This window comes from Tetrao urogallus (genome assembly GCF_951394365.1).
Source record: "Tetrao urogallus genome assembly, chromosome: 1".
Classification (NCBI taxonomy): domain Eukaryota; kingdom Metazoa; phylum Chordata; class Aves; order Galliformes; family Phasianidae; genus Tetrao; species Tetrao urogallus.
In genome coordinates, this window is record NC_136813.1 from 79,831,349 (window position 1) to 79,970,073 (window position 138,725).

The following is a 138,725-nucleotide window of genomic DNA, read 5'->3' on the forward strand; positions in this document are numbered from 1 at the left end:
ATAAAATGCCCAGACCAAGGCTCCTGCTGGCTGCCAGGAGCAAATTCTGGCTATTGGTGACAAAGTATGACAGTATCCTTTGTGGCGTGTAATAGGAAGTGCATAACAGTTTCTTACTCTCTGTGGATGAAGGAAAGGAGATGAGAGATGCATATTACATTGGTGAGTGGGGATTACATATCCTTCTCACAAAAAAAGAGCCAAGAATGAAATTACTTTATTACACCAACCTGGCAGTCACTTTCTTGAGTCATGTAAAAACAAGTCAGCGTAGTGCTGAAACAAAGAGGAACCTTTTATGTCTGAAGAAGAGGAGAATTCACACTGAATATGTTTGGATTTTCTTCTCTCAGAATTGTTGCCTGCACAAAAATGGTCTTTTCTAACATCAGCTGGAGAGTCCTTTTAAAAGTAAAAATAAAATTTTAATGAAGCAGATGCTAATGAGAGCTCTGTCAAAAACTGTCAGTTATTACCACAATGTTCATTGATGTTTGTGGAGCAGCAGAGTATTAATTGACCTCCTGATAGAAGATCCCTGCAGCACAATGAGAATTAAAACAAAGCTTTTGGACTCCAGCGTTACAATAGGGAAGACAGCTCTGAAGGTCATCAAGACAATCCTAAAAAACTTCCTCTACAGAGAAGTGAAAGTAATTGGATTAACAAAATACCTTCATATTCAATGCAGAAGTCCAAATGAGTTGTCCTCTAGCAGTAAAAAAAAACGCTATGTATGAGGTCTAGATAAGGAATAGTGTGCTGCTTTTTTTGCTCTCTATACATGCCTCTGGGTGCCCTCAACATAGTTGTAGTCCGTAAATTCTTCGTATGCCATAATGCCAACAAAAGGTTTTTGAGAGCTGTTTTCAATCAATTTTGTGGTTAAAAAACAAACAAACAAACAAACAAAAAGCTAATAAAACCAAGCTGAAGCTCAGAGAATCTGGTACTTCTTCTGGAATTTTGGGGATGGTGGAATTGCTTCAGCACTGTCATCACAAGTCATAATGACTGCCACCCTGAAGACCTTCATTATTCCATGGAAGGAATAAATTGTCCAAAGATGAGTAAGATTTCTCATCTGAGAGAACAGGAGAAAATCCACTGGAAAAAAAAAAAAAAAAAAAAAAAAAAAAAAAAAAAAAAAAAAAAAGCCTGAGAGAGAAAGACTAATCTGATGAAGTTAGATGAAGTACTTTTGCCTAGAAGAGTACTGTGACAGTAAAAATGTGTAACCAAGTTGCAGTTGACTTGCCTAATCTATAAATGTCAGGTTTAATTCATTTATTTCAAATTGTTAAGAGCTTGTGTACACTGTAATCTACATACAAATTCTAGGACAAATAGCAATCAATAACTCAGCCCTGCCTGACATTTCTAGAGGTGTGCAGTAGAGTTGCTTTTCTGTGGGCAAGACCCACAGACACTGCCTGGTTGTGCTGATGGTACAAGTTACACAGGTTGTTGTCAGTTTGACTGAAATCTGAAGGAAAACCACTCGAAGCAGAGATTCTCGAATCCCCTTTAACTGTGATGAACAGTTCTGTAGTCTTATCTTCCACAAATATAAAAGGCAAATGTACATATTGTGGGGAAAGCATGAAATAGGGTAAGAAGAGAGAAAGTCAAGAGCAATGCATTCAGAGATATATCCATCCAGCTGAGCATATCACTTCTTTCACAATTCTGTGCACAAACAAGGAGATTGAATTTTGGTATATTTAGGCTTTTTATGCCATTTAATCACAGAACCCCAGAATGGCTGAGAAAGGCAAAGACCTCTGGGTCCATCTGGCCCAAACCCTGCTCAAAAGCAGACACCCACAGCAGGGTATCCAGGACCATGTCCAGACAGCTTCTCATTATCTCTAAGAAGGAGACAACAATCTCTCTGGGCACTCTGTGCCAGTGGTCTGTTACCTGCACAGCACAGAAGTGCTTCTTGATGTTCAGAAGGAACACATGGTGTTCCAGTTTATGCCCACTACCTCTTGTCTTGGCACTGAGCACCACTGAAAAGAGCCTGACTCCATCCTCTTCACACCTTCCATTCAGGAATTTATACACATTCATGAGATCTCCCTGATCTTCTCCAGGCTGAAAAGTCTCAGCTTTCACAACCTCTCCATACAGGAGAGATGCTCCAGTCCCTTTATCATCCTGATGAAGATGGCCATCTACTTACCTGACTCATCGCATATCAAAATTTCCACACAACAGAGAGCTCAAAAAACACACCACATGCCTTGAAGGAGTGACAGAATGGAAACTCCCAGCAGTGTGAATTAGATTCCCATCATGGCTGAGAAAGGGTTGAGCTTCCCATTAGGCAGCAGGAAACCTAGTGAAATGGATTCTAACAACTGGATTTCTGCCTGCCAAAGTGAGAGCAGTCCCAGCCTCATGGTCATGAAACAGCTTCTGAATAGAACATTAGAACAAACCAAGTCTCAAGAGTTATGAATGGACTGTACTGGTCTAGTTTGTAGTGTGTGAAATAGTACAGTTGAGATAACTCCCTCTCAAGCTTTCAGAAGTTTATGTGGGCCATTTGAGCTTCATGAGTAACAGACTTGGAGAAAAAGCAGTGTTTTTCCATGTTTGTTTCACTTGTCTGTAGCTTTCTGCCTGAAAGACCTGATTTATCTCTCACTGAAGCTGATGGGAATGCTTTTTCCACACCGACTGGAAAATAATGTCTCATTCATTTCTGCGACTTGTGCTTCTGTGGAAAAGAGTTAGAAGGGTGTTTGTCAGTGACTGGTTGAGGTGGCCATCATTTCAGCAGGACTAGCTGGCTACACTCTGGCAATGAGGTCAATGTGTGCAGAAGGGCCTGAATGCATTGTTGGTCTTTCTTATCGTACTGAGCAGTACAGCCCTACACAAAGAGTACCATGGGATGACCATGGGATGACCATGGAGTTAGCTGTGCTAACTCCTAGGCTGAGGACAGGGACTATTCTGAAGAAAACTAATTACCTTGGGCCAAAACTATCCCAGGGATTTCTGCAGTGGTTTAAAAGTACATCTGACCAAGTTGCAATGCTGCAGAATCCTTTGTGGTGTTGAATTTCATAGACGTAACCACAGTCTGGGTCTGCTTAAAGCAAGCCTCAAACCTAAGTACTGAATACAGGCCTAACTGATGACCTTTCAAAAGAGAAAAGGCAGGCACCTTCATTTTCTTGGTATTATTTAACCAGAAACTTTACACAGGATAGAAAACTGGTGTGGGGTTTTGTTTGTTTTTTTTTCATAATTAATAAGTAGAAATAGAAATACTATGGCTGAAAATTCAAATCTGTTAGTTCACACAGTACATTTCAGGAAATGATTTGGCCTTGATGCAGATGCTTACAGTTCTGCCATGGATGTAGGAGCCACAAAAGCAAGTGAAACAAATACTGGATGGGAGAAAAAACAGTGCAACTACAGATTGGAGTAAGCCTCACTTTGTTAGTAGTAATTTTATAAATGGCTTGGCAGTCCTTCTGTCAATAGTCTTTTAAATAGCAAAGCATAACTCATTCAGTCTTTTTGAGTAGGATAAGACTTTGACAAAGCCAATGTCTGTAGCCAGATGTGATCTAGTCTGTGTCACCCCTAGCTTAGTGATATATCAAACCGTTGTTGAAATAGCAGATTACTAGAGAAGTTAGAAGTACTACAAAAGACAGTAGGATAATGCCAGATTTGTGATCCCAAGCTATGTGACAGAATGAGAACAATTTTGAAAGCTTCAGTATCAACCAGAATAGAAATGCAGCTTTTACTATTTTAGTAATAGCTTTATTAACGAACTATCTTTAAACCATATGAAACTACTCAGTGTGCTATAATAACATCAATTAAAATCCAATAATGAACTTAACAATGTAGCCCATAATGGAAAAAAAAATAAATCACATATTAATGTGGATCATCTTCCCATACTCAAGAGAAATATTCCAATGAAAGACACTATAATGAGCATCATACTAAACATCTTTAATGTAATACAAGATAGAAATAAGTCAGAGGGGAAAATACTATGGAAAAAATCAAGTGCTGTCCAGAATGTTCATCAGCTTCTTTACTTGATACTTTGAATACACAAATCTTCAAACACACAGTTAGCGAAAGCCAGCCATTGTCCCACGTCTTTTTGAGCTGCACTTCCAAGTAAAGATCCCTTCAAATCCACTCTGGCCAAAGGCAGGGCATCTGGGAGGTTTCTTCCAGGATCACTGCCTCATATTGATTGGTACTGGTACAACACTGACAACAGGAGGTTTTCTACAAGCCAATTGAGATAGGTGTCTGAAGTTTTTTGTTGGCAGCCCTTAGTTTCTACTGAAAGATTACAGGTGTCTAAATCACTTCCAAAGACTTCTGAAAATTGTCTAGAACTGGAAAACATACTTACAACTACATTTACGGTAAATTTAGTTACAAGAGTTAATTTTATAGTTTCTGAGAGCTGAATTTAATTTTACATTCAAAAATTCATCTCTATAACATAGTAAAAAAATATCAAAAGGTTACATTCTTATCCTCAGTCTGCTTATTGTGTGCATGTAAATTATTTGTAACATCAGAAAGCGTGAGCAATAGCAGCTAGATAAATGTTTCATCCAGTAAGCAATATGCAAATTTACTAAAAAAGAAGTGCTTTCCTCTCAAAACGAGGGCCCTTTGAAGAGGCACTCAACTCATTCAAAAATAGCAGAGTGAAATACACAATGTGCACAGCTAGAAAATATGTGACACAGAAAGTAAAGAAGAGAATGATTATTAGAGTACTTTCATTTAGTAGCTATGTTTCTTCTCTTAAAATATGCTACTACACTGTAGTTACTATGCTGCTTTCTGTGCTTGTCTCTGTTTACCTTTCCAACAGTGTGTTTTAACCATTTATACCTTCATTTGTTGCTGTTTTGTTATTTTTGCTTACTATTATAATGTCTGATTTTTTTTTTAAACGTAGATAGACTTTAATGTGTTTCAAAGAAAAAAGATCTAGTCAGAGATGTACTTAACAAAGTGAAAGGGATTCTCTAATAGGAAGATGTGACTAAGAAAAAACAGTATACAGTAATCAGAGAATAAAACTTGCATAAAAAAATACACTGACTGGAAAAATTCAGATTTGCTCTTGGCCTGTATGTGGTGGGAGGAGATACACTTTATGAGCTACACTGAACGCTCCCAAGGAGAGAGATGGAAGATCTTGTCTGGTCTGGTCATGATTCAAGAGACAATGATGCTAGTGAGAGGTGGCAGGCATATGGAAAGCTGTCTGGGTATGTAGGCAGTGCTGGGAGGCCTAGCAGTCCAGAACAAAACAAGCATCCCTTCTCCCACCCCACTGCCCCACTTCAGTGCACTGGCTGCTCATGCTTAGCTGTGGGAGGTAAGGAATTTGGCAGCTGACCTATGCTATCCAACTCCTATCATCCTGTCATTTTCTTTAATGAGTACTGAGTGCATATGTCCTTGAAATGATGATGGTACAGAATATTTTCAGGTTCTTGAATGTCACAATAAAATTTGAGAAACATTATCAGTATCAAAGGTCTTTGATGTTCTTAACACTAGATAGAAATGTGCCACGAGCCTTATTGGATTTGCATCAGCATTTGTGAGTGATGAAGAGATCGGTGCCAGCACCTTTTGCTCAATTTGCTGCAGCCTTCCAGCTTGTTGGGATTGTTGGCTGATACCCCTACAGCGGCTAGTGGGTGGAAAGCCTCTGTAAACAGTCTGTCAAGTTTAATTGGACTGCTTGGTAAATACACTGTTATTAAACAAGGATGTGCCTCTGTGTGGTGTTGAACTGCTCTCCTTGATCTGGATGGGGACTTCAGCAGATCGGAACTTCTCAGGATAAAACCCAAGGTGTTTGCTGTTCCTCTCACCAAATACTATTGCAATTTCATCACTGATGTTATTACCATCAGGACTAAGCTTTAAAACTTGTAGAAGGCCTTTGAGCCCTGTTTGATCAATGCATGGCATAACAGCAAGGCTCTCCAACACTATTAAGCACGTATTGGGAAATTAGATTGCAGTTGCTGATCCAGGCTGTGACAATGCAGCCAAATGAGCCCTGCTGCTGAGTGTTTGTTTTCTCAAAGCCCTGGGGATGAGTGCCTATGGGCAAATCTTGAGTTCATTAAAATGAAATACGTTCCTGGTGTGCATGATTGCCAAGGAAGGTGATGTAAGTGTTCCCTGGGCAGAAAGAAGCAGTATGTACGTGTGCCTATGTGATAATGTGCCCACTGTGATTTTTGAGAAAATTTAATGAATTCCAAAGGCCTGACTCGTGATTTCTGAGCATTATCATGCAGTAATTTGTATTTGTTTTTGTTGTAGGTACTGATGCCTGAAGCAGAAATTTTTAGGAGACATTTATTTAATGATAAAAAATGTGTTATCAAGTCAAAGTGCTGATATTAATTCTGTGAGCCAGCCTTCTTGCTTGCTTTGATTGTCCTACCTCACACAGAGATGTGATGTTGACCATAACAAAGGAGTGTCAGCATACCCTCCTGGTAGTGATAAATGCTATTCATTCCAAACAGGCAGTTACTTGGAGAGGGTAAGGAATAATTTCAGACTTACACAGAGAGAGGAAATCCTCTGTCCCAGAATCAGCCCTGCAGCCAGCACCAGCTCCACAACCGTCAGGGACTTCCCAGCTAGAAATTCTCATTTCACAGGCTTCTCGTTCAGATAAGGTGAGCAAGATGAAAACCATCCGATTTCTAGTGGTAACATTGCATTTTGTCTTGCTTTTTCTTCAAAGATTTGTTTGAAAAGCCATGTCAAAAAATTGTAGTCTGCTTTGTACACTTCAAGTACTTCTGTTCATTCAGCTTCCTGCCAGACAGAGTGCTGCCTGCCTCATTTCCAGCATTCTCCCTGCACAGAAAAGCATAGCACTAGAAATTAAACAAACAAATAAGCCCACCTGCTTTTACTTTTCAAACATATCTAGAAATAATTACATTATTGCATTAATCAACTTGGTACTTGAGGAGGAGAAAGGTTTTCATTTTACGTAGTGCAAGTCACTTTACAGCTCGTTTGGTTTCTGAACAGGTAGTAAAAAGAAGAACTACACTTTTGAAAAAAATGTGTTTTTGCTAGTAAAAAGTAGCTGTTTCGGCTAGAACAGCTCAGATTTAGCACCATCAGTTTGTAGTGCTGCACATAAACTTTCAGACCCTCACTTCTGGACCAGAAGAATCCAGCTGGCAGCAGCCATACAGGTAAAGGAGACACTTGACAACTTTATGCCTTCTTCAATCACGCTCTGAATTCCGGAGTCACTTGCTCGTATCTCACAAAGCTTCAAACATCTTTACTTCAGATACTGACAACAGGACATGAATCCGAACTGCTGAAGTGATTGCTGCTCTCTGGCCAAGAATGCAGTTGTTTCATGACTGTGTCGTGTTCGCAGTGCACTGAGCCCAGAAATAAATCTCTCATCACTTTTCATCTCCTGAGCTAGAGTGCGGGAAAAGCAGAATTGCAGGCTAAGATAAGATAACGTGGTCAAATCACCGTATAGAGAGCAGGAAGCAATGGAAATGGCAGCATGGTCCTGTCTGGCTCTACAGCTCAAGCAAGGCCAGCTTGCAGGCTTTTTTGCTCCTTGATGCAAATAAAGGCTGGCACCTAGGAGACTTTAGGAAACTGCCTATGGCAAGCTCCCAAGCCATAGGTAGGACTGTAGCTAATTCCAGGGAAAGGCTGGCCTTACACTTATGATGCAGCAATAATGCCTGGGGGAATGGCCTTGCCATCAGTGAAAGTATACTTAATAAACCATGTTTGAGCAAACACCAGATATTGTGATTTTATTTCAGTTTTTTATTTGTTTTAATATAAATAATAATTATCACTCGTGGAAACATGAATATATTCTTTGTTGCATAAAACAGAAAAGGACACGCTGTATCCTGCGAAGTCCAAGAGGACCTGAAACTGCTGAACCCTTGACAACATTGGACCAGAAGATTCCTTATGCATGCAGCTGTCTCCAGGTGTTTCAGTAGAGTCTCTTACTCTTCACAGAAGTCTCCCTTTCCTGGAGGGCAGAGCTGATGCAATCTTCTCACCTGCTTTGCTCAGCCACCCAACACAGAAGTTAGACCAGAGCCCGGCACATCTTGACCCTAATGAACTCTATTGCCCACATTGCTGGAAAGATGAAAACAGTGCAGAACCAACCGTGCCCAAAAATGAACTGTATTTTAAATTACTATTAACAGTGCTAAATAGTTATTTCTGATTTGCTGGATTTAATCCAATAAATTTTGGCAAGTCATTGAATATATTCTTTCCAGAATCAAATAAGCATCCATCATTCAAACTAGGTGCAATTGACAGCTCATTATATCTAAGTGACTACTGTTGATCAGCAAAACCCAGGCCAAGAGTTTGCAAATCTCTAAAATTCATCACCTGGCTTTCAGAGGCCCTGTTATTCAGCTCTGTTAGCCTCAGGGGAGTCTGGCAGCAGCTTTGCACTTCCCAGACTCAGGTCATTTCCTTGACTGGATAAGTATAGATTTATAAACCTACACTTCCACTTAAAATTGCAATATGCTTGCTAAATCCATGCCATTTCAAGAAAATAAAAGATCGAAACCATAAGGTAGGCTAATGGACTTTAGAGAACTGCACTAGGCACATTTTTCATGTTGCTTTTTTAATCCCGGTCTCCCTGAGGTCCCCTTCGTAGGGTGGATCTGTCAAACCTGGGCAGAAGGACAAATCTGCATGGAGGGAGGTGGAGGCCAGTGAGGAGAGGGCTGCACCCACATTAGGACAACTGACCCCAGGGCACTCCCTGCTCTCCTTTCTCCCTCTCTCTCCTTGGATAAACCCCAAACCAGCCTCCCCACACCTGAACAGGAGAGACAAGACAGCATTAACGGGAAGAAACTGCATTGTTTCACCTGATCTGTGCTGTCACTGTGAGGTCAGGCAGCGTGCTGGATGCCAGCGTTCACTCACACAGCAGGGGAACAAGTTGTAGAGGAGGGCTGTAGGTGCAGCTGAGGCAAAAGAATCATAAAACAGCCCAGGTCAGAAGGGGTTTCAGAATATCACCAGCTCCTGCTTTTTGTGGGAAAAGGGTGATAGATGAGATGATCAAGCAACTTGTTCAGTCACATCTTGAAAACTTCCAGTGACAGAGATTCTGCCACGTCCCTGGGGAAGTTGTTCCAGGGATCAACTCTTCTCTCAGTAAAAAAAAAATCTTTTATCAAGGAAGAATCACTGTCTTGGTACAATTCGTACCCATTGCCACTCGTTCTTCCATATGGCTCCTTGTGAAGAGAGAGCCTCTGTCCTCATAATAGCCACACTGGAATATTGTGATAAAGTCTCCCCTAAGCCTTCTCCGGAGTGAAAAGCCCTAACTGATTCAGTCCTTCTTCACAGGCTGGTGTCTCCGGCTCTCTGACCCTTTGCAGCTTTCCTTTTGGCCTTCTCCAGTCAGAACTGAACTGAACACAGTGCACTGGAGCAGCCTGATGAGTGGGATGATAACATTTCTCTCTCCATGCAGAAGGTGGTCCCTAGTCTCAAACCCCACCACTCAGCCCTCACATTAGGCTCAGTGGGAGCATAAGGTGGGAGGGCAGCCAGCAGATGTCTCAGGATGAAGCGTGTGACCACTGCTTACCTGGAGAAGTGATGATCCAATTCCTTTCATAAATTACCCCAAACTGCACCTGACCCCAAATGGAAACAGTCAAACCATACATTTTCTTCACTGAGGAACAGAAAAGGAGGCTATATCACAAAAACTAATATTTTTTGCTAAGAAAATCTGACAAAGAACATGAATGATTATTCTGGCAGAATAAGAAAAACTGTGCTAACTCCAACAGCATTAGCGCTCATTTAGCTCATCCTATTATGAAGATGATACTGTAACAGTGCTGCCATCTGCAGTTTCACCTTCTGCTTCTGAATTTCTCTGCTTTCAAAAATTGTTGCAAGAACTGCTATTGTTCAAAATCAACTTGGTGTTACAGAGCTTTTCCCCTTTTCTGTGACCTTGGTGGTAATTAAGTGTCTCATTCTCACAGGGAAAAAACATGAAGCGTGAATAGGACCTGCTGGCCTGTCTGCTGATTTATGGGTCAAGTCTCCAGTTGTCCACAGACAACATTTTTATGGCTCTGGTTAAGAAGCTCTGCTGATTTAAGGGTCTCACAAGAAATGTGTGCATAATAAATTATCTAAAGATTATAATTCAGATTGATCCTCCATGATTCACATCACCTTCCTCTATTAAATAGCAGTTTTAGAAGTCTAACCAGGGCAACACAGGCTGACAAGTTGTGATATTATGCTGTATGTGGTAAGTGAACAGGGTAGCAAATTTGAGTAAACAGTATTTGGTCCCAATTTGAGATATCAGCAAAAAGCAGAGGCTTGAGGAGATACAGGGGACAAATGGGCACCGTTTCAGGATAAATGCTTCCCAACATCTCACACGTTAATTCTTGAGGGTCTGAATCTGTGTTAATTTCTTTCCTTACTTGAGTAAAATTTTCCAGCAAAATGTCCGCAGTAAAAGACCCAGCCCCCAGTATAATAAACTGGTCCTGCCTGCTTAGGAAAAACTGAGGGCTACTTGGTGTCCTCAAAATATATATGGGGTGGATTACATGATTATATGATACATGTAAAAAGGTGTGGTAAAGTGAATACTGTTTTCTTGTTTGGGGTTAATCTTCTGTTAGCAAAGGTTTATTGCATCTCCAGTTGACAGAACTGGGGACCTGGAAATACCTGCTGTGCCCTATGCCCTCCAAATGTCTGTCTAGCAAAATCAAGGCTGTAGATAGCACCTGTCTGTCTTGGTCTGACAGTAAGAAGAAACACAGGCAGCTTGAATACTAGGAACTGGGAAATGCTGGGAAAAACAAATGCACACACACATACACAAAAAGAGCAAATTACAGCACAGATTCTCACATTGGCTAAGTGTCACATTGCATTTTTTTCCAAGCAGATGCATGACAGCATTCTCAGCCTCTGAGCATGGCGTATACCAGGAGACAATCTAAAAATGTAATTACCCACTTTTAGTCTTTACCTCAGCATATCCCAGTAAAATGGCTCTGCTTGTTTCTGTTCACACTTCATAAGCTGGTGGGACTTGGGCAGGGCTTCCAGGGATTCCTTTTCCTACCTGGGTTGTGCCTCCATGCATGCTTCTGTGTACCTCTTGCAGAGCCCATGAGAAGCTTCCTCAGGTTATGGAGGCTGTGCAAGACCTGTCTAGGGACCCCAGGACCCAGATGAGCTGGTTCTGGAAGAAATTATCCGTCAGGTATTGATGCAATTCATACTGTCCATCAGGTATTGATGTGATGGTTTTTCCCATGTGCATCAGCCACCACTCATGTGGTTGAAGGCAGTCTTTATGGTCAGATGTACTTGCCATACTGCTGGAAAGTTACCTGGAAAATGGAGTGAATTTACAGGATCTTCAGGTTCTCTTTTTCTAGGAAGTACGCATGGGGCTTTAGGGAAGAATGCAGAGAGTCATGAGGACCCATTAATTCCCCAATGACTTTTGCTACTGCATCAGTCACTCATTGTGATCATCCTGACTCTTGGGTTTCAGTGCTCATTTCAAGAGGCCATTAGAACATTTAAGAACACCTGATGGTGGTATGGGATGTGAAAAATCCAATGGATTCCTTCATACTATGCCCACTCTTGGATCATCCTGGCAGTAAACTGGTTTCTGGTATCTGATTGAAGGGATTTGGGTTTGGACAGTGAGCCAAACCACAGTTTCAAACCCTAAGAAGTATGGTCTCCTGTTGCTCATCAGACTGCCTGAACCTGAGTTAACCCTGGTACTTTGCCAGTGCCCACTAACACGTACTGTTTTAACTCAGAGGTTTGGAATGAACCAATTTAGTCTATTTGCTATGAAGCCCATAGGCCATTATTATCTCTCAAATGTAGAGGCTGGTCTTTTAGGGGGTTATGTTCCCCTAATCAAATACAGCATATGCCACAGGCCAAAATGATGGTGTTACACCACTCTGTAGTTATAGGCCACTCACTGGCTCTTCAGTCTCAGCTTCTTTAATTATCACTCCACACAGCTATGAACTCTTCTACTTCAACCACAGAATTGTATGAACACTGCCTTCTCTGTCTGTTATAACTCAATATCCTATATGAACACGTAGCTCCACTACTCTGCACATCCATACCTTGCCCTCCTTTCCAAAAAATTCAGTGTCTCATCCTCCACTCCATATGTATAGCCAGGGTTGCTTCTTCCCATGTTCAGAATTCAGCACTTTTTTTCTTAAACTTCAGGTGATTAGTGATTGCTCAGTTCTTTAATTTGTCTAGATCTCTCTGCAAGGCCTTTCCAGACTTGACAGGATCAGCAATTCCCCACAATTTAGTATTATCAAAATAAAGCAGGAACCCTACAATCAGTTGCAAAGGTAGCTATCCAGATGGGTCTTGATTATCTCCAAAAATGGAGACTCCACTACCTCTTTGGGCAACCTGTTCCAGTGCTCCATCACCCTTACCATAAAGAAGTTCTTCTGCATGTTAGTGTGGAACTTCCTATGTACAAGTTTTAGGCCATTAATCATTGTGCTATTGCTACACACCACTGAGAAGAGCATAGCCTTATTCATTTGCCTCTCGCCTCCCCTTAGATATTTATAAACATTTATAAGATTCCCCCCCAGTCTTATGTTCCCCAGGCTAACCAGACCCGGGTTACTTAGCCTTTCCTCTAATGTGAGGTGCTCTAAGCCCTTTATTAACTTTGTGGCCCACTGCTGGATTCCTTTTAGGAGATCCCCATGAAATGGCACTCAAGTGCACTTTTGTGAGTCTCCTTCCAAGTCAGAGGCCCACGGGCAGGGGAACTGGCCCTTCACTGTGCTGGGTGATCAGCCCCACAACTGTGGGACAATGCAAGGGGCTGGGGAAAGGCTCATAGGCACACCTGACCACACCAATTATTTCTTGAGGTGTAGAATAGAGCATCTCGAGATTGCACACAACATGAAGAAGGAACCAGAGGTTGGAGAGGACACGGATCGAGATGGTTTGGGAAAGAAAAGTGAAAAAACAGAGGGAAAAATAGACAAATGGGAGCAGTTGTATCTACATAAGCTGCTGGTCACCATGGTCATCACTGCATTAGATCAGTGCAGGCTGTCGTGTGTGTGTGTGTGTGTGTGTGCGCGCCTGCATGCATGCCCATGTGCAGAGGAGTTCCTCTGAGGGAACACAAGAAGGAAGAGTGAAGAAAAGATGAGTTAAAAATTTGTATTATTTGTTTGAATAATTAAACACCAAAATCCCAACTATGGTGTGAAAAGAGTATTTTTTTTAACCAAGTCTTCATTTTAATAGCTGCTGTCCCTTCTCCATACCTGTTTCAGAATCACAGAGTCACTGAACGTCGGGATTTGGAAGGAACCTCGAAACATCATCTAGTCCAATCCCCCTGCCTTAGCAGGAACACCTAAATTAGGTCACATAGGATCCTGTCCTGGCAGGTTTTGAATGCCTCCAGAGAAGAGCCCACAACCTCCCTGGGCAGCCCATTCCAGTGTTCTGTTACCCTTACCAGGAAGAAGTTTTTTCTCATATTTCTGTGGAACCTCCTGTGTTCCAGCTTGCGCCTTTTACCCCTGGTCCTGTCACTGGGTGTCACTGCAAAGAGCCTGGCTCCATCCTCCTGATGCACACCCTTTGCATATTTATAAACGTGAACGAGGCCACCTCTGTTTCCTCTTCTCCGAGCTAAAGAGACCCAGCTCCCTCATCCCTTTGTGTCATCAGCAAGCCTGCTAGCAGTGCACTCTACTCCCTCATCCAAGTCCTTGATGAACATACGGAATAGTCCTGGTCCTAGTAGCGACCCTGGAGGGGTACTAGGAACTAGATACAGGCCTCCAACTAGACTTGCTCTGTCCCACTGAGCACAACTCTCTGGCTTGTTTCCTTCAGCTCGTTCACAGTCCACCTCACTACTCAATTGTCCAGACCACCCTTCCTGAGTTTAACTGCAAGGCTGCTGTGGAACACGGTGCCAAACGCTCTATTAAAATCAGGATAGGCCACATCCACTGCTTTACCATCGTCTATCCATCTGGTTATGTTTTCCTAAAAGGCTATCAGGTTGGTCAAGCATGACTTCCCCTTGGTGAAGCCACGTGACTGCCCCTAATAACCCTCTTCTCCTTGATATGCCTAGAGGCAGTGCCAAGGACAAGCTTTTCCATCACCTTTCCAGGGATGGAGGTGAGGCTGATCAGTCTGTAGTCACCCGGGTCCTCCGTCTTGCCCTTTCTGAAGACTGGAGTGACATTTGCTTTCCTCCAGTCCTCGTGCAACCCGCTTATTTCCCACAACTTACCAAAGATAATGGAGAGCAGCTTAGCAATGACATTCTCCAGTTCCCTCGGCACCCATGGGTGCATCCCATCAGGACCCATGCATTTATGGATGTCCGGATTAATTGCTCCTTAACCCAGTCCTCGTCAACTGAGGCAAACTCCTCCTTGATCCTGACTTCCTCTGGGACCTCAGGGTACAGGGCTCCTCAGGACAGCCTCCAGCAGTATAGACAGAGACAGGGAAGACAGGAAGACAATATCTTCTGTCACTGAGGCAGTTGGGGGGGTGTGTGTGTGCACCTGCACGCATGCACACTTGTTTGTGTGAGTGCATGCGCCCAGAGGCAGCAAGGCTCAGACTTGCTCCCAGCTGCCCAGGGCCATGCAGCCCCTTAATGCCAGCATCCGTGCCATCCAGACACAGGCTGCCAGACTTTTGGAGAGAAATCCCGCTTCAACTCACTTGGAAAATAGAGTTCCACACAGGAAAGCTGTAATCTGTCTTGAAGCCTCTTCACGTTCTCAGCTACAAAGCTGTCACCACCATGAGCTATGCCTTTTCACCAGCAATGAACAAGAGTTTGCACGCCATGCTGCACCTGTAACAATCTGCACCAGCGGAGCTGACCTACTCTTGCTGTTGCCACTGCCCCCCACCTCACAGTGCTCACATCCACTGCTTGGTCTCTTTCAATGCTCCCTGTGCTTCGATGAATGCCAGTGGGTGACATTTCTTCCACGTGGAGGAGTTCAGTGACACACCTCTGCTTCATCTGCACTTCCACGTCAGACCCTTTGTGTCAGACTACCCCTCTGCTGCCGTCTGTCACACGGCAATAACACACCATGGAATACTGGTGGGAAAGTTCAACTCCTACTGCCACACCACCAGCATTGGAGGGCCTTACTTTCAGAGCAGCCCTCAGAAATTGCATCAGATAATAGAATAAGTAACAAACCTTTTTTTTAGTTTTATCGTATTAATTAGGTTAGTTTTAGTTTTAGTTTTTCTTGTTTAATGAAGAGATCAGACTTTAGATTGCAGCTCTACTTGTTCCATTTGAAAACAGGTCCCCAGCCCAGGGCGTGTCATGCTCTGTGAGGTGACGCTCCTTGCTGTGATGTCACAGTTGTGGCTTTCACCCCTGTGGCAGCGGTGGGAGCGGTGGCTCAGTCCGCTTGTGGGACGCGCAGGAAGTGAACCCAGAGAGAGCGTTGTGTCTGTCTGGAGGCATCCTGCTGTGATGGAGCGGCTGAGAGCCCTTCGAGGTGAGGTCCCTCCACCTCTCTGGACACCGTGGTGCTGCCCGAGCACGTGTGTGCCTCCAATGCCTGTTTAGGACGTGCCAGCAGCACTGTCCTTGCTCTGCAGAGTGCAGCCGCCCACAGTGGTTTCCCCAGTACCCCAGCAAGGGGAAGGCTCTCTCCCCTCTCCCCACCAACCACGCATGTGCCAGCGCAGCCCACCCCGCGCTGTGGGGCTGGAGGAGCGTTCCTCCCAGAGCTGGCTGCATGCTCGGCCCTGGCTCCAAGCAACACCAGCGACCGCTGCTCTGCTCTTTCCTTCCAGGTCTCTTTGCCTGTGTGGGCTGCATGCCCAGTTGTATACGTCGCAGGGAGAGAGGCAGGGTGGAAAGCCCTGTCCCCATCTGTGCCGTGACTTTATTGCTGCAGCGCCTGCAAGACCAGGAGGTGAGCTGGGGACGTCCAACCATCGGTCCTTGCCCTGGTTCTGGTCCCGTGGGTGCCAGGCCCCGGCAGCACATCGGCATAGCGATGGGCGGCAGCGGGCGGCTCCCCGGGAACAAGGGCAAAGCCAAACGTGACCTATCCCTGTCCCCAGGGTGACCGAGAGCAGGCGTACTGCGAGCTGGAGCACGTCCTGGGGGAAGAGGACAGCCGCCCGCCGTGCGGAGTGGTGAACCGGCTGCTGGCTGAGGTGTCCCAGGACCTGACAGCAGCCCAGGTGAGGGGTCACTCCCGAAGGCAAAGGGAGCTGCCTGCCCGTGCTGGTGTTCTGCTGGCAGACGGCGCTGGCTTGGCCCTTGCAAGGGAAGGCCTTGGGCAGCCTCCTGTGCCATGAGTCACCAGTGACTCTTTTTCAGGGCGTGACGGACAGCGTGAGGATGGCTGCCAGCAATGTCCTGGTGGCTCTGGCCCGGACTCACTTCTCCTTGGTGATGGCCGAGCTCCAGGGCCACCTGAAGGCCACAGGGGAGATGTGCAAGGAGTTTGTGCTCGTCACCCTGAGCAAACTCTTCAGCATCTATGGTAGAGTGCCCTCAGCCTCCTGACAACTGGGCAAAGGGGTCTCACCCCTTGCTCGTGATCTGCGTAGAGCTGGGGGATGCAGGGCCGCAGCCCCTCCTCTCTCACTGCTGGGTCTCTGACCGTGCCCCTCTCCTTCCTCTCTGCAGCTCCACAGTGCATCTCCTTTGTGTGGCTGACGCTGGCTGGCCTGTGCAGTGTGGTGGGCCATGTGAGGAGCGGCCAGACCCTGCGCATTGCTTGTGCTGGTGAGTGCCGGCCCCAAAGCAGGGAGGCTTGGGACAGCCCTTGCACCTTGCCCTGCTGCAGACTCTCACAGGCTCCCTTTTCTTTCTCTCTTTCTCTCTCTCTCTTTTTTTTTTTTTTTTTTTTAATTGATTATTCATTTTTTTGTTTTGTTTTGTTTTATTTTCAGTTGTGAAACAATGGTTGGAAGGAGTCAAGGTTCACTTGCACTCCAGAAAGCAATGCCCTTGGCCTGCCGCAGAGAAAGAGCAGATCTATCAGAATCTTTACCAGCTCTTCTGCTCTGTGCTGAGCAACTGGCAGGACTGCAAGGAGGAAGAGGTGAGCACGGCTGCATTCCCAGCCTGGGATGGTGATGGGGACATCAATGTCGGCAGCTCTGTCTGTGCCCAGCAGGCTGAGAGCAGAGGGGTGATGAGAGGGAGAGGGCTGGCTCTGCAAAGTGCTCTGAACTGGATTTGTTCTCAGGGCTGGATCTCTCTACCAGGGAACAGCCGCATGCCACAGCACTGTGGCAGGGAGAGCCGGGGATGAGGGTGTGGGGAAAACCTGCCTGCCCAGGGAGAGCAAGCCCATCTCCTGCTGGGCACGGGGGAATGGGGAAGGGAAAGGGAAAGAGAAAGGCCTCTCTGTAGGAAGGGCAAACCTTCAGTCTTTGATGCTGGGCCTCTGCCATCCCTCTCCAGGACAAACGGGCTGTCCTTGGGGCTGTGACTGCCATGTTGACCGTCCTCCTGCAAGAGGAGCAGCAGCAAAAGCACGTCTGGGAGCAGGTCCTCTGGCTCGTGCACCAGTATCAGGAGGCCCAAGACACCTGCACGGTGACCAAGGTGAGATGTTGTGCAGGGATCAGTGTGGAGCCCATGCAAGTGCCGCGAGGGGTCAACGGGATGCAGGGACAAGGCTGGGAGCCCTTGGAGGAAGAAGGAATAAATGTCCAAGGGAGGTCTGAAGCTTCCTGAGTTCTTCAGTGAAGGAAGGAATAACCCAGACAGGAGCCAGAAGGAAGCCAGGAGTCACCAGGGCCCATCCTGGGGATGGAAGGCTTTACCATCACCACCACCATGGGACTCTGTGTGCCTGAGGAGCTGTGTGCTGACAGCCAGGGGACCGCATCCAGTTGTATCTGATGGGGAAGAAGAGGGCTGCTGGGTGGGAAATGCCTGCAAACGATGCCCAAACAGGGCTCGGTTGAGAGCAGAGAGACTTCCTTCATGCTGCCGGGAGGAGGGGACAAAACAGAATAGCTGTGCGGGAGCTTCTCCCAACAGAAAAACCACTGGGAATCAGTTTCTCCTCTCCCAAGTGGCTAGATGTGGCTTCAGCACTTTCTTCCTCTCCCGGTCTCTTGCAGAGCCTCAATATCTTCCTGGAGGCCTTAGCGGGAGTTCAGTCCATCATCCCAGAGGACAAGTTTCTGGCCATCACCAGTGCCGTGTTCTACCAGGTAAGGGGAGCCTGCCCTTGCGCCCACAGCAGTTTCCCTCTTGACTAAGTCTCAGGAGGACTGTGGAGCTCCGAGCCGATGATGGCTGCTCAGCCTTAGCTCCTGCATGCCTGTGGCTGCTGCAGAGCCATGCATGTGGCCCCGGAGCAGGCTGTGTTTTGTCTGCACCTCCTCTTCCCAAGAGTGCCAAGGGAGACGAGAGCTGGTAGCTCAGTTTCTTTCCCATACTCAGTGCTGATGCAATTTTCTCAAACGGACCTTGTTCCCACAGCTCTCTGACGACACCAAACAGCACAGCGAGGCTGACAGAGCAGAGCTGACCCACTGCATCCTGCTGCAGGGTAAGCAGAGGAGATATGACGATGCTTGGCAGTGACCAAAACCTCTCTCGCAAGCCTCAGGAATGAGCGCGAGTTTCTTGATAACAGTGTGGCATTTCCTCCCTGCAGCACGAATCTGCCCAGAGGAAACGGTCCTGTTTCTGCAGTTGCAGCTGGGCAGTCAGAGGAAGGCCAGTTGTGTGGCAGCCCTGGGTCTGTTTGGCGCTCTGGCTCGCTCTGATGGTCAGTACCGTGGGTTGGACTTCCAGGGATCCCTTTTGTCATATGGCTTGTGCCTCCATGCATGCTTCTGTGCATCTCTTGTAGAGTCTGTCGTGACAGAGAAGCTGTCCCAGGTTGTGGAGGCTGTGCAGTGTCTGTGCAGTGACCCCAGTACCCAGGTGAGCTGACGTGGGAAAGGAAAGCACTGCTGGGGTGGAGATGCTGATGCCAACAAGGGCGGGGCTTGGGTGATCTGGGAGGTGCTGGAGCATTGACAACGTGGTTGCGATGGCTCCTGTGGCTAGAGAGCAGGCAGCGTGGAGTGGTCAGGTCCCTGTGCTGTGCATGGAAAGCGCACAGCCTGGTGCTGAGGCCTGGCCTCCACCTCAGGAGCCAAGGCTTCTCCTCTGCTCTGTTGTCTCTGCTCATGCCCAAAGGGCAGCCCCAATGAGCAGGTGGCTTCCCTTTGCCTTCTGAGCAGGAAAATCAAATCCACAATTGACTCCTGGCAGGTGAGGAGGGCCGTGCTGCACTTCATCAAGGATGTGCTCAGCGCTAACGCCTGGAGCTGCTCAGCCTGGGATGTGGTGGGGCACATCTTCAGTGAGTTCAGCCGCACCACAGGAAGAAGGGTAAGGACAGTGGGCAGCATCTTCCTTTGGAAGACCCGTGCTGCTCAGAGGCTGGCACAGAAGCACTGAGCCTCATGAGAGGCCCCTGAGAACTGAGAGTAATCGGCATTTCAACACCACTGTTGTGCAGGCAGCCGGAGACCTTTCTGCCCAGGAAGCCCAGGAAGAAGGAGCACTCCAAGCGTTGTGCATGGACATCCTGGGGTCACTGGATGTCTCCGCGAGAGGGATGACCAAAGTAAGTCACACTCTGCCCTGCTGCCACTCCGTGCCTTCGCACCACGTGCTCCTTGTCCTCTTCCAACACCCCACGTCTCTCCTCCAACGTGCTCTGACGCACACAAGACTCAGGGAAACTCACAGAATCCTCTTCATCTCTGAGCGGAGGCAGGAATGCTGACATGCTCAACTGCCTCGTTCCCTACAGCTCCTGTGGCCAAGGCTGCTGCTGTACGTGGTGCCAGCCCAGTACACCGGCATGCTGATCCCGGTCTCCCGCTGCATCCAAGCCCTGGCTGAGAGAGGGGAGCTGACGGTGCGGGACATGGGAGAACTGGATCCCCACTTCCTCAGCTCCATGTTTCAAGGTAGGAGCAGAAACTCCCCCTGTGAGCTCTGTTGACCCACGTTGGCACCCAGAAGGGACAGCAGAGGTGCGTACGGCAGGGCATGGCGTGTCTGCATCTCACTCAGCACTTCTTTCTCCCTGCAGGCCCACTGCTGACTCCCCAGATACTGCTGGCACGTCTGCTGGTGAGTACATGCTCCAGAGGCCGGTGCCACGATCCCCAAGGAGGAAGCAGCATGGGCGAGCGTGCCAGCGCCCGCCTCAGCCCTGGGGATGCTGTTCTCTACCCAGGCTTGCAGCACCAGGGGCAAAGCTGCTGGCTGCTCCTTGCCCTCCAGGGAGAGCCAGGCTGCTTCCCTCCTGGAGGAAGCCACTTCTCTTGCTGCACAAGTGACCCAGTTTCTCCTCGCTCTTGCTCAGGTGGTGGCAGGGAGCCCTGTTGCAGGCAGCGAACTCCAAGCCGCTGCCTTGCTTCTCATGCAAAACCTCCACAGCAAGATCCACAGAGCTGTGGAGCCTGTGTGGGCTGCTGAGATCCCTCTGCTGCTGCAGTGCCTCGAAGGTAAAGTGCTGGTGGGGCGGGAGGGACGGAGGCATGGAAGGAGGGGAGTGAAAATGCAGCTCTGCAGCGTGGCAGAGGGGAAGTGTTGTCTGTGCCCCGGCGCTTGCTCTGCTGCTGTTCCCATTCGAGGGAGACAGCACTGATGTTGGCAGACCTTTCCCCCCGGGGATCTGCCCATTCCAGGGCACGGGTGGGCTCTTCAAGTCCCCTGAGACAGCCCTCTTGGAGCCATCAGTTCTGTGCTCCTGTTGGGACAGTGTCTGTGGGGAGGGACAGGTCATTGTGGAGGGGGTGCAGGTCCCGGCTTGGCAGTGCCGAGTGCCCAGGCCAAGCCGGGTTTGCAGCAGCTCTTTTTCTGTGGCTTGATCCCAAGCAAAGGTTTTTTGCTTCTTGTTGCTGTGCAGGGAAAGATGAGAGCTTCACAGACTCTGCAGAGTGGGAGCACCGTCTGCTACAGGTACAGCACTGCAGGAAGGCATGGTGCAGAGAAGTGCTTGCCTGCCTCAAGGAGACCCGCTCCCATACAAGCCACCAGCTCCCATACAGCCTCTCAAAAGCTGCTGTGGTGTGGCTGCACGTCTTTGTGGCGCTGCCTCTTCCTCTTTGTCCCAAGCCCAAGGGGGGTCCTAGGAAAAGAGTGGCAGGCGGCTTTAATGGAGGGAATGCTGGGGGGAGCTGATCCCCAGAAGGCTGCAGCGACTTGGGAATTTGGGAAGAGGTAAAGGGAGAGGGATCATTGGCTTTTCCTGTTCTCCAACAGTTCCTGAGGGCATCACTGGACATCATGGAGGACGAGGCCTGGACCATGGCCCTGAGCTGCGAGCTGAGCCGGCAGCTGAGCAACTCTGCCAGCAGCTCTGGAGAAAAGGTAGGTCTGCCCCGGCTCTCCCCAGCGGTGCAGCTGCAGGTGCCCAACTGGGGCTGGGGCTGAGGCTGTTGCCCTGCCCACACGGGCTGCTCACGCTGCTTCCCCAGCCCGTGCCCCCCAGCGGGCCTTTGCCTGCAAACTGCTTGGGGGCTGGCTACAGCTCGGCCCTGCAGCTGCTCTCAGCGACTCCCAGGGAGCGTGGGTCCTTCCCCCCTGGCCCTCTGCCAGCAGGTCAGGCTGCTGCCACATCCCAGCTTATTCCTTCCCTTCCCACGCAGACCTTCCTGTACAAGGCTCTGGGGACCGTTCTGGGAGCTTGTAAGGAAGTCCTCCATGTCCAGGAGAAGCTGCTGCAGCACCTGGAGGGGGCAAATGCAGAGGAGCCATCTGAGGCCCAGGTGAGCTCTCCTCCCACATTCTGCCAGCATCCCCGCTCTGTCCCTGGGGCAGAGGGCTTCTCCTGGCCCTGCTCCAGGCCTTTCCATCTCCTCCCCGCTGCTGCTTCCCTCAAGTGAGGACCAGCCCGGCCACTGTGGCTGGCCGCGCCGATGGGTTCAGGCCTGCGCCAACTGTCCCTCGTTCTTTTGTGCAGGGAATGATCTCTCTTGTCAGCCTTGCTGCTGACAGCAACTTCCACGCAGTCCTGGACACACTCACCGTGTTTGCGTCCAGGCTGTGCAAAGGCCGCAATGGGAGGATTTCCAGGCGCAAGAAGGTAAAGTGCTACGGGTTCCCATCTTGGCATTCTTCTGCCTTATTTTCACAGCAGCTCCTGCCCTGGGAGCCCAGGTGCACCGCAGGGCACTGGGGGCTGCTGAGCGAGTGTCTCAAGGCATTTCTCCCCTCACAGACGGAGCTGGACAGCGCGAGAGCTCAGGCTACACGCAGCGCTCTCATCCTCGCCCATGGCAGCTTGGCACTGCGAGCCTCCAAGGAGCAGCTGCTCGCCCGCCTGGAGGGAGACATTGTGGGCAACATCCTGCTGCTGTACAGCTGCAGCTGCCAGGTGAGAGTTCACAGCGTGCCAGGGTGTCAGAGCGCCCAGCTGCAGCCCCTCCACGTGGGGGGATGTCCATTTCAATGGGCCTTCTCTTTCCAAAGGTCCCTCACAGAACGGTTTGTGCCCAGATGAAGATCCAAGCCCTTCCCTTAGCGTTGCCCCCACGTGTCCCCCTTGCAGCCACTGGCCCTTCCCACAGTTCAAAGAATGTTCTTCTCTCTTGGGCCCCAGGACTTGCAGAACAAGCTTGCGCTGGTGCAGAGCATCACTGACTTCAGCTCTGCCGTCCATGCTGTGGGTGGCTCCGCCTTCTTTAACCCCTCCTTGAAGGGCAAGCTGCTGGAGATCCTGATGGTGAGTGCCTAGAGACAGGGCTCTCTGCAGAGGAGTTCCGGGCCGTGCCACGAGGCTCCCATCCCTGGAACCATGCAGGTCTCCCTCAGCCACACGTCTCCAGCCGGCGGGGACCCTGGGTGCTGGGCAGTGGGCTAGGTCCACCAGCTGTGGAGCTGCTGCATCCTGCAGTGCCTCGGTGGGAAATGTGGGAGTGATGGGGCCGGTGTGTGGCAGCTGTGTCTGTCTCTGGGCCGGGCAGAAGAGCTCTCGCATGCCCCTTACCCACTTTGACAATGTTTCTCTGGTACTTGCAGGACTTGCTGAAGAAGTATTACTTGGGCACCCGTGTATCCCCAGTGCCCCTCAAGGTGGTTCTGGCCCTGGAGCAGCTGAGGTAAGGATTGGAGCCTCTGGGGTTGCCAGGCAGGATGGTGGTCCCCCTTTAGGATAGCTTCTGAAGGCCTGGAGGGGGTAGGGGGTGAGGAGCCACATCTACAGGAGAGAAGGCTGGGCTGTTGTGCCCAGCTAAGCTGAGGTTCTGGGCGGGGAGAAAGGCCCTGGTGCTCCTGTCCCCTGGCAGCAAAGAGAAGGGACACCTGGGGTCTCCTTCCCTTCGGAGAGGGAGGTTGTTCACTGCTGCCAGGGAGGAGGCGAGTGCTGATGGAACTGAATACAGCGCTCAGCAGCACAGACCGGGGGTGTTGGCTTTGCAGCTTTTGATTAGGAGAATCTCAGATGTTGTCTGAACCACTCTGGAGAGCACTAGTAAAGACTCTTTCTGCTTTCTCTTCCTTTTCTCCTGTCAGCAAGCTGAAGCCTTCTGTAGGAAGCAAGGACATGAGTGAAATGCTGACTCTGTGCTGCAGGAATATTGTGACGCACCCTTCAGCGAGGATGATGCTGAAGATCAAGAAGTCACGGCAAGCAGCACAGTACCTGCAGGTAACCTGCCGCAATTTTCCCAGCCACCTCTCACTCGGAGCCCTTTCTCAGCACACATGACCTGTGCTCTGACACCAGCCATGATGACACACCTCAATCCCCTCTTCTACTTTCAGCTTCAGCAAACATCACTGAAAGCTCTTGGCCAGCTCATGGTGGTCCTACTCAAGACAGAGCCCACCCTCAGCTTCTTCCAGAACATAGTCCATGTGAGTACTTGCGGGGAAAGGGAGAAAGCATGGTGCCTTTTGGTAGCAGGGACGGAGATCTGGGGACTGAGAGGACGATGAGAGGGAGAGAAATCTCCTGCAGACGTGCCAGCTCACTGCGAGCTCAGAAATGGGCAGAGAAATGGGCCCTGCACGAGAAAAGGCAGGAGCCAGCCCCTGGAAGGCCGCAGCTGAGGAAAGGCTCCTGGATTAGGAGGCAGGAGCGTCTGCAGAGAGAGCAGGCAGCAGTGCCGCTGCTCAGTGAGGCCATGTGGAGCCACAGGGCAAGCCCTGAGGGAAAGTGTCAGGAAAGGAGGGACAGGGAGAAGGGTGGCAGGAAGGGAAAGAAAAGATGTCCGTAGTGAGACGGATGCTCTGCCCCAGGTGCTGCAGAGATCACTGACATCAGACAACATGTGGGAGCGCAAGAGGGCCCTGCAGACCTGCTCCCAGCTGCTGGCTGCTTGTGAAGAGCTTCAAGTGAGTAAAGAGCCCCCTCGCATGCCCCCTGCTCCCTCCCCGGTGTTCCTGAGCTGGAAGGCAAGCTCCGCCCAGCTGTGCATGCTGCGTCACCCATGCGTGGGGAAGGCACGGGCAGGAGAAGCTAGGGAGAGCTGGGGCTGCCTACAGCTTTGTTCCTGCCTCTCATCCCTGCAGAGAGGAGATGCCTGCAAGCACTTTGGCTCCTTGGTGGGATTGCTGGCTCCGCTGACGTGTGACCCCATGCCCGCATCCCGCCAGTTGGCCGCCACCTGCCTGAGCTCCCTTCTCCGAATCCAAGGTGAGTAGAGCGGGATGCAGCAGCCCTGTGCTCTCCTCCGCAGCGCTACCAGAGCCCCACAGGCCGGGCCCTGTTTACAGGAGGGAGAGGCACCATGCACAGTTCTCTTCTTGTCCCCACCCTGTCCTCAGTCTATCCCCCGTGGAAAGAGGTTCTGTTTTCAGAAGCATGACTTCCATTTTCTCCCACGCTCTTTGCAGCCAAGGTGACCTATGGAGTCATTGAGATGGGAGACATTGGGAGCCAGTGTGAGGGGCTGAATGACTGCAGCACCATCTCTCAGCTCCGGACCTCATCCAAAATCGCAAGGGTAAGTGGACCCAAAAAAGAGTGGTAGGATCTCAGTGCGTAGGCTTCTGCACATCCCTCTGCTCCCTCCAGCCTGTCCCACCACTTCCAGAAAGAGCTGTCACCCTGAGACCACTTTTCTCAGCAAGTAGCAGGAGGCGCTGAGCTATGTCTGGCCTTCAGGCGCCCAGAGCGAGGAGCTGATTCCATGGTGTGTCTGTGTGTGTGTGCATGTGCATGTGCGACTGTGGCTTGCTGGGAGGTAGGCTTTGCATGTAAGCAAACGGCATGGATGGAGAAGCTGAGAGAACGCTCAACCCCCATACGTATGAATGGAAGGGTATGGACAGCAGGAGCACTGCAATTGCTACCTGACTGACCAGCAAACCGCTGAGCTAAGAACGCCCTCAAGACTGCTTTCTGTTCTGAAGAGCTGCCGCAGAGCAGTGATGAGATCTCTCCTGCTTCTCTTTTCTCTGCAGGTGGTGTGCAGCAACTTCCCCCTGGAACAAACCATCGACTTCATGACGGCCATCAAGGACACCTTCCGGAAAGCCAGGGGAACGCGTGTGCGTGCAGCTGGGAAGTGGATGATCACCTTTCTGCAGATGTGCGGGAAGGACATCTGTCGGGACGTAAGAGACTTTCTTCCACTTGTCTTGGACTTCTGGCTGCTGCACTACGCCTTGTGCCGTTTGCCTCTTGTGCTAAAGAAGCACAGCCTGAGCGCAGAGCCAGGGCTTGGACAGGGTGGCTGGCATGAAATTTAGGCTCAGGCCTTGGCAGCATGTCAAGGGAGCAGGCACTGCTCATGTGCTGAATGTCCGTGGTTACTCACTGCAGAGTCAAGGATGCAGCAAGTTGTTCTTTCTTCCTTTCTTCTTTCAGGCGCTGCTGATCCTCTACATTCTGCGCAGCTGCACATCATCCGCGCAGCAGAGCACGTTCATGCCCTTCCTGTGCCAGGCGGTGGTCATCCTCACCCGCTGTCACCAAGAGGTCATGATTGACAACTTCTCCCGGCTGCCTAAGGCCACAGACAGGTATTGGTACTCCTGCCTTTGCTCTTGCTCTGGTCACACTTGTAGTTTGCCTCTGCCAGAGGGAGCCGGGGAGGAAGCAGCTTTTCTTTTTTCCTCTAAAGTCCATTGGAGGCAAAAATGACTCAGTCACAACTTGAGACTCTCCTTTTTCTAGTGAGACATGGAGGAGAATAAGAGAGTTTTGTCTTCAACGGTGGGGGCGGTAGAAGAGAGAAAAGAGAAGAGAAAGAGGAAGAGGAAGAGGAAGAGGAAGAGGAAGAGGAAGAGGAAGAGAGAGAAGAGAAGGGGAGGAGAGGGGAGGAGAGGAGAGGAGAGGGAAGGGGAAGGGAATGAGAGAAGAGAGAAGAGGGAAGAGGGAAGAGGGAAGAAAAGATGAGTTAAAAATTTGTATTATTTATTTGAATAATTAAACACCAAAATCCCAACTATGATGTGAAAAGAGTATTTTTTTTAACCAAGTCTTCATTTTAATAGCTGCTGTCCCTTCTCCATACCTGTTTCAGAATCACAGAGTCACTGAACGTCGGGATTTGGAAGGAACCTCGAAACATCATCTAGTCCAATCCCCCTGCCTTAGCAGGAACACCTAAATTAGGTCACATAGGATCCTGTCCTGGCAGGTTTTGAATGTCTCCAGAGAAGAGCCCACAACCTCTCTGGGCAGCCCATTCCAGTGTTCTGTTACCCTTACCAGGAAGAAGTTTTTTCTCATATTTCTGTGGAACCTCCTGTGTTCCAGCTTGCGCCTTTTACCCCTGGTCCTGTCACTGGGTGTCACTGCAAAGAGCCTGGCTCCATCCTCCTGATGCACACCCTTTGCATATTTATAAACGTGAACGAGGCCACCTCTGTTTCCTCTTCTCCGAGCTAAAGAGACCCAGCTCCCTCATCCCTTTGTGTCATCAGCAAGCCTGCTAGCAGTGCACTCTACTCCCTCATCCAAGTCCTTGATGAACATACGGAATAGTCCTGGTCCTAGTAGCGACCCTGGAGGGGTACTAGGAACTAGATACAGGCCTCCAACTAGACTTGCTCTGTCCCACTGAGCACAACTCTCTGGCTTGTTTCCTTCAGCTCGTTCACAGTCCACCTCACTACTCAATTGTCCAGACCACCCTTCCTGAGTTTAACTGCAAGGCTGCTGTGGAACACGGTGCCAAACGCTCTATTAAAATCAGGATAGGCCACATCCACTGCTTTACCATCGTCTATCCATCTGGTTATGTTTTCCTAAAAGGCTATCAGGTTGGTCAAGCATGACTTCCCCTTGGTGAAGCCACGTGACTGCCCCTAATAACCCTCTTCTCCTTGATATGCCTAGAGGCAGTGCCAAGGACAAGCTTTTCCATCACCTTTCCAGAGATGGAGGTGAGGCTGATCAGTCTGTAGTCACCCGGGTCCTCCGTCTTGCCCTTTCTGAAGACTGGAGTGACATTTGCTTTCCTCCAGTCCTCGTGCAACCCGCTTATTTCCCACAACTTACCAAAGATAATGGAGAGCAGCTTAGCAATGACATTCTCCAGTTCCCTCGGCACCCATGGGTGCATCCCATCAGGACCCATGCATTTATGGATGTCCGGATTAATTGCTCCTTAACCCAGTCCTCGTCAACTGAGGCAAACTCCTCCTTGATCCTGACTTCCTCTGGGACCTCAGGGTACAGGGCTCCTCAGGACAGCCTCCAGCAGTATAGACAGAGACAGGGAAGACAGGAAGACAATATCTTCTGTCACTGAGGCAGTTGGGGGGGTGTGTGTGTGCACCTGCACGCATGCACACTTGTTTGTGTGAGTGCATGCGCCCAGAGGCAGCAAGGCTCAGACTTGCTCCCAGCTGCCCAGGGCCATGCAGCCCCTTAATGCCAGCATCCGTGCCATCCAGACACAGGCTGCCAGACTTTTGGAGAGAAATCCCGCTTCAACTCACTTGGAAAATAGAGTTCCACACAGGAAAGCTGTAATCTGTCTTGAAGCCTCTTCACGTTCTCAGCTACAAAGCTGTCACCACCATGAGCTATGCCTTTTCACCAGCAATGAACAAGAGTTTGCACGCCATGCTGCACCTGTAACAATCTGCACCAGCGGAGCTGACCTACTCTTGCTGTTGCCACTGCCCCCCACCTCACAGTGCTCACATCCACTGCTTGGTCTCTTTCAATGCTCCCTGTGCTTCGATGAATGCCAGTGGGTGACATTTCTTCCACGTGGAGGAGTTCAGTGACACACCTCTGCTTCATCTGCACTTCCACGTCAGACCCTTTGTGTCAGACTACCCCTCTGCTGCCGTCTGTCACACGGCAATAACACACCATGGAATACTGGTGGGAAAGTTCAACTCCTACTGCCACACCACCAGCATTGGAGGGCCTTACTTTCAGAGCAGCCCTCAGAAATTGCATCAGATAATAGAATAAGTAACAAACCTTTTTTTTAGTTTTATCGTATTAATTAGGTTAGTTTTAGTTTTAGTTTTTCTTGTTTAATGAAGAGATCAGACTTTAGATTGCAGCTCTACTTGTTCCATTTGAAAACAGGTCCCCAGCCCAGGGCGTGTCATGCTCTGTGAGGTGACGCTCCTTGCTGTGATGTCACAGTTGTGGCTTTCACCCCTGTGGCAGCGGTGGGAGCGGTGGCTCAGTCCGCTTGTGGGACGCGCAGGAAGTGAACCCAGAGAGAGCGTTGTGTCTGTCTGGAGGCATCCTGCTGTGATGGAGCGGCTGAGAGCCCTTCGAGGTGAGGTCCCTCCACCTCTCTGGACACCGTGGTGCTGCCCGAGCACGTGTGTGCCTCCAATGCCTGTTTAGGACGTGCCAGCAGCACTGTCCTTGCTCTGCAGAGTGCAGCCGCCCACAGTGGTTTCCCCAGTACCCCAGCAAGGGGAAGGCTCTCTCCCCTCTCCCCACCAACCACGCATGTGCCAGCGCAGCCCACCCCGCGCTGTGGGGCTGGAGGAGCGTTCCTCCCAGAGCTGGCTGCATGCTCGGCCCTGGCTCCAAGCAACACCAGCGACCGCTGCTCTGCTCTTTCCTTCCAGGTCTCTTTGCCTGTGTGGGCTGCATGCCCAGTTGTATACGTCGCAGGGAGAGAGGCAGGGTGGAAAGCCCTGTCCCCATCTGTGCCGTGACTTTATTGCTGCAGCGCCTGCAAGACCAGGAGGTGAGCTGGGGACGTCCAACCATCGGTCCTTGCCCTGGTTCTGGTCCCGTGGGTGCCAGGCCCCGGCAGCACATCGGCATAGCGATGGGCGGCAGCGGGCGGCTCCCCGGGAACAAGGGCAAAGCCAAACGTGACCTATCCCTGTCCCCAGGGTGACCGAGAGCAGGCGTACTGCGAGCTGGAGCACGTCCTGGGGGAAGAGGACAGCCGCCCGCCGTGCGGAGTGGTGAACCGGCTGCTGGCTGAGGTGTCCCAGGACCTGACAGCAGCCCAGGTGAGGGGTCACTCCCGAAGGCAAAGGGAGCTGCCTGCCCGTGCTGGTGTTCTGCTGGCAGACGGCGCTGGCTTGGCCCTTGCAAGGGAAGGCCTTGGGCAGCCTCCTGTGCCATGAGTCACCAGTGACTCTTTTTCAGGGCGTGACGGACAGCGTGAGGATGGCTGCCAGCAATGTCCTGGTGGCTCTGGCCCGGACTCACTTCTCCTTGGTGATGGCCGAGCTCCAGGGCCACCTGAAGGCCACAGGGGAGATGTGCAAGGAGTTTGTGCTCGTCACCCTGAGCAAACTCTTCAGCATCTATGGTAGAGTGCCCTCAGCCTCCTGACAACTGGGCAAAGGGGTCTCACCCCTTGCTCGTGATCTGCGTAGAGCTGGGGGATGCAGGGCCGCAGCCCCTCCTCTCTCACTGCTGGGTCTCTGACCGTGCCCCTCTCCTTCCTCTCTGCAGCTCCACAGTGCATCTCCTTTGTGTGGCTGACGCTGGCTGGCCTGTGCAGTGTGGTGGGCCATGTGAGGAGCGGCCAGACCCTGCGCATTGCTTGTGCTGGTGAGTGCCGGCCCCAAAGCAGGGAGGCTTGGGACAGCCCTTGCACCTTGCCCTGCTGCAGACTCTCACAGGCTCCCTTTTCTTTCTCTCTTTCTCTCTCTCTCTTTTTTTTTTTTTTTTTTTTAATTGATTATTCATTTTTTTGTTTTGTTTTGTTTTATTTTCAGTTGTGAAACAATGGTTGGAAGGAGTCAAGGTTCACTTGCACTCCAGAAAGCAATGCCCTTGGCCTGCCGCAGAGAAAGAGCAGATCTATCAGAATCTTTACCAGCTCTTCTGCTCTGTGCTGAGCAACTGGCAGGACTGCAAGGAGGAAGAGGTGAGCACGGCTGCATTCCCAGCCTGGGATGGTGATGGGGACATCAATGTCGGCAGCTCTGTCTGTGCCCAGCAGGCTGAGAGCAGAGGGGTGATGAGAGGGAGAGGGCTGGCTCTGCAAAGTGCTCTGAACTGGATTTGTTCTCAGGGCTGGATCTCTCTACCAGGGAACAGCCGCATGCCACAGCACTGTGGCAGGGAGAGCCGGGGATGAGGGTGTGGGGAAAACCTGCCTGCCCAGGGAGAGCAAGCCCATCTCCTGCTGGGCACGGGGGAATGGGGAAGGGAAAGGGAAAGAGAAAGGCCTCTCTGTAGGAAGGGCAAACCTTCAGTCTTTGATGCTGGGCCTCTGCCATCCCTCTCCAGGACAAACGGGCTGTCCTTGGGGCTGTGACTGCCATGTTGACCGTCCTCCTGCAAGAGGAGCAGCAGCAAAAGCACGTCTGGGAGCAGGTCCTCTGGCTCGTGCACCAGTATCAGGAGGCCCAAGACACCTGCACGGTGACCAAGGTGAGATGTTGTGCAGGGATCAGTGTGGAGCCCATGCAAGTGCCGCGAGGGGTCAACGGGATGCAGGGACAAGGCTGGGAGCCCTTGGAGGAAGAAGGAATAAATGTCCAAGGGAGGTCTGAAGCTTCCTGAGTTCTTCAGTGAAGGAAGGAATAACCCAGACAGGAGCCAGAAGGAAGCCAGGAGTCACCAGGGCCCATCCTGGGGATGGAAGGCTTTACCATCACCACCACCATGGGACTCTGTGTGCCTGAGGAGCTGTGTGCTGACAGCCAGGGGACCGCATCCAGTTGTATCTGATGGGGAAGAAGAGGGCTGCTGGGTGGGAAATGCCTGCAAACGATGCCCAAACAGGGCTCGGTTGAGAGCAGAGAGACTTCCTTCATGCTGCCGGGAGGAGGGGACAAAACAGAATAGCTGTGCGGGAGCTTCTCCCAACAGAAAAACCACTGGGAATCAGTTTCTCCTCTCCCAAGTGGCTAGATGTGGCTTCAGCACTTTCTTCCTCTCCCGGTCTCTTGCAGAGCCTCAATATCTTCCTGGAGGCCTTAGCGGGAGTTCAGTCCATCATCCCAGAGGACAAGTTTCTGGCCATCACCAGTGCCGTGTTCTACCAGGTAAGGGGAGCCTGCCCTTGCGCCCACAGCAGTTTCCCTCTTGACTAAGTCTCAGGAGGACTGTGGAGCTCCGAGCCGATGATGGCTGCTCAGCCTTAGCTCCTGCATGCCTGTGGCTGCTGCAGAGCCATGCATGTGGCCCCGGAGCAGGCTGTGTTTTGTCTGCACCTCCTCTTCCCAAGAGTGCCAAGGGAGACGAGAGCTGGTAGCTCAGTTTCTTTCCCATACTCAGTGCTGATGCAATTTTCTCAAACGGACCTTGTTCCCACAGCTCTCTGACGACACCAAACAGCACAGCGAGGCTGACAGAGCAGAGCTGACCCACTGCATCCTGCTGCAGGGTAAGCAGAGGAGATATGACGATGCTTGGCAGTGCCCTGACCAAAACCTCTCTCGCAAGCCTCAGGAATGAGCGCGAGTTTCTTGATAACAGTGTGGCATTTCCTCCCTGCAGCACGAATCTGCCCAGAGGAAACGGTCCTGTTTCTGCAGTTGCAGCTGGGCAGTCAGAGGAAGGCCAGTTGTGTGGCAGCCCTGGGTCTGTTTGGCGCTCTGGCTCGCTCTGATGGTCAGTACCGTGGGTTGGACTTCCAGGGATCCCTTTTGTCATATGGCTTGTGCCTCCATGCATGCTTCTGTGCATCTCTTGTAGAGTCTGTCGTGACAGAGAAGCTGTCCCAGGTTGTGGAGGCTGTGCAGTGTCTGTGCAGTGACCCCAGTACCCAGGTGAGCTGACGTGGGAAAGGAAAGCACTGCTGGGGTGGAGATGCTGATGCCAACAAGGGCGGGGCTTGGGTGATCTGGGAGGTGCTGGAGCATTGACAACGTGGTTGCGATGGCTCCTGTGGCTAGAGAGCAGGCAGCGTGGAGTGGTCAGGTCCCTGTGCTGTGCATGGAAAGCGCACAGCCTGGTGCTGAGGCCTGGCCTCCACCTCAGGAGCCAAGGCTTCTCCTCTGCTCTGTTGTCTCTGCTCATGCCCAAAGGGCAGCCCCAATGAGCAGGTGGCTTCCCTTTGCCTTCTGAGCAGGAAAATCAAATCCACAATTGACTCCTGGCAGGTGAGGAGGGCCGTGCTGCACTTCATCAAGGATGTGCTCAGCGCTAACGCCTGGAGCTGCTCAGCCTGGGATGTGGTGGGGCACATCTTCAGTGAGTTCAGCCGCACCACAGGAAGAAGGGTAAGGACAGTGGGCAGCATCTTCCTTTGGAAGACCCGTGCTGCTCAGAGGCTGGCACAGAAGCACTGAGCCTCATGAGAGGCCCCTGAGAACTGAGAGTAATCGGCATTTCAACACCACTGTTGTGCAGGCAGCCGGAGACCTTTCTGCCCAGGAAGCCCAGGAAGAAGGAGCACTCCAAGCGTTGTGCATGGACATCCTGGGGTCACTGGATGTCTCCGCGAGAGGGATGACCAAAGTAAGTCACACTCTGCCCTGCTGCCACTCCGTGCCTTCGCACCACGTGCTCCTTGTCCTCTTCCAACACCCCACGTCTCTCCTCCAACGTGCTCTGACGCACACAAGACTCAGGGAAACTCACAGAATCCTCTTCATCTCTGAGCGGAGGCAGGAATGCTGACATGCTCAACTGCCTCGTTCCCTACAGCTCCTGTGGCCAAGGCTGCTGCTGTACGTGGTGCCAGCCCAGTACACCGGCATGCTGATCCCGGTCTCCCGCTGCATCCAAGCCCTGGCTGAGAGAGGGGAGCTGACGGTGCGGGACATGGGAGAACTGGATCCCCACTTCCTCAGCTCCATGTTTCAAGGTAGGAGCAGAAACTCCCCCTGTGAGCTCTGTTGACCCACGTTGGCACCCAGAAGGGACAGCAGAGGTGCGTACGGCAGGGCATGGCGTGTCTGCATCTCACTCAGCACTTCTTTCTCCCTGCAGGCCCACTGCTGACTCCCCAGATACTGCTGGCACGTCTGCTGGTGAGTACATGCTCCAGAGGCCGGTGCCACGATCCCCAAGGAGGAAGCAGCATGGGCGAGCGTGCCAGCGCCCGCCTCAGCCCTGGGGATGCTGTTCTCTACCCAGGCTTGCAGCACCAGGGGCAAAGCTGCTGGCTGCTCCTTGCCCTCCAGGGAGAGCCAGGCTGCTTCCCTCCTGGAGGAAGCCACTTCTCTTGCTGCACAAGTGACCCAGTTTCTCCTCGCTCTTGCTCAGGTGGTGGCAGGGAGCCCTGTTGCAGGCAGCGAACTCCAAGCCGCTGCCTTGCTTCTCATGCAAAACCTCCACAGCAAGATCCACAGAGCTGTGGAGCCTGTGTGGGCTGCTGAGATCCCTCTGCTGCTGCAGTGCCTCGAAGGTAAAGTGCTGGTGGGGCGGGAGGGACGGAGGCATGGAAGGAGGGGAGTGAAAATGCAGCTCTGCAGCGTGGCAGAGGGGAAGTGTTGTCTGTGCCCCGGCGCTTGCTCTGCTGCTGTTCCCATTCGAGGGAGACAGCACTGATGTTGGCAGACCTTTCCCCCCGGGGATCTGCCCATTCCAGGGCACGGGTGGGCTCTTCAAGTCCCCTGAGACAGCCCTCTTGGAGCCATCAGTTCTGTGCTCCTGTTGGGACAGTGTCTGTGGGGAGGGACAGGTCATTGTGGAGGGGGTGCAGGTCCCGGCTTGGCAGTGCCGAGTGCCCAGGCCAAGCCGGGTTTGCAGCAGCTCTTTTTCTGTGGCTTGATCCCAAGCAAAGGTTTTTTGCTTCTTGTTGCTGTGCAGGGAAAGATGAGAGCTTCACAGACTCTGCAGAGTGGGAGCACCGTCTGCTACAGGTACAGCACTGCAGGAAGGCATGGTGCAGAGAAGTGCTTGCCTGCCTCAAGGAGACCCGCTCCCATACAAGCCACCAGCTCCCATACAGCCTCTCAAAAGCTGCTGTGGTGTGGCTGCACGTCTTTGTGGCGCTGCCTCTTCCTCTTTGTCCCAAGCCCAAGGGGGGTCCTAGGAAAAGAGTGGCAGGCGGCTTTAATGGAGGGAATGCTGGGGGGAGCTGATCCCCAGAAGGCTGCAGCGACTTGGGAATTTGGGAAGAGGTAAAGGGAGAGGGATCATTGGCTTTTCCTGTTCTCCAACAGTTCCTGAGGGCATCACTGGACATCATGGAGGACGAGGCCTGGACCATGGCCCTGAGCTGCGAGCTGAGCCGGCAGCTGAGCAACTCTGCCAGCAGCTCTGGAGAAAAGGTAGGTCTGCCCCGGCTCTCCCCAGCGGTGCAGCTGCAGGTGCCCAACTGGGGCTGGGGCTGAGGCTGTTGCCCTGCCCACACGGGCTGCTCACGCTGCTTCCCCAGCCCGTGCCCCCCAGCGGGCCTTTGCCTGCAAACTGCTTGGGGGCTGGCTACAGCTCGGCCCTGCAGCTGCTCTCAGCGACTCCCAGGGAGCGTGGGTCCTTCCCCCCTGGCCCTCTGCCAGCAGGTCAGGCTGCTGCCACATCCCAGCTTATTCCTTCCCTTCCCACGCAGACCTTCCTGTACAAGGCTCTGGGGACCGTTCTGGGAGCTTGTAAGGAAGTCCTCCATGTCCAGGAGAAGCTGCTGCAGCACCTGGAGGGGGCAAATGCAGAGGAGCCATCTGAGGCCCAGGTGAGCTCTCCTCCCACATTCTGCCAGCATCCCCGCTCTGTCCCTGGGGCAGAGGGCTTCTCCTGGCCCTGCTCCAGGCCTTTGCATCTCCTCCCCGCTGCTGCTTCCCTCAAGTGAGGACCGGCCCGGCCACTGTGGCTGGCCGCGCCGATGGGTTCAGGCCTGCGCCAACTGCCCCTCGTTCTTTTGTGCAGGGAATGATCTCTCTTGTCAGCCTTGCTGCTGACAGCAACTTCCACGCAGTCCTGGACACACTCACCGTGTTTGCGTCCAGGCTGTGCAAAGGCCGCAATGGGAGGATTTCCAGGCGCAAGAAGGTAAAGTGCTACGGGTTCCCATCTTGGCATTCTTCCGCCTTATTTTCACAGCAGCTCCTGCCCTGGGAGCCCAGGTGCACCGCAGGGCACTGGGGGCTGCTGAGCGAGTGTCTCAAGGCATTTCTCCCCTCACAGACGGAGCTGGACAGCGCGAGAGCTCAGGCTACACGCAGCGCTCTCATCCTCGCCCATGGCAGCTTGGCACTGCGAGCCTCCAAGGAGCAGCTGCTCGCCCGCCTGGAGGGAGACATTGTGGGCAACATCCTGCTGCTGTACAGCTGCAGCTGCCAGGTGAGAGTTCAACAGCGTGCCAGGGTGTCAGAGCGCCCAGCTGCAGCCCCTCCACGTGGGGGGATGTCCATTTCAGTGGGCCTTCTCTTTCCAAAGGTCCCTCACAGAACGGTTTGTGCCCAGATGAAGATCCAAGCCCTTCCCTTAGCGTTGCCCCCACGTGTCCCCCTTGCAGCCACTGGCCCTTCCCACAGTTCAAAGAATGTTCTTCTCTCTTGGGCTCCAGGACTTGCAGAACAAGCTTGCGCTGGTGCAGAGCATCACTGACTTCAGCTCTGCCGTCCATGCTGTGGGTGGCTCCGCCTTCTTTAACCCCTCCTTGAAGGGCAAGCTGCTGGAGATCCTGATGGTGAGTGCCTAGAGACAGGGCTCTCTGCAGAGGAGTTCCGGGCCGTGCCACGAGGCTCCCATCCCTGGAACCATGCAGGTCTCCCTCAGCCACACGTCTCCAGCCGGCGGGGACCCTGGGTGCTGGGCAGTGGGCTAGGTCCACCAGCTGTGGAGCTGCTGCATCCTGCAGTGCCTCGGTGGGAAATGTGGGAGTGATGGGGCCGGTGTGTGGCAGCTGTGTCTGTCTCTGGGCCGGGCAGAAGAGCTCTCGCATGCCCCTTACCCACTTTGACAATGTTTCTCTGGTACTTGCAGGACTTGCTGAAGAAGTATTACTTGGGCACCCGTGTATCCCCAGTGCCCCTCAAGGTGGTTCTGGCCCTGGAGCAGCTGAGGTAAGGATTGGAGCCTCTGGGGTTGCCAGGCAGGATGGTGGTCCCCCTTTAGGATAGCTTCTGAAGGCGTGGAGGGGGTAGGGGGTGAGGAGCCACATCTACAGGAGAGAAGGCTGGGCTGTTGTGCCCAGCTAAGCTGAGGTTCTGGGCGGGGAGAAAGGCCCTGGTGCTCCTGTCCCCTGGCAGCAAAGAGAAGGGACACCTGGGGTCTCCTTCCCTTCGGAGAGGGAGGTTGTTCACTGCTGCCAGGGAGGAGGCGAGTGCTGATGGAACTGAATACAGCGCTCAGCAGCACAGACTGGGGGTGTTGGCTTTGCAGCTTTTGATTAGGAGAATCTCAGATGTTGTCTGAACCACTCTGGAGAGCACTAGTAAAGACTCTTTCTGCTTTCTCTTCCTTTTCTCCTGTCAGCAAGCTGAAGCCTTCTGTAGGAAGCAAGGACATGAGTGAAATGCTGACTCTGTGCTGCAGGAATATTGTGACGCACCCTTCAGCGAGGATGATGCTGAAGATCAAGAAGTCACGGCAAGCAGCACAGTACCTGCAGGTAACCTGCCGCAATTTTCCCAGCCACCTCTCACTCGGAGCCCTTTCTCAGCACACACGACCTGTGCTCTGACACCAGCCATGATGACACACCTCAATCCCCTCTTCTACTTTCAGCTTCAGCAAACATCACTGAAAGCTCTTGGCCAGCTCATGGTGGTCCTACTCAAGACAGAGCCCACCCTCAGCTTCTTCCAGAACATAGTCCATGTGAGTACTTGCGGGGAAAGGGAGAAAGCATGGTGCCTTTTGGTAGCAGGGACGGAGATCTGGGGACTGAGAGGACGATGAGAGGGAGAGAAATCTCCTGCAGACGTGCCAGCTCACTGCGAGCTCAGAAATGGGCAGAGAAATGGGCCCTGCACGAGAAAAGGCAGGAGCCAGCCCCTGGCAGGCCGCAGCTGAGGAAAGGCTCCTGGATTAGGAGGCAGGAGCGTCTGCAGAGAGAGCACTGCTCAGTGAGGCCATGTGGAGCCACAGGGCAAGCCCTGAGGGAAAGTGTCAGGAAAGGAGGGACAGGGAGAAGGGTGGCAGGAAGGGAAAGAAAAGATGTCCGTAGTGAGACGGATGCTCTGCCCCAGGTGCTGCAGAGATCACTGACATCAGACAACATGTGGGAGCGCAAGAGGGCCCTGCAGACCTGCTCCCAGCTGCTGGCTGCTTGTGAAGAGCTTCAAGTGAGTAAAGAGCCCCCTCGCATGCCCCCTGCTCCCTCCCCGGTGTTCCTGAGCTGGAAGGCAAGCTCCGCCCAGCTGTGCATGCTGCGTCACCCATGCGTGGGGAAGGCACGGGCAGGAGAAGCTAGGGAGAGCTGGGGCTGCCTACAGCTTTGTTCCTGCCTCTCATCCCTGCAGAGAGGAGATGCCTGTGAGTCCTTTGGCTCCTTGGTGGGATTGCTGGCTCCGTTGACGTGTGACCCCATGCCCGCATCCCGCCAGTTGGCCGCCACCTGCCTGAGCTCCCTTCTCCGAATCCAAGGTGAGTAGAGCGGGATGCAGCAGCCCTGTGCTCTCCTCCGCAGCGCTACCAGAGCCCCACAGGCCGGGCCCTGTTTACAGGAGGGAGAGGCACCATGCACAGTTCTCTTCTTGTCCCCACCCTGTCCTCAGTCTATCCCCCGTGGAAAGAGGTTCTGTTTTCAGAAGCATGACTTCCATTTTCTCCCACGCTCTTTGCAGCCAAGGTGACCTATGGAGTCATTGAGATGGGAGACATTGGGAGCCAGTGTGAGGGGCTGAATGACTGCAGCACCATCTCTCAGCTCCGGACCTCATCCAAAATCGCAAGGGTAAGTGGACCCAAAAAAGAGTGGTAGGATCTCAGTGCGTAGGCTTCTGCACATCCCTCTGCTCCCTCCAGCCTGTCCCACCACTTCCAGAAAGAGCTGTCACCCTGAGACCACTTTTCTCAGCAAGTAGCAGGAGGCGCTGAGCTATGTCTGGCCTTCAGGCGCCCAGAGCGAGGAGCTGATTCCATGGTGTGTCTGTGTGTGTGTGCATGTGCATGTGCGACTGTGGCTTGCTGGGAGGTAGGCTTTGCATGTAAGCAAACGGCATGGATGGAGAAGCTGAGAGAACGCTCAACCCCCATACGTATGAATGGAAGGGTATGGACAGCAGGAGCACTGCAATTGCTACCTGACTGACCAGCAAACCGCTGAGCTAAGAACGCCCTCAAGACTGCTTTCTGTTCTGAAGAGCTGCCGCAGAGCAGTGATGAGATCTCTCCTGCTTCTCTTTTCTCTGCAGGTGGTGTGCAGCAACTTCCCCCTGGAACAAACCGTCGACTTCATGACGGCCATCAAGGACACCTTCCGGAAAGCCAGGGGAACGCGTGTGCGTGCAGCTGGGAAGTGGATGATCACCTTTCTGCAGATGTGCGGGAAGGACATCTGTCGGGACGTAAGAGACTTTCTTCCACTTGTCTTGGACTTCTGGCTGCTGCACTACGCCTTGTGCCGTTTGCCTCTTGTGCTAAAGAAGCACAGCCTGAGCGCAGAGCCAGGGCTTGGACAGGGTGGCTGGCATGAAATTTAGGCTCAGGCCTTGGCAGCATGTCAAGGGAGCAGGCACTGCTCATGTGCTGAATGTCCGTGGTTACTCACTGCAGAGTCAAGGATGCAGCAAGTTGTTCTTTCTTCCTTTCTTCTTTCAGGCGCTGCTGATCCTCTACATTCTGCGCAGCTGCACATCATCCGCGCAGCAGAGCACGTTCATGCCCTTCCTGTGCCAGGCGGTGGTCATCCTCACCCGCTGTCACCAAGAGGTCATGATTGACAACTTCTCCCGGCTGCCTAAGGCCACAGACAGGTATTGGTACTCCTGCCTTTGCTCTTGCTCTGGTCACACTTGTAGTTTGCCTCTGCCAGAGGGAGCCGGGGAGGAAGCAGCTTTTCTTTTTTCCTCTAAAGTCCATTGGAGGCAAAAATGACTCAGTCACAACTTGAGACTCTCCTTTTTCTAGTGAGACATGGAGGAGAATAAGAGAGTTTTGTCTTCAACGGTGGGGGCGGTAGAAGAGAGAAAAGAGAAGAGGAAGAGGAAGAGGAATAGGAAGAGGAAAAGGAAGAGGAAGAGAGAGAAGAGAAGGGGAGGAGAGGGGAGGAGAGGAGAGGAGAGGGAAGGGGAAGGGAATGAGAGAAGAGAGAAGAGGGAAGAGGGAAGAGGGAAGAAAAGATGAGTTAAAAATTTGTATTATTTATTTGAATAATTAAACACCAAAATCCCAACTATGATGTGAAAAGAGTATTTTTTTTAACCAAGTCTTCATTTTAATAGCTGCTGTCCCTTCTCCATACCTGTTTCAGAATCACAGAGTCACTGAACGTCGGGATTTGGAAGGAACCTCGAAACATCATCTAGTCCAATCCCCCTGCCTTAGCAGGAACACCTAAATTAGGTCACATAGGATCCTGTCCTGGCAGGTTTTGAATGCCTCCAGAGAAGAGCCCACAACCTCTCTGGGCAGCCCATTCCACTGTTCTGTTACCCTTACCAGGAAGAAGTTTTTTCTCATATTTCTGTGGAACCTCCTGTGTTCCAGCTTGCGCCTTTTACCCCTGGTCCTGTCATTGGGTGTCACTGCAAAGAGCCTGGCTCCATCCTCCTGATGCACACCCTTTGCATATTTATAAACGTGAACGAGGCCACCTCTGTTTCCTCTTCTCCGAGCTAAAGAGACCCAGCTCCCTCATCCCTTTGTGTCATCAGCAAGCCTGCTAGCAGTGCACTCTACTCCCTCATCCAAGTCCTTGATGAACATACGGAATAGTCCTGGTCCTAGTAGCGACCCTGGAGGGGTACTAGGAACTAGATACAGGCCTCCAACTAGACTTGCTCTGTCCCACTGAGCACAACTCTCTGGCTTGTTTCCTTCAGCTCGTTCACAGTCCACCTCACTACTCAATTGTCCAGACCACCCTTCCTGAGTTTAACTGCAAGGCTGCTGTGGAACACGGTGCCAAACGCTCTATTAAAATCAGGATAGACCACATCCACTGCTTTACCATCGTCTATCCATCTGGTTATGTTTTCCTAAAAGGCTATCAGGTTGGTCAAGCATGACTTCCCCTTGGTGAAGCCACGCGACTGCCCCTAATAACCCTCTTCTCCTTGATATGCCTAGAGGCAGTGCCAAGGACAAGCTTTTCCATCACCTTTCCAGGGATGGAGGTGAGGCTGATCAGTCTGTAGTCACCCGCGTCCTCCGTCTTGCCCTTTCTGAAGACTGGAGTGACATTTGCTTTCCACCAGTCCTCGCGCAACCCGCTTATTTCCCACAACTTACCAAAGATAATGGAGAGCAGCTTAGCAATGACATTCTCCAGTTCCCTCGGCACCCATGGGTGCATCCCATCAGGAGCCATGCATTTATGGATGTCCGGATTAATTGCTCCTTAACCCAGTCCTCGTCAACTGAGGCAAACTCCTCCTTGATCCTGACTTCCTCTGGGACCTCAGGGTACAGGGCTCCTCAGGACAGCCTCCAGCAGTATAGACAGAGACAGGGAAGACAGGAAGACAATATCTTCTGTCACTGAGGCAGTTGGGGGGGTGTGTGTGTGCACCTGCACGCATGCACACTTGTTTGTGTGAGTGCATGCGCCCAGAGGCAGCAAGGCTCAGACTTGCTCCCAGCTGCCCAGGGCCATGCAGCCCCTTAATGCCAGCATCCGTGCCATCCAGACACAGGCTGCCAGACTTTTGGAGAGAAATCCCGCTTCAACTCACTTGGAAAATAGAGTTCCACACAGGAAAGCTGTAATCTGTCTTGAAGCCTCTTCACGTTCTCAGCTACAAAGCTGTCACCACCATGAGCTATGCCTTTTCACCAGCAATGAACAAGAGTTTGCACGCCATGCTGCACCTGTAACAATCTGCACCAGCGGAGCTGACCTACTCTTGCTGTTGCCACTGCCCCCCACCTCACAGTGCTCACATCCACTGCTTGGTCTCTTTCAATGCTCCCTGTGCTTCGATGAATGCCAGTGGGTGACATTTCTTCCACGTGGAGGAGTTCAGTGACACACCTCTGCTTCATCTGCACTTCCACGTCAGACCCTTTGTGTCAGACTACCCCTCTGCTGCCGTCTGTCACACGGCAATAACACACCATGGAATACTGGTGGGAAAGTTCAACTCCTACTGCCACACCACCAGCATTGGAGGGCCTTACTTTCAGAGCAGCCCTCAGAAATTGCATCAGATAATAGAATAAGTAACAAACCTTTTTTTAAATTTTATCGTATTAATTAGTTTAGTTTTAGTTTTAGTTTTTCTTGTTTAATGAAGAGATCAGACTTTAGATTGCAGCTCTACATGTTCCATTTGAAAACAGGTCCCCAGCCCAGGGCGTGTCATGCTCTGTGAGGTGACGCTCCTTGCTGTGATGTCACAGTTGTGGCTTTCACCCCTGTGGCAGCGGTGGGAGCGGTGGCTCAGTCCGCTTGTGGGACGCGCAGGAAGTGAACCCAGAGAGAGCGTTGTGTCTGTCTGGAGGCATCCTGCTGTGATGGAGCGGCTGAGAGCCCTTCGAGGTGAGGTCCCTCCACCTCTCTGGACACCGTGGTGCTGCCCGAGCACGTGTGTGCCTCCAATGCCTGTTTAGGACGTGCCAGCAGCACTGTCCTTGCTCTGCAGAGTGCAGCTGCCCACTGTGCTTTCCCCAGTACCCCAGCCAGGGGAAGGCTCTCTCCCCTCTCCCCACCAACCACGCATGTGCCAGCGCAGCCCACCCCGCGCTGTGGGGCTGGAGGAGCGTTCCTCCCAGAGCTGGCTGCATGCTCGGCCCTGGCTCCAAGCAACACCAGCGACCGCTGCTCTGCTCTTTCCTTCCAGGTCTCTTTGCCTGTGTGGGCTGCATGCCCAGTTGTATACGTCGCAGGGAGAGAGGCAGGGTGGAAAGCCCTGTCCCCATCTGTGCCGTGACTTTATTGCTGCAGCGCCTGCAAGACCAGGAGGTGAGCTGGGGACGTCCAACCATCGGTCCTTGCCCTGGTTCTGGTCCCGTGGGTGCCAGGCCCCGGCAGCACATCCGCATAGCGATGGGCGGCAGCGGGGAGCCGGGAACAAGGGCAAAGCCAAACATGACCTATCCCTGTCCCCAGGGTGACCGAGAGCAGGCGTACTGCGAGCTGGAGCACGTCCTGGGGGAAGAGGACAGCCGCCCGCCGTGCGGAGTGGTGAACCGGCTGCTGGCTGAGGTGTCCCAGGACCTGACAGCAGCCCAGGTGAGGGGTCACTCCCGAAGGCAAAGGGAGCTGCCTGCCCGTGCTGGTGTTCTGCTGGCAGACGGCGCTGGCTTGGCCCTTGCAAGGGAAGGCCTTGGGCAGCCTCCTGTGCCGTGTGTCACCAGTGACTCTTTTCCAGGGCGTGACGGACAGCGTGAGGATGGCTGCCAGCAATGTCCTGGTGGCTCTGGCCCGGACTCACTTCTCCTTGGTGATGGCCGAGCTCCAGGGCCACCTGAAGGCCACAGGGGAGATGTGCAAGGAGTTTGTGCTCGTCACCCTGAGCAAACTCTTCAGCATCTATGGTAGAGTGCCCTCAGCCTCCTGACAACCGGGCAAAGGGGTCTCACCCCTTGCTCGTGATCTGCGTAGAGCTGGGGGATGCAGGGCCGCAGCCCCTCCTCTCTCACTGCTGGGTCTCTGACCGTGCCCCTCTCCTTCCTCTCTGCAGCTCCACAGTGCATCTCCTTTGTGTGGCTGACGCTGGCCGGCCTGTGCAGTGTGGTGGGCCATGTGAGGAGCGGCCAGACCCTGCGCATTGCTTGTGCTGGTGAGTGCCGGCCCCAAAGCAGGGAGGCTTGGGACAGCCCTTGCACCTTGCCCTGCTGCAGACTCTCACAGGCTCCCTTTTCTTTCTCTCTTTCTCTCTCTCTCTTTTTTTTTTTTTTTTTTTAATTGATTATTCATTTTTTTGTTTTGTTTTGTTTTATTTTCAGTTGTGAAACAATGGTTGGAAGGAGTCAAGGTTCACTTGCACTCCAGAAAGCAATGCCCTTGGCCTGCCGCAGAGAAAGAGCAGATCTATCAGAATCTTTACCAGCTCTTCTGCTCTGTGCTGAGCAACTGGCAGGACTGCAAGGAGGAAGAGGTGAGCACGGCTGCATTCCCAGCCTGGGATGGTGATGGGGACATCAATGTCGGCAGCTCTGTCTGTGCCCAGCAGGCTGAGAGCAGAGGGGTGATGAGAGGGAGAGGGCTGGCTCTGCAAAGTGCTCTGAACTGGATTTGTTCTCAGGGCTGGATCTCTCTACCAGGGAACAGCCGCATGCCACAGCACTGTGGCAGGGAGAGCCGGGGATGAGGGTGTGGGGAAAACCTGCCTGCCCAGGGAGAGCAAGCCCATCTCCTGCTGGGCACGGGGGAATGGGGAAGGGAAAGGGAAAGAGAAAGGCCTCTCTGTAGGAAGGGCAAACCTTCAGTCTTTGATGCTGGGCCTCTGCCATCCCTCTCCAGGACAAACGGGCTGTCCTTGGGGCTGTGACTGCCATGTTGACCGTCCTCCTGCAAGAGGAGCAGCAGCAAAAGCACGTCTGGGAGCAGGTCCTCTGGCTCGTGCACCAGTATCAGGAGGCCCAAGACACCTGCACGGTGACCAAGGTGAGATGTTGTGCAGGGATCAGTGTGGAGCCCATGCAAGTGCCGCGAGGGGTCAACGGGATGCAGGGACAAGGCTGGGAGCCCTTGGAGGAAGAAGGAATAAATGTCCAAGGGAGGTCTGAGGCTTCCTGAGTTCTTCAGTGAAGGAAGGAATAACCCAGACAGGAGCCAGAAGGAAGCCAGGAGTCACCAGGGCCCATCCTGGGGATGGAAGGCTTTACCATCACCACCACCATGGGACTCTGTGTGCCTGAGGAGCTGTGTGCTGACAGCCAGGGGACCGCATCCAGTTGTATCTGATGGGGAAGAAGAGGGCTGCTGGGTGGGAAATGCCTGCAAACGATGCCCAAACAGGGCTCGGTTGAGAGCAGAGAGACTTCCTTCATGCTGCCGGGAGGAGGGGACAAAACAGAATAGCTGTGCGGGAGCTTCTCCCAACAGAAAAACCACTGGGAATCAGTTTCTCCTCTCCCAAGTGGCTAGATGTGGCTTCAGCACTTTCTTCCTCTCCCGGTCTCTTGCAGAGCCTCAATATCTTCCTGGAGGCCTTAGCGGGAGTTCAGTCCATCATCCCAGAGGACAAGTTTCTGGCCATCACCAGTGCCGTGTTCTACCAGGTAAGGGGAGCCTGCCCTTGCGCCCACAGCAGTTTCCCTCTTGACTAAGTCTCAGGAGGACTGTGGAGCTCCGAGCCGATGATGGCTGCTCAGCCTTAGCTCCTGCATGCCTGTGGCTGCTGCAGAGCCATGCATGTGGCCCCGGAGCAGGCTGTGTTTTGTCTGCACCTCCTCTTCCCAAGAGTGCCAAGGGAGACGAGAGCTGGTAGCTCAGTTTCTTTCCCATACTCAGTGCTGATGCAATTTTCTCAAACGGACCTTGTTCCCACAGCTCTCTGACGACACCAAACAGCACAGCGAGGCTGACAGAGCAGAGCTGACCCACTGCATCCTGCTGCAGGGTAAGCAGAGGAGATATGACGATGCTTGGCAGTGCCCTGACCAAAACCTCTCTCGCAAGCCTCAGGAATGAGCGCGAGTTTCTTGATAACAGTGTGGCATTTCCTCCCTGCAGCACGAATCTGCCCAGAGGAAACGGTCCTGTTTCTGCAGTTGCAGCTGGGCAGTCAGAGGAAGGCCAGTTGTGTGGCAGCCCTGGGTCTGTTTGGCGCTCTGGCTCGCTCTGATGGTCAGTACCGTGGGTTGGACTTCCAGGGATCCCTTTTGTCATATGGCTTGTGCCTCCATGCATGCTTCTGTGCATCTCTTGTAGAGCCTGTCGTGACAGAGAAGCTGTCCCAGGTTGTGGAGGCTGTGCAGTGTCTGTGCAGTGACCCCAGTACCCAGGTGAGCTGACGTGGGAAAGGAAAGCACTGCTGGGGTGGAGATGCTGATGCCAACAAGGGCGGGGCTTGGGTGATCTGGGAGGTGCTGGAGCATTGACAACGTGGTTGCGATGGCTCCTGTGGTTAGAGAGCAGGCAGCGTGGAGTGGTCAGGTCCCTGTGCTGTGCATGGAAAGCGCACAGCCTGGTGCTGAGGCCTGGCCTCCACCTCAGGAGCCAAGGCTTCTCCTCTGCTCTGTTGTCTCTGCTCATGCCCAAAGGGCAGCCCCAATGAGCAGGTGGCTTCCCTTTGCCTTCTGAGCAGGAAAATCAAATCCACAATTGACTCCTGGCAGGTGAGGAGGGCCGTGCTGCACTTCATCAAGGATGTGCTCAGCGCTAACGCCTGGAGCTGCTCAGCCTGGGATGTGGTGGGGCACATCTTCAGTGAGTTCAGCCGCACCACAGGAAGAAGGGTAAGGACAGTGGGCAGCATCTTCCTTTGGAAGACCCGTGCTGCTCAGAGGCTGGCACAGAAGCACTGAGCCTCATGAGAGGCCCCTGAGAACTGAGAGTAATCGGCATTTCAACACCACTGTTGTGCAGGCAGCCGGAGACCTTTCTGCCCAGGAAGCCCAGGAAGAAGGAGCACTCCAAGCGTTGTGCATGGACATCCTGGGGTCACTGGATGTCTCCGCGAGAGGGATGACCAAAGTAAGTCACACTCTGCCCTGCTGCCACTCCGTGCCTTCGCACCACGTGCTCCTTGTCCTCTTCCAACACCCCACATCTCTCCTCCAACGTGCTCTGACGCACACAAGACTCAGGGAAACTCACAGAATCCTCTTCATCTCTGAGCGGAGGCAGGAATGCTGACATGCTCAACTGCCTCGTTCCCTACAGCTCCTGTGGCCAAGGCTGCTGCTGTACGTGGTGCCAGCCCAGTACACCGGCATGCTGATCCCGGTCTCCCGCTGCATCCAAGCCCTGGCTGAGAGAGGGGAGCTGACGGTGCGGGACATGGGAGAACTGGATCCCCACTTCCTCAGCTCCATGTTTCAAGGTAGGAGCAGAAACTCCCCCTGTGAGCTCTGTTGACCCACGTTGGCACCCAGAAGGGACAGCAGAGGTGCGTACGGCAGGGCATGGCGTGTCTGCATCTCACTCAGCACTTCTTTCTCCCTGCAGGCCCACTGCTGACTCCCCAGATACTGCTGGCACGTCTGCTGGTGAGTACATGCTCCAGAGGCCGGTGCCACGATCCCCAAGGAGGAAGCAGCATGGGCGAGCGTGCCAGCGCCCGCCTCAGCCCTGGGGATGCTGTTCTCTACCCAGGCTTGCAGCACCAGGGGCAAAGCTGCTGGCTGCTCCTTGCCCTCCAGGGAGAGCCAGGCTGCTTCCCTCCTGGAGGAAGCCACTTCTCTTGCTGCACAAGTGACCCAGTTTCTCCTCGCTCTTGCTCAGGTGGTGGCAGGGAGCCCTGTTGCAGGCAGCGAACTCCAAGCCGCTGCCTTGCTTCTCATGCAAAACCTCCACAGCAAGATCCACAGAGCTGTGGAGCCTGTGTGGGCTGCTGAGATCCCTCTGCTGCTGCAGTGCCTCGAAGGTAAAGTGCTGGTGGGGCGGGAGGGACGGAGGCATGGAAGGAGGGGAGTGAAAATGCAGCTCTGCAGCGTGGCAGAGGGGAAGTGTTGTCTGTGCCCCGGCGCTTGCTCTGCTGCTGTTCCCATTCGAGGGAGACAGCACTGATGTTGGCAGACCTTTCCCCCCGGGGATCTGCCCATTCCAGGGCACGGGTGGGCTCTTCAAGTCCCCTGAGACAGCCCTCTTGGAGCCATCAGTTCTGTGCTCCTGTTGGGACAGTGTCTGTGGGGAGGGACAGGTCATTGTGGAGGGGGTGCAGGTCCCGGCTTGGCAGTGCCGAGTGCCCAGGCCAAGCCGGGTTTGCAGCAGCTCTTTTTCTGTGGCTTGATCCCAAGCAAAGGTTTTTTGCTTCTTGTTGCTGTGCAGGGAAAGATGAGAGCTTCACAGACTCTGCAGAGTGGGAGCACCGTCTGCTACAGGTACAGCACTGCAGGAAGGCATGGTGCAGAGAAGTGCTTGCCTGCCTCAAGGAGACCCGCTCCCATACAAGCCACCAGCTCCCATACAGCCTCTCAAAAGCTGCTGTGGTGTGGCTGCACGTCTTTGTGGCGCTGCCTCTTCCTCTTTGTCCCAAGCCCAAGGGGGGTCCTAGGAAAAGAGTGGCAGGCGGCTTTAATGGAGGGAATGCTGGGGGGAGCTGATCCCCAGAAGGCTGCAGCGACTTGGGAATTTGGGAAGAGGTAAAGGGAGAGGGATCATTGGCTTTTCCTGTTCTCCAACAGTTCCTGAGGGCATCACTGGACATCATGGAGGACGAGGCCTGGACCATGGCCCTGAGCTGCGAGCTGAGCCGGCAGCTGAGCAGCTCTGCCAGCAGCTCTGGAGAAAAGGTAGGTCTGCCCCGGCTCTCCCCAGCGGTGCAGCTGCAGGTGCCCAACTGGGGCTGGGGCTGAGGCTGTTGCCCTGCCCACACGGGCTGCTCACGCTGCTTCCCCAGCCCGTGCCCCCCAGCGGGCCTTTGCCTGCAAACTGCTTGGGGGCTGGCTACAGCTCGGCCCTGCAGCTGCTCTCAGCGACTCCCAGGGAGCGTGGGTCCTTCCCCCCTGGCCCTCTGCCAGCAGGTCAGGCTGCTGCCACATCCCAGCTTATTCCTTCCCTTCCCACGCAGACCTTCCTGTACAAGGCTCTGGGGACCGTTCTGGGAGCTTGTAAGGAAGTCCTCCATGTCCAGGAGAAGCTGCTGCAGCACCTGGAGGGGGCAAATGCAGAGGAGCCATCTGAGGCCCAGGTGAGCTCTCCTCCCACATTCTGCCAGCATCCCCGCTCTGTCCCTGGGGCAGAGGGCTTCTCCTGGCCCTGCTCCAGGCCTTTCCATCTCCTCCCCGCTGCTGCTTCCCTCAAGTGAGGACCGGCCCGGCCACTGTGGCTGGCCGCGCCGATGGGTTCAGGCCTGCGCCAACTGTCCCTCGTTCTTTTGTGCAGGGAATGATCTCTCTTGTCAGCCTTGCTGCTGACAGCAACTTCCACGCAGTCCTGGACACACTCACCGTGTTTGCGTCCAGGCTGTGCAAAGGCCGCAATGGGAGGATTTCCAGGCGCAAGAAGGTAAAGTGCTACAGGTTCCCATCTTGGCATTCTTCCGCCTTATTTTCACAGCAGCTCCTGCCCTGGGAGCCCAGGTGCACCGCAGGGCACTGGGGGCTGCTGAGCGAGTGTCTCAAGGCATTTCTCCCCTCACAGACGGAGCTGGACAGCGCGAGAGCTCAGGCTACACGCAGCGCTCTCATCCTCGCCCATGGCAGCTTGGCACTGCGAGCCTCCAAGGAGCAGCTGCTCGCCCGCCTGGAGGGAGACATTGTGGGCAACATCCTGCTGCTGTACAGCTGCAGCTGCCAGGTGAGAGTTCACAGCGTGCCAGGGTGTCAGAGCGCCCAGCTGCAGCCCCTCCACGTGGGGGGATGTCCATTTCAGTGGGCCTTCTCTTTCCAAAGGTCCCTCACAGAACGGTTTGTGCCCAGATGAAGATCCAAGCCCTTCCCTTAGCGTTGCCCCCACGTGTCCCCCTTGCAGCCACTGGCCCTTCCCACAGTTCAAAGAATGTTCTTCTCTCTTGGGCCCCAGGACTTGCAGAACAAGCTCGCGCTGGTGCAGAGCATCACTGACTTCAGCTCTGCCGTCCATGCTGTGGGTGGCTCCGCCTTCTTTAACCCCTCCTTGAAGGGCAAGCTGCTGGAGATCCTGATGGTGAGTGCCTAGAGACAGGGCTCTCTGCAGAAGAGTTCCGGGCCGTGCCACGAGGCTCCCATCCCTGGAACCATGCAGGTCTCCCTCAGCCACACGTCTCCAGCCGGCGGGGACCCTGGGTGCTGGGCAGTGGGCTAGGTCCACCAGCTGTGGAGCTGCTGCATCCTGCAGTGCCTCGGTGGGAAATGTGGGAGTGATGGGGCCGGTGTGTGGCAGCTGTGTCTGTCTCTGGGCCGGGCAGAAGAGCTCTCGCATGCCCCTTACCCACTTTGACAGTGTTTCTCTGGTACTTGCAGGACTTGCTGAAGAAGTATTACTTGGGCACCCGTGTATCCCCAGTGCCCCTCAAGGTGGTTCTGGCCCTGGAGCAGCTGAGGTAAGGATTGGAGCCTCTGGGGTTGCCAGGCAGGATGGTGGTCCCCCTTTAGGATAGCTTCTGAAGGCGTGGAGGGGGTAGGGGGTGAGGAGCCACATCTACAGGAGAGAAGGCTGGGCTGTTGTGCCCAGCTAAGCTGAGGTTCTGGGCGGGGAGAAAGGCCCTGGTGCTCCTGTCCCCTGGCAGCAAAGAGAAGGGACACCTGGGGTCTCCTTCCCTTCGGAGAGGGAGGTTGTTCACTGCTGCCAGGGAGGAGGCGAGTGCTGATGGAACTGAATACAGCGCTCAGCAGCACAGACTGGGGGTGTTGGCTTTGCAGCTTTTGATTAGGAGAATCTCAGATGTTGTCTGAACCACTCTGGAGAGCACTAGTAAAGACTCTTTCTGCTTTCTCTTCCTTTTCTCCTGTCAGCAAGCTGAAGCCTTCTGTAGGAAGCAAGGACATGAGTGAAATGCTGACTCTGTGCTGCAGGAATATTGTGACGCACCCTTCAGCGAGGATGATGCTGAAGATCAAGAAGTCACGGCAAGCAGCACAGTACCTGCAGGTAACCTGCCGCAATTTTCCCAGCCACCTCTCACTCGGAGCCCTTTCTCAGCACACACGACCTGTGCTCTGACACCAGCCATGATGACACACCTCAATCCCCTCTTCTACTTTCAGCTTCAGCAAACATCACTGAAAGCTCTTGGCCAGCTCATGGTGGTCCTACTCAAGACAGAGCCCACCCTCAGCTTCTTCCAGAACATAGTCCATGTGAGTACTTGTGGGGAAAGGGAGAAAGCATGGTGCCTTTTGGTAGCAGGGACAGAGATCTGGGGACTGAGAGGACGATGAGAGGGAGAGAAATCTCCTGCAGACGTGCCAGCTCACTGCGAGCTCAGAAATGGGCAGAGAAATGGGCCCTGCACGAGAAAAGGCAGGAGCCAGCCCCTGGCAGGCCGCAGCTGAGGAAAGGCTCCTGGATTAGGAGGCAGGAGCGTCTGCAGAGAGAGCAGGCAGCAGTGCCGCTGCTCAGTGAGGCCATGTGGAGCCACAGGGCAAGCCCTGAGGGAAAGTGTCAGGAAAGGAGGGACAGGGAGAAGGGTGGCAGGAAGGGAAAGAAAAGATGTCCGTAGTGAGACGGATGCTCTGCCCCAGGTGCTGCAGAGATCACTGACATCAGACAACATGTGGGAGCGCAAGAGGGCCCTGCAGACCTGCTCCCAGCTGCTGGCTGCTTGTGAAGAGCTTCAAGTGAGTAAAGAGCCCCCTCGCATGCCCCCTGCTCCCTCCCCGGTGTTCCTGAGCTGGAAGGCAAGCTCCGCCCAGCTGTGCATGCTGCGTCACCCATGCGTGGGGAAGGCACGGGCAGGAGAAGCTAGGGAGAGCTGGGGCTGCCTACAGCTTTGTTCCTGCCTCTCATCCCTGCAGAGAGGAGATGCCTGTGAGTCCTTTGGCTCCTTGGTGGGATTGCTGGCTCCGCTGACGTGTGACCCCATGCCCGCATCCCGCCAGTTGGCCGCCACCTGCCTGAGCTCCCTTCTCCGAATCCAAGGTGAGTAGAGCGGGATGCAGCAGCCCTGTGCTCTCCTCCGCAGCGCTACCAGAGCCCCACAGGCCGGGCCCTGTTTACAGGAGGGAGAGGCACCATGCACAGTTCTCTTCTTGTCCCCACCCTGTCCTCAGTCTATCCCCCGTGGAAAGAGGTTCTGTTTTCAGAAGCATGACTTCCATTTTCTCCCACGCTCTTTGCAGCCAAGGTGACCTATGGAGTCATTGAGATGGGAGACATTGGGAGCCAGTGTGAGGGGCTGAATGACTGCAGCACCATCTCTCAGCTCCGGACCTCATCCAAAATCGCAAGGGTAAGTGGACCCAAAAAAGAGTGGTAGGATCTCAGTGCGTAGGCTTCTGCACATCCCTCTGCTCCCTCCAGCCTGTCCCACCACTTCCAGAAAGAGCTGTCACCCTGAGACCACTTTTCTCAGCAAGTAGCAGGAGGCGCTGAGCTATGTCTGGCCTTCAGGCGCCCAGAGCGAGGAGCTGATTCCATGGTGTGTCTGTGTGTGTGTGCATGTGCATGTGCGACTGTGGCTTGCTGGGAGGTAGGCTTTGCATGTAAGCAAACGGCATGGATGGAGAAGCTGAGAGAACGCTCAACCCCCATACGTATGAATGGAAGGGTATGGACAGCAGGAGCACTGCAATTGCTACCTGACTGACCAGCAAACCGCTGAGCTAAGAACGCCCTCAAGACTGCTTTCTGTTCTGAAGAGCTGCCGCAGAGCAGTGATGAGATCTCTCCTGCTTCTCTTTTCTCTGCAGGTGGTGTGCAGCAACTTCCCCCTGGAACAAACCGTCGACTTCATGACGGCCATCAAGGACACCTTCCGGAAAGCCAGGGGAACGCGTGTGCGTGCAGCTGGGAAGTGGATGATCACCTTTCTGCAGATGTGCGGGAAGGACATCTGTCGGGACGTAAGAGACTTTCTTCCACTTGTCTTGGACTTCTGGCTGCTGCACTACGCCTTGTGCCGTTTGCCTCTTGTGCTAAAGAAGCACAGCCTGAGCGCAGAGCCAGGGCTTGGACAGGGTGGCTGGCATGAAATTTAGGCTCAGGCCTTGGCAGCATGTCAAGGGAGCAGGCACTGCTCATGTGCTGAATGTCCGTGGTTACTCACTGCAGAGTCAAGGATGCAGCAAGTTGTTCTTTCTTCCTTTCTTCTTTCAGGCGCTGCTGATCCTCTACATTCTGCGCAGCTGCACATCATCCGCGCAGCAGAGCACGTTCATGCCCTTCCTGTGCCAGGCGGTGGTCATCCTCACCCGCTGTCACCAAGAGGTCATGATTGACAACTTCTCCCGGCTGCCTAAGGCCACAGACAGGTATTGGTACTCCTGCCTTTGCTCTTGCTCTGGTCACACTTGTAGTTTGCCTCTGCCAGAGGGAGCCGGGGAGGAAGCAGCTTTTCTTTTTTCCTCTAAAGTCCATTGGAGGCAAAAATGACTCAGTCACAACTTGAGACTCTCCTTTTTCTAGTGAGACATGGAGGAGAATAAGAGAGTTTTGTCTTCAACGGTGGGGGCGGTAGAAGAGAGAAAAGAGAAGAGGAAGAGGAAGAGGAATAGGAAGAGGAAAAGGAAGAGGAAGAGAGAGAAGAGAAGGGGAGGAGAGGGGAGGAGAGGAGAGGAGAGGAGAGGGAAGGGGAAGGGAATGAGAGAAGAGAGAAGAGGGAAGAGGGAAGAGGGAAGAAAAGATGAGTTAAAAATTTGTATTATTTATTTGAATAATTAAACACCAAAATCCCAACTATGATGTGAAAAGAGTATTTTTTTTAACCAAGTCTTCATTTTAATAGCTGCTGTCCCTTCTCCATACCTGTTTCAGAATCACAGAGTCACTGAACGTCGGGATTTGGAAGGAACCTCGAAACATCATCTAGTCCAATCCCCCTGCCTTAGCAGGAACACCTAAATTAGGTCACATAGGATCCTGTCCTGGCAGGTTTTGAATGCCTCCAGAGAAGAGCCCACAACCTCTCTGGGCAGCCCATTCCACTGTTCTGTTACCCTTACCAGGAAGAAGTTTTTTCTCATATTTCTGTGGAACCTCCTGTGTTCCAGCTTGCGCCTTTTACCCCTGGTCCTGTCATTGGGTGTCACTGCAAAGAGCCTGGCTCCATCCTCCTGATGCACACCCTTTGCATATTTATAAACGTGAACGAGGCCACCTCTGTTTCCTCTTCTCCGAGCTAAAGAGACCCAGCTCCCTCATCCCTTTGTGTCATCAGCAAGCCTGCTAGCAGTGCACTCTACTCCCTCATCCAAGTCCTTGATGAACATACGGAATAGTCCTGGTCCTAGTAGCGACCCTGGAGGGGTACTAGGAACTAGATACAGGCCTCCAACTAGACTTGCTCTGTCCCACTGAGCACAACTCTCTGGCTTGTTTCCTTCAGCTCGTTCACAGTCCACCTCACTACTCAATTGTCCAGACCACCCTTCCTGAGTTTAACTGCAAGGCTGCTGTGGAACACGGTGCCAAACGCTCTATTAAAATCAGGATAGACCACATCCACTGCTTTACCATCGTCTATCCATCTGGTTATGTTTTCCTAAAAGGCTATCAGGTTGGTCAAGCATGACTTCCCCTTGGTGAAGCCACGCGACTGCCCCTAATAACCCTCTTCTCCTTGATATGCCTAGAGGCAGTGCCAAGGACAAGCTTTTCCATCACCTTTCCAGGGATGGAGGTGAGGCTGATCAGTCTGTAGTCACCCGCGTCCTCCGTCTTGCCCTTTCTGAAGACTGGAGTGACATTTGCTTTCCACCAGTCCTCGCGCAACCCGCTTATTTCCCACAACTTACCAAAGATAATGGAGAGCAGCTTAGCAATGACATTCTCCAGTTCCCTCGGCACCCATGGGTGCATCCCATCAGGAGCCATGCATTTATGGATGTCCGGATTAATTGCTCCTTAACCCAGTCCTCGTCAACTGAGGCAAACTCCTCCTTGATCCTGACTTCCTCTGGGACCTCAGGGTACAGGGCTCCTCAGGACAGCCTCCAGCAGTATAGACAGAGACAGGGAAGACAGGAAGACAATATCTTCTGTCACTGAGGCAGTTGGGGGGGTGTGTGTGTGCACCTGCACGCATGCACACTTGTTTGTGTGAGTGCATGCGCCCAGAGGCAGCAAGGCTCAGACTTGCTCCCAGCTGCCCAGGGCCATGCAGCCCCTTAATGCCAGCATCCGTGCCATCCAGACACAGGCTGCCAGACTTTTGGAGAGAAATCCCGCTTCAACTCACTTGGAAAATAGAGTTCCACACAGGAAAGCTGTAATCTGTCTTGAAGCCTCTTCACGTTCTCAGCTACAAAGCTGTCACCACCATGAGCTATGCCTTTTCACCAGCAATGAACAAGAGTTTGCACGCCATGCTGCACCTGTAACAATCTGCACCAGCGGAGCTGACCTACTCTTGCTGTTGCCACTGCCCCCCACCTCACAGTGCTCACATCCACTGCTTGGTCTCTTTCAATGCTCCCTGTGCTTCGATGAATGCCAGTGGGTGACATTTCTTCCACGTGGAGGAGTTCAGTGACACACCTCTGCTTCATCTGCACTTCCACGTCAGACCCTTTGTGTCAGACTACCCCTCTGCTGCCGTCTGTCACACGGCAATAACACACCATGGAATACTGGTGGGAAAGTTCAACTCCTACTGCCACACCACCAGCATTGGAGGGCCTTACTTTCAGAGCAGCCCTCAGAAATTGCATCAGATAATAGAATAAGTAACAAACCTTTTTTTAAATTTTATCGTATTAATTAGTTTAGTTTTAGTTTTAGTTTTTCTTGTTTAATGAAGAGATCAGACTTTAGATTGCAGCTCTACATGTTCCATTTGAAAACAGGTCCCCAGCCCAGGGCGTGTCATGCTCTGTGAGGTGACGCTCCTTGCTGTGATGTCACAGTTGTGGCTTTCACCCCTGTGGCAGCGGTGGGAGCGGTGGCTCAGTCCGCTTGTGGGACGCGCAGGAAGTGAACCCAGAGAGAGCGTTGTGTCTGTCTGGAGGCATCCTGCTGTGATGGAGCGGCTGAGAGCCCTTCGAGGTGAGGTCCCTCCACCTCTCTGGACACCGTGGTGCTGCCCGAGCACGTGTGTGCCTCCAATGCCTGTTTAGGACGTGCCAGCAGCACTGTCCTTGCTCTGCAGAGTGCAGCCGCCCACTGTGCTTTCCCCAGTACCCCAGCCAGGGGAAGGCTCTCTCCCCTCTCCCCACCAACCACGCATGTGCCAGCGCAGCCCACCCCGCGCTGTGGGGCTGGAGGAGCGTTCCTCCCAGAGCTGGCTGCATGCTCGGCCCTGGCTCCAAGCAACACCAGCGACCGCTGCTCTGCTCTTTCCTTCCAGGTCTCTTTGCCTGTGTGGGCTGCATGCCCAGTTGTATACGTCGCAGGGAGAGAGGCAGGGTGGAAAGCCCTGTCCCCATCTGTGCCGTGACTTTATTGCTGCAGCGCCTGCAAGACCAGGAGGTGAGCTGGGGACGTCCAACCATCGGTCCTTGCCCTGGTTCTGGTCCCGTGGGTGCCAGGCCCCGGCAGCACATCCGCATAGCGATGGGCGGCAGCGGGGAGCCGGGAACAAGGGCAAAGCCAAACATGACCTATCCCTGTCCCCAGGGTGACCGAGAGCAGGCGTACTGCGAGCTGGAGCACGTCCTGGGGGAAGAGGACAGCCGCCCGCCGTGCGGAGTGGTGAACCGGCTGCTGGCTGAGGTGTCCCAGGACCTGACAGCAGCCCAGGTGAGGGGTCACTCCCGAAGGCAAAGGGAGCTGCCTGCCCGTGCTGGTGTTCTGCTGGCAGACGGCGCTGGCTTGGCCCTTGCAAGGGAAGGCCTTGGGCAGCCTCCTGTGCCGTGTGTCACCAGTGACTCTTTTCCAGGGCGTGACGGACAGCGTGAGGATGGCTGCCAGCAATGTCCTGGTGGCTCTGGCCCGGACTCACTTCTCCTTGGTGATGGCCGAGCTCCAGGGCCACCTGAAGGCCACAGGGGAGATGTGCAAGGAGTTTGTGCTCGTCACCCTGAGCAAACTCTTCAGCATCTATGGTAGAGTGCCCTCAGCCTCCTGACAACCGGGCAAAGGGGTCTCACCCCTTGCTCGTGATCTGCGTAGAGCTGGGGGATGCAGGGCCGCAGCCCCTCCTCTCTCACTGCTGGGTCTCTGACCGTGCCCCTCTCCTTCCTCTCTGCAGCTCCACAGTGCATCTCCTTTGTGTGGCTGACGCTGGCCGGCCTGTGCAGTGTGGTGGGCCATGTGAGGAGCGGCCAGACCCTGCGCATTGCTTGTGCTGGTGAGTGCCGGCCCCAAAGCAGGGAGGCTTGGGACAGCCCTTGCACCTTGCCCTGCTGCAGACTCTCACAGGCTCCCTTTTCTTTCTCTCTTTCTCTCTCTCTCTTTTTTTTTTTTTTTTTTTAATTGATTATTCATTTTTTTGTTTTGTTTTGTTTTATTTTCAGTTGTGAAACAATGGTTGGAAGGAGTCAAGGTTCACTTGCACTCCAGAAAGCAATGCCCTTGGCCTGCCGCAGAGAAAGAGCAGATCTATCAGAATCTTTACCAGCTCTTCTGCTCTGTGCTGAGCAACTGGCAGGACTGCAAGGAGGAAGAGGTGAGCACGGCTGCATTCCCAGCCTGGGATGGTGATGGGGACATCAATGTCGGCAGCTCTGTCTGTGCCCAGCAGGCTGAGAGCAGAGGGGTGATGAGAGGGAGAGGGCTGGCTCTGCAAAGTGCTCTGAACTGGATTTGTTCTCAGGGCTGGATCTCTCTACCAGGGAACAGCCGCATGCCACAGCACTGTGGCAGGGAGAGCCGGGGATGAGGGTGTGGGGAAAACCTGCCTGCCCAGGGAGAGCAAGCCCATCTCCTGCTGGGCACGGGGGAATGGGGAAGGGAAAGGGAAAGAGAAAGGCCTCTCTGTAGGAAGGGCAAACCTTCAGTCTTTGATGCTGGGCCTCTGCCATCCCTCTCCAGGACAAACGGGCTGTCCTTGGGGCTGTGACTGCCATGTTGACCGTCCTCCTGCAAGAGGAGCAGCAGCAAAAGCACGTCTGGGAGCAGGTCCTCTGGCTCGTGCACCAGTATCAGGAGGCCCAAGACACCTGCACGGTGACCAAGGTGAGATGTTGTGCAGGGATCAGTGTGGAGCCCATGCAAGTGCCGCGAGGGGTCAACGGGATGCAGGGACAAGGCTGGGAGCCCTTGGAGGAAGAAGGAATAAATGTCCAAGGGAGGTCTGAAGCTTCCTGAGTTCTTCAGTGAAGGAAGGAATAACCCAGACAGGAGCCAGAAGGAAGCCAGGAGTCACCAGGGCCCATCCTGGGGATGGAAGGCTTTACCATCACCACCACCATGGGACTCTGTGTGCCTGAGGAGCTGTGTGCTGACAGCCAGGGGACCGCATCCAGTTGTATCTGATGGGGAAGAAGAGGGCTGCTGGGTGGGAAATGCCTGCAAACGATGCCCAAACAGGGCTCGGTTGAGAGCAGAGAGACTTCCTTCATGCTGCCGGGAGGAGGGGACAAAACAGAATAGCTGTGCGGGAGCTTCTCCCAACAGAAAAACCACTGGGAATCAGTTTCTCCTCTCCCAAGTGGCTAGATGTGGCTTCAGCACTTTCTTCCTCTCCCGGTCTCTTGCAGAGCCTCAATATCTTCCTGGAGGCCTTAGCGGGAGTTCAGTCCATCATCCCAGAGGACAAGTTTCTGGCCATCACCAGTGCCGTGTTCTACCAGGTAAGGGGAGCCTGCCCTTGCGCCCACAGCAGTTTCCCTCTTGACTAAGTCTCAGGAGGACTGTGGAGCTCCGAGCCGATGATGGCTGCTCAGCCTTAGCTCCTGCATGCCTGTGGCTGCTGCAGAGCCATGCATGTGGCCCCGGAGCAGGCTGTGTTTTGTCTGCACCTCCTCTTCCCAAGAGTGCCAAGGGAGACGAGAGCTGGTAGCTCAGTTTCTTTCCCATACTCAGTGCTGATGCAATTTTCTCAAACGGACCTTGTTCCCACAGCTCTCTGACGACACCAAACAGCACAGCGAGGCTGACAGAGCAGAGCTGACCCACTGCATCCTGCTGCAGGGTAAGCAGAGGAGATATGACGATGCTTGGCAGTGCCCTGACCAAAACCTCTCTCGCAAGCCTCAGGAATGAGCGCGAGTTTCTTGATAACAGTGTGGCATTTCCTCCCTGCAGCACGAATCTGCCCAGAGGAAACGGTCCTGTTTCTGCAGTTGCAGCTGGGCAGTCAGAGGAAGGCCAGTTGTGTGGCAGCCCTGGGTCTGTTTGGCGCTCTGGCTCGCTCTGATGGTCAGTACCGTGGGTTGGACTTCCAGGGATCCCTTTTGTCATATGGCTTGTGCCTCCATGCATGCTTCTGTGCATCTCTTGTAGAGCCTGTCGTGACAGAGAAGCTGTCCCAGGTTGTGGAGGCTGTGCAGTGTCTGTGCAGTGACCCCAGTACCCAGGTGAGCTGACGTGGGAAAGGAAAGCACTGCTGGGGTGGAGATGCTGATGCCAACAAGGGCGGGGCTTGGGTGATCTGGGAGGTGCTGGAGCATTGACAACGTGGTTGCGATGGCTCCTGTGGCTAGAGAGCAGGCAGCGTGGAGTGGTCAGGTCCCTGTGCTGTGCATGGAAAGCGCACAGCCTGGTGCTGAGGCCTGGCCTCCACCTCAGGAGCCAAGGCTTCTCCTCTGCTCTGTTGTCTCTGCTCATGCCCAAAGGGCAGCCCCAATGAGCAGGTGGCTTCCCTTTGCCTTCTGAGCAGGAAAATCAAATCCACAATTGACTCCTGGCAGGTGAGGAGGGCCGTGCTGCACTTCATCAAGGATGTGCTCAGCGCTAACGCCTGGAGCTGCTCAGCCTGGGATGTGGTGGGGCACATCTTCAGTGAGTTCAGCCGCACCACAGGAAGAAGGGTAAGGACAGTGGGCAGCATCTTCCTTTGGAAGACCCGTGCTGCTCAGAGGCTGGCACAGAAGCACTGAGCCTCATGAGAGGCCCCTGAGAACTGAGAGTAATCGGCATTTCAACACCACTGTTGTGCAGGCAGCCGGAGACCTTTCTGCCCAGGAAGCCCAGGAAGAAGGAGCACTCCAAGCGTTGTGCATGGACATCCTGGGGTCACTGGATGTCTCCGCGAGAGGGATGACCAAAGTAAGTCACACTCTGCCCTGCTGCCACTCCGTGCCTTCGCACCACGTGCTCCTTGTCCTCTTCCAACACCCCACGTCTCTCCTCCAACGTGCTCTGACGCACACAAGACTCAGGGAAACTCACAGAATCCTCTTCATCTCTGAGCGGAGGCAGGAATGCTGACATGCTCAACTGCCTCGTTCCCTACAGCTCCTGTGGCCAAGGCTGCTGCTGTACGTGGTGCCAGCCCAGTACACCGGCATGCTGATCCCGGTCTCCCGCTGCATCCAAGCCCTGGCTGAGAGAGGGGAGCTGACGGTGCGGGACATGGGAGAACTGGATCCCCACTTCCTCAGCTCCATGTTTCAAGGTAGGAGCAGAAACTCCCCCTGTGAGCTCTGTTGACCCACGTTGGCACCCAGAAGGGACAGCAGAGGTGCGTACGGCAGGGCATGGCGTGTCTGCATCTCACTCAGCACTTCTTTCTCCCTGCAGGCCCACTGCTGACTCCCCAGATACTGCTGGCACGTCTGCTGGTGAGTACATGCTCCAGAGGCCGGTGCCACGATCCCCAAGGAGGAAGCAGCATGGGCGAGCGTGCCAGCGCCCGCCTCAGCCCTGGGGATGCTGTTCTCTACCCAGGCTTGCAGCACCAGGGGCAAAGCTGCTGGCTGCTCCTTGCCCTCCAGGGAGAGCCAGGCTGCCTCCCTCCTGGAGGAAGCCACTTCTCTTGCTGCACAAGTGACCCAGTTTCTCCTCGCTCTTGCTCAGGTGGTGGCAGGGAGCCCTGTTGCAGGCAGCGAACTCCAAGCCGCTGCCTTGCTTCTCATGCAAAACCTCCACAGCAAGATCCACAGAGCTGTGGAGCCTGTGTGGGCTGCTGAGATCCCTCTGCTGCTGCAGTGCCTCGAAGGTAAAGTGCTGGTGGGGCGGGAGGGACGGAGGCATGGAAGGAGGGGAGTGAAAATGCAGCTCTGCAGCGTGGCAGAGGGGAAGTGTTGTCTGTGCCCCGGCGCTTGCTCTGCTGCTGTTCCCATTCGAGGGAGACAGCACTGATGTTGGCAGACCTTTCCCCCCGGGGATCTGCCCATTCCAGGGCACGGGTGGGCTCTTCAAGTCCCCTGAGACAGCCCTCTTGGAGCCATCAGTTCTGTGCTCCTGTTGGGACAGTGTCTGTGGGGAGGGACAGGTCATTGTGGAGGGGGTGCAGGTCCCGGCTTGGCAGTGCCGAGTGCCCAGGCCAAGCCGGGTTTGCAGCAGCTCTTTTTCTGTGGCTTGATCCCAAGCAAAGGTTTTTTGCTTCTTGTTGCTGTGCAGGGAAAGATGAGAGCTTCACAGACTCTGCAGAGTGGGAGCACCGTCTGCTACAGGTACAGCACTGCAGGAAGGCATGGTGCAGAGAAGTGCTTGCCTGCCTCAAGGAGACCCGCTCCCATACAAGCCACCAGCTCCCATACAGCCTCTCAAAAGCTGCTGTGGTGTGGCTGCACGTCTTTGTGGCGCTGCCTCTTCCTCTTTGTCCCAAGCCCAAGGGGGGTCCTAGGAAAAGAGTGGCAGGCGGCTTTAATGGAGGGAATGCTGGGGGGAGCTGATCCCCAGAAGGCTGCAGCGACTTGGGAATTTGGGAAGAGGTAAAGGGAGAGGGATCATTGGCTTTTCCTGTTCTCCAACAGTTCCTGAGGGCATCACTGGACATCATGGAGGACGAGGCCTGGACCATGGCCCTGAGCTGCGAGCTGAGCCGGCAGCTGAGCAACTCTGCCAGCAGCTCTGGAGAAAAGGTAGGTCTGCCCCGGCTCTCCCCAGCGGTGCAGCTGCAGGTGCCCAACTGGGGCTGGGGCTGAGGCTGTTGCCCTGCCCACACGGGCTGCTCACGCTGCTTCCCCAGCCCGTGCCCCCCAGCGGGCCTTTGCCTGCAAACTGCTTGGGGGCTGGCTACAGCTCGGCCCTGCAGCTGCTCTCAGCGACTCCCAGGGAGCGTGGGTCCTTCCCCCCTGGCCCTCTGCCAGCAGGTCAGGCTGCTGCCACATCCCAGCTTATTCCTTCCCTTCCCACGCAGACCTTCCTGTACAAGGCTCTGGGGACCGTTCTGGGAGCTTGTAAGGAAGTCCTCCATGTCCAGGAGAAGCTGCTGCAGCACCTGGAGGGGGCAAATGCAGAGGAGCCATCTGAGGCCCAGGTGAGCTCTCCTCCCACATTCTGCCAGCATCCCCGCTCTGTCCCTGGGGCAGAGGGCTTCTCCTGGCCCTGCTCCAGGCCTTTCCATCTCCTCTCCGCTGCTGCTTCCCTCAAGTGAGGACCGGCCCAGCCACTGTGGCTGGCCGCGCCGATGGGTTCAGGCCTGCGCCAACTGTCCCTCGTTCTTTTGTGCAGGGAATGATCTCTCTTGTCAGCCTTGCTGCTGACAGCAACTTCCACGCAGTCCTGGACACACTCACCGTGTTTGCGTCCAGGCTGTGCAAAGGCCGCAATGGGAGGATTTCCAGGCGCAAGAAGGTAAAGTGCTACGGGTTCCCATCTTGGCATTCTTCTGCCTTATTTTCACAGCAGCTCCTGCCCTGGGAGCCCAGGTGCACCGCAGGGCACTGGGGGCTGCTGAGCGAGTGTCTCAAGGCATTTCTCCCCTCACAGACGGAGCTGGACAGCGCGAGAGCTCAGGCTACACGCAGCGCTCTCATCCTCGCCCATGGCAGCTTGGCACTGCGAGCCTCCAAGGAGCAGCTGCTCGCCCGCCTGGAGGGAGACATTGTGGGCAACATCCTGCTGCTGTACAGCTGCAGCTGCCAGGTGAGAGTTCACAGCGTGCCAGGGTGTCAGAGCGCCCAGCTGCAGCCCCTCCACGTGGGGGGATGTCCATTTCAATGGGCCTTCTCTTTCCAAAGGTCCCTCACAGAACGGTTTGTGCCCAGATGAAGATCCAAGCCCTTCCCTTAGCGTTGCCCCCACGTGTCCCCCTTGCAGCCACTGGCCCTTCCCACAGTTCAAAGAATGTTCTTCTCTCTTGGGCCCCAGGACTTGCAGAACAAGCTTGCGCTGGTGCAGAGCATCACTGACTTCAGCTCTGCCGTCCATGCTGTGGGTGGCTCCGCCTTCTTTAACCCCTCCTTGAAGGGCAAGCTGCTGGAGATCCTGATGGTGAGTGCCTAGAGACAGGGCTCTCTGCAGAGGAGTTCCGGGCCGTGCCACGAGGCTCCCATCCCTGGAACCATGCAGGTCTCCCTCAGCCACACGTCTCCAGCCGGCGGGGACCCTGGGTGCTGGGCAGTGGGCTAGGTCCACCAGCTGTGGAGCTGCTGCATCCTACAGTGCCTCGGTGGGAAATGTGGGAGTGATGGGGCCGGTGTGTGGCAGCTGTGTCTGTCTCTGGGCCGGGCAGAAGAGCTCTCGCATGCCCCTTACCCACTTTGACAATGTTTCTCTGGTACTTGCAGGACTTGCTGAAGAAGTATTACTTGGGCACCCGTGTATCCCCAGTGCCCCTCAAGGTGGTTCTGGCCCTGGAGCAGCTGAGGTAAGGATTGGAGCCTCTGGGGTTGCCAGGCAGGATGGTGGTCCCCCTTTAGGATAGCTTCTGAAGGCCTGGAGGGGGTAGGGGGTGAGGAGCCACATCTACAGGAGAGAAGGCTGGGCTGTTGTGCCCAGCTAAGCTGAGGTTCTGGGCGGGGAGAAAGGCCCTGGTGCTCCTGTCCCCTGGCAGCAAAGAGAAGGGACACCTGGGGTCTCCTTCCCTTCGGAGAGGGAGGTTGTTCACTGCTGCCAGGGAGGAGGCGAGTGCTGATGGAACTGAATACAGCGCTCAGCAGCACAGACCGGGGGTGTTGGCTTTGCAGCTTTTGATTAGGAGAATCTCAGATGTTGTCTGAACCACTCTGGAGAGCACTAGTAAAGACTCTTTCTGCTTTCTCTTCCTTTTCTCCTGTCAGCAAGCTGAAGCCTTCTGTAGGAAGCAAGGACATGAGTGAAATGCTGACTCTGTGCTGCAGGAATATTGTGACGCACCCTTCAGCGAGGATGATGCTGAAGATCAAGAAGTCACGGCAAGCAGCACAGTACCTGCAGGTAACCTGCCGCAATTTTCCCAGCCACCTCTCACTCGGAGCCCTTTCTCAGCACACACGACCTGTGCTCTGACACCAGCCATGATGACACACCTCAATCCCCTCTTCTACTTTCAGCTTCAGCAAACATCACTGAAAGCTCTTGGCCAGCTCATGGTGGTCCTACTCAAGACAGAGCCCACCCTCAGCTTCTTCCAGAACATAGTCCATGTGAGTACTTGCGGGGAAAGGGAGAAAGCATGGTGCCTTTTGGTAGCAGGGACGGAGATCTGGGGACTGAGAGGACGATGAGAGGGAGAGAAATCTCCTGCAGACGTGCCAGCTCACTGCGAGCTCAGAAATGGGCAGAGAAATGGGCCCTGCACGAGAAAAGGCAGGAGCCAGCCCCTGGCAGGCCGCAGCTGAGGAAAGGCTCCTGGATTAGGAGGCAGGAGCGTCTGCAGAGAGAGCAGGCAGCAGTGCCGCTGCTCAGTGAGGCCATGTGGAGCCACAGGGCAAGCCCTGAGGGAAAGTGTCAGGAAAGGAGGGACAGGGAGAAGGGTGGCAGGAAGGGAAAGAAAAGATGTCCGTAGTGAGACGGATGCTCTGCCCCAGGTGCTGCAGAGATCACTGACATCAGACAACATGTGGGAGCGCAAGAGGGCCCTGCAGACCTGCTCCCAGCTGCTGGCTGCTTGTGAAGAGCTTCAAGTGAGTAAAGAGCCCCCTCGCATGCCCCCTGCTCCCTCCCCGGTGTTCCTGAGCTGGAAGGCAAGCTCCGCCCAGCTGTGCATGCTGCGTCACCCATGCGTGGGGAAGGCACGGGCAGGAGAAGCTAGGGAGAGCTGGGGCTGCCTACAGCTTTGTTCCTGCCTCTCATCCCTGCAGAGAGGAGATGCCTGCAAGCACTTTGGCTCCTTGGTGGGATTGCTGGCTCCGCTGACGTGTGACCCCATGCCCGCATCCCGCCAGTTGGCCGCCACCTGCCTGAGCTCCCTTCTCCGAATCCGAGGTGAGTAGAGCGGGATGCAGCAGCCCTGTGCTCTCCTCCGCAGCGCTACCAGAGCCCCACAGGCCGGGCCCTGTTTACAGGAGGGAGAGGCACCATGCACAGTTCTCTTCTTGTCCCCACCCTGTCCTCAGTCTATCCCCCGTGGAAAGAGGTTCTGTTTTCAGAAGCATGACTTCCATTTTCTCCCACGCTCTTTGCAGCCAAGGTGACCTATGGAGTCATTGAGATGGGAGACATTGGGAGCCAGTGTGAGGGGCTGAATGACTGCAGCACCATCTCTCAGCTCCGGACCTCATCCAAAATCGCAAGGGTAAGTGGACCCAAAAAAGAGTGGTAGGATCTCAGTGCGTAGGCTTCTGCACATCCCTCTGCTCCCTCCAGCCTGTCCCACCACTTCCAGAAAGAGCTGTCACCCTGAGACCACTTTTCTCAGCAAGTAGCAGGAGGCGCTGAGCTATGTCTGGCCTTCAGGCGCCCAGAGCGAGGAGCTGATTCCATGGTGTGTCTGTGTGTGTGTGCATGTGCATGTGCGACTGTGGCTTGCTGGGAGGTAGGCTTTGCATGTAAGCAAACGGCATGGATGGAGAAGCTGAGAGAACGCTCAACCCCCATACGTATGAATGGAAGGGTATGGACAGCAGGAGCACTGCAATTGCTACCTGACTGACCAGCAAACCGCTGAGCTAAGAACGCCCTCAAGACTGCTTTCTGTTCTGAAGAGCTGCCGCAGAGCAGTGATGAGATCTCTCCTGCTTCTCTTTTCTCTGCAGGTGGTGTGCAGCAACTTCCCCCTGGAACAAACCATCGACTTCATGACGGCCATCAAGGACACCTTCCGGAAAGCCAGGGGAACGCGTGTGCGTGCAGCTGGGAAGTGGATGATCACCTTTCTGCAGATGTGCGGGAAGGACATCTGTCGGGACGTAAGAGACTTTCTTCCACTTGTCTTGGACTTCTGGCTGCTGCACTACGCCTTGTGCCGTTTGCCTCTTGTGCTAAAGAAGCACAGCCTGAGCGCAGAGCCAGGGCTTGGACAGGGTGGCTGGCATGAAATTTAGGCTCAGGCCTTGGCAGCATGTCAAGGGAGCAGGCACTGCTCATGTGCTGAATGTCCGTGGTTACTCACTGCAGAGTCAAGGATGCAGCAAGTTGTTCTTTCTTCCTTTCTTCTTTCAGGCGCTGCTGATCCTCTACATTCTGCGCAGCTGCACATCATCCGCGCAGCAGAGCACGTTCATGCCCTTCCTGTGCCAGGCGGTGGTCATCCTCACCCGCTGTCACCAAGAGGTCATGATTGACAACTTCTCCCGGCTGCCTAAGGCCACAGACAGGTATTGGTACTCCTGCCTTTGCTCTTGCTCTGGTCACACTTGTAGTTTGCCTCTGCCAGAGGGAGCCGGGGAGGAAGCAGCTTTTCTTTTTTCCTCTAAAGTCCATTGGAGGCAAAAATGACTCAGTCACAACTTGAGACTCTCCTTTTTCTAGTGAGACATGGAGGAGAATAAGAGAGTTTTGTCTTCAACGGTGGGGGCGGTAGAAGAGAGAAAAGAGAAGAGAAAGAGGAAGAGGAAGAGGAAGAGGGAGAGGAAGAGGAAGAGGAAGAGGAAGAGGAAGAGAGAGAAGAGAAGGGGAGGAGAGGGGAGGAGAGGAGAGGAGAGGGAAGGGGAAGGGAATGAGAGAAGAGAGAAGAGGGAAGAGGGAAGAGGGAAGAAAAGATGAGTTAAAAATTTGTATTATTTATTTGAATAATTAAACACCAAAATCCCAACTATGATGTGAAAAGAGTATTTTTTTTAACCAAGTCTTCATTTTAATAGCTGCTGTCCCTTCTCCATACCTGTTTCAGAATCACAGAGTCACTGAACGTCGGGATTTGGAAGGAACCTCGAAACATCATCTAGTCCAATCCCCCTGCCTTAGCAGGAACACCTAAATTAGGTCACATAGGATCCTGTCCTGGCAGGTTTTGAATGTCTCCAGAGAAGAGCCCACAACCTCTCTGGGCAGCCCATTCCAGTGTTCTGTTACCCTTACCAGGAAGAAGTTTTTTCTCATATTTCTGTGGAACCTCCTGTGTTCCAGCTTGCGCCTTTTACCCCTGGTCCTGTCATTGGGTGTCACTGCAAAGAGCCTGGCTCCATCCTCCTGATGCACACCCTTTGCATATTATAGTATATAGTATATATACTATAGTACTATAGTATAGTATAATGCATATTATATATAAACGTGAACGAGGCCACCTCTGTTTCCTCTTCTCCGAGCTAAAGAGACCCAGCTCCCTCATCCCTTTGTGTCATCAGCAAGCCTGCTAGCAGTGCACTCTACTCCCTCATCCAAGTCCTTGATGAACATACGGAATAGTCCTGGTCCTAGTAGCGACCCTGGAGGGGTACTAGGAACTAGATACAGGCCTCCAACTAGACTTGCTCTGTCCCACTGAGCACAACTCTCTGGCTTGTTTCCTTCAGCTCGTTCACAGTCCACCTCACTACTCAATTGTCCAGACCACCCTTCCTGAGTTTAACTGCAAGGCTGCTGTGGAACACGGTGCCAAACGCTCTATTAAAATCAGGATAGGCCACATCCACTGCTTTACCATCGTCTATCCATCTGGTTATGTTTTCCTAAAAGGCTATCAGGTTGGTCAAGCATGACTTCCCCTTGGTGAAGCCACGTGACTGCCCCTAATAACCCTCTTCTCCTTGATATGCCTAGAGGCAGTGCCAAGGACAAGCTTTTCCATCACCTTTCCAGGGATGGAGGTGAGGCTGATCAGTCTGTAGTCACCCGGGTCCTCCGTCTTGCCCTTTCTGAAGACTGGAGTGACATTTGCTTTCCTCCAGTCCTCGTGCAACCCGCTTATTTCCCACAACTTACCAAAGATAATGGAGAGCAGCTTAGCAATGACATTCTCCAGTTCCCTCGGCACCCATGGGTGCATCCCATCAGGACCCATGCATTTATGGATGTCCGGATTAATTGCTCCTTAACCCAGTCCTCGTCAACTGAGGCAAACTCCTCCTTGATCCTGACTTCCTCTGGGACCTCAGGGTACAGGGCTCCTCAGGACAGCCTCCAGCAGTATAGACAGAGACAGGGAAGACAGGAAGACAATATCTTCTGTCACTGAGGCAGTTGGGGGGGTGTGTGTGTGCACCTGCACGCATGCACACTTGTTTGTGTGAGTGCATGCGCCCAGAGGCAGCAAGGCTCAGACTTGCTCCCAGCTGCCCAGGGCCATGCAGCCCCTTAATGCCAGCATCCGTGCCATCCAGACACAGGCTGCCAGACTTTTGGAGAGAAATCCCGCTTCAACTCACTTGGAAAATAGAGTTCCACACAGGAAAGCTGTAATCTGTCTTGAAGCCTCTTCACGTTCTCAGCTACAAAGCTGTCACCACCATGAGCTATGCCTTTTCACCAGCAATGAACAAGAGTTTGCACGCCATGCTGCACCTGTAACAATCTGCACCAGCGGAGCTGACCTACTCTTGCTGTTGCCACTGCCCCCCACCTCACAGTGCTCACATCCACTGCTTGGTCTCTTTCAATGCTCCCTGTGCTTCGATGAATGCCAGTGGGTGACATTTCTTCCACGTGGAGGAGTTCAGTGACACACCTCTGCTTCATCTGCACTTCCACGTCAGACCCTTTGTGTCAGACTACCCCTCTGCTGCCGTCTGTCACACGGCAATAACACACCATGGAATACTGGTGGGAAAGTTCAACTCCTACTGCCACACCACCAGCATTGGAGGGCCTTACTTTCAGAGCAGCCCTCAGAAATTGCATCAGATAATAGAATAAGTAACAAACCTTTTTTTAAATTTTATTGTATTAATTAGTTTAGTTTTAGTTTTAGTTTTTCTTGTTTAATGAAGAGATCAGACTTTAGATTGCAGCTCTACTTGTTCCATTTGAAAACAGGTCCCCAGCCCAGGGTGTGTCATGTTCTGTGAGGTGACGCTCCTTGCTGTGATGTCACAGTTGTGGCTTTCACCCCTGTGGCAGCGGTGGGAGCGGTGGCTCAGTCCGCTTGTGGGACGCGCAGGAAGTGAACCCAGAGAGAGCGTTGTGTCTGTCTGGAGGCATCCTGCTGTGATGGAGCGGCTGAGAGCCCTTCGAGGTGAGGTCCCTCCACCTCTCTGGACACCGTGGTGCTGCCCGAGCACGTGTGTGCCTCCAATGCCTGTTTAGGACGTGCCAGCAGCACTGTCCTTGCTCTGCTGAGTGCAGCCGCCCACTGTGCTTTCCCCAGTACCCCAGCAAGGGGAAGGCTCTCTCCCCTCTCCCCACCAACCACGCATGTGCCAGCGCAGCCCACCCCGCGCTGTGGGGCTGGAGGAGCGTTCCTCCCAGAGCTGGCTGCATGCTCGGCCCTGGCTCCAAGCAACACCAGCGACCGCTGCTCTGCTCTTTCCTTCCAGGTCTCTTTGCCTGTGTGGGCTGCATGCCCAGTTGTATACGTCGCAGGGAGAGAGGCAGGGTGGAAAGCCCTGTCCCCATCTGTGCCGTGACTTTATTGCTGCAGCGCCTGCAAGACCAGGAGGTGAGCTGGGGACGTCCAACCATCGGTCCTTGCCCTGGTTCTGGTCCCGTGGGTGCCAGGCCCCGGCAGCACATCGGCATAGCTCCCCGGGAACAAGGGCAAAGCAAAACGTGACCTATCCCTGTCCCCAGGGTGACCGAGAGCAGGCGTACTGCGAGCTGGAGCACGTCCTGGGGGAAGAGGACAGCCGCCCGCCGTGCGGAGTGGTGAACCGGCTGCTGGCTGAGGTGTCCCAGGACCTGACAGCAGCCCAGGTGAGGGGTCACTCCCGAAGGCAAAGGGAGCTGCCTGCCCGTGCTGGTGTTCTGCTGGCAGACGGCGCTGGCTTGGCCCTTGCAAGGGAAGGCCTTGGGCAGCCTCCTGTGCCATGAGTCACCAGTGACTCTTTTTCAGGGCGTGACGGACAGCGTGAGGATGGCTGCCAGCAATGTCCTGGTGGCTCTGGCCCGGACTCACTTCTCCTTGGTGATGGCCGAGCTCCAGGGCCACCTGAAGGCCACAGGGGAGATGTGCAAGGAGTTTGTGCTCGTCACCCTGAGCAAACTCTTCAGCATCTATGGTAGAGTGCCCTCAGCCTCCTGACAACCGGGCAAAGGGGTCTCACCCCTTGCTCGTGATCTGCGTAGAGCTGGGGGATGCAGGGCCGCAGCCCCTCCTCTCTCACTGCTGGGTCTCTGACCGTGCCCCTCTCCTTCCTCTCTGCAGCTCCACAGTGCATCTCCTTTGTGTGGCTGACGCTGGCCGGCCTGTGCAGTGTGGTGGGCCATGTGAGGAGCGGCCAGACCCTGCGCATTGCTTGTGCTGGTGAGTGCCGGCCCCAAAGCAGGGAGGCTTGGGACAGCCCTTGCACCTTGCCCTGCTGCAGACTCTCACAGGCTCCCTTTTCTTTCTCTCTCTCTCTCTCTTTTTTTTTTTTAAATTGATTTTTTTTTTTTTTTTTTAATTTTCAGTTGTGAAACAATGGTTGGAAGGAGTCAAGGTTCACTTGCACTCCAGAAAGCAATGCCCTTGGCCTGCCGCAGAGAAAGAGCAGATCTATCAGAATCTTTACCAGCTCTTCTGCTCTGTGCTGAGCAACTGGCAGGACTGCAAGGAGGAAGAGGTGAGCACGGCTGCATTCCCAGCCTGGGATGGTGATGGGGACATCAATGTCGGCAGCTCTGTCTGTGCCCAGCAGGCTGAGAGCAGAGGGGCGATGAGAGGGAGAGGGCTGGCTCTGCAAAGTGCTCTGAACTGGATTTGTTCTCAGGGCTGGATCTCTCTACCAGGGAACAGCCGCATGCCACAGCACTGTGGCAGGGAGAGCCGGGGATGAGGGTGTGGGGAAAACCTGCCTGCCCAGGAAGAGCAAGCCCATCTCCTGCTGGGCACGGGGGAATGGGGAAGGGAAAGGGAAAAAGAAAGGCCTCTCTGTAGGAAGGGCAAACCTTCAGTCTTTGATGCTGGGCCTCTGCCATCCCTCTCCAGGACAAACGGGCTGTCCTTGGGGCTGTGACTGCCATGTTGACCGTCCTCCTGCAAGAGGAGCAGCAGCAAAAGCACGTCTGGGAGCAGGTCCTCTGGCTCGTGCACCAGTATCAGGAGGCCCAAGACACCTGCACGGTGACCAAGGTGAGATGTTGTGCAGGGATCAGTGTGGAGCCCATGCAAGTGCCGCGAGGGGTCAACGGGATGCAGGGACAAGGCTGGGAGCCCTTGGAGGAAGAAGGAATAAATGTCCAAGGGAGGTCTGAAGCTTCCTGAGTTCTTCAGTGAAGGAAGGAATAACCCAGACAGGAGCCAGAAGGAAGCCAGGAGTCACCAGGGCCCATCCTGGGGATGGAAGGCTTTACCATCACCACCACCATGGGACTCTGTGTGCCTGAGGAGCTGTGTGCTGACAGCCAGGGGACCGCATCCAGTTGTATCTGATGGGGAAGAAGAGGGCTGCTGGGTGGGAAATGCCTGCAAACGATGCCCAAACAGGGCTCGGTTGAGAGCAGAGAGACTTCCTTCATGCTGCCGGGAGGAGGGGACAAAACAGAATAGCTGTGCGGGAGCTTCTCCCAACAGAAAAACCACTGGGAATCAGTTTCTCCTCTCCCAAGTGGCTAGATGTGGCTTCAGCACTTTCTTCCTCTCCCGGTCTCTTGCAGAGCCTCAATATCTTCCTGGAGGCCTTAGCGGGAGTTCAGTCCATCATCCCAGAGGACAAGTTTCTGGCCATCACCAGTGCCGTGTTCTACCAGGTAAGGGGAGCCTGCCCTTGCGCCCACAGCAGTTTCCCTCTTGACTAAGTCTCAGGAGGACTGTGGAGCTCCGAGCCGATGATGGCTGCTCAGCCTTAGCTCCTGCATGCCTGTGGCTGCTGCAGAGCCATGCATGTGGCCCCGGAGCAGGCTGTGTTTTGTCTGCACCTCCTCTTCCCAAGAGTGCCAAGGGAGACGAGAGCTGGTAGCTCAGTTTCTTTCCCATACTCAGTGCTGATGCAATTTTCTCAAACGGACCTTGTTCCCACAGCTCTCTGACGACACCAAACAGCACAGCGAGGCTGACAGAGCAGAGCTGACCCACTGCATCCTGCTGCAGGGTAAGCAGAGGAGATATGACGATGCTTGGCAGTGCCCTGACCAAAACCTCTCTCGCAAGCCTCAGGAATGAGCGCGAGTTTCTTGATAACAGTGTGGCATTTCCTCCCTGCAGCACGAATCTGCCCAGAGGAAACGGTCCTGTTTCTGCAGTTGCAGCTGGGCAGTCAGAGGAAGGCCAGTTGTGTGGCAGCCCTGGGTCTGTTTGGCGCTCTGGCTCGCTCTGATGGTCAGTACCGTGGGTTGGACTTCCAGGGATCCCTTTTGTCATATGGCTTGTGCCTCCATGCATGCTTCTGTGCATCTCTTGTAGAGCCTGTCGTGACAGAGAAGCTGTCCCAGGTTGTGGAGGCTGTGCAGTGTCTGTGCAGTGACCCCAGTACCCAGGTGAGCTGACGTGGGAAAGGAAAGCACTGCTGGGGTGGAGATGCTGATGCCAACAAGGGCGGGGCTTGGGTGATCTGGGAGGTGCTGGAGCATTGACAACGTGGTTGCGATGGCTCCTGTGGTTAGAGAGCAGGCAGCGTGGAGTGGTCAGGTCCCTGTGCTGTGCATGGAAAGCGCACAGCCTGGTGCTGAGGCCTGGCCTCCACCTCAGGAGCCAAGGCTTCTCCTCTGCTCTGTTGTCTCTGCTCATGCCCAAAGGGCAGCCCCAATGAGCAGGTGGCTTCCCTTTGCCTTCTGAGCAGGAAAATCAAATCCACAATTGACTCCTGGCAGGTGAGGAGGGCCGTGCTGCACTTCATCAAGGATGTGCTCAGCGCTAACGCCTGGAGCTGCTCAGCCTGGGATGTGGTGGGGCACATCTTCAGTGAGTTCAGCCGCACCACAGGAAGAAGGGTAAGGACAGTGGGCAGCATCTTCCTTTGGAAGACCCGTGCTGCTCAGAGGCTGGCACAGAAGCACTGAGCCTCATGAGAGGCCCCTGAGAACTGAGAGTAATCGGCATTTCAACACCACTGTTGTGCAGGCAGCCGGAGACCTTTCTGCCCAGGAAGCCCAGGAAGAAGGAGCACTCCAAGCGTTGTGCATGGACATCCTGGGGTCACTGGATGTCTCCGCGAGAGGGATGACCAAAGTAAGTCACACTCTGCCCTGCTGCCACTCCGTGCCTTCGCACCACGTGCTCCTTGTCCTCTTCCAACACCCCACGTCTCTCCTCCAACGTGCTCTGACGCACACAAGACTCAGGGAAACTCACAGAATCCTCTTCATCTCTGAGCGGAGGCAGGAATGCTGACATGCTCAACTGCCTCGTTCCCTACAGCTCCTGTGGCCAAGGCTGCTGCTGTACGTGGTGCCAGCCCAGTACACCGGCATGCTGATCCCGGTCTCCCGCTGCATCCAAGCCCTGGCTGAGAGAGGGGAGCTGACGGTGCGGGACATGGGAGAACTGGATCCCCACTTCCTCAGCTCCATGTTTCAAGGTAGGAGCAGAAACTCCCCCTGTGAGCTCTGTTGACCCACGTTGGCACCCAGAAGGGACAGCAGAGGTGCGTACGGCAGGGCATGGCGTGTCTGCATCTCACTCAGCACTTCTTTCTCCCTGCAGGCCCACTGCTGACTCCCCAGATACTGCTGGCACGTCTGCTGGTGAGTACATGCTCCAGAGGCCGGTGCCACGATCCCCAAGGAGGAAGCAGCATGGGCGAGCGTGCCAGCGCCCGCCTCAGCCCTGGGGATGCTGTTCTCTACCCAGGCTTGCAGCACCAGGGGCAAAGCTGCTGGCTGCTCCTTGCCCTCCAGGGAGAGCCAGGCTGCTTCCCTCCTGGAGGAAGCCACTTCTCTTGCTGCACAAGTGACCCAGTTTCTCCTCGCTCTTGCTCAGGTGGTGGCAGGGAGCCCTGTTGCAGGCAGCGAACTCCAAGCCGCTGCCTTGCTTCTCATGCAAAACCTCCACAGCAAGATCCACAGAGCTGTGGAGCCTGTGTGGGCTGCTGAGATCCCTCTGCTGCTGCAGTGCCTCGAAGGTAAAGTGCTGGTGGGGCGGGAGGGACGGAGGCATGGAAGGAGGGGAGTGAAAATGCAGCTCTGCAGCGTGGCAGAGGGGAAGTGTTGTCTGTGCCCCGGCGCTTGCTCTGCTGCTGTTCCCATTCGAGGGAGACAGCACTGATGTTGGCAGACCTTTCCCCCCGGGGATCTGCCCATTCCAGGGCACGGGTGGGCTCTTCAAGTCCCCTGAGACAGCCCTCTTGGAGCCATCAGTTCTGTGCTCCTGTTGGGACAGTGTCTGTGGGGAGGGACAGGTCATTGTGGAGGGGGTGCAGGTCCCGGCTTGGCAGTGCCGAGTGCCCAGGCCAAGCCGGGTTTGCAGCAGCTCTTTTTCTGTGGCTTGATCCCAAGCAAAGGTTTTTTGCTTCTTGTTGCTGTGCAGGGAAAGATGAGAGCTTCACAGACTCTGCAGAGTGGGAGCACCGTCTGCTACAGGTACAGCACTGCAGGAAGGCATGGTGCAGAGAAGTGCTTGCCTGCCTCAAGGAGACCCGCTCCCATACAAGCCACCAGCTCCCATACAGCCTCTCAAAAGCTGCTGTGGTGTGGCTGCACGTCTTTGTGGCGCTGCCTCTTCCTCTTTGTCCCAAGCCCAAGGGGGGTCCTAGGAAAAGAGTGGCAGGCGGCTTTAATGGAGGGAATGCTGGGGGGAGCTGATCCCCAGAAGGCTGCAGCGACTTGGGAATTTGGGAAGAGGTAAAGGGAGAGGGATCATTGGCTTTTCCTGTTCTCCAACAGTTCCTGAGGGCATCACTGGACATCATGGAGGACGAGGCCTGGACCATGGCCCTGAGCTGCGAGCTGAGCCGGCAGCTGAGCAACTCTGCCAGCAGCTCTGGAGAAAAGGTAGGTCTGCCCCGGCTCTCCCCAGCGGTGCAGCTGCAGGTGCCCAACTGGGGCTGGGGCTGAGGCTGTTGCCCTGCCCACACGGGCTGCTCACGCTGCTTCCCCAGCCCGTGCCCCCCAGCGGGCCTTTGCCTGCAAACTGCTTGGGGGCTGGCTACAGCTCGGCCCTGCAGCTGCTCTCAGCGACTCCCAGGGAGCGTGGGTCCTTCCCCCCTGGCCCTCTGCCAGCAGGTCAGGCTGCTGCCACATCCCAGCTTATTCCTTCCCTTCCCACGCAGACCTTCCTGTACAAGGCTCTGGGGACCGTTCTGGGAGCTTGTAAGGAAGTCCTCCATGTCCAGGAGAAGCTGCTGCAGCACCTGGAGGGGGCAAATGCAGAGGAGCCATCTGAGGCCCAGGTGAGCTCTCCTCCCACATTCTGCCAGCATCCCCGCTCTGTCCCTGGGGCAGAGGGCTTCTCCTGGCCCTGCTCCAGGCCTTTCCATCTCCTCTCCGCTGCTGCTTCCCTCAAGTGAGGACCGGCCCGGCCACTGTGGCTGGCCGCGCCGATGGGTTCAGGCCTGCGCCAACTGTCCCTCGTTCTTTTGTGCAGGGAATGATCTCTCTTGTCAGCCTTGCTGCTGACAGCAACTTCCACGCAGTCCTGGACACACTCACCGTGTTTGCGTCCAGGCTGTGCAAAGGCCGCAATGGGAGGATTTCCAGGCGCAAGAAGGTAAAGTGCTACGGGTTCCCATCTTGGCATTCTTCTGCCTTATTTTCACAGCAGCTCCTGCCCTGGGAGCCCAGGTGCACCGCAGGGCACTGGGGGCTGCTGAGCGAGTGTCTCAAGGCATTTCTCCCCTCACAGACGGAGCTGGACAGCGCGAGAGCTCAGGCTACACGCAGCGCTCTCATCCTCGCCCATGGCAGCTTGGCACTGCGAGCCTCCAAGGAGCAGCTGCTCGCCCGCCTGGAGGGAGACATTGTGGGCAACATCCTGCTGCTGTACAGCTGCAGCTGCCAGGTGAGAGTTCACAGCGTGCCAGGGTGTCAGAGCGCCCAGCTGCAGCCCCTCCACGTGGGGGGATGTCCATTTCAATGGGCCTTCTCTTTCCAAAGGTCCCTCACAGAACGGTTTGTGCCCAGATGAAGATCCAAGCCCTTCCCTTAGCGTTGCCCCCACGTGTCCCCCTTGCAGCCACTGGCCCTTCCCACAGTTCAAAGAATGTTCTTCTCTCTTGGGCCCCAGGACTTGCAGAACAAGCTTGCGCTGGTGCAGAGCATCACTGACTTCAGCTCTGCCGTCCATGCTGTGGGTGGCTCCGCCTTCTTTAACCCCTCCTTGAAGGGCAAGCTGCTGGAGATCCTGATGGTGAGTGCCTAGAGACAGGGCTCTCTGCAGAGGAGTTCCGGGCCGTGCCACGAGGCTCCCATCCCTGGAACCATGCAGGTCTCCCTCAGCCACACGTCTCCAGCCGGCGGGGACCCTGGGTGCTGGGCAGTGGGCTAGGTCCACCAGCTGTGGAGCTGCTGCATCCTACAGTGCCTCGGTGGGAAATGTGGGAGTGATGGGGCCGGTGTGTGGCAGCTGTGTCTGTCTCTGGGCCGGGCAGAAGAGCTCTCGCATGCCCCTTACCCACTTTGACAATGTTTCTCTGGTACTTGCAGGACTTGCTGAAGAAGTATTACTTGGGCACCCGTGTATCCCCAGTGCCCCTCAAGGTGGTTCTGGCCCTGGAGCAGCTGAGGTAAGGATTGGAGCCTCTGGGGTTGCCAGGCAGGATGGTGGTCCCCCTTTAGGATAGCTTCTGAAGGCCTGGAGGGGGTAGGGGGTGAGGAGCCACATCTACAGGAGAGAAGGCTGGGCTGTTGTGCCCAGCTAAGCTGAGGTTCTGGGCGGGGAGAAAGGCCCTGGTGCTCCTGTCCCCTGGCAGCAAAGAGAAGGGACACCTGGGGTCTCCTTCCCTTCGGAGAGGGAGGTTGTTCACTGCTGCCAGGGAGGAGGCGAGTGCTGATGGAACTGAATACAGCGCTCAGCAGCACAGACCGGGGGTGTTGGCTTTGCAGCTTTTGATTAGGAGAATCTCAGATGTTGTCTGAACCACTCTGGAGAGCACTAGTAAAGACTCTTTCTGCTTTCTCTTCCTTTTCTCCTGTCAGCAAGCTGAAGCCTTCTGTAGGAAGCAAGGACATGAGTGAAATGCTGACTCTGTGCTGCAGGAATATTGTGACGCACCCTTCAGCGAGGATGATGCTGAAGATCAAGAAGTCACGGCAAGCAGCACAGTACCTGCAGGTAACCTGCCGCAATTTTCCCAGCCACCTCTCACTCGGAGCCCTTTCTCAGCACACACGACCTGTGCTCTGACACCAGCCATGATGACACACCTCAATCCCCTCTTCTACTTTCAGCTTCAGCAAACATCACTGAAAGCTCTTGGCCAGCTCATGGTGGTCCTACTCAAGACAGAGCCCACCCTCAGCTTCTTCCAGAACATAGTCCATGTGAGTACTTGCGGGGAAAGGGAGAAAGCATGGTGCCTTTTGGTAGCAGGGACGGAGATCTGGGGACTGAGAGGACGATGAGAGGGAGAGAAATCTCCTGCAGACGTGCCAGCTCACTGCGAGCTCAGAAATGGGCAGAGAAATGGGCCCTGCACGAGAAAAGGCAGGAGCCAGCCCCTGGCAGGCCGCAGCTGAGGAAAGGCTCCTGGATTAGGAGGCAGGAGCGTCTGCAGAGAGAGCAGGCAGCAGTGCCGCTGCTCAGTGAGGCCATGTGGAGCCACAGGGCAAGCCCTGAGGGAAAGTGTCAGGAAAGGAGGGACAGGGAGAAGGGTGGCAGGAAGGGAAAGAAAAGATGTCCGTAGTGAGACGGATGCTCTGCCCCAGGTGCTGCAGAGATCACTGACATCAGACAACATGTGGGAGCGCAAGAGGGCCCTGCAGACCTGCTCCCAGCTGCTGGCTGCTTGTGAAGAGCTTCAAGTGAGTAAAGAGCCCCCTCGCATGCCCCCTGCTCCCTCCCCGGTGTTCCTGAGCTGGAAGGCAAGCTCCGCCCAGCTGTGCATGCTGCGTCACCCATGCGTGGGGAAGGCACGGGCAGGAGAAGCTAGGGAGAGCTGGGGCTGCCTACAGCTTTGTTCCTGCCTCTCATCCCTGCAGAGAGGAGATGCCTGCAAGCACTTTGGCTCCTTGGTGGGATTGCTGGCTCCGCTGACGTGTGACCCCATGCCCGCATCCCGCCAGTTGGCCGCCACCTGCCTGAGCTCCCTTCTCCGAATCCGAGGTGAGTAGAGCGGGATGCAGCAGCCCTGTGCTCTCCTCCGCAGCGCTACCAGAGCCCCACAGGCCGGGCCCTGTTTACAGGAGGGAGAGGCACCATGCACAGTTCTCTTCTTGTCCCCACCCTGTCCTCAGTCTATCCCCCGTGGAAAGAGGTTCTGTTTTCAGAAGCATGACTTCCATTTTCTCCCACGCTCTTTGCAGCCAAGGTGACCTATGGAGTCATTGAGATGGGAGACATTGGGAGCCAGTGTGAGGGGCTGAATGACTGCAGCACCATCTCTCAGCTCCGGACCTCATCCAAAATCGCAAGGGTAAGTGGACCCAAAAAAGAGTGGTAGGATCTCAGTGCGTAGGCTTCTGCACATCCCTCTGCTCCCTCCAGCCTGTCCCACCACTTCCAGAAAGAGCTGTCACCCTGAGACCACTTTTCTCAGCAAGTAGCAGGAGGCGCTGAGCTATGTCTGGCCTTCAGGCGCCCAGAGCGAGGAGCTGATTCCATGGTGTGTCTGTGTGTGTGTGCATGTGCATGTGCGACTGTGGCTTGCTGGGAGGTAGGCTTTGCATGTAAGCAAACGGCATGGATGGAGAAGCTGAGAGAACGCTCAACCCCCATACGTATGAATGGAAGGGTATGGACAGCAGGAGCACTGCAATTGCTACCTGACTGACCAGCAAACCGCTGAGCTAAGAACGCCCTCAAGACTGCTTTCTGTTCTGAAGAGCTGCCGCAGAGCAGTGATGAGATCTCTCCTGCTTCTCTTTTCTCTGCAGGTGGTGTGCAGCAACTTCCCCCTGGAACAAACCATCGACTTCATGACGGCCATCAAGGACACCTTCCGGAAAGCCAGGGGAACGCGTGTGCGTGCAGCTGGGAAGTGGATGATCACCTTTCTGCAGATGTGCGGGAAGGACATCTGTCGGGACGTAAGAGACTTTCTTCCACTTGTCTTGGACTTCTGGCTGCTGCACTACGCCTTGTGCCGTTTGCCTCTTGTGCTAAAGAAGCACAGCCTGAGCGCAGAGCCAGGGCTTGGACAGGGTGGCTGGCATGAAATTTAGGCTCAGGCCTTGGCAGCATGTCAAGGGAGCAGGCACTGCTCATGTGCTGAATGTCCGTGGTTACTCACTGCAGAGTCAAGGATGCAGCAAGTTGTTCTTTCTTCCTTTCTTCTTTCAGGCGCTGCTGATCCTCTACATTCTGCGCAGCTGCACATCATCCGCGCAGCAGAGCACGTTCATGCCCTTCCTGTGCCAGGCGGTGGTCATCCTCACCCGCTGTCACCAAGAGGTCATGATTGACAACTTCTCCCGGCTGCCTAAGGCCACAGACAGGTATTGGTACTCCTGCCTTTGCTCTTGCTCTGGTCACACTTGTAGTTTGCCTCTGCCAGAGGGAGCCGGGGAGGAAGCAGCTTTTCTTTTTTCCTCTAAAGTCCATTGGAGGCAAAAATGACTCAGTCACAACTTGAGACTCTCCTTTTTCTAGTGAGACATGGAGGAGAATAAGAGAGTTTTGTCTTCAACGGTGGGGGCGGTAGAAGAGAGAAAAGAGAAGAGAAAGAGGAAGAGGAAGAGGAAGAGGAAGAGAGAGAAGAGAAGGGGAGGAGAGGGGAGGAGAGGAGAGGAGAGGGAAGGGGAAGGGAATGAGAGAAGAGAGAAGAGGGAAGAGGGAAGAGGGAAGAAAAGATGAGTTAAAAATTTGTATTATTTATTTGAATAATTAAACACCAAAATCCCAACTATGATGTGAAAAGAGTATTTTTTTTAACCAAGTCTTCATTTTAATAGCTGCTGTCCCTTCTCCATACCTGTTTCAGAATCACAGAGTCACTGAACGTCGGGATTTGGAAGGAACCTCGAAACATCATCTAGTCCAATCCCCCTGCCTTAGCAGGAACACCTAAATTAGGTCACATAGGATCCTGTCCTGGCAGGTTTTGAATGTCTCCAGAGAAGAGCCCACAACCTCTCTGGGCAGCCCATTCCAGTGTTCTGTTACCCTTACCAGGAAGAAGTTTTTTCTCATATTTCTGTGGAACCTCCTGTGTTCCAGCTTGCGCCTTTTACCCCTGGTCCTGTCATTGGGTGTCACTGCAAAGAGCCTGGCTCCATCCTCCTGATGCACACCCTTTGCATATTATAGTATATAGTATATATACTATAGTACTATAGTATAGTATAATGCATATTATATATAAACGTGAACGAGGCCACCTCTGTTTCCTCTTCTCCGAGCTAAAGAGACCCAGCTCCCTCATCCCTTTGTGTCATCAGCAAGCCTGCTAGCAGTGCACTCTACTCCCTCATCCAAGTCCTTGATGAACATACGGAATAGTCCTGGTCCTAGTAGCGACCCTGGAGGGGTACTAGGAACTAGATACAGGCCTCCAACTAGACTTGCTCTGTCCCACTGAGCACAACTCTCTGGCTTGTTTCCTTCAGCTCGTTCACAGTCCACCTCACTACTCAATTGTCCAGACCACCCTTCCTGAGTTTAACTGCAAGGCTGCTGTGGAACACGGTGCCAAACGCTCTATTAAAATCAGGATAGGCCACATCCACTGCTTTACCATCGTCTATCCATCTGGTTATGTTTTCCTAAAAGGCTATCAGGTTGGTCAAGCATGACTTCCCCTTGGTGAAGCCACGTGACTGCCCCTAATAACCCTCTTCTCCTTGATATGCCTAGAGGCAGTGCCAAGGACAAGCTTTTCCATCACCTTTCCAGGGATGGAGGTGAGGCTGATCAGTCTGTAGTCACCCGGGTCCTCCGTCTTGCCCTTTCTGAAGACTGGAGTGACATTTGCTTTCCTCCAGTCCTCGTGCAACCCGCTTATTTCCCACAACTTACCAAAGATAATGGAGAGCAGCTTAGCAATGACATTCTCCAGTTCCCTCGGCACCCATGGGTGCATCCCATCAGGACCCATGCATTTATGGATGTCCGGATTAATTGCTCCTTAACCCAGTCCTCGTCAACTGAGGCAAACTCCTCCTTGATCCTGACTTCCTCTGGGACCTCAGGGTACAGGGCTCCTCAGGACAGCCTCCAGCAGTATAGACAGAGACAGGGAAGACAGGAAGACAATATCTTCTGTCACTGAGGCAGTTGGGGGGGTGTGTGTGTGCACCTGCACGCATGCACACTTGTTTGTGTGAGTGCATGCGCCCAGAGGCAGCAAGGCTCAGACTTGCTCCCAGCTGCCCAGGGCCATGCAGCCCCTTAATGCCAGCATCCGTGCCATCCAGACACAGGCTGCCAGACTTTTGGAGAGAAATCCCGCTTCAACTCACTTGGAAAATAGAGTTCCACACAGGAAAGCTGTAATCTGTCTTGAAGCCTCTTCACGTTCTCAGCTACAAAGCTGTCACCACCATGAGCTATGCCTTTTCACCAGCAATGAACAAGAGTTTGCACGCCATGCTGCACCTGTAACAATCTGCACCAGCGGAGCTGACCTACTCTTGCTGTTGCCACTGCCCCCCACCTCACAGTGCTCACATCCACTGCTTGGTCTCTTTCAATGCTCCCTGTGCTTCGATGAATGCCAGTGGGTGACATTTCTTCCACGTGGAGGAGTTCAGTGACACACCTCTGCTTCATCTGCACTTCCACGTCAGACCCTTTGTGTCAGACTACCCCTCTGCTGCCGTCTGTCACACGGCAATAACACACCATGGAATACTGGTGGGAAAGTTCAACTCCTACTGCCACACCACCAGCATTGGAGGGCCTTACTTTCAGAGCAGCCCTCAGAAATTGCATCAGATAATAGAATAAGTAACAAACCTTTTTTTTAGTTTTATCGTATTAATTAGGTTAGTTTTAGTTTTAGTTTTTCTTGTTTAATGAAGAGATCAGACTTTAGATTGCAGCTCTACTTGTTCCATTTGAAAACAGGTCCCCAGCCCAGGGCGTGTCATGCTCTGTGAGGTGACGCTCCTTGCTGTGATGTCACAGTTGTGGCTTTCACCCCTGTGGCAGCGGTGGGAGCGGTGGCTCAGTCCGCTTGTGGGACGCGCAGGAAGTGAACCCAGAGAGAGCGTTGTGTCTGTCTGGAGGCATCCTGCTGTGATGGAGCGGCTGAGAGCCCTTCGAGGTGAGGTCCCTCCACCTCTCTGGACACCGTGGTGCTGCCCGAGCACGTGTGTGCCTCCAATGCCTGTTTAGGACGTGCCAGCAGCACTGTCCTTGCTCTGCAGAGTGCAGCCGCCCACAGTGGTTTCCCCAGTACCCCAGCAAGGGGAAGGCTCTCTCCCCTCTCCCCACCAACCACGCATGTGCCAGCGCAGCCCACCCCGCGCTGTGGGGCTGGAGGAGCGTTCCTCCCAGAGCTGGCTGCATGCTCGGCCCTGGCTCCAAGCAACACCAGCGACCGCTGCTCTGCTCTTTCCTTCCAGGTCTCTTTGCCTGTGTGGGCTGCATGCCCAGTTGTATACGTCGCAGGGAGAGAGGCAGGGTGGAAAGCCCTGTCCCCATCTGTGCCGTGACTTTATTGCTGCAGCGCCTGCAAGACCAGGAGGTGAGCTGGGGACGTCCAACCATCGGTCCTTGCCCTGGTTCTGGTCCCGTGGGTGCCAGGCCCCGGCAGCACATCGGCATAGCGATGGGCGGCAGCGGGCGGCTCCCCGGGAACAAGGGCAAAGCAAAACGTGACCTATCCCTGTCCCCAGGGTGACCGAGAGCAGGCGTACTGCGAGCTGGAGCACGTCCTGGGGGAAGAGGACAGCCGCCCGCCGTGCGGAGTGGTGAACCGGCTGCTGGCTGAGGTGTCCCAGGACCTGACAGCAGCCCAGGTGAGGGGTCACTCCCGAAGGCAAAGGGAGCTGCCTGCCCGTGCTGGTGTTCTGCTGGCAGACGGCGCTGGCTTGGCCCTTGCAAGGGAAGGCCTTGGGCAGCCTCCTGTGCCATGAGTCACCAGTGACTCTTTTTCAGGGCGTGACGGACAGCGTGAGGATGGCTGCCAGCAATGTCCTGGTGGCTCTGGCCCGGACTCACTTCTCCTTGGTGATGGCCGAGCTCCAGGGCCACCTGAAGGCCACAGGGGAGATGTGCAAGGAGTTTGTGCTCGTCACCCTGAGCAAACTCTTCAGCATCTATGGTAGAGTGCCCTCAGCCTCCTGACAACCGGGCAAAGGGGTCTCACCCCTTGCTCGTGATCTGCGTAGAGCTGGGGGATGCAGGGCCGCAGCCCCTCCTCTCTCACTGCTGGGTCTCTGACCGTGCCCCTCTCCTTCCTCTCTGCAGCTCCACAGTGCATCTCCTTTGTGTGGCTGACGCTGGCCGGCCTGTGCAGTGTGGTGGGCCATGTGAGGAGCGGCCAGACCCTGCGCATTGCTTGTGCTGGTGAGTGCCGGCCCCAAAGCAGGGAGGCTTGGGACAGCCCTTGCACCTTGCCCTGCTGCAGACTCTCACAGGCTCCCTTTTCTTTCTCTCTTTCTCTCTCTCTCTTTTTTTTTTTTTTTTTTTTAATTGATTATTCATTTTTTTGTTTTGTTTTGTTTTATTTTCAGTTGTGAAACAATGGTTGGAAGGAGTCAAGGTTCACTTGCACTCCAGAAAGCAATGCCCTTGGCCTGCCGCAGAGAAAGAGCAGATCTATCAGAATCTTTACCAGCTCTTCTGCTCTGTGCTGAGCAACTGGCAGGACTGCAAGGAGGAAGAGGTGAGCACGGCTGCATTCCCAGCCTGGGATGGTGATGGGGACATCAATGTCGGCAGCTCTGTCTGTGCCCAGCAGGCTGAGAGCAGAGGGGTGATGAGAGGGAGAGGGCTGGCTCTGCAAAGTGCTCTGAACTGGATTTGTTCTCAGGGCTGGATCTCTCTACCAGGGAACAGCCGCATGCCACAGCACTGTGGCAGGGAGAGCCGGGGATGAGGGTGTGGGGAAAACCTGCCTGCCCAGGGAGAGCAAGCCCATCTCCTGCTGGGCACGGGGGAATGGGGAAGGGAAAGGGAAAGAGAAAGGCCTCTCTGTAGGAAGGGCAAACCTTCAGTCTTTGATGCTGGGCCTCTGCCATCCCTCTCCAGGACAAACGGGCTGTCCTTGGGGCTGTGACTGCCATGTTGACCGTCCTCCTGCAAGAGGAGCAGCAGCAAAAGCACGTCTGGGAGCAGGTCCTCTGGCTCGTGCACCAGTATCAGGAGGCCCAAGACACCTGCACGGTGACCAAGGTGAGATGTTGTGCAGGGATCAGTGTGGAGCCCATGCAAGTGCCGCGAGGGGTCAACGGGATGCAGGGACAAGGCTGGGAGCCCTTGGAGGAAGAAGGAATAAATGTCCAAGGGAGGTCTGAAGCTTCCTGAGTTCTTCAGTGAAGGAAGGAATAACCCAGACAGGAGCCAGAAGGAAGCCAGGAGTCACCAGGGCCCATCCTGGGGATGGAAGGCTTTACCATCACCACCACCATGGGACTCTGTGTGCCTGAGGAGCTGTGTGCTGACAGCCAGGGGACCGCATCCAGTTGTATCTGATGGGGAAGAAGAGGGCTGCTGGGTGGGAAATGCCTGCAAACGATGCCCAAACAGGGCTCGGTTGAGAGCAGAGAGACTTCCTTCATGCTGCCGGGAGGAGGGGACAAAACAGAATAGCTGTGCGGGAGCTTCTCCCAACAGAAAAACCACTGGGAATCAGTTTCTCCTCTCCCAAGTGGCTAGATGTGGCTTCAGCACTTTCTTCCTCTCCCGGTCTCTTGCAGAGCCTCAATATCTTCCTGGAGGCCTTAGCGGGAGTTCAGTCCATCATCCCAGAGGACAAGTTTCTGGCCATCACCAGTGCCGTGTTCTACCAGGTAAGGGGAGCCTGCCCTTGCGCCCACAGCAGTTTCCCTCTTGACTAAGTCTCAGGAGGACTGTGGAGCTCCGAGCCGATGATGGCTGCTCAGCCTTAGCTCCTGCATGCCTGTGGCTGCTGCAGAGCCATGCATGTGGCCCCGGAGCAGGCTGTGTTTTGTCTGCACCTCCTCTTCCCAAGAGTGCCAAGGGAGACGAGAGCTGGTAGCTCAGTTTCTTTCCCATACTCAGTGCTGATGCAATTTTCTCAAACGGACCTTGTTCCCACAGCTCTCTGACGACACCAAACAGCACAGCGAGGCTGACAGAGCAGAGCTGACCCACTGCATCCTGCTGCAGGGTAAGCAGAGGAGATATGACGATGCTTGGCAGTGCCCTGACCAAAACCTCTCTCGCAAGCCTCAGGAATGAGCGCGAGTTTCTTGATAACAGTGTGGCATTTCCTCCCTGCAGCACGAATCTGCCCAGAGGAAACGGTCCTGTTTCTGCAGTTGCAGCTGGGCAGTCAGAGGAAGGCCAGTTGTGTGGCAGCCCTGGGTCTGTTTGGCGCTCTGGCTCGCTCTGATGGTCAGTACCGTGGGTTGGACTTCCAGGGATCCCTTTTGTCATATGGCTTGTGCCTCCATGCATGCTTCTGTGCATCTCTTGTAGAGCCTGTCGTGACAGAGAAGCTGTCCCAGGTTGTGGAGGCTGTGCAGTGTCTGTGCAGTGACCCCAGTACCCAGGTGAGCTGACGTGGGAAAGGAAAGCACTGCTGGGGTGGAGATGCTGATGCCAACAAGGGCGGGGCTTGGGTGATCTGGGAGGTGCTGGAGCATTGACAACGTGGTTGCGATGGCTCCTGTGGCTAGAGAGCAGGCAGCGTGGAGTGGTCAGGTCCCTGTGCTGTGCATGGAAAGCGCACAGCCTGGTGCTGAGGCCTGGCCTCCACCTCAGGAGCCAAGGCTTCTCCTCTGCTCTGTTGTCTCTGCTCATGCCCAAAGGGCAGCCCCAATGAGCAGGTGGCTTCCCTTTGCCTTCTGAGCAGGAAAATCAAATCCACAATTGACTCCTGGCAGGTGAGGAGGGCCGTGCTGCACTTCATCAAGGATGTGCTCAGCGCTAACGCCTGGAGCTGCTCAGCCTGGGATGTGGTGGGGCACATCTTCAGTGAGTTCAGCCGCACCACAGGAAGAAGGGTAAGGACAGTGGGCAGCATCTTCCTTTGGAAGACCCGTGCTGCTCAGAGGCTGGCACAGAAGCACTGAGCCTCATGAGAGGCCCCTGAGAACTGAGAGTAATCGGCATTTCAACACCACTGTTGTGCAGGCAGCCGGAGACCTTTCTGCCCAGGAAGCCCAGGAAGAAGGAGCACTCCAAGCGTTGTGCATGGACATCCTGGGGTCACTGGATGTCTCCGCGAGAGGGATGACCAAAGTAAGTCACACTCTGCCCTGCTGCCACTCCGTGCCTTCGCACCACGTGCTCCTTGTCCTCTTCCAACACCCCACGTCTCTCCTCCAACGTGCTCTGACGCACACAAGACTCAGGGAAACTCACAGAATCCTCTTCATCTCTGAGCGGAGGCAGGAATGCTGACATGCTCAACTGCCTCGTTCCCTACAGCTCCTGTGGCCAAGGCTGCTGCTGTACGTGGTGCCAGCCCAGTACACCGGCATGCTGATCCCGGTCTCCCGCTGCATCCAAGCCCTGGCTGAGAGAGGGGAGCTGACGGTGCGGGACATGGGAGAACTGGATCCCCACTTCCTCAGCTCCATGTTTCAAGGTAGGAGCAGAAACTCCCCCTGTGAGCTCTGTTGACCCACGTTGGCACCCAGAAGGGACAGCAGAGGTGCGTACGGCAGGGCATGGCGTGTCTGCATCTCACTCAGCACTTCTTTCTCCCTGCAGGCCCACTGCTGACTCCCCAGATACTGCTGGCACGTCTGCTGGTGAGTACATGCTCCAGAGGCCGGTGCCACGATCCCCAAGGAGGAAGCAGCATGGGCGAGCGTGCCAGCGCCCGCCTCAGCCCTGGGGATGCTGTTCTCTACCCAGGCTTGCAGCACCAGGGGCAAAGCTGCTGGCTGCTCCTTGCCCTCCAGGGAGAGCCAGGCTGCCTCCCTCCTGGAGGAAGCCACTTCTCTTGCTGCACAAGTGACCCAGTTTCTCCTCGCTCTTGCTCAGGTGGTGGCAGGGAGCCCTGTTGCAGGCAGCGAACTCCAAGCCGCTGCCTTGCTTCTCATGCAAAACCTCCACAGCAAGATCCACAGAGCTGTGGAGCCTGTGTGGGCTGCTGAGATCCCTCTGCTGCTGCAGTGCCTCGAAGGTAAAGTGCTGGTGGGGCGGGAGGGACGGAGGCATGGAAGGAGGGGAGTGAAAATGCAGCTCTGCAGCGTGGCAGAGGGGAAGTGTTGTCTGTGCCCCGGCGCTTGCTCTGCTGCTGTTCCCATTCGAGGGAGACAGCACTGATGTTGGCAGACCTTTCCCCCCGGGGATCTGCCCATTCCAGGGCACGGGTGGGCTCTTCAAGTCCCCTGAGACAGCCCTCTTGGAGCCATCAGTTCTGTGCTCCTGTTGGGACAGTGTCTGTGGGGAGGGACAGGTCATTGTGGAGGGGGTGCAGGTCCCGGCTTGGCAGTGCCGAGTGCCCAGGCCAAGCCGGGTTTGCAGCAGCTCTTTTTCTGTGGCTTGATCCCAAGCAAAGGTTTTTTGCTTCTTGTTGCTGTGCAGGGAAAGATGAGAGCTTCACAGACTCTGCAGAGTGGGAGCACCGTCTGCTACAGGTACAGCACTGCAGGAAGGCATGGTGCAGAGAAGTGCTTGCCTGCCTCAAGGAGACCCGCTCCCATACAAGCCACCAGCTCCCATACAGCCTCTCAAAAGCTGCTGTGGTGTGGCTGCACGTCTTTGTGGCGCTGCCTCTTCCTCTTTGTCCCAAGCCCAAGGGGGGTCCTAGGAAAAGAGTGGCAGGCGGCTTTAATGGAGGGAATGCTGGGGGGAGCTGATCCCCAGAAGGCTGCAGCGACTTGGGAATTTGGGAAGAGGTAAAGGGAGAGGGATCATTGGCTTTTCCTGTTCTCCAACAGTTCCTGAGGGCATCACTGGACATCATGGAGGACGAGGCCTGGACCATGGCCCTGAGCTGCGAGCTGAGCCGGCAGCTGAGCAACTCTGCCAGCAGCTCTGGAGAAAAGGTAGGTCTGCCCCGGCTCTCCCCAGCGGTGCAGCTGCAGGTGCCCAACTGGGGCTGGGGCTGAGGCTGTTGCCCTGCCCACACGGGCTGCTCACGCTGCTTCCCCAGCCCGTGCCCCCCAGCGGGCCTTTGCCTGCAAACTGCTTGGGGGCTGGCTACAGCTCGGCCCTGCAGCTGCTCTCAGCGACTCCCAGGGAGCGTGGGTCCTTCCCCCCTGGCCCTCTGCCAGCAGGTCAGGCTGCTGCCACATCCCAGCTTATTCCTTCCCTTCCCACGCAGACCTTCCTGTACAAGGCTCTGGGGACCGTTCTGGGAGCTTGTAAGGAAGTCCTCCATGTCCAGGAGAAGCTGCTGCAGCACCTGGAGGGGGCAAATGCAGAGGAGCCATCTGAGGCCCAGGTGAGCTCTCCTCCCACATTCTGCCAGCATCCCCGCTCTGTCCCTGGGGCAGAGGGCTTCTCCTGGCCCTGCTCCAGGCCTTTCCATCTCCTCCCCGCTGCTGCTTCCCTCAAGTGAGGACCGGCCCGGCCACTGTGGCTGGCCGCGCCGATGGGTTCAGGCCTGCGCCAACTGTCCCTCGTTCTTTTGTGCAGGGAATGATCTCTCTTGTCAGCCTTGCTGCTGACAGCAACTTCCACGCAGTCCTGGACACACTCACCGTGTTTGCGTCCAGGCTGTGCAAAGGCCGCAATGGGAGGATTTCCAGGCGCAAGAAGGTAAAGTGCTACGGGTTCCCATCTTGGCATTCTTCCGCCTTATTTTCACAGCAGCTCCTGCCCTGGGAGCCCAGGTGCACCGCAGGGCACTGGGGGCTGCTGAGCGAGTGTCTCAAGGCATTTCTCCCCTCACAGACGGAGCTGGACAGCGCGAGAGCTCAGGCTACACGCAGCGCTCTCATCCTCGCCCATGGCAGCTTGGCACTGCGAGCCTCCAAGGAGCAGCTGCTCGCCCGCCTGGAGGGAGACATTGTGGGCAACATCCTGCTGCTGTACAGCTGCAGCTGCCAGGTGAGAGTTCACAGCGTGCCAGGGTGTCAGAGCGCCCAGCTGCAGCCCCTCCACGTGGGGGGATGTCCATTTCAATGGGCCTTCTCTTTCCAAAGGTCCCTCACAGAACGGTTTGTGCCCAGATGAAGATCCAAGCCCTTCCCTTAGCGTTGCCCCCACGTGTCCCCCTTGCAGCCACTGGCCCTTCCCACAGTTCAAAGAATGTTCTTCTCTCTTGGGCCCCAGGACTTGCAGAACAAGCTTGCGCTGGTGCAGAGCATCACTGACTTCAGCTCTGCCGTCCATGCTGTGGGTGGCTCCGCCTTCTTTAACCCCTCCTTGAAGGGCAAGCTGCTGGAGATCCTGATGGTGAGTGCCTAGAGACAGGGCTCTCTGCAGAGGAGTTCCGGGCCGTGCCACGAGGCTCCCATCCCTGGAACCATGCAGGTCTCCCTCAGCCACACGTCTCCAGCCGGCGGGGACCCTGGGTGCTGGGCAGTGGGCTAGGTCCACCAGCTGTGGAGCTGCTGCATCCTACAGTGCCTCGGTGGGAAATGTGGGAGTGATGGGGCCGGTGTGTGGCAGCTGTGTCTGTCTCTGGGCCGGGCAGAAGAGCTCTCGCATGCCCCTTACCCACTTTGACAATGTTTCTCTGGTACTTGCAGGACTTGCTGAAGAAGTATTACTTGGGCACCCGTGTATCCCCAGTGCCCCTCAAGGTGGTTCTGGCCCTGGAGCAGCTGAGGTAAGGATTGGAGCCTCTGGGGTTGCCAGGCAGGATGGTGGTCCCCCTTTAGGATAGCTTCTGAAGGCCTGGAGGGGGTAGGGGGTGAGGAGCCACATCTACAGGAGAGAAGGCTGGGCTGTTGTGCCCAGCTAAGCTGAGGTTCTGGGCGGGGAGAAAGGCCCTGGTGCTCCTGTCCCCTGGCAGCAAAGAGAAGGGACACCTGGGGTCTCCTTCCCTTCGGAGAGGGAGGTTGTTCACTGCTGCCAGGGAGGAGGCGAGTGCTGATGGAACTGAATACAGCGCTCAGCAGCACAGACCGGGGGTGTTGGCTTTGCAGCTTTTGATTAGGAGAATCTCAGATGTTGTCTGAACCACTCTGGAGAGCACTAGTAAAGACTCTTTCTGCTTTCTCTTCCTTTTCTCCTGTCAGCAAGCTGAAGCCTTCTGTAGGAAGCAAGGACATGAGTGAAATGCTGACTCTGTGCTGCAGGAATATTGTGACGCACCCTTCAGCGAGGATGATGCTGAAGATCAAGAAGTCACGGCAAGCAGCACAGTACCTGCAGGTAACCTGCCGCAATTTTCCCAGCCACCTCTCACTCGGAGCCCTTTCTCAGCACACACGACCTGTGCTCTGACACCAGCCATGATGACACACCTCAATCCCCTCTTCTACTTTCAGCTTCAGCAAACATCACTGAAAGCTCTTGGCCAGCTCATGGTGGTCCTACTCAAGACAGAGCCCACCCTCAGCTTCTTCCAGAACATAGTCCATGTGAGTACTTGCGGGGAAAGGGAGAAAGCATGGTGCCTTTTGGTAGCAGGGACGGAGATCTGGGGACTGAGAGGACGATGAGAGGGAGAGAAATCTCCTGCAGACGTGCCAGCTCACTGCGAGCTCAGAAATGGGCAGAGAAATGGGCCCTGCACGAGAAAAGGCAGGAGCCAGCCCCTGGCAGGCCGCAGCTGAGGAAAGGCTCCTGGATTAGGAGGCAGGAGCGTCTGCAGAGAGAGCAGGCAGCAGTGCCGCTGCTCAGTGAGGCCATGTGGAGCCACAGGGCAAGCCCTGAGGGAAAGTGTCAGGAAAGGAGGGACAGGGAGAAGGGTGGCAGGAAGGGAAAGAAAAGATGTCCGTAGTGAGACGGATGCTCTGCCCCAGGTGCTGCAGAGATCACTGACATCAGACAACATGTGGGAGCGCAAGAGGGCCCTGCAGACCTGCTCCCAGCTGCTGGCTGCTTGTGAAGAGCTTCAAGTGAGTAAAGAGCCCCCTCGCATGCCCCCTGCTCCCTCCCCGGTGTTCCTGAGCTGGAAGGCAAGCTCCGCCCAGCTGTGCATGCTGCGTCACCCATGCGTGGGGAAGGCACGGGCAGGAGAAGCTAGGGAGAGCTGGGGCTGCCTACAGCTTTGTTCCTGCCTCTCATCCCTGCAGAGAGGAGATGCCTGCAAGCACTTTGGCTCCTTGGTGGGATTGCTGGCTCCGCTGACGTGTGACCCCATGCCCGCATCCCGCCAGTTGGCCGCCACCTGCCTGAGCTCCCTTCTCCGAATCCGAGGTGAGTAGAGCGGGATGCAGCAGCCCTGTGCTCTCCTCCGCAGCGCTACCAGAGCCCCACAGGCCGGGCCCTGTTTACAGGAGGGAGAGGCACCATGCACAGTTCTCTTCTTGTCCCCACCCTGTCCTCAGTCTATCCCCCGTGGAAAGAGGTTCTGTTTTCAGAAGCATGACTTCCATTTTCTCCCACGCTCTTTGCAGCCAAGGTGACCTATGGAGTCATTGAGATGGGAGACATTGGGAGCCAGTGTGAGGGGCTGAATGACTGCAGCACCATCTCTCAGCTCCGGACCTCATCCAAAATCGCAAGGGTAAGTGGACCCAAAAAAGAGTGGTAGGATCTCAGTGCGTAGGCTTCTGCACATCCCTCTGCTCCCTCCAGCCTGTCCCACCACTTCCAGAAAGAGCTGTCACCCTGAGACCACTTTTCTCAGCAAGTAGCAGGAGGCGCTGAGCTATGTCTGGCCTTCAGGCGCCCAGAGCGAGGAGCTGATTCCATGGTGTGTCTGTGTGTGTGTGCATGTGCATGTGCGACTGTGGCTTGCTGGGAGGTAGGCTTTGCATGTAAGCAAACGGCATGGATGGAGAAGCTGAGAGAACGCTCAACCCCCATACGTATGAATGGAAGGGTATGGACAGCAGGAGCACTGCAATTGCTACCTGACTGACCAGCAAACCGCTGAGCTAAGAACGCCCTCAAGACTGCTTTCTGTTCTGAAGAGCTGCCGCAGAGCAGTGATGAGATCTCTCCTGCTTCTCTTTTCTCTGCAGGTGGTGTGCAGCAACTTCCCCCTGGAACAAACCATCGACTTCATGACGGCCATCAAGGACACCTTCCGGAAAGCCAGGGGAACGCGTGTGCGTGCAGCTGGGAAGTGGATGATCACCTTTCTGCAGATGTGCGGGAAGGACATCTGTCGGGACGTAAGAGACTTTCTTCCACTTGTCTTGGACTTCTGGCTGCTGCACTACGCCTTGTGCCGTTTGCCTCTTGTGCTAAAGAAGCACAGCCTGAGCGCAGAGCCAGGGCTTGGACAGGGTGGCTGGCATGAAATTTAGGCTCAGGCCTTGGCAGCATGTCAAGGGAGCAGGCACTGCTCATGTGCTGAATGTCCGTGGTTACTCACTGCAGAGTCAAGGATGCAGCAAGTTGTTCTTTCTTCCTTTCTTCTTTCAGGCGCTGCTGATCCTCTACATTCTGCGCAGCTGCACATCATCCGCGCAGCAGAGCACGTTCATGCCCTTCCTGTGCCAGGCGGTGGTCATCCTCACCCGCTGTCACCAAGAGGTCATGATTGACAACTTCTCCCGGCTGCCTAAGGCCACAGACAGGTATTGGTACTCCTGCCTTTGCTCTTGCTCTGGTCACACTTGTAGTTTGCCTCTGCCAGAGGGAGCCGGGGAGGAAGCAGCTTTTCTTTTTTCCTCTAAAGTCCATTGGAGGCAAAAATGACTCAGTCACAACTTGAGACTCTCCTTTTTCTAGTGAGACATGGAGGAGAATAAGAGAGTTTTGTCTTCAACGGTGGGGGCGGTAGAAGAGAGAAAAGAGAAGAGGAAGAGGAAGAGGAAGAGGAAGAGAGAGAAGAGAAGGGGAGGAGAGGGGAGGAGAGGAGAGGAGAGGGAAGGGGAAGGGAATGAGAGAAGAGAGAAGAGGGAAGAGGGAAGAGGGAAGAAAAGATGAGTTAAAAATTTGTATTATTTATTTGAATAATTAAACACCAAAATCCCAACTATGATGTGAAAAGAGTATTTTTTTTAACCAAGTCTTCATTTTAATAGCTGCTGTCCCTTCTCCATACCTGTTTCAGAATCACAGAGTCACTGAACGTCGGGATTTGGAAGGAACCTCGAAACATCATCTAGTCCAATCCCCCTGCCTTAGCAGGAACACCTAAATTAGGTCACATAGGATCCTGTCCTGGCAGGTTTTGAATGTCTCCAGAGAAGAGCCCACAACCTCTCTGGGCAGCCCATTCCAGTGTTCTGTTACCCTTACCAGGAAGAAGTTTTTTCTCATATTTCTGTGGAACCTCCTGTGTTCCAGCTTGCGCCTTTTACCCCTGGTCCTGTCATTGGGTGTCACTGCAAAGAGCCTGGCTCCATCCTCCTGATGCACACCCTTTGCATATTATAGTATATAGTATATATACTATAGTACTATAGTATAGTATAATGCATATTATATATAAACGTGAACGAGGCCACCTCTGTTTCCTCTTCTCCGAGCTAAAGAGACCCAGCTCCCTCATCCCTTTGTGTCATCAGCAAGCCTGCTAGCAGTGCACTCTACTCCCTCATCCAAGTCCTTGATGAACATACGGAATAGTCCTGGTCCTAGTAGCGACCCTGGAGGGGTACTAGGAACTAGATACAGGCCTCCAACTAGACTTGCTCTGTCCCACTGAGCACAACTCTCTGGCTTGTTTCCTTCAGCTCGTTCACAGTCCACCTCACTACTCAATTGTCCAGACCACCCTTCCTGAGTTTAACTGCAAGGCTGCTGTGGAACACGGTGCCAAACGCTCTATTAAAATCAGGATAGGCCACATCCACTGCTTTACCATCGTCTATCCATCTGGTTATGTTTTCCTAAAAGGCTATCAGGTTGGTCAAGCATGACTTCCCCTTGGTGAAGCCACGTGACTGCCCCTAATAACCCTCTTCTCCTTGATATGCCTAGAGGCAGTGCCAAGGACAAGCTTTTCCATCACCTTTCCAGGGATGGAGGTGAGGCTGATCAGTCTGTAGTCACCCAGGTCCTCCGTCTTGCCCTTTCTGAAGACTGGAGTGACATTTGCTTTCCTCCAGTCCTCGTGCAACCCGCTTATTTCCCACAACTTACCAAAGATAATGGAGAGCAGCTTAGCAATGACATTCTCCAGTTCCCTCGGCACCCATGGGTGCATCCCATCAGGACCCATGCATTTATGGATGTCCGGATTAATTGCTCCTTAACCCAGTCCTCGTCAACTGAGGCAAACTCCTCCTTGATCCTGACTTCCTCTGGGACCTCAGGGTACAGGGCTCCTCAGGACAGCCTCCAGCAGTATAGACAGAGACAGGGAAGACAGGAAGACAATATCTTCTGTCACTGAGGCAGTTGGGGGGGTGTGTGTGTGCACCTGCACGCATGCACACTTGTTTGTGTGAGTGCATGCGCCCAGAGGCAGCAAGGCTCAGACTTGCTCCCAGCTGCCCAGGGCCATGCAGCCCCTTAATGCCAGCATCCGTGCCATCCAGACACAGGCTGCCAGACTTTTGGAGAGAAATCCCGCTTCAACTCACTTGGAAAATAGAGTTCCACACAGGAAAGCTGTAATCTGTCTTGAAGCCTCTTCACGTTCTCAGCTACAAAGCTGTCACCACCATGAGCTATGCCTTTTCACCAGCAATGAACAAGAGTTTGCACGCCATGCTGCACCTGTAACAATCTGCACCAGCGGAGCTGACCTACTCTTGCTGTTGCCACTGCCCCCCACCTCACAGTGCTCACATCCACTGCTTGGTCTCTTTCAATGCTCCCTGTGCTTCGATGAATGCCAGTGGGTGACATTTCTTCCACGTGGAGGAGTTCAGTGACACACCTCTGCTTCATCTGCACTTCCACGTCAGACCCTTTGTGTCAGACTACCCCTCTGCTGCCGTCTGTCACACGGCAATAACACACCATGGAATACTGGTGGGAAAGTTCAACTCCTACTGCCACACCACCAGCATTGGAGGGCCTTACTTTCAGAGCAGCCCTCAGAAATTGCATCAGATAATAGAATAAGTAACAAACCTTTTTTTTAATTTTATCGTATTAATTAGTTTAGTTTTAGTTTTAGTTTTTCTTGTTTAATGAAGAGATCAGACTTTAGATTGCAGCTCTACATGTTCCATTTGAAAATTGAGCAGCAATGAATTTATGTCAATGGAAAATGGAGCTGCAATGAAACAAAAAAGTTGATGAATTTTTGGCAAACTTGAAACCTATTCTCTAATTCCGATATCCAAACAGAAAGCACAGCTGTGCACTCTTTGTGCTAGGGTCTGATCTGCAGAAGAAGAGCTCTTCAGAGAAGGTCCTTGGTCCCAGTGGACATCAGGCTGGCTGTGAGCCAGCTGTGTGCCTTTGCAGCCAAGAAGGCCAATGGTATCCTGGGGCACATTAAAAAGAGTGTGGCCAGCAGCTTGAGGGGGGTGATCCAGGACACTCTTCTGCTCAACCTCCTGTGGGGAATTGCTTTCAGCGGGGGGATTGGTCTCAATGACATCCAGATGTCCCTTACAACCTCTATGGTTCTGAGATTGTACGAGAAAGAAACCACAAGAACCACATGCTAATTGCAGAGGATGGATTTGGCTGAGGCAATCCCTTTTCCAAGGCAAAAGGAAGGTCTTAGCTGCAGTATTAGGCACACAGCTCTGTCATACCAGAAGAGAGGCCAGTGAGCAACTCTTGCTACCTGTGTGTGCTGGACGTTGCCCTGCACCAGGAGTATGAGCAGCCCCACACCTTTTGTCATGATCCAAATAGAACTGCATGCTAATGCCAGAGGGTAATGGCGGCAGGGGACAACCCCACCACAGTACAGAAGGCTTGCCACAGTGTTCTGCAGCACAGGGAGACAGAGCTCATAAGCCAGGAGGGAGACGATACAGTTGGCTGCCAGTTACCGGCTTTCATTCCAGTTGGCGCTTTCCCTAGAATGCGCTTGGGGACTGTGGGGGACTGCAGGCAAAGGGAAACAGGGAAACAATGATATATATTACACCTTCCTTGCAGGGAGAGTGAGCACACTCCAATACTCCCAAGCTGGAAGAGCCAACCCTGTGCGCAGATGCAGCACTGACGTGCTGAGGGAAGAGCCAGGAATGAGGAGATCAGATCCCTGGCAGTGGGAGTGTTCCCAGGGAGCGCAGAGCATAGAAAGGGCAAACATGACGGGGGCTGTGGTCTTTCTCACCCTGAAAGCATTTGGTTTGCTTAACTGAACTTGACTGCCTTGTCAGTGGAACCTGTTCTCCACTTGGGCAAAAATCTGTTACCTAGGAGACTGTGGCTGCCCTGAGCGAACGTGCAGCTGTCCATGTCTCTGTCTGCAGGGAGTGCCTGGACCTGGCCCAAGTACCAGCGGGTAGTGGGGATGACACATCCGCAGTGCGCGCGGGTGGGTGATCTGCTCCACTACCTCTGGTAGAGATAGAAATATTAAGAAGCATCTGAGAGTGTGAAAGAGAGATCGACCGGTAGAGGCGCTCCCTGGCACCCCTGTAAGGCACTGGGGGGACACTCCACAAGTAGTGGTGGATCCCCACCTCTTCCTCAGCCAGACAGAGGGAGGGGTCTGGAGGGTAAGGAGAAATGGAGGCAGGTTCCTGCATGGGGTGGCAGCTGATCCTCATCCCAGCCTACCCCACCTCCACAGGTGTCCTTGCATAACTGGTGTGAAGCCCTGGGACACGAAGCACAGGTAAGGGAAGATGAAGAAAGCCCATACAGAGGGCTGTTTAGGGTGAGGCAGTCATCCCCATGCCTCAAGACAGCCTCTACCAAGCACAACAGAAGGGTGATCTTCATAAGAGACTCCCTTCTGACGGGAGGTGAGGCCCTGATATGCCCACCAGGTCCTCCTCACAAGAACATCCACTACCTCCCTTGGCCTGGGCCAGGGGCATTAGCAGGAAACTCCCTAGTCTGGTGCGGCCCTCTGATTATTACCACTCCTGATATTTCGGATAGGCTGTGTTGATCAAGAAGGACTTCAGGGCGCTGGGACAGTTAGTTGATGGAGCAGGAGTTCAGGGGGTATTTTCCTCCATCCCTTTGTTAGCAGGGAAAGATGCTGAGAGAAGGAGGAAGACTGTTCTCATCAACATGAGGCTAAGAGGCTGGTGCCATTGGGGGGATTTTTTTTCTTTTTTTTGATCATTTGGTGGTTTATTTGGCACCAGGCCTGCTAGCAATGGATGGGGACCACCTGAGTCAAAGGGGGAAAAGGATGCTGGCCCAGAAGCTCTCTGAACTTATTTACAGGGCTTTAGACTAGGTCTGAAGAGTGAAGGGTGTGATAGTGAGCCTGCCCAGAACAAGGTGCAGGATACTTTAGCTAAGCTAGAGGGACAAGGTGATGGTGGAAGCCCTTGAGCTGCTGATGATGAAGGCAACAGGGAGACTTCAGAGGATTTAAGGAATTGCGGGATGATTCCCACAACTGGAATGTGGCTATTGATGGCTAGGATTGGACTCACTATGGAATGTAAAATAGAACATCTTTGGATTGCACACGACATGAAGGAGGAACAGGAGGTTGGAGGTGAGAAGGATCAAAATAGTTTGGGGTGGGACATGTAAAAAAAACAGAGGGAAAAAATGATAAAAGGGGGAAGTTGTACCTATATAAGTTTCTGGCCACTGTGCTTGTCTCCCCATGCCCATGTCTGCCCATATTTAATCAGTGCAGGCTGTTCTGTGTTCTCATCACACTCGATTTCTAACCATTTTCCTGGAGGTCACCAGAGAAATCCATGTGCGTGCACATGTATGAGTGCATGTGCCCAAGTGGCACAAGGCTCAGTCTTGCTCCCAGCTGCATAGGGACAAGCAGCCCCTTAATGCCAGCATCTATGCGAGTCTGTCCACATGAGTTGGGCTATTGCTGGAAGCGCTCCAAACTCTACAGACACCATCTGAAATGGAGGAAGGCTTAGATACATGCTGTCAGACTTCAAAGAAATCCTGCTTCAACTCACTTGGAAAACACAGTTCTACCCAGTAAAGCTGTAATCCCCGCTGAAACCTCTTCACAAGAGGAAAAAAAAAGGAAAGCCATAACATAAGTCAGCATGCTGTTGCTCAGTACTGCATATTGGTTTTCTTTGCAGAAAAAAAAAACAAGTTTGTGATCAGTAGCTTTGAATTCTATTTTTGCCTAGGTCCTAAGGCCCCTTTCCTTGACAGATCACTAAGATCACATTTTTGGACTGAAACCATGAGAAAAAGTCACTAATAACTTGCAACACTCAATCTCTGTGCCCTTGGATTACAATTTTTATACAGCATGCCTTGGTGTTCGGATTACTAACTCAAGTGTAATCAGCTGTTTCACATACACAGCAAAAGAGGGAGGTATTTCCCCTCAAGGGAGTTCAAAGAAAATAGACATTGCTCTGCAGCCTCAGGGATTTGTCGTGCAAAAAGGCCACTGGAGTTTGCACTTTTAGTAAAGTGAGGAGAAAATAAATAAATGCATTTACTGCAGTGCATGTTAGAATAGGTGGCTTAGATACCTCCCAGGCTTCCTAATCAACAGGATTATCTTTTTTTAGGGAGTGTGTGTGTGTGGGGGGGGTTTCCCAAGCCTCCAAGAACAGAGAGAGGGAAGCTGTAACACGGCAGAAGCAAAAACCTCACCTATTTCTACTCAGGCCTTTCTGGGTTGCAGGGAAAAGGAAGAAGAGATGTAGGGTGCTGCAGCTCCATTGTCAGTTGCTCCTCGCCCCATGCATGCTTGGCTGGGGACAGCAAGTCTGTCTGGCAGAGGTGGCCAGTGCCAGTGAGAGGTGTGCAGAGAGCTGTCTGGACAGCTGCTCCTCCTGTGCTCATTTTGGTCTTTTCATGTTTTTCATGTTTTTCTTTCTCTTCTTGTTTTGTTCTTCTTCCCCATTAACATATTGCTCCTTTCCTCGCTCCACTGTCTGCTCCACCTGCATCTCCATCATCTCCTAAGCCTCAGCCATCCCTGCTATCTCCCATTTCATTCCCCGCTTGACCTTGTTGTTCATTTTCCCCCTACTTGTCCTCTTGTGATAATACACTGACATACAGCATGGTCATTTTCTGACTGGAAGTAGTATTTCCCCAAGCATATATCTCTCCCCATGTCCCTCAGTGTACCTCTGTGACTGGTGCATGAAGTTGAATGAAACATCAGAAACAGCTACTTTGCTCTTATGCCCTTTTGCTCTCTCCCCTATCTCCTCTCCTCCTTTTTTCCCCCGTACCCTTCATATTCTGTACATACTTGAGCAGTGTCATACCCTCACTCTGATTACAAATTAGCATGGCAGCACTGAAGCTGGCAGACAGGCTTGAATTAAAGGTTCATATCACTGTCCCACACTTCCTCGCAAAATGAAATGGGAAGATATTTTTTTTAGAACAAGACAGTCTTGATACAGAATGATGAAGAAGTAGATTAGATTAATAACAAGGACAATGGCAGCAGGAAATGGTAGCAGGAGTGCACTTCATACACCTACTACTCTTCCGTAGCTTTTCTGCATTTATGTAATATTTGCTAGAATAATAGAAAGGAGCAGCAGCAGGCAAAGGCAGAGACAAATTACAACTCTCTGGTAATATCTGTATTTCTGAAACATATTCAGATGCTGTCCCATAAGATATATTAAGTGATACTGTTATTGCATTCACCTATGGTTAGTTACCTGTCTGTTGCAAACACGCTGCACCATTTTGGGCAATTGCTTTGCACAAGGCTTTCTAGGACAGTGGGGATCCGAATGACTTCAGACATGTTGGTATGGCTGGGCATACACGGAGCGGTGCTCCTCTGGCCATGCTCAAAGTAGATTGGGCAGAGCAACAGCACCCTGGGGCCATATGTCTTCATTAGTGTGACACCATCGTGGAGAGAATATGTGACCAGACAGTGCAAGGGCAGGAACAGCTGACCATGTGTGTGCAGCCATGCACTGAAGACTGTGAAAGGAGATCGTGGCTGAAAGGAGCTTCCTGGTTCCTTTGTGAGGTCATCTGTGTGTGTTCGTATAGGTATGCATGTGTATAAGTGCAATACCTGTATGCTTTTATAAGCATATACAGAATGTTAAAATATTTTCTGTATGTGTATAATATACATTTAAATTAAAAAAAAAAAAAATCTATTTCTGAATCAGGACATACTTTTTAAATACTGAGGGTTTGTGTTTTCCTGGAGAAAAGCCCAGGTGGTGATTAAGATACATCTTTCACACCCCAGAGCACTGTAGAAGTACTGTTTTGAAAAATTGATTTTCTTTTGGATTTGGAGTGAAGACTACAGTTCCCCTTTCTCCTTTTCTCTTCTTCCCTGACTGCACCCTGTGCACAAAACCTCTTGGCTGATGGGGGTCCTTGGATGGCTCCCCTCTTCCCTCCAGTTCAAGCAGCAGCTGTGCCGTGGGCTTGACAAGCCATCAGACCTGGTCCTCACACTGCTAAGTCCAGGAAATGCCAAGAATTTTATTTTCAACCAACCTGGTGGCACTTAAATGTATAAATCGTATGCACTCTTACATCAGAATAGAGACTTAAGGACACCACCCTCCTTTGAACACGTTGCCTTCAGTCTGCTTCATATCTCTGCCTGGGAGACAAACTTGCAACTGCTCCAGCTGTGAAGACAATAGGAGCAGCTGCGATCACTGGCAAGGAGTGTGTGAAGAGGGAGCACCCCGAGGCACCAACTTGTGGGATTTGTCCTTCTTCCCTCTCCAGACCCAAAGCCCTGGAGGGGAAGGCAGAAGCAACCAAAGGTAGCAGAGAGTGGTCTGGGAGCTGCTCTCTGCTGTCTTAGCCATAAACTCTGCTGATGTCAATCAGAAATGCGATGCAGCATTCAGAGTGCTCTCCTTTGGGGAATTTTGAAATACATCAAAATCGCGTTACATACCCAAGGTTGCTGCAAGCTTACATATGCTTGAAGTGTCTCTTTACAAAATCAGAAGAGTTGTATCTTCTCTTATACTTTTTTTCCTCGGCCATGCAGCCCTCATCTTCTCTCACTCTCTTTCGTTTTTTTCTTCACGTCCTTTTTTTCCCTTTTTTCCTCCCCCTGACTGCCCTCTAAATGTAAAAAGCAAAGAAGATGGCAACATCAAGCGTTCTTTAGGGTCACCTTTATCATGGTTCACTTTATTGTTACCAGCCAGTAGGTGGAGCACATCCACTGTTTTAAGTACCGCCGGGTGTTTTTTATTTTATTTTCCCCTTCTCTTCCTCCTGTAAAACAATCTATCATTTCTACTGCAGTGAATCAGTAGTTGCAAGGTAGCACAATGCTATACAAAGCAGCTAATCTTGGCTGGACCTCAGCACCATGCTGTCATGACTCATGTCAAACCATGCAGGGCCAAACACTGGTGGATGTAGATGAGAGATAAAGTCTGAAAAAGAGCAGACAGTTAACAGTTTCCAGCTTTATGCACTGTTCTTTTTCTTTGTTATTTTTTATTGGTTCTAAGAAAAATCTCCACAAATGAGTGCAAGTCTCAGAGCTGGATCACCCGGGTTCTCCTGCCTCGCTGTGCTGGGGATGCGGCTGTGCTGACCCATTGCTTCTCACAGGTCTGACACTGCTGAGGCTGCTGTGACAGCCAAGGGGCTCCCACACCTCTGAAATAGTGTGCAAGCATTCTGCATCACCTTTTCGGCAGCAGTAGGGACCTCCCTTTCCCACTGGCACGGGATGTATGAGAAATCTTAGGCCATCCATCATTTCTGTCTGGGGTTTTACTTTCTGTCTCTGGCTTATTTTTCATGAGTCTGGGGAAAGAAAGCAACAACAAAAAAGCGCAGACTAGCCTTTAGGGAAAGAAGTCCTTCTTTAGTCTTTAGCTTTAGACTTTTTGTTTTTTTCACATAGCTCAGTTTTATAGTTTTGTGGTTCAGAGGGTCCCCACCAATGTGAGTGGCATCACCAGTGTCTTCCCAAAGCAACATTTCCTCGCCAGCCATATGTCACCTCCACCTCCAGAGCAGGTTCACCTCTGGGAGTGTTTGGCATTACAGCGGATATTTATTTTTCATTTCCAGAGTATTTTTAATAGCTTGGAAAGTGTTTGAAAGATGCCTTGGCAATGCTGTCACGAGGCAGACTGATGCTTAGCAGTTCCAGCATGTCCCTCCCTTGAACATGCTGTATAAATATTCACCGATGATTCATAATGCCAGCAAGGAAAGCACAAAGTAGGACGAGGAGCCCTGGCGTGCCCTCACTCAGCCAGACTGGCCCTGCCTGTTCCTGCAGCGCATAGCGGAGGCTGGCACACTGAAACACCAGAAATAACCTCCTCTTTTGAACAGATTGGTTTTGTCATTGACTTTCCTGGTGCCAAGTCCATCCTGACTCAGCAGAAGAGTTGCTAGCATTTGCTTTGGACTAGGCACCCAAAGGAGCAGACCCACCAAGTCCAGCCACAGTGAGAAGGTGCTACACAGCCCTGTCCCATTCTCTTTTCAGCAGTGAGTCACAGCACAGCCCTTGTGCTGGTGTCTGTGCTGTAAGCAGTGTGTGCCCTTAAAGATAAGAGCACAACAGGCCTCCGTTCAGTAGCCATGCAAGCAAAGGGACAATTCTGCTCTCAGCTAGCCTAGCAGTTCTCTTGAGGTTTCTTGCTCTTTCCCTACTCCTTGTTTTGCTGTGTCCATAACTGCTGTATCAAAGCATATTGCTCCAATATGCAACAAGCTTGGATGTGGATAAGTTGGTGCTCCTCAGGCCAACAGTGGAGGCTCTCCTTGCACACGAGACTGATGTTTCTTCTCCACATTATGACATGGCTGCTAGTGGGGAAAAATAACAGAGACCTGACACCTGAAGGTAATGCACTGCAGCCAGCGGTCACCGCTGTGTGCATTTTCCAGAGTTCTATTCCCTGTAGTAGCCCTCCAAATTAAAAGCGGTCTGGTTATTTACATTTGAAAATTGGATGATATGCTGGACTGCTATTTCTGTATTGACTCTGCGCTGGTAATATGTTCGGAAATTGCCTGCCTGCTGCAGATAGGCACCGCCTGCCTGGAGATGTTTGGTTTTTTTCTATCAGTATCACAGAAGGAGATGTGAAAAATAGGAAAGGACACTTGATTGCTTGCCATTCCTTCCATCCAACTGTAACAGACAAGCCTTTGTTGTGTGAAACACCTGGCTGATGCATACCACCAGCCACTGCTTTTCCTTCTGAAAAGGGCAAAAGCTAGCTGAATTTTCCACCAGATGTGAGTGAATATTTCTTTAAAATAAATAAATAAATAAATAAATAAACCTGTTGTTTCAGTTAGTTCATCCATCTGCATGTGTGCCAGCTAGAGCTAACTGCTATGTAAGCCAGGCAGCATCTGGGCCTGTGGGCCAGCAGGACACAGTGCTCTCTTTGGCACCAAAGATGGCCACTGGGCCTTGCTCCCCTGCTTCACTGCCACCTCTGTGCCACACACCTCACAGGCTCAGTGGCATTGATCTTGTAGGGTGGGTTGCAGAACAGACAATGGTTTTCCATCAAGTTAGACATCATGTGTGTTGGGGTGAGGGCAGCTGAGAGTTGGAGAAGGGAAGTGCTGTTTTACAGGTGCAGTGCTTGTTTGTGACATGTGCTTAAAGATGGAGTAATGCTGAAGACAAGACAGCACTTGGCTTCGTGAGAAAGGTTTCCAGAAGGAGCAAATAGCAAGCGGCTGCTTGCCCAAAGAGTGTCACAGAGCTGCCCAGTGTGTCTGGCAAACTGACAAGTAGTGAAAACCCCTGCAGAAAGTCAGGAGTGGTTTTCAAATGATTTGCTACTCAGTCAGGAGGCTGCAGTTGCTGTAAATCATCACTGGTTTGACCGTGTCCTTTGGAGCTGGAAGGGCACGGGTTAATAAAAGTTTGATTAGATATATATTTTTCTATGTGACCCTTGCTGCTTCCACACACATTTGTGCCCCTAGCTGCTTGGCAAACTGCAGTGCAATCACCAAAGGCTGGTAAAGGAGCTGTGCTGCCTACAGATCTCAGCAGCTTTGTGCTGCCAGGGAGAGAAATATTTATTTGCTTAGCTGTGACTAAAGAGAGTATTCCCTGTGTGCAGGGATTTTTGATGATCATATATGGATGTGTTTAGTGTGATCAGTCATGGTTTTACACAACAGAACAGCATGGCATTGTGCCTAGACATTGTATGAGATATTACCTGTGTGTGGGAGTGAGTGTGTTTCACGGCAGTTTGTTAGCCCCTACAGTTTTAAAGCTTTTTTCTTTTAGATTTGTCTGTCAGAAGCTGAGAAGTTTCAAGCAAGGGATGTTTTGCTCCTTTCTCTGCCGTTTCCTGCCTTTGCTGGAGTGCAGAATACAATGTGGGGTCTCACATCCTGGGAGAATAACTGAAGTGAAACCTACAGCACAATCAAGTGCTGCAAATTAAGATGCTGATTTGTGCTTACAGAAATGGTGCTCATCAGAGCTTAGCAGAGTTCAGTGGAGTTCAGAGGAGAATCAGGAAATGGCACGTTAATGAATGGCTGCCTTGGAAAACAGCAGTCGGCTGGTGCTCCTGCCTCATCCAGGAGCCTTTCATAAATTCAACCATTTCTGCCCTAAAGAAGCCTCTGCTGTGGGTGCACGTGCTAAATGAAGTTTCCTACTGTCTGCTTGACCTTGAAATTATCTTCAGAAATGCCTGGACCCAAACATAGACCTAACCTCCTCTGTCATCTACCCCATCCGGTGAACTAGCTCTCCTCCAGCACCCACTCAGCACGAAGCATCCCTTGTTTGCTGTTTCCCATGCTGATAATCCCACTACATGAGAGGGGGGCACCCTGGGGCTAAGGGAATAACATGAATAATGTGACTTTGTTCTGAGTCTACCTATAGAAGCTTTGTGCTTCTATAAAAAGTGACTTGATGTATTAACCCTTTCCTCAAGCTCTCCGTGAGCTCTGGTAACTGTGTCAGTAATGCTGATAGCATCATGCACACGTTTGTCCTAAATAGGTTATCCTTCATGCTGTGCAGCTTCAAAATCTTCTTGCTGCAGTTTATCTGCTGGGAGGGATATTTTGGGGATGAGCCTGTATCTCTGCTCTATGTCACAGGCTATAGATAATGAATCACACCTGTAGGATTTGTCCATTTCTTGTGCAGAAATGCACACAAACATACAGGTAACTCACTACCTCTCAGGATCTTAAGGTTTTTAAAGTGACCATCTAGTTCTTGGCATCCTGTATTTCCCTAAGGACTTGTTACACTGAGACAGTCTGTTGTCATGCAGAGGTACAGCTCCTTTGCACTGTACTTGAGACTGTTGCACTCTGCATGCTATGCTGCCATCCTTTTGTGATCTGGCTGAGGAAAAGTTGCTCACAGCAGCACTTTGTGCACACATGACAAGTTTGATACAGCTAACTGCCACACACGTGTGTTGGCAGTACCACTAAATCCTGCAATGGTGGGCAGGAACATGCATGGTGAAGCCAGCCAAGGAGCACTCTTCACACTGCTGCCAGAATGAGGGCAATACCCAAAGCCCTGACTTTGACAGCCTTTCTTTTGTAAATGAAACTGTCTGCAGAATCACAAAACCACTGGGGTTGAAAGGGACCTTAGGAGATAACGAGTCCAATTCCTCTGCTAAGGCAGGAGCCCTACAGCAGGTCACACTGGCAGGTTTCCACGTGGATCTTGAATATCTCCATAGAAGGAGACACCACAACCTCTCTGTTGCCCACAGTGAAGAAGTTCCAAGCATAGGTAGCATCCTTAAATTAAAATCCAAGCTCTAAAAAGAGGCAGAGTGGTTTCTTAATGCCAGAAACTTCACCTTGTATAGAAGCAATAGGTCCCACCAGCATCCTGTATATAGCTATACACAGTGTGTTCTTAAGTTTTACATCCCAGGGCAGAAGAGCCCAGGACAAGAGGACAGTCTTCACTCTGGGATACTGCATGGGGCATAATGATGGAAGCAAAGGATTTTTTACTGAGCCTTTTCCTGCATGCAGTGCCTATGGGAGGGCTCACTTCTGTGCTATTCCTTTTGTGAATGACACAACTCTGAGCAGAAGAAAAGGGATGAGGAAGAAGGTGTCTCTTGAACATGCCTGACCTGGCAGAAAAGAAGGCTATTCTGTTAAACAGGTTCTTGATGGATAAAGCAGTCACACAGCTCTCTGTGTGAGTGGCACATGTGGTCAGGTCACAGTCGCGACTCACCTGTTGGAGAGAAGCTGTAGGAAAGTGCAGAAAAGGTAAGATCATGGCTGACAGCACTACTGTAGTGCATTTGTAAAGGGGGCAGTGGCAGGGCAATGGGTCTCAACTACTTGGTACAAATGGGATGGGTCAGCTAGCAAGACCATCATGCAGATGCTAGGCAAGGAATGAAGTCTCTGGGTCATTCGCAGAGCCCAGCTGGAGAGAAACTCAGTGCACTGGGGCTGAGCAAATGTCCCCTTACCCATGGAAATGGAAAACTTCCATCAGGGCTGGGGGGAATGGGCAGGAAGACCATCAGAGCACAACAGCTAACAGTCTGGAAAAAATAACATGGAGTAGTGCATGCCATAATGAAACAGCTGCCTTAGTAATAACTGATGGGAGTTACTTAATGGCCATGATTTCTTTTCTTGTAAGAAAGAAAAAAAGCCTCTTTACTATAGGCAAAACAGAGGGTGGCTCTTGCAGTGCTGTAAAAGGGACTTCCTTCTAAATCGTGGAATCACCATGTTGTTCTTTCACAGGTAATTACCACAGTTAATTGGAAGCCATATTTGCAGTGGGACAGAGATACCCTATTTTGCCCTTTTCCCCTTCATCTGCCTCAATGCTAACATTGTTTGCTGCTGCGGTGCCCATGGCAACAGCTCCACATCATGGAGCCTCTGAGGGCTGCGTCGGCCCAGATCTCACAGCCAGCTCCAAGCCAGGGACAGGGCCCAGCCTAGGCGAGAAGCAAAGTGGGATCCATGTCCCGTGCCCAGTTCCCTGAATGCCACAGGTGAAGTCAGTGCTTTGACTCCATGGAGCACAAACACCCATGGGACCACTGGATGAGGACCTCGAGGCCCCCAGGGGCTGCCGTCAGACTGGTTGTAGCCCAGCCCAGCAAGCTGGCAACCCCTGGCTTAAAATGCAAGCCATGGAACGAACAAAATCCACTAATAAAATTCATAGTCACGACTCCTGCACTGTGCAGTGCCCTGCCAAGGGCTGAGTTCCTCAGTGCCTGAGGAGTAGGCAGAGAGCCCAGTAGGATGGGCTGGGGCCTGGCGTGGAGGCACAGCTCAGCGGTGTCTTCATGTCTTCAGCTTCTGCCAAGATGGCTGCGCTAGGCCGGTTCTGCCAGGTGTGTCAGTGGGAATCTCTACACAAACAATTCCAGATTTGCTTGGTGGGCTGAGGTTTTTTTTTGACAGAGCAGTTAACAGGCACAGCACAGCAAAGGGCTCCGTGTGTGCGTGTGTGCATGTGCAAGCAGCCTCTGTCTGTGCGTGCACATATTTACATAGATGCATGTAGATACTGTTTATTCTCATGCTACTAATATTTTCTCAGGACCATGAATTTCCAAGCTTGTATTGGTGGTTGGTAGGAAAAAAAAAGTAGCAGTTTCATGCCTTATCACCTGCAGCTGGTTGCAGCCCTTTATCTAGATGTTCTCTGCTGGGTGCAGTGGGGAATGATACTGGCAATGGCCATTAATCTTCTGTGCAAAAGAAGTACCTCCTCTATCAGTGTTAAAATAAAACCATTTGTCTGGTGAATGAAGCACAACTAAAAATTATCCTCCTGCAGAAGTAAAAACCCTCTCATAATGATATTTTTGATTATGTATTAGCACTGCCATGGATCATCAGTAGGAGCATCTCTATGTAGTGCAAGCTTAGCTGTGAATCTTTAGATATCAAACAGCTATGATTTTATTGTGGAATGTACTGCTGCTATTCTAACCTCACACTTTATGTCCTAACAATGCCAGTGTATAAGCATGTACCTCTGCAAAGCTCTCTACATCTGCAGCACTTGACTGCTATTCCCATAAAATGTTTGTGGTCTCACTGTGCATCCCTGGAGGTGCTCAAAGCCAGGTTGGATGGGGCCCTGGGCAGCCTGTGGGGTGCAGCCCTGCCCACAGCAGGGGTTGGGGTGGGTGGGTTTGGAGGTTCCTTCCAACCCAAACCATTCTGTGATTCTATGATTCCAGGACTCCTGTCCCTAGTGCCCAGCCTGGTACTGGACAAGGAGCTTTGTTACTACAGTGCTCCCCAGCTGGTCACAACACTTCAAGGCTCTGCCGCTCCTCAGCTTCCAAGAGAAAAGAGCTCTTGTCCTGTTAGTGTGGGAGCAAGAAACTCTGTCCTCCCAAGTATGCAAAGGAAGGCTGAGGAGTGGCCTGTAGTGGCTGGCAGGAGTTGGCATGGTGACAGCAATACTGCGGCAGAAGGGCATGCAGAAAATGAGCAGGTTTGTGCCAGGGGCCAAACACTCTTCTCGTTTCATAGAGATTTAATTGACTCGTTTAGCACTTTATGTTGCTGGTTTTGATTCAAGTACAGGATGTGGAAGGAAACAGATACAGAAACGCTGAAGGAATTAACATAATTTTCTGATTATTTTCCTTTGACAGAGAGAGAAGGAAGAACATTACATAGTGGATTGCTTAAGCCATTATGTAGGGAGGATTTGCTTGGACACAGCTTGCAAAAGGCATGTGCAGGCAAGTAAATAAACGGTGTATCCATTGTAATGCTCAATCGATGAAAAGAAGTCCTTAACCTGTCATGCTGTTACCCATGACTGACACACGGGAGCCTTGGTTTGGCAAGAAGTAAGGATTTAGGCAATAGGCTGAAACAGCAGTGTGGTGTATTTGTGAAGACTCATGGTTCACTTTTACAGCTCTGTGATTTCCTTACATCTCATCCCTCCCTTAGCCACAACCACTTTTCAGCCAGATTTTCAGAACTAAGTATGTACTGAAGGCTGGCAAGTATCAGCTTACAGGGATTGCTGCACCAGTCTCAGCTGATTTGGACACCCCCACCTGTCTCACAGTTATGGCTCTTCCTAATGAGCTGATCTAGCTTGCTCTGAGCTGAAACAAGCTCCCACAGAAATGTGAGTGTTCTGTGCCAGGGAAGGAGATCTCATGGGGATTCAGCGTGCCAGCTGACAGCCGGGAAGTGAATTACTACCACTGCTCCTGACTGTGGTACATAGAGGGCACAATAAATGGTGGCCTCAGTGGGGATGGCTGAGGGACCCCACCTCCTCCATACCCTGGGGGTTGCTTCTCCTCTTGCCCAGGTGTCCCGTCAGACTGCTTGACCTGGCTGGCATGGCCTCCACCTCTCTTCTTGCCATCTAAAAGGTAAGGGAATGACAACAAAGTTTGTTGGTGAATGGCCTCTTATTAACCACTGCATCCAAATCATCATAATTGCTACCCAGAGAGCAAAGGAAACACATTGGATAGTTAACTTAAAATGAGTATCTTTAGCCTAAAAATACCTAAGGAGAATGATGATAAGAAGCATTCAGAAATGCCAGGTTTTATTACTGGGATGCTGGGATTTACAGATAACGGGGTTGTGGGAGTGGGGAGTTCAATGCAGACGGCAGGCAGGCTGCACGCACTGCGCTGACTTGAAGAGCCGCAGCACTGACAGCAGCAGCCACTCTGTTAGCCCATTCCAGCCTCTGCACATGGCCAGGCCTGTTTCAGCTGGCCACGTTCTGTCTGCAGCAGTGGGGCCTGCAGGTGCCTGCAGCAGCCGTGGCTCAGCAAGGGTGCATTGATGCAGGCCCATGTGGCTCTGCTTTCCCTGCTTCTGCTGCTGAGGCAGAGTGCCACTTCTTTCTCACTCACGCCCTGTTGTAACTTTCCAGTTCATTTAGATATTTAGTAAGACAAACCTTACCCATTAGGCTCATGGGCGAGCTTACAACCCTCTGGCACCTCCTCATGTGCAACCAACCTCAGAACGACTGGCAGGGAGAAAGCCACCTCCCCCCCCTTTCCTTAACTGCATTAAGCAGGAGATGCCTCATCATTGAGGAGGCGCTTTGTCACTGAGGGCTTCTGTGTGCTGTGGATTGCATGACATTCAGAGGAGGCTCTGGTACAGCACGGCACTCCCCAGTTCATGTGTGTGTAGGAGTGGATCCAGAGTTAACTCAGATCTGAGAGAGCTGTGGGATGCATATTTATTTCCTCAGATTAATGACATGAGGGAATTCCTACCTCCTCCTTTGCAGTTTTATTAAAAACATGCACAAAGATATGTGCTTTTTTTTGGCTTTTTGCTTTCGACTGTATTACTTCTGAAAGGGAGAGCTCAAAGACACACTCACGGTACAACTGAGAGGAGTCCAAATAATAAAACCTATGTGTATTTCTTAGATATGAGACAGGACATACATGATCAGCCTCTCTGATGGGAACACCCCCTCCCAAAGCCCTGTGAAAGAGGAGTTGGTACATGTCAGACAAATGACCAAACCTCAGCTTTGCTTCTGCTTCACAGTACCAAACTGTCAACGTATTGGACAGAATTCCATCCCCCCCTCTGAAGCAGAACGTGCTGCTCCCCTAGAACAGCTTGCGTGCTTCACGTGGCCCAAAATACTAACAGGGAGAAAAACCAAAGCCAGAAGAGCCTCTTGCCCTCTGCCAAGCAAACCTCAAGTGCTGCCCACAGCACAGAGATGGCAGTCAGAAGGGGATTTGGGAGCTGGCAGCACAGTGGTGGCACCACTGCAGAGGGGAGGCACCAGCTGGGCACTGAGAAAACCTCAACAGAAACATCAGACCTTTTATAACATAATTGCGTGCTTTATTGATATACACAGTAAAGCAGTATATAGTACAATAGTAAGGCATATATTTGGTGAAATCTGATATGTTGTGAAAAATGCAGTAAAACAGAAGTTTATAAAAATAATTAGTAAATGTTACAGTGTTGGTGTTAAAACACAATATATTATGATATCCAAGTAATAAACCAGTACTGAGTAACAATGAAATAACATGCCATATGGTATTTATGTATTCAATTACACTGATTATGTTTTACAGTTTAATACTTTGTCGTTATAAGGAATATGAAACAATTCCCAAATTATGCTTCAAAAAGCAGTGATAAAGCTTTCAACTTTTTAAATATTTTTGACAGACTCACTCCAAAACTAAGACCTAGAAAGTAAAACAAACAAAACAAAACCCTGATGAAAACAACCGTGCAATCCATTTTCCTCCTTTTGTTTTCTGAAGAGAAGGTTTAAGGGTGGGCATAAGGGGGAAAAAAACGAGAAGAAACCCATCTCTTTCCCAGATCTCAGACCAAACCTTCTGGTAAAGAAGACCACGAGAATTACATGGGGTTCCTACCGCAGTAAAGTGTTAAATAAAGCTCTTTATTATGAAAGCAGAGGTTTGGGGGGATTGTACTTAATTCTTTGTGAATTATTGGCATTCTTACTTAAATGATGAGACCCGTTCACACAATGGACGAGTGGTGATGATGTAACATATCTGTACGTAATTGTCAGGAACACCACAAAACCAAAGTGAGGTAGAAATAGCATGACTAGCCATGTTCAATGTTAACTAGCATTCAAAATAAAATCTTTCCCAAATTTAATTACACTTCATACAAGAAGAGGTAACAGATTTGTACTTTGCAATATAAAGTCAGACGGTGTGTTTCTATGTATCTAAGAGAAAATTAAAAGCTGGTTAAGATAATGAAGTGGTAAAGCTTTTGCTGACAGCACCTCATACCCAAACCTACCTCTCAAGAGCTGCAGTTACGCTGGCTAATCTGTTTTTCTATCAGTTCCTCTCTTTCTCACTTTATTGTTAATTGTGCGGTGTTACTTGTAGAGAGAAACGGGGAAGGAGAAAGCATCAGGGCCTTTGTTTTGAAGATAAATATCTCGGGGAGCAGTGTGGCTACCTTCACCTGATCACCATACACATACAAGAACAGCAGTAATTCTACAGCCTTCCTCAAAGGTTGCTTGCTGCGTTACAGCTCCTTGGGACCAGCTGCTCTAGCAGGCTGAGACAGACATTGTGGAAAGGTCTGGTTTTATTTTCCAGAGGATCAAGTAGCTCTACGTTCATTAACAGTGTTGGAAGCCATACAAGCAAAGGTGCTCTGTGAGTAACCCACTTGTGCTTCATGTCAGAAGCTGATCCCACGTGGGGTCAGGAGGGAACTTCTCCCTTTCTTCTCTCGTGTGCAGCGAGGTGATGCTAACAGTGGCAGCGGGCAGGGAAAGCCACACGCAGCTCCTGCCAAAGCTCTGGGCGCTGGCTGCAGCCAGCAGAGTACCGGACAGTAAGGTCCAAAGGTTTCATCCGGTAAGGCAATTCTACGTTCCTTCACTAAGGACATTCAGGGATTTAGTCAGCAGAGGAAATGCTGGCGTATTGGACATCATTAAACTCTTTCCTTCTTTCTTCTTTCTTTCTTCTCATTAATTTTTTGCAGGCTCTGTCATGTCATGTGCTCTTTCATTTAATTATTGCCAACTAGTGTGATTCATGAAGTTATTAATTTTATTGGAAAGAAGTGAAATAACTATCTATCTTCACTGGAAGTCCAGGAGGTTTTTTTTAAAGCCAGCCCTACTCAGACAAAACCAATGAGAAATGTTAAGTTGGCCGTTTTGGTGTCGCTGCAGGAAATGCTTTTTTCTTTCTCTCCTCTTTGACAGGCCAGGAAAAGAACACAGAACATGAATCTCTCTCTGATGCAGCTGCAGAGCTGAAATGACACTGAACAAATGCGCTGCCTCAGTATTTTTTTTTTGTATTTTTTTTAAAGGGGGTTTCTATAAACAATTATTTTTATAAAGCACACTTTAGTTTACAATCTTTCTTTATAACTGTTATAAATTTTTTTTTTAAACAACCCGAAATGCGTTCCATATAAAGAAATGGCAAGTTATTCAGCTATCAAGATTTTACATGTAGTTTTCTTATAATTTTTGTACAATTGCATAGACGTGTAAAACCTGCCATTGTTAACAAAACAGAAACAGACTTAGGAAACTACTGAAATCTACAGTATAGTACCACTACCCTTCACAAAAATATAGATTTGTTTTCTTGTAAACTCTTACAGTCTAATCCTCTTTGTAGTATGAATATTATAAAAACCATGCGGGACGCCTGAAGTTGTAAAACACATCTTGCTATTCTAACACCTTGTCGTCAGTCATCACTGTCACTAAGGTTTCCATCGCTCTTCCCAAGTCATCCGCCATGTGGAAAAGGCTCCCTACATTGTGGCCTAGAAAAGAAAGGCAAAGAAGAGGACGTTAAAATGAGACAGGAACATCTCGTGGAAAAGGCCAAGTACAAGATGTGTCACTCTCCAGGAACGGCTCACTGGCATCCCCAGCGCAGTACGCTACAGAGTACTGTTTCCAAAAGTCTCCTGTATGAGCATATGTCATCATAAGCAAAAGCTGCCAATTTCCTGGAACACTTAACAGCAGCTCTGGCTGGAACAGCTAGTGTAAGCTACATTGACAATAAGCCAGCGTGTCTGCGTTCCAACAAAAATCCCCAGTAGTGAGGAAACCGCATCATAACAAACGTTCACCAAAAGCCGTCATTACATCCAACAATATCACCGAAATCCTTCCAACTGGTGGCGCAAGTGTTTGAGCGTTCAAAGTTCTATCGAGGAGAAAAATAGAAAACAGATCAGCAGTAATTAACTACTTCATTAAAGGCAAGGAGTCCCAGCAGGATGGCTGCACTGATAGCTGGAACAAAGTAAATGGCTGCGGTTTACTCAGTCTCTTCAGTAATAGCTCCTGTAATGTCCTCTGCCTTTCAGACAGCAGTCCAGCAGTACTAAGACGCCCAGTTATCAAGTAACTACATACAGGTCTCCCACACAGAAGTGACAAATAAATGCAGACTGCAAGTTCTGAAGACAGAATCTATAACTTCTTCTGATGCTCATTTCACCAAGGGAAAGTTAAAGGTCACAGTGCTGACCAGCAGTAATAAATTGCTTCAACAAAATTAGAGACTAAACAGATGTGAAGGTAGGGGGATTAAAATGCCAACTGTTGTCAGATTAGGCACCTGGCACTCCCTGTTGGTCTCTGGCCACTGTTCAGGAAATGTTGGGTCTCCTCTAAGCCCTGTGGCAGTTCGGCAGCCCTCTACCACTGTCTGAAACACCCTTGAAACATCTCAAATGACAGAGATCATGGTTCAAGCAACTGAAGCCCACCTGGAGCCTCCTTCTTGAAAGTGTATGACTGAAGAGGGAATATGGCAGAGATCTAGGCAGCCTAAAGGATAAACATCCAATTCAAGATTCCTTTCAAGGACATGGAGGAGCAAGCAGACAAGTCTTAAAAGCAGCAGAAGGAAATTATATTCCACACAGTACATAATTACATTATTGAACTCATCGCCACAGGCTGATGTAGAGGCCAAACATATAAATGAGTTAAAAAAGGAGTCAGAAAATAATGACAGAAGAAAGATTTATTTAGATGTGAAGAAGTGCACATGACCTCCAACTCTTGAAGGCCCCAAGCAGCAGAATGCCAGGAAATGAAAGAATTTAACAGGGGAAGCATTACTCAATAAAACTCCACGTTGCTATGGCCTGCAGGGTTTGATTTACTCCCCGAGAGTACTTGCAGTAGAGTATTTCCTTGGGAGAGTGCTGAAGGTGCAACACTGTCTGCCCACATCTCTGCTTCCCAGGAATGCTTTGTGTCAACCTGTATGCTGAGCCCTCACCATAGTCCAAAAAGAAGGAGCACCTGAATGAAGTCAGGACATGACCAGAACATCCAAGATGCATCTTTCACACAACTCACTACCTGTGCCCTGAAGAAGCCTGACTAAGCCAGGCTTAAGCCATTTAATACTGTCCACCTACAGGGCTCTTGCCCCTCCTGACATAGCTGTTGTCTCTAACAACAAGAGCAACCCTTTCTTGTGGGACAAATCACGCTCACCAACACAAGCTGGAAGAAAAGACCATTCTCTTCCAAATGTTCAAATACTGTGATAATCATGCACTGCCAGCATTTCTACAGCGCACAGAAGCTTGGGGTGACATTACTTAATATTCACCACTTACTACCACTTTTTACCTTCACATACATACATTTGAACCAGTTCTTCGGAATGTAGCATTCCTTATACAAAATCATCCCACATCTAAGCAATAAATGCTCACCAAGCTTTCCACTTCAGAGTGAGCACATGACACAGTGCCCAATATTGAAACAAAGAAATACTTGGCTCTAATGCAATGGTATCTTCTTTCTCGCACTCATATACAGAAAAAAGAGATGCATCACACAGTAATTTCTTATAAAAAACATTAATGTACAGTCTTAATCCTATGCAAGAACTTGTCATTCGCTCATAAGCATGTCAAGAAACAGCATATGAAAACTTCCTGCCAAGTTTTGGTCAAAAGATACCTTAGATTAAGGGATAATATTTCTTACACCAGGCAGGCTGTAATTAAATGCTAGCATGAACTTTAAGAAGCAATTGTAGTAATGGCCCTCAATCTTCATTTACCCCTCCCTATTACAGTGCAATCCCTCTGGCTGAGATCAATCCAGGAAAAAGAAAAATTGACGAAGTCATAGGAAAGCAATAATTTTGGATTGGAGATCCTCTGGTAAACTGAAACACAGCTGTCACTGGCCTGCTCTACTTATACGAAGCTCTGATATGCTTAGGTAGCAAATGGCACCAGAATAACCCTGGTATAAACTGACTGTTCTGCAGCATGCCTACAAACATACTGACTTTGGAGGATGAAAGTCCTTTTTGTGTCAAGCAACCTCTAGCTTTAAATAACATTCTTCCTTGCCTGCAGCACACTACAGACAAAGGGCAGGAGAGTGCTGGAGGCTGTTATCAGGTAACTTGCAGAGGGAGCAGACATACTTGAGGGATCACTCATTCAGATTCACAGTGATGACTGATTCTAGAATCAATACCAGACTTTTCTGGGACTCCAAGGCCACTCATTCCAATTTCATTCTCATTTCAAGAAAGAGTTATCACCCAAACTGCAATCAAACTGCAAAAACCCATCTTCAGAAAAATTCAGTACTAGTTACTACTATTTTCTTCTGTCAGACACAGAGCAGTAAAGGTAACAAAAACAAGCTGATTTTATAGGAAAAGACTAGGTCTAGAGAGAATAACTTAAATCAAAAGAAAATATAAGCAAGTCTTTTAAAAGTCTGCCACAGCAGGTACAAATTGCTAAATTGTTCAGGCAACTGAAACACAGGCCAAGATGGATGCAGAGATCTCTAGCTATTCTTCAAAGCATAAAAATTATGGGCATGTATGCTAGTGCTTTTTTCTTTTCTCTGTTAATTGCTGCCATATTTTTGAGATAACCACGCTTCGAATCTGTTCTTCCTCCACAAAAGCTGTGCAGCGTTATGCTGGGGTGATTAAGCAGATATGAGTTCCTGTCCATGTTCTGCCTGTACCACGGGTCATAACTTCCTCTGCAGAAAAGCGGAACAACCGTGCATCTCCTCCTGAGCCATCTGAGTTTACAGTTCAGAGCATAACCACTATAAACCACTGCTGACTGCAGTTTATGTTAACAGCTGGACTGGTCCATCAGCCTTGGCACTGTGGTCCCAGGACAGCATGGGAAGGTAGGATAAGACAGAAGAGCACACAGTTTGGCTGTGCCCCAGCCAACCCTTAGCTGGACATCACTGCCCCGCCAGCAGCTTGGATGTACATGAAAACAGCAGAGCTCTGGGTGATGGTGGCCCAGGAGCTGCTGCCTGTGCCCCTGCCAGCCCTGTGCCCCAGGCTGCCCTGAGATGGAGGAAGAACGAGGTGAGGGGGGGCTTCCAATTGGCTCTGAGCTCACTGCCCCCTGGTGACACTGTTTGTTCTGCAGCAGCTAGAATTAAGCCTTCCACTACTGTTACATCAGGTGCTTCTGTATTTATTCACTGACGTCTACCGTGCTTCAAGTCTGCTCTTTTAAAAGACCTGTCACTGCTTTGCATTTCGCTGTCTGGGGAAGAGGTGTTTACTGCTGAACTATGTTAGTGTTAATGATGCCACGAGTCCCGGAGCAGCTTTGCAACACAAAATAAAAGATGAAAGTCCTTCTTTCTTACCTTAGGCTCCCTTGTAACAGCACCAGAGGCAGACTGGGGAAGCAGTCTAATTTAGATTCATGATTCCTCACCTTCTTGCACAGAAGAGTGAAGTGTTTCACAGGGTTTCTGTGAATTCTCTGTGGAAAGCTATCATGTCTGTGGGTACACAGCTCAGGCTGGAACTTGGCTGCCCTTGCTCTGGGGCACCTTAGCTTCTGAGCTCCTTTCCTGTGGCAGACATGACCTGAGCAACCTTCTGAATGATGCAGCAAAAATTTATCAGGGTTAAGTGCTGGGGGTGGAGGGTGGAGTCACTTGCACAAGGGAGTAAAATATAGGACAAGATTGCAAATAGTTGAAAACAACACACAATCACAGAATGGCTCAAGTTGGAAGTTACCTTAAAGATCACCCAGTGCCAACCCCTGCGGTGGGCAGGGCTGCCCCCGACCAGCTCAGGCTGCCCAGGGTCCCATCCAACCTGGCCTTGAGTGCCTCCAGAGCTGGGGCACTCTCTAGTCCACCGCCTCACCATCATATGAGTATAGAATTTCTGCCTAACATCTCACCTAAATCTCCCCTCTTTCTGTTTAAATCCATTCCCCCTTGTCCTATCACTATACGCCCATGGAAAAAGTCTATCCCCTTCCCTTCAAGTACTGGAAGGCTGTAATGAGGTCTCTCCTTGGAGCCTTCTCTTCTCCAAGATGAACAAGCCCAACTCCCTCAGTCTGTCTTCATAGGAGAAGCGCTCCAGTTCTCTGATCATCTTTGTGGCCTTAACATATGCAATAATTTCCCAGTACTGTATATGTAATGAATATACCTTCCATAATGCTATTATTACCTAAGAGCTCAAATTAACTGTTTCTATATAGCTGTTTTTTTTTTTTTTTTAACACTTGCTTCCTTGCCTGCTGTGAGACTGAAACATAAGATACAGACATTTTTAATTAAGAAGCAAATGAGAATAATACTCTCCCTAAAGCACTTAGAAAAATATATATCATAGCTTTACACTTTTTATTATTAATGTTTTTAATATATATTTTCACCAAAGGCATTAATTCCTTTTTTTTTTTTTTAATACTTTAAAGCTGAAAAGGTTTTATCTATGCTTTAGGCACTAAAAGATTGAAAGATGTTATTTAAGAAAAATACTACTACAGTCTTTCAATTGCAGCAGCATTGCTCAAAGTGGGCAAGGAGAGTATTAGCTGATACTTGTAAAATGGAGGGAATACTAATACAAGAGTGTTCGCTTTGAAGGCGGGAGATCCTTATTCCTGCAGACAGTAGCTCCATCATTTCTGGTCACAAACAGAATGATGTGCTCCATATCTGCTGAATTTGCTTTAGAGGTGATACTGGAATTAAGGCCCTTGGGTGAGGGCACAGTAATTGAATATCAATCTTCCAGTACAGCTTGTCACAGAAATAAACGTGGAGTACTCAGCCTCCAATGAGTGGACAGAACGTAAATTAAGAAAGCCCAGAGCTGCACGGTCACTTTTCAGCAGCACAGACTTCTTATTCTTTCCCCACAAAAGAAAAATACTTTCTGTTGGTGGCTTGAATTTTGATGCCCTTATTCATATTGAGTTAATGCCAGGAAATCCATGGGATTACACATGAAGACAATACTTAATGCGCAAAATGGGATCAAAACTTGGCCAGCGGGTTTAAAATTGCATGATCTGACAATGCACAAATGGATTCATGCATAAAGTAAAAGCTGTTCTGTAACTTACCTCATATACTCCACGAGCACGCAGAGAACTGTGCTTTATATTCAGCTCTGCAAGTTACTAAAGCACTCTCTGGAATCATCAGTGAGCACAAACACAACTGGAGGGCAGTATGCAATTCATTGAAGAAGTCAGGGCTTTTAGGGTTATGCTGATAGAATGCGAGCAGGTAAAAACATGGCTATTTTTCTACCTTCATATTGTTAATTGTATCAAATGTCCTCAGCAGCAGAACCTTCTCCTTTTTCTGCACAATACGCATACATATGAATGAGGATAATGGAAATCAACAACCTGTTTTGCTGAACTGGAGAACAATTCTCAGACCATATGCGAAGGGCTGGATATGAAATCAATTTCACACCATTTCGGAACTGGTGCAGACTGATGACATGCCAAGCACCCTTTTTCATCCATTTGAAAGGACCTGACCTTTGAGGGCAGATGTAATCTGCACCGAGGATCTCACTCCTCCAAATACCCGTGCAAGCCGCTACAGCAAATGCAGAGAACCGCTGTATTTCAAGGCATCACATCACAACAAATCCTGGCTTACCCAGTGTAGTGTGTGGGTGACTGGGGGCTCACAAGAGCTCAGCCAAACGCCCAGTGTAGTGCATTTTCTTGAGCTCGCCCTGCTGCATAGGAAAGGACATTTCACAGCTACCTGCTACTGCGCTCAGGCAGTCCCTGAATATTTTATCTTCAATAATGATTTTCCCTGAGAATTCATCTTTGAAAACGTTGTCTCTGGTTGGAGAGTGAAGAGCAGCTTCACAGAGGAAAAAATAAAGGCTTTCTGGAAATACTTTAAAAGGGGCTATGACAACACACCACAACACGTTTTCCTCCATTAACGACGTACAAATGCATCAAACAAACCATGCCCAAAGTGCCCACTGAAAATCACTGTCCGTTCACTGAAAGCAGCACTGTGGATCTGGTGAATGTTAGTAGCATTCTTCATAGTGCAACAGTATATCAGTAAATTAAAACACCTGAATCTCTTGTACCTCTCAACTCTCACTGTGTTGAAGAAAAACAATAGGACACCTAATTACTGCGGTTCATGGTTGGTACACTGGCACACAGATGTAAATAAAACTGCAAGTATGTAAACAGAACAGTAAGGGACACGGGTCTCTCTGTTTTGTTTACACGCAGGAAAAGCAGAACGTAAGTCAATTACAGCAGCATTTTTTGCTGACCACATTTGTCACACAAAGATTTACTTTCAACGTATTGCTTTCTCCTCCCTGCCCCTGAATTCCGTCTTCAGGAGGAAAAGGCACGCTCCTGGGCTAACGCTGTCTCTGTGGAAAGTTGAGAGGTACGCTGCTGTTAGAGCACTCGTGGGAAATGCACTCAGCAAAACCAAACAAAACTAAAACCACAAGAAGACAATCCCCACCCTTTAACAAACCCAAACAAACCGTGCTGCTGTCACACGCATGCTGGGCACAGAAAGCAAGATGTGACAAACAGAAGCCATGGCAGTGAGCTTGCATCTCACTAACCTCTCTCACTGGCTTTCCAGGGGCATTTCTTCCTTTAGGACCAGAGAGAGGAAGTGGAAGAAATATCAGAAAAGAAAAAAACAACAACAACAACACAACATGAATATATTCTTCATACCGTAAAAGACACTTCAGTTTCCATTTAGGAACTTAATATAAAGTAACTATTTGTGCTTTAAACAAAGACTGAAAGTACACTGAAATCCACTGACAATTCTGAGCTGATTTATTCAAGAACAGTTCTGTAATCTGCTGTTTGGTTTTAACTTAGCAAAAACACTTGAGAAAACCACTAAAACCAACACACAGCCCTTTCAGCTGAGGATAAGGATGAAAGAGAAAATCTGATTCATATTCTGGGCATGCACATTTTGTCAATTTGTGTACTTCTTCTAATTAGCACTGGTGGTAAAACCGTGTTTATCCAACTTCAAAATTATTTTATCTAAACATATTTTATTATTGCCTACATATGTACGTACCCATGTATTCACTCATATGTACACATAGGTGTACTCACATACATTTTACACCTAAAGCCATTAGACAGAATATTACTATTCTCACATTCAGGATAAATGTACTCAAGAAGGTATTTCCAACAAGTCGACCGGCATGCATTTAACAATGATAGAGCAAAGGCACGAAGAAGGAGAAAAATGAAGTAAAAGGGAAAAAAAAGGAAAGTTTCTCAACACTTTTAAGTTGCAACAACAAAACCGAGCAGTCAGTAATGACTTCAGCTGAAAAGATGTGCCTTATGAACCTTCCTAGAAGCCACACTTTGATCCAACAGATTCTTCTCAAACACTTGTTGTGGTGTATTTTGCTTTAAAAAAAAGAAAGCTGGGTACAAATCAACTGCTGAAACACTTCCCCCTGTACCCATTCTATGTCCAGTGACAATAAATACTCGCCATCTCCAGAAGCCATATTCCATTGCAACTGGTACACTCCTGAAGCACTGGTACTGCCAGACCATGAGTCTTAGGCCTCTAAGAGCCTCAAAGGCAGATACTGTTTAAGAAAGAGAATGATCTTTGCCCCAGAGCTGCTGTAAGTAATGTAATTGTGAGTGTTATGAGACAGCAGGGGGAGAGAAAGCTATGTGACAGAGAAGACACTGGTCAGCATAACAGAGACCTAATTGCTGTCAAGTTTTGGAAGGTGTCATGACCTGCAGTAGAAAGGCAGGGAAAGAATATGATAAGTTTGCAAGAGTTTTACAAGGAGCAGAAAAAGGCTCAGCAACCTCATGCATCTATGCAGTTTTAGATTAAAGCACAGAGCACAAAGCACCCACTGAATTGCTTCTCTTCCACAGAATGCAGGAGAGGGGCAGGCTTTAGAGAGATCTGCAAACAGTACTTTTTTCTTAAAATAGAAGTGGATTGAAGTGTTGTGACTTTTATTAATGTATTCTTAGTTTACATCAGGATTGAGTACTCAGTGTCAGAAAGGATCTAGCCCTCCATATCACTACTGCAGAACTCTGCAGAACAGCTCAGCTGCTACACACTACAGCACACCGCCCCAAAAGAACTGTAAGGAATCTCAGTCACCTGGGCCAAGTGATGTGCTATGCAGGACCACAGCATGGAGGGGGGGAATACACACTAGAAGGAGCCAAGCTAGCTCAACTGGAAGAGTATTTCCAGAATTCCCTACAGTGTAATTACTCCAGCGTATTCTTATGATTCAGTACATTGTGAAAAGTCTGAGTCATGAGGTGTTTAGCTGCCAGAATAAGAAAAATTCTGTTATTTGCAGTGATCAAAGCTGCTAGTTCCACTTACAACATTATCCCATTCATAGAAGCTGGGTGATGCAAGAAAAGAATGTGTCTGGTATGCTTCTATGTGAATGAGATAAAAGTAAAGCAGAACTTCTGCTATTCTTAGTGCCATTTATTTAATGTTGTGGGATCCTGTAATGTCACTGCACAAAAAAACATCTGTATTAGGCAGTACTGTGTTAAATAATTATGGTGAGTGCTGATCCCTCTCTAGAGGTGTCCAAGTAATGCCACAGCCTCATAGCTCTTTGAAGCCACCACCGTCTCATTTCTAACCACATCATTGCTCCTACTTCTACAAGCACTGCTCTGCACTGACATTGTGGGGAACTCATACTGAGTTCAGTAACTCAAGAACTGTCCTGAAATTCACTTCTGAGTTTCACTCACAAATACCATTTGCCACAAAACCGTAACTACAAAATAGTCTGCTCCACTGTGAGATCCACCTGCAATAATGCAAGCTCTTTGTCCTCAGTGTTGAAGGAGAAATGAGTTTGGCTTTAAAAATACTACCCTGACAATCTTACTTTCTAATTACAAAAGAATTCCCAGGAGATTCAGGTACCTGGGCACAAACACAGTGTGAAAATGTTTTCCTCTGTGGCCTACTATCTAGCAGGGTCAACTAAACCACTGAGGTGGTATTTAATAGTATATTTCCACTAAATGCCAGCCCTCTGGCTTTGACATCTGTTATGAGTTAGCACAGCAGCTGTCTAGAGCAGCTGCAGCAGTTGTGAATTTGCTGGGAGCAGCAAAGTAAAGCAGGAATGGATGGGAAATCTCATAGGCTTCAAGTAAAGAAAAACTACTTAGGGATAGCAATCATCAGGTATTCAGCAACATTTTCCTCCACAGAAATCAAATGGCTTTCAGCACCTACAAAGCTTTCAGCTGTGTGAAGAGCACAGAGGTCCTGCACTACTTAGGAAACGCTAACAACTGCCCAAAGGTTAAACTGAAGAAACTGAACCCCTATAAAAGGTACAAAGGAATACAAGTTACTTCATCTGAAATCTGCTCATGAAGATCTGTGACTTAATTTGTTTAATGCATGGTTTTCTAAAATACATTCAAAACAAATGCCATGAAACCTTGATGTCTCTTTCAGAGCACCAATATATAGCAAAGATTTGGTAAATACGATAATCAAAACAAATCTGTCTCCAGGTGACTAAAAATTAACCAATACCATATAACTTATTGCTTTGTTTCAGAAGGCCAAAATAAAAGCTTCCTGAAGCAATATCCTGTTTAATGTATTGACAGTAACTTGCCAGGCTTTTAATACAACCCCAGATTTCCTCCATTTATTCCAATTTCAGGTTATTTGGAAGGATGGATTTCATTTTTTTATTCTCTTTCAAACTAAGATTTTGCTGTCATTTGTACATTTGTATGTCATTTGTACATGTCATTTGTAGCTCCTCTGAAATTGCATAATCTATTAATACCACAGCAGAATGCTCTTTCTACAACATTAGTATAGAAAAAAAAACAAAGTTATTTCAAACCCTAGTCAACCTTGCACATTTAATCTATCATCCTGCTATTCTGAACTCTTAGAGATGGTATGCATTCTGAGTGGTTGCATTTAATCCACGTAGTTTGAATTCAAGTTTTAAATAATATCTCATGAGCTACTGTGTCAGAAAGCACTCCGACAGCCAAGCTACGATGACTGTGTTTCTTGCAACAGACAATTTTTTAAGTCTACTTAAAAAAATAAAAGAATTAACGTAAGAAAATCTGGATAGATTTGTGCCTGTTGCTTGAGCTTATTGTTTTGTTTATTGAAAATCTGCAAGTGGCTCGAGATTTTATGCTGCCTGTCGTGTAAAGAAATAACACTTCCACCACTTCTGAATCCTTATCTTATGCTGCTCTGACACTATAGATATAGTGATAGAGAGATACAGATTTGCACGTCTCAACAGCAAGATGGCCTTCAATTCAGAGTTCTGCTGAAACGAATCAGCTCTGCTTCCTTTTCCCCCATCTACAGTCTTGTAAATTACAAGTAGCATCCCAGAAACTTGTGGTAGCTGCCTGCACGTGGATGGCACCATCTTAGATTACACTCTAATCCTGGCTGTGGCAAAGTATCTGTTGATGTAAGCTCCGTTTATGCAGTATCACGATATTCAACTGAAAATATCAGTTAATCATTAAAATGAAGCAGAAGAAAACTCCATTACCGAAGTATGCGTGAAGTCTCAGCAAAATTGACAATTTCACCAGCCTTATATATCAGTGACTGGAAAGCCATTTGCATTGGCTGTGGGAGAAAATTCTTTTTTCCACGGATGGTTTTACCTTCCCTACTCCTCAATCAAAAAGCAACTATACAAACCTAACATTAGTGCAAAACGCATCAAAAAATAAAGAACAAAGTAAGACGATGAAATGCATCCCTGATCTCTTTAGCCCAAACTGTAAAATAAGTCACAAGAAGTGAACAACTTTTTCTCCCAAGTGAACTAATCTTACTGGGTAGCCAAAGAGAGGGGAAGAGACAGGCTCTTATAAAGCCCAAAACTGGTTTGGTCAGGTCCAAGAGAAATGTCTTGTAGGAACTCTGATTTTGTCAGACTCTCTCCGTTTAGAGAATAATTTTGTCCTTTACTGTTGCTAGTCAGGCAGAAAAACAGGAACAAACAGCGGCTGTGTTTTAGAAAATTTGATATGAGTGATATATTATTTCAGGGACAGAAGAGCTTATAGAGTCTACAAAGGCCAAGTATTGTGGAGCAGTCTTTCTGCTGTACAAGCAAAGGATAGAAAGATAAGGATATCACATTTATAAGCAGTGGGAAAACAGCTCTGAATCAGCACCATCTGTGAAAATAAATTGTTATCTAAACATACTAATTCTGATTCGTTCTCATCTGTCCGAGTAGGAGACTGTCCCAGCAAATACTTCGCCACTTTTTCTTCGTTGTTTCTTCACAAAGAATATATTTCTTGCGATCTCTTTTAATACACTTTTAATATGGTTATTGAAAAGAGAAATAAAATCAGGAAATATATTCATTCTCCACATTTAAATCACCACATTCTGTAACAACAGAATGGAGATGTGAAGTTACAGCTTATCTTTCTGAACTAAAATATTAACTATTGTTAAAAATTTCCATTTTTTTCCACTGGTATGCATATGCTGCTATTTTTACCCGCGAACTTTTACTTTTCATTTCTCACTAATAAAATAAAAACCTTTATTTTCTATTCCTAGTTAGTCAAGAATGGTATCTAAGAGAGCTCCTGCAGGCAGTCTATGTCCCTATCGAAACCCAGTCAACCAAGTATCAATAGACATTGAGACATCCCTCTGCCAAGAGGATTATGTCTGAGCCTTCTTAACTGCTACAGGTACATCCTGCTCATCCCCTCTCCTGTATTTCAGCTGGACTCAGGTAAGATCCTTCCTTGGTGAAAAAAACAAGTTCCAAAAAATACAAATGTCTACCTTGAGCAAACAACAGGAATGAGTAGAATAGAGGCATTGAAAGAAATGCTGTGGCTGTACGCAGCCTCTGCTGCACAAACAAACCACCCACTTGTTTTTCCTCTGTCACTCTGAACTTATGTGCTACAAGGTCAAGAACTCTGATTTAGAGTTTAATATTATTTAGAAGCATGTTCATCTTGGAAAAAGGCAGGAAGATAAACGTGGTAGGATGTATTGACATAAATCGGAAAGGGGGACAGCCTGAAGGAGAGAAGCTGTGAGAAAAGGAACACAGCCAAAAGGGAGAAGAATAAAAAGCTAAGGAAACAAGAGTCGGAGAGGATGCTGTTTCATCCACTTATCTAGCTGTGGACGTACCTTAAGGTAAAGGAGGGGCAGGTTGCTTCTCCACTCTAAACGGGACAGGTTTATCTACAGCAATTGGTAAAATAAAAAAAAGTAACAGCAAAAAAATGGAAACCAAAACCCAAACACCTGAAAACATGAAGGAAGAGAATGCAGTTTTAACTTCCGCTCTGCCCAGAACATCCACAACTTCTTTACAAGATAGTGATGCCCTCCTCCACTGGCACATGCTCCCGGGCAGCAGGGCTTACCTCTGGAACTGGGGAAGGAGTTGTTAAGCTGCTCCATCACTTCCTCCAAACCTGTGCTTGTATCTTGGGGAGGGCTGAGCAGGTCGTCCTCGCCTGGAAAGCAGATCCAGACCGCTGCATTGAAGCTACTATGAAATCATTTGCTAACATCCCAACTACTGCGTATGTCCTTCATGAAGCTATGCTCAGTGACTTAGCCACATTCTCTGCTTACTACATAATGAAAATTGCCAATTTGGATTTTATTTACTATTCTTGCAAGTTTAAGGATCTAAGGAAAGTTAAATGGATTTAACACAATTAACCCTGATTTAAATTTGTAATAAGAAAGTTAAGAAATAACCTGCTCTGGTAAAAGAAGTGGGGCAAAATGTCTGCTAGGAACATTTAGTTCTATAGATGAGGCTCCTCGTTTCAACTTCTCTTATTCTATTAATGGTAAAAGAAACTACTGTTGTGAGTGCTGCTATTGAGCAGCTTTCTAACAGTGCTGGATGCACAGTAGTGCTGCTTTGCCTAGCTGCTTAAGTCAGTAGAAACCAAGATTCTCATCTGCATCACTATTAATATTTCTGACAGTTTAATTGCATCAGATTGGTGCTCCAAGAACATTCAATTGTACTTTAAAAGGGTTTAGCAGCAGTTTAATAAAGTGAAACACATCTCTCCCACCGAACAATTTCTATAACCTCATCATAGGGCAGTAGCTTAATGGGAAATTCAATATATTTTATTTTTGGTTGCGGTTTCCAATAACCACAATCAATCTGTTTATTTTACTGTAAAACCATTGCCTCTCATAGGAATAAAACACCTGAAAAGAGAATATACCTAAATGATACTTTCAGTGAGATCCTCTTTTACTAGATTCCTTTTATCTCTACCAAAATACAAAAACAATTTTGCCTTTTGTAATAATCACAGAGAGGTACATACTTATTTTAAAAATGACGTAAGGGTCCTTTTTTCTATTATGCCTTGCCCTACTCAACTTCAGTAATAAATAATCTAATTTGCTGTTAAGATTCTTTAAACACTATCAGCATTCCACATTAGTGCCATGTCTACTAAAAGAGATGCTGCTAAAAGGAGCACTTCACAGCTGTATGTATTCCTTATGACTTGAATTAGTGTTAGCCTCACCTTCAGGCCAGGAGTTTCAAAAGACTTAATGGTAAAGAATTACTGGTAACAAAGTGTAGATAAACAAAGGTAAAGCATCTGCAAGAAGCACATAATTCATATGAACAGCTATTCCATTAATAGCTTGAAAAACAGCTGCTGAGACTGCTGCAGTTTGTTCAGATTTTTCTACAGGTGTTGGGTTCACAAGCCAGTAACACTCAACTCACATCGTGAGCTATTTCTGCATCAAGTGCTACATCAACAGAGGTGCCTTAGCAACATGAAGGTCCTTTCAGCCTCTGCGGGATGCTAAGGTGGAAACTTAGAGCAAGATCTTACCGCATCTACCCAAGCCTTGTGAGCATGCATGTAGAAAACAACTGAAGATTGTAAGAAGGCAGCAGCACTGCTCTCACGGCCAAGAACTGCCTTAGACAAACTGGCAACAGTTATGGAATTCCAAATATCCTGGTAAGTGCTGTTATAAATTGAACTGTATTTACCCTGAGGACTGCTATCACTTTACTTAAAATGCACTGGTTTGTTCCTTCCCATTTGGATGATTTTTCGGAGCCCTTCCTTGTAAGTAACACAAGATACCAGCCAAGAAATCTTCAGATGTTCATTACGTCTCCACCCAAACTGGTCTTCCCTATTTGTGTTTCTATAAAGGGCATGGAGAGCTGGGTGGATCACAAATTTTGGCACCTGAATAAACTGAAGTTCAGCAACAACCTCTTGGTTCAGAGCTTCATGGCTCTGAGAGTCTCCGTTACCACTACATTAATGAAGGGGAAAGCCAAAGATTAGGGCCTTCCCATTTAAGATTTTCAACTTGCTTAACTGTCTCTTTATCAAGGGATTTGCAAATTAGGCTCTGAGTGAGTTACTGTTTTCACCAAAAGGTTGGACAACACCACTGGCAGAAAGCTTTTTATATTAATCCCTCCTTGAGTAAGCAGAGAGACACGAAACAGAGAGATGGGTTTCCTGTCAGAAACAAAAATATATAAAAGCTACCACAGTGGTCACTGTCTTTAGAGACCTACAGATCCTTGGCATTTTCTTGAAAATTATGACTCCCTCTTTATTGGGAGCAAGCTTCTCATATGAAAGCATTATTTATAACACCATTCTGGTTCCATTCACAATTTCAGAATACTTTAAGTTATGCTTTGAAAAAACTCTCGAACTAGCAAATGATGCTTTCTGGTGTGAAAGGTGACAGCAACAGCTGTGATTAGTAATTCTTTTTATAAACACTGTTCCTTACTGCTGACCCTGTTGCATTGCTGAGTGTCAGCATGATCGTACTGATAACAATTCAACACCTCTCTGTTCTTCCACATATTGTCTCAATCAAACAAAGAAAAAAACCCATTTCATGTCTAAACATCTGTTTCAAATAAAAAAAAGCTTCAGCTGCTAATATGATTATATGCATATTAATTAATTCTAGTCTCACATATTAAATGGGAATTATTTTAGATCAAGTCAAATGAAAGGAAGTACATGACTGTATTTCTAGCCTACTAAAGGAAAAAATATGAAACCGTAAGACTTTTTAATTAGCGTACTTAGTGTCATGAAATTCATGACGTTTCTTCGGAAAGCCACTGAAAATTACTCTGCAGCAAAATATTTACTCACTAGTAACATAATTACAGAAGGAATTAAATGAAATTCCCGTTATCTGTCATTGTACTCTTGTCCCCAGTCTTTAACTTAAGCGACCCTACGATTTATTTCACTTTTTTTTTTTGGTGGTGGTAGAGCCTACAGAATGCATCTTGTTTGATACCAGTACAAGTTGACAACTCCACCCACACTCAGGAGGGAAGACAGAACTCCTTCACAGGTTGCCTCTCTCATAACTATGGCACTTCAGACCAACCAAAACATTTCTTTCCATTCCATTTCTCACTGTGACAGACTCTTTCTCTAACCACAGTAAAGAGAAAAGCTTCCATTTAAGACTTCCACTTCCCCCAAAAGCCTCTCTTGGATGTACATTTAATACATTTATATTTATGAAGTTGTATGTTACTTTCCAATTTCAAATATTACCTTGCTTAAGTAATTTAAGTACTACTACTTAAAGATGCTGCAATGGATGACTGCATTTCACTAACAGAAAATCCTTCCCACTGGCTAATAAATACTCCCTAATTATAAAACAGACAGGAAATCATGAAAATGCTACAGCAGTGGATAACAATTCCAATCTCTATTCATGGCATCTTATTACTTAACCTTATTCTACATCTCATGTGACATTTACTTAGAAGAGACAATACACGAGCTGCTGGAGAGTGACAGCTCTATCCTACTGCTCAAGCAATGACATATTAAAAATACCATCACCTCAGTTAACATGGGGATGATTAATCATACACTTAATCTCTTTGTCCTAATTAATACTATGTACATTTCAGTCAGCCGTGTTATGCTTAATAGCTGAATGTCAATCTGAATAAAACACTTAACTAGTTTCTTTCTGATGTTTGTTTTTAGAATTCAAGCCCTGACTGATCTGTGCATTTAAAGTCAAAATATCTACGCTACTGTGCACATCATCATCAAATCCAAAAGCCTGAGCCACAATGAAAATGTAAAGAGCCAAGTGACATCGAAGACTATGCAAATGTCTACTTCATTTCACTTGAACTAACAAGGCAGCAAGATTTTTTTTTCCTGGAAAATGGGACTGTAACTATTTTTTATGACAATCTGAACTTTGTTATCTTACCCATGGTTTCTGAAGTCTGGCTGCCAACTACACGAAGAAGCATTGGCTGACTGCTGTCTGACCTCTGCAAAGAGGTAGAAGGAGATGATAGTGTTGTACCATTCACCTTGGCATCTGCCTGTGGCTGAAAATTGAGGGAAAAAAGAAGAAATTGTTATTAACAGTTTGATACAGTCGCACAATTTTTTGTACCTCCGTATTTTTTGTTTATACCATGAACACACACAGTCTTCTGCTTGTTTTTTAAGTATATCCACACGACCAATGCATTTAAATTCTGAATAAAAGAGAAAACTAGATAAGAACTCTGAAACATGATTTCACCTTGCCTCCTGAAGTCAATTTTAAACAATTTAAGATTTTTCGCTGACTAGTCTCTACAGATATGATTTTGTGGTATGCTATCATTATGGGCAACAGCTCACACCCTGTTTGAAAAATCACAGAGATCTCAGAAAAGGCCTCAGGACTCGCCTGCTCCAGCAGCTGCCTCAGCCTGTGCAGCTGTGACTCCAGCTGTTTGTTGTGATCCTCCAGAATCTGCATCCTGGCCTCCAGGCGGCCCTTGTGCTGGCGAAGCAGTTTGGCTTCTGCAATAAGTTCAGCATCGCGGGGACTTTGCGGAGAAACCGGCATCATCTCTGGTGGGGATGGCAGTGGAGACAATCCTTTGTGATCATGCTGTTGCTTCAAACGGTCATACTCCGCTTGCAAGTTTCTGTTGAAAAGCGACAGAGAAGTAAAGCTTTATCAAGCAGAATAGCATTACTCACGCTGCCCTCTCCCACAGGCAGTCGGAACGGTCTTCCTCTCCTGTGATGTGATACCTGCAGCAACCAGAGAGACAGAGGCTCAGCTCCAGAACCTGCCTTAGATTCTGCTGATTCCGAATCCATGTTGGATTACACCTCGTAGATTTGCGCACAGCAAATGGAACTGTGCTACAAGTATTGCCTAAAGGCTCTCTGCATCATGAGAGTTCAAAACTAATTCCTTTCCAGGGCACACAAAGCAGAAGGCTGGCTGGGCTCCAGACACCGTCCTGCTCAGTACAACATGTCCTGAGTTCAGTCCTCAGCTTTCTGCATTTTATAGTTGCTAGTACAAGTTGAATTGCCTCTGCACTACCAAGCACAAATACACTAGTAATTAGTGCTAAATGAGCAATCAAAGCACTTAACAAACACTAATCAAAGCTTATACCACCTTGCCCCATTGCACAGATGAGAAAATTAAGAAAAAAAGGACACTAAAAATTCAGAGCAAACCACAGAATTCAAGAGTTCATTTGCAACTCTGCTCTCATTAATTAGGCCACATAATTCTCCTCCCTTTATATTTATATATATATATATATATATATATATATATATAAGTGCAATTGCATTTATAGTCTATCTTTAAACTGCACTGTGTTTCGCTAACTCAAGAGGCTTTAATTTCCACCTTAGTTTGGTCTATCTACAGTGCTGCAGTCTACTGTGACATTATGACACTACTAAGCTTGTTTTTCTATTGCATAAAACTCCAGTTTCACTCCAGTAAAACTCTGCATAGATTATTATGATCTATAACAACATATATACCTTACTGGGGTTAACAATCCAACAATGGAACAATGGTACCTGGTAGTAGAAAAGCACGAGATGCCTAATAGCCTGCTCTGGGATTTTGTTGTTCTGATGTTTCTCTATTGCTTCCCAGAGGGGGAGAAATGGCTCCGTAGATGGTAGGCTGCTAACTGCTTACTCATCACAAGCAGTGACCCAGATTTCATTTCTTCCCAACTTGCTCTTACTTGAGGTTGTGAGATAAGACACTTTTTCCAGTTTTGCCTGCAAACCACAACGCACTCTGACATTTCGGTCTGAAGTCTAACTAGCACTTCAGAAACACCCCCAGTAAAGATTATTAAGCTCTGAAAAATTCCTGAAGGTACATTTTTGTGACCAAAACAAGAACCAGAGCAGCGTCACTTGGACAATGAAACGATGCCGAGGATAAAGACAGACTGCTGACTGCTCCTCAAATATTGCACTTCTGTCCCAGGGCAAATGTATGGTGGATGCATCCTAACTTGGGACAGTGAAAACCCCAGAAAACCATCCCTCAGGGATGTCTCCCTTGCACGACATCTCTTCTGCAGAGGAAACCAAAAAAAGATAAAAAGAGAAAAAAATGAAAAGAAAGAAAAGGCATCGATCCATTGATCCTTCCTATCTGCAGGCTGTCCTGTAACTCAGAATCTCTTTCCTTCTCTAAAGCCCACACAAGGAGTGGACAAGAGACTATGGAGAGAACTCAATAACTGCTGTTAGACATAATCTATATTATTTTCTTGTTGCTCTGTGAATAGCTATAAAAATTTGATTTCATGAAAGGGATTGACAAGTTCTTCAAAAAAAAAATGAGAAAAACCTGTGAATGGCAAATTAAGAAGATGCTAAAAAAGTTAGTTATTTGCTTCCAAATTAGATAGATTTAAAAAAAAAAAAAAGATTTTTTTATTAAGTAGTTTCCAAGTCCAAAAAATATCTGAAAGAAAGAAAGAAGGGCTGTAATGAGTGTTGCCTTTCATGAGACTTAATGTTTTCTGATACTGCTAGCTGAATGAACTGGTGAATAATTAATAAAAATACTAAAAGGAAGAGGAATGAGAAAGACAACAATATTGCCCAGAGAGGTTGTGGATGCCCCGTCCTTGGAGGTGTTCAAGGCCAGGTTGGATGGGGCCCTGGGCAGCCTGGTTTAGCATTAAACATGGAGGTTGGTGGCCCTGCATGTGGCAGGGGGGTTGGAGATTCATGATCCTTGAGGTCCCTGGCCAACCAACCCTGGCCATTCTGTGATTCTGATTGCAGAGTCCTACTGTACATTAAAGTTTACATACTACTGATCATTAAGCTTGTTTTTCACAAAGTCTGTAGACTGTGGCTATTAATGTCCTGTAAGGAGTTTCACAGATGCATAAGGCAGCAATATTCTACAAACAGCAGACTTAGAAAGTCTCAAAGTGCCGTAAAGCAAAAGATTTACTACCACCCTAAGGGAAACCAAACAAATGCAGTTGGTCATACCTACAACATAATCACTGCTACAAAGAATCTATGATTATGCCTTCAAGTATCAAGACAGAGAAATCTCTCCAGTAAATATGGGACTGAAAAACAACTGCGCATCAAGGAGTAATTCAGATAAAAATGTTTTCATGTTTGATATAGAATAGTCTAAAACTCTTTCTGAAATGCTACAGGAAAAAAAACTGTTGTAAAGGATTCTGCACATTATCCAAACAAAGGTGTCTGAATTTATCAGTTGCATGAGATCTAACATACAGAGAATTGTATTTACATAGAGGAAAAAAGCTCCAATGTCAGAAAGAAAGAAATCATTTGAAAGTTGCTCCAAGAACCTCCTTGGGGAGAGAACAATCTGTTTTTATTCCCACCTCTGGAATAGTTTTAAGCTATGGGGTGAAACAGAAATGCTGCTGCAAGCCAGGCATCCAAAGAAGTGTCCACAGCTCTCAGAAGACAACATCCGTGTCCTGAGGAAAGGTGCTGTCTTACATTTTCAGCATAAAAGAGAAAGGAAAAATGAAAGCATGATCTTCTGTAAATGAATGTGACTGAGCAATGACCGGCAATACTCAGAAATCCAGCCTCAACTGGCTGACTTTCACAACTGGATGTCACAAACAAACACAGCTAATGCATCTTCTGATCACTGGGAAAATGTACTATACTTGAGTAAGAGAAAGAGACAAAGAAAAAAAAATAGATTTAATTAACAACACTTGCACCTCTTTCAAGCATTCATGCAGAAAAATAACAGGGGAAGTACGCAATGTAACCTTGATTTATGCAATTGGAAAGAAATGGGTAGTAAAGAGCTCATGAGTTATTAATCACATCTATCAATGGCAGGATTAATTGCCTGGTGAGAGAAATCCTAGTGGACCCCATTTGCTGAGTATTCCTCTCAGAGGCAATTGAAAATTTCTGAATTCAGGTTATTCTTCATCTGCCAACAGCAAATTAGTGGTTTGAAGAAATGGACAAAGCGGGTGAATGAACTGCCTACCGCTATTCCTCATTAGAGTGCCACTGCTTACTTATCATGCTTCACATTCCAAAGATCTAGTTCCACTTTTTCAGTGCCAAAATAAATATCAAAAGGAGCCACAGCATATTTAGAAATACATCACTTTCTGGCTACTGGCAACTATACAGAAATAACTTTGTCGAGGCCAGTCAGGTTTGGAGGAGCACTACAGCTGCTTTAAAATGGCAGCTTTGAGATTTGGCATGTCATTGCTTCTCCAGTGGCTCACAGCCCATTGCGCATCCAGTGCAAGTCAGAAAAGTAAAGGAAAGGCAAATAGCTCAACATGGAGACGTTCTTGTTATAGTACATCTAAGAGCTGGGAAATTAATGAGAGAACAGCAAAAAAGTCTCCCTTTTACAGAAGTGTGTTGGAGTGATTGAGCCAATGAAACTATTAGGAAACATTGATCTTTTAAATCACTAAAAGAACACAGAAGTAGTTTAATTATTTGCAAAAAGTTTTGAGATTGTCTTGTAGCAAAATCATGCAGTCCTTATAATGCTAGTGTGGTACATTCACATAATCTATGTCATATACTGCCAGAGATGGACACATAAAGTCCCATCTTGCTTGTTATGGAAATATATTCACTCTTAAATTTCAGAATGTTCTTTTGGGCATTTTTATAAGTGTCTGTGGTTTTATTTTATATAGCAATATTGTCTTCAACAGCAAGATTACTTTATGTCTACTGGATACACCAAGATCTTATCACAATATTCAGTGTGATGTAAAACTAAGCATGAGTCTGAAGGCCTAATGCTCAAGTAAAACAGTTTCGCCAATTGAAACTATTCTCCAAATGTTCAGATTTTAGCAAATATGAATTATTTAACAGTCAAGTTTTAGGTATAAATTATTTACAGCAGTCATATTGTAACTACAAAAGCACCAAGATCTCAAAATTCTACTAGATAAATAATTAATATCTAACAAGAGGTCCTTGGAATTGAAAAAAATAAACCACCACCAAACAAAATAAAAGAATTCAGAAGTGTGTCACAGCTAGGTTAGTTTATAATTTGGATAATACATTTCAGAAGAATTCAAAATAGGCAGCAGAACTTTTAAAACTGTCCAAAACCAAACCTCAAATTTTCAATTTCAAAGAGCCTTTGTCAAATCAAGATGGAAATGTCTGGAGACCAGGAATTGCAACTGAAAACCAAATGGAAGTCAGAATTTTATAAAAAGCTCAAACAAGATGAGGAAAAATGAAAACAAGAAGCAAAACTGAGAAGGGCTTTTTTAAAGGTAGGAAAGTGTGGAGAGTGGAAGAAAAAGCAGAATGATAATGAAGTGTTTTGAATATCTTAGTGCTGCTTCTTTTTGGTACTTAATGCAACTTTCCCAATAGCTGCTGAGAAGTGAACGCATACACTGACTGTAACTACAGAATAATAAAAGACACGGCAGGGAGAGCTAAATCTTCACTGTCAAAATCTATCACAAGTGTATGCAACAAAATTTCTGCCAATATGGGCATGAAAAGATGACTATTTATGTAGCACTGCTTGCCTTCTAGCCATGTACCTTCCCAGGAGCAAGTATCACATTTAGTTCAAAACCAGGAAGGAAAGGCAGTCCAGTGACAAGACCTGAGGTATTCACAACAAAAATGAAACAGTCTAGTCACCTTGAGGCTGGACAGAGGACTAAGAAATCACAACATGATTTGCAACACGTTCAGCCCTGTTTCCATCAACAGATTCACCAAGTCTTCATGCTGCGGTAATAAACAATGTTTACCTGGAGATTATTGTTAGAAGTAACATGAAGAACACGCTTTAATGCACCAGAATCAGGGTCATACAAGGAATATGATCACAGTTTGTTGACTACCTTTCTAAGAGCCAAAAAGTTTTGAACTGATTCATAGGAGAAATACTAGAAAAAACAGATCTTAAGGGACCAAACCATTTTTTAAAGACAGGTAAGCAAATGAATGGCTCCTGAGTGATCCTGTCTGAATGGTTTATTTTTGTGGCAGGAATCAGTTTCCTGTATAAAATCATTCACCTTGGTGTGACAATCTATCAGGACAAAAAGCAACAACCTCTTCTCTTTTACGCTTCTGCCTCGTTATTTTAAGTAAAACTTATTTATAGAGGTTTGCAAAGACGTCCGCAGAGACAAAAGTCATGATTTTGTCATGATCAATGAAAATTGCAACAGTGAGATTTCCACACTGCCCTGAAGAAGCAGACCTCTTTGTCCCTGTTGCTTTTAGACCCGACTCATCCCTAAAAGCAGAACCTACTTGTGGCAGCATCCAGCTAGGAACTAAGCCTCTAATAGCAGAAATATGCAAACTACAGACTATAGTCCTACTTATACTTTGTGGCTCTTGTTGGATTGCCAAACCTCAGAACAGGTATTTTTGCAGTACAGTTCTCCTCTGTTATCTCTGAATGTATTAATCCTCATCAGTAATTATTATATTAAATAAGGTTAATACTAAAATTTAAGGCACACACTCCCAAAAGGAATTTTTTTACAACTTTCAGTTATGTAACTCAAGGTAACATTAATGTTCACATTCCCATTTTTTAATCTAAAACTAGGCTCCTTGAAGAGTCATCTGCTTTCCAAGTGAGCAATGTGTTTTAAATGCAGACAGAAGAGCATTCTGATTTTTGTTCTTTTTCCATGAATCACTTACCTGGTGCAGTTTGAAACAGCAATGTCCCTGAAAACTAAGCTATCTTATTATTTCTATTTTATCAATTACCTAATACTTCTAAACTACACAAGTCCTGAAAATGTGAAATATAATGGCTTATTTTAAAACACTGATTCTCCTCCAAATTAGAAAGTACTTGGGTTTATGTATAGTGTATTAGCCTGGAGTTTGCTTCCAACAAAACCTGACTGCCGTTTGTTGAAGTAGGGCTTTGTTTACTACAGTTTTCTGTCCCAAACCCTTTCCTCATCCTTGATGAGGATCCTGTACATTCTCCCAAATCCTCCTGAAAAATGTAAGTTCTTGACTGTTCCTCTTTATTTCTCAGTCTCCTGTTTATTAACTTTGCAGAACACTTAAGTAACAGATGGAAAGAAGCTTCAAACCATGTCTTGTCCTCAGCTTTAATGACATCTGGACAAGCTGAATTTGACTTCATTGCAGCTACTAATGGACAGAGTAAGGGAAGTCAGCATATTCAAGATTAAGGTGGGGCTCAGACAGGGGTCTGTCAGACATCATGTCAGCTTTTTTTCAGGCAGAATAGAACATTTCTCCAAGTCTTTTCACTGCTACTGATTTCTCACAGAAAACAGCTAGACTTAGCAATTTGATCTAAAGCTTGACGTGGCCTGAAGATTTTGTGGTTTGATTCAGAGAGGGTGCAACACTGCTGGAAACAGAAGGGCATGAGAAAATAATGGTGGATTAGAAGTAACTTCTACAGCAAATTTCAACTTTAATGAAAAAAACCTGTGTGAAACAAACTACTAGTTATATTAATTACTTCTGCCCCTGGAGATTTATTGAGAAAGATCTACTTGAAAGTAAAAACTGGTATTTATGGACAAGAGGCTCTTCTCTTTTTTCCTGGCTGAAGCGCATTATACAGAAATACAGACCTAATGTTCAGGGGACTAGCTGATGCAAGTCCGAAGGAAGCACAAGGCAGATTTACATCTTCCTCCTATTCTAGGTGACTGATAGCTTATTTCAGGTTTCTAAATGCCAAAATCAACTCAAGTTGTTCTGCAAGTCCGGGCTATGCTCTCTGTGAACAAGTCCCAGCCACAGTCTTATAGAGATGATGGGGTGATGGAGGCACTATAATTGATTACTAGCATCAAAAGGAGACTTCTGCATGGAGAAAAGATCTATAGCACTGCCAACTCCTGCAGTTATTTCCTTGACATTCCTAAGGTAAATGATTACTGCATTACACCCTCAACATAAACAAGACAAAAGTATCTAGCTCTTGCAGAAACAAGAAAAAGGAGCATGAAAATGCCATCCTGTATGGTATCCTATACCGTAAAAGCTGAAGACAAAAGAAGGCAAACAGAATGTACTTTCTGTAGATCTAATAATTTTTATGTTACGTTTTGATTTTAGAAGTTCTTGGTTGCAGCTATTAATCTATCAATATATCAAGATCTACCAGTTTTTTATGCTGATGGCATATGGCTCCAGTGTACCACAGAATTGGGACTGCAGTGTTGTGATGCTGCAAGAAATCATTTGGGGTTGTTTTGGGTTTTTTTTTGATTAATGAAGGCAACTTCAATTAAACTTCAAATTAGAAGGAGCGTTAAATGATATATGGTACTGAAAAGCTGAAGAAATGGCAAAAAATAAAACCAAAGAAATAGAAAGAAAAATGGATCCATATTTTAGTTACTGTGAAAGCACTCATTTTCTCTGAAGTAAATGCAACTTTATAACTTATTTTATCCCTAAAAATGCTACAGGGTGAATTCTATCTAGATGAATAGCAGTTATTGCACAGATTATTTATTTCAAATGAATTGAAGTCTTCTCAGAACTTCACATATCCTTTCTTAGAAATGCAAGTCTTTCCATGAACCTCCTTCTGTCTTTTCCAAAGTAGAGTGCAGAAACCAGCACACCCGTTGTTCAATTAGCAGCAAAGTCTGGTATGAAGCTCACTATTATCGTGGAAGTAAAGGAAACAGTGGAACAGAAGGAAATGCTATGAAACACAGCTAGCAGAGCTCGTTGGAGGTGACACCATAATCACAAGGATATTAAGTGACCCATACATTTGTTTGCAGCTCATCATTTTGAAGGTTCAGTGCTGACTCACCACTGCACTGAACATAGGAATGAGTTAATAATTACACTCTTTCAGCCTCATCATCTCACTTACAGAGGGAAAACC

At 50.6% G+C, this 138,725-nt stretch overlaps 7 protein-coding genes across 7 annotated transcripts in view; 6 read left to right on the forward strand and 1 right to left on the reverse strand.

The window, feature by feature from the left end:
• Positions 1-15,567: 15,567 nt before the first annotated feature.
• Positions 15,568-26,358, forward strand: LOC306957159 (maestro heat-like repeat-containing protein family member 2B; the record flags this gene model as incomplete). The annotated part of the gene is made up of 30 exons (XM_079548546.1): positions 15,568-15,689; positions 15,991-16,112; positions 16,264-16,386; positions 16,526-16,691; positions 16,838-16,936; positions 17,104-17,255; positions 17,621-17,764; positions 18,289-18,381; positions 18,653-18,722; positions 18,831-19,102; positions 19,436-19,555; positions 19,686-19,793; positions 19,983-20,142; positions 20,268-20,308; positions 20,544-20,685; positions 21,090-21,142; positions 21,446-21,553; positions 21,832-21,951; positions 22,146-22,268; positions 22,404-22,559; positions 22,785-22,907; positions 23,204-23,283; positions 23,696-23,831; positions 23,948-24,040; positions 24,425-24,520; positions 24,698-24,821; positions 25,022-25,131; positions 25,592-25,744; positions 25,998-26,152; positions 26,307-26,358. Exons 1-30 carry the CDS (start codon positions 15,665-15,667, stop codon positions 26,356-26,358), a joined length of 3,519 nt encoding a protein of 1,172 aa, XP_079404672.1. The 5' UTR covers positions 15,568-15,664.
• Positions 26,359-28,762: 2,404 nt separating this feature from the next.
• Positions 28,763-39,546, forward strand: LOC306957266 (maestro heat-like repeat-containing protein family member 2B; the record flags this gene model as incomplete). Its single annotated transcript, XM_079548658.1, has 30 exons — positions 28,763-28,884; positions 29,186-29,307; positions 29,459-29,581; positions 29,721-29,886; positions 30,033-30,131; positions 30,299-30,450; positions 30,816-30,959; positions 31,484-31,576; positions 31,848-31,917; positions 32,031-32,302; positions 32,636-32,755; positions 32,886-32,993; positions 33,183-33,342; positions 33,468-33,508; positions 33,744-33,885; positions 34,290-34,342; positions 34,646-34,753; positions 35,032-35,151; positions 35,346-35,468; positions 35,604-35,759; positions 35,986-36,108; positions 36,405-36,484; positions 36,897-37,032; positions 37,149-37,241; positions 37,613-37,708; positions 37,886-38,009; positions 38,210-38,319; positions 38,780-38,932; positions 39,186-39,340; positions 39,495-39,546. Exons 1-30 carry the CDS (start codon positions 28,860-28,862, stop codon positions 39,544-39,546), a joined length of 3,519 nt encoding a protein of 1,172 aa, XP_079404784.1. The 5' UTR covers positions 28,763-28,859.
• Positions 39,547-41,944: 2,398 nt separating this feature from the next.
• LOC306957358 (maestro heat-like repeat-containing protein family member 2B) lies at positions 41,945-52,735 on the forward strand (the record flags this gene model as incomplete). The annotated part of the gene is made up of 30 exons (XM_079548784.1): positions 41,945-42,066; positions 42,368-42,489; positions 42,637-42,759; positions 42,899-43,064; positions 43,211-43,309; positions 43,476-43,627; positions 43,993-44,136; positions 44,661-44,753; positions 45,025-45,094; positions 45,208-45,479; positions 45,813-45,932; positions 46,063-46,170; positions 46,360-46,519; positions 46,645-46,685; positions 46,921-47,062; positions 47,467-47,519; positions 47,823-47,930; positions 48,209-48,328; positions 48,523-48,645; positions 48,781-48,936; positions 49,162-49,284; positions 49,581-49,660; positions 50,073-50,208; positions 50,325-50,417; positions 50,802-50,897; positions 51,075-51,198; positions 51,399-51,508; positions 51,969-52,121; positions 52,375-52,529; positions 52,684-52,735. The coding sequence occupies exons 1-30, from the start codon at positions 42,042-42,044 to the stop codon at positions 52,733-52,735; spliced, it is 3,519 nt and encodes a 1,172-aa protein (XP_079404910.1). The 5' UTR covers positions 41,945-42,041.
• Positions 52,736-55,138: 2,403 nt separating this feature from the next.
• On the forward strand, positions 55,139-65,929 carry LOC306957446 (maestro heat-like repeat-containing protein family member 2B; the record flags this gene model as incomplete). The annotated part of the gene is made up of 30 exons (XM_079548890.1): positions 55,139-55,260; positions 55,562-55,683; positions 55,831-55,953; positions 56,093-56,258; positions 56,405-56,503; positions 56,670-56,821; positions 57,187-57,330; positions 57,855-57,947; positions 58,219-58,288; positions 58,402-58,673; positions 59,007-59,126; positions 59,257-59,364; positions 59,554-59,713; positions 59,839-59,879; positions 60,115-60,256; positions 60,661-60,713; positions 61,017-61,124; positions 61,403-61,522; positions 61,717-61,839; positions 61,975-62,130; positions 62,356-62,478; positions 62,775-62,854; positions 63,267-63,402; positions 63,519-63,611; positions 63,996-64,091; positions 64,269-64,392; positions 64,593-64,702; positions 65,163-65,315; positions 65,569-65,723; positions 65,878-65,929. The coding sequence occupies exons 1-30, from the start codon at positions 55,236-55,238 to the stop codon at positions 65,927-65,929; spliced, it is 3,519 nt and encodes a 1,172-aa protein (XP_079405016.1). The 5' UTR covers positions 55,139-55,235.
• Positions 65,930-68,399: 2,470 nt separating this feature from the next.
• Positions 68,400-79,154, forward strand: LOC306957524 (maestro heat-like repeat-containing protein family member 2B; the record flags this gene model as incomplete). Its single annotated transcript, XM_079549018.1, has 30 exons — positions 68,400-68,521; positions 68,823-68,944; positions 69,076-69,198; positions 69,338-69,503; positions 69,650-69,748; positions 69,895-70,046; positions 70,412-70,555; positions 71,080-71,172; positions 71,444-71,513; positions 71,627-71,898; positions 72,232-72,351; positions 72,482-72,589; positions 72,779-72,938; positions 73,064-73,104; positions 73,340-73,481; positions 73,886-73,938; positions 74,242-74,349; positions 74,628-74,747; positions 74,942-75,064; positions 75,200-75,355; positions 75,581-75,703; positions 76,000-76,079; positions 76,492-76,627; positions 76,744-76,836; positions 77,221-77,316; positions 77,494-77,617; positions 77,818-77,927; positions 78,388-78,540; positions 78,794-78,948; positions 79,103-79,154. Exons 1-30 carry the CDS (start codon positions 68,497-68,499, stop codon positions 79,152-79,154), a joined length of 3,519 nt encoding a protein of 1,172 aa, XP_079405144.1. The 5' UTR covers positions 68,400-68,496.
• Positions 79,155-81,594: 2,440 nt separating this feature from the next.
• Positions 81,595-92,390, forward strand: LOC306957630 (maestro heat-like repeat-containing protein family member 2B; the record flags this gene model as incomplete). Its single annotated transcript, XM_079549051.1, has 30 exons — positions 81,595-81,716; positions 82,018-82,139; positions 82,291-82,413; positions 82,553-82,718; positions 82,865-82,963; positions 83,131-83,282; positions 83,648-83,791; positions 84,316-84,408; positions 84,680-84,749; positions 84,863-85,134; positions 85,468-85,587; positions 85,718-85,825; positions 86,015-86,174; positions 86,300-86,340; positions 86,576-86,717; positions 87,122-87,174; positions 87,478-87,585; positions 87,864-87,983; positions 88,178-88,300; positions 88,436-88,591; positions 88,817-88,939; positions 89,236-89,315; positions 89,728-89,863; positions 89,980-90,072; positions 90,457-90,552; positions 90,730-90,853; positions 91,054-91,163; positions 91,624-91,776; positions 92,030-92,184; positions 92,339-92,390. Exons 1-30 carry the CDS (start codon positions 81,692-81,694, stop codon positions 92,388-92,390), a joined length of 3,519 nt encoding a protein of 1,172 aa, XP_079405177.1. The 5' UTR covers positions 81,595-81,691.
• A 20,412-nt stretch (positions 92,391-112,802) lies between these two features.
• Positions 112,803-138,725, reverse strand: part of DMD (dystrophin) — a gene marked incomplete at both ends in the record, with an annotated part of 1,041,552 nt that continues 1,015,629 nt past the window's right edge. The window contains 4 exons of the mRNA XM_079549062.1: positions 112,803-112,900; positions 125,882-125,974; positions 129,756-129,879; positions 130,230-130,473. Coding sequence (XP_079405188.1) covers positions 112,803-112,900; positions 125,882-125,974; positions 129,756-129,879; positions 130,230-130,473 — 559 coding nt within the window. The remainder of the gene's footprint in view (positions 112,901-125,881; positions 125,975-129,755; positions 129,880-130,229; positions 130,474-138,725) is intronic.